Raw genomic sequence first — 144,179 nt, 5'->3', positions numbered from 1 at the left:
GAGAATTTAATACCCCACTATCACCATTGGACAAATCCTCTAAACAAAAAATCAGCAAAGAAACATCAATCCTAAATGACTCACTAGACCAGATGGAATTAATTGACATCTTCAGAACATTTCACCCCAAAGCCACAGAATATACATTTTTCTCAAGTGCACATGGGTCATTTTCAAAGATAGACCATATGTTGGGACATAGGCAAAGTCTCTTCAAATTCAAGAAGATAGAAATCATATCAAGCATCTTCTCAGACCACAGTAGCATAAAACTGGAAATCAACTACAATAAAAACAATCCAAAGAAATCAAACACATGGAGACTAAACAGCATGCTATTAAACCATGACTGGGTTACCAGAGAGATAAAAGAAGAAATAAAAGACATCATGGCAACAAATGACAATGAAAACACAACAATCCAAAATCTATGGGACACAACGAAAGCAATCTTGAGAGGGAAGTTCATAGCTCTACAAGCCTACTGCAAAAAACAAGAAACAATGGTAATAAATTACCTAACCCAACAACTCAAAGAGTTAGAAAAAGAGCAACAAGAAAAGCCCAGTGTAAGCAGAAGGAAGGAAATAATAAAGATCAGAACGGAGATAAACGACATAGAGACCAAAGAAACAATACAAAAGATCAACAAAACCAAGAGCTGGTTCTTTGAAAGGATAAACAAGATTGATGGACCTCTAGCTAGGCTCACCAAGAAGCAAAGAGAGAGGACCCAAATAAACAAAATCAGAAATGAAAGAGGTGAAATAACAACAGATCCTGCCGAAATACAAAGGATTGTTAAAAAATACTATGAACAACTCTATGCCAACAAACTGGACAACCTGGAGGAAATGGACATATTCCTAGAAAAATATAACCTTCCAAAACTCAATCAGGAAGAATCTAAACAGCTCAATATGCCAGTAACTATGGAAGAAATTGAAGCAGTCATCAAAAAGCTTCCAGCAAACAAATGCCCGGGACCAGATGGCTTCACAGGGGAGTTTTACCAAACATTCAAGAAGAACTACAACCTATCCTCCTCAGACTATTCCAAAAAATTCAAGAGGAAGGAATACTTCCAAGCTCCTTCTATGAAGCCAGCATCACCCTAATACCAAAACCAGATAAAGACAACACAATGAAGGAGAATTACAGGCCAATATCCCTCATGAACATAGATGCCAAAATCCTCAACAAAATTCTAGCAAATAGGATCCAGCAGTACATCAGAAAGATCATACACCATGACCAAGTAGGATTTATCCCAGGAATGCAAGGATGGTACAATATCCGCAAATCAATAAACGTGATACATCACATAAACAAATTGAGAGATAAAAATCACATAGTCATATCAATTGATGCAGAAAAAGCATTTGACAAAATCCAACACCCTTTCTTGATAAAAACTCTCAACAAGGTGGGAATAGAAGGATCATACCTCAACATAATAAAAGCTATATATGATAAACCTACCACAAACATCATACTCAATGGGCAAAAACTAAAACCATTTCCCCTAAGAACAGGAACAAGACAAGGATGCCCACTCTCACCACTCCTGTTTGACATAGTACTGGAAGTATTAGCCATTGCAATTAGACAAGAAGAAAAAATAAAAGGCATCCAAATTGGAAAAGAAGAAGTAAACTGTCCTTATTTGCAGATGACATGATTTTGTACATACAAAACCCGAAAGACTCCATCAAAAAACTAACAAACTTAATAAATGAATTCGGCAATATAGCAGGATACAAAATTAACGCCAAGAAATCTATGACATTTCTATACACCAACAGTGAACTTACAGAAAGAGAGACTAAAAAAGCAATCCCATTTACCATTGCACCAAAAAATTAAGATACTTAGGAATAAACCTAACCAAGGAGGTAAAAGACCTATACGCGGAAAACTACAGGACACTGAAAAAAGAGATTGAGGAAGATGTAAACAGATGGAAGAACATACCATGTTCATGGATTGGTAGAATCAACATCATTAAAATGTCCATACTACCCAAAGCAATCTATAGATTCAATGCACTCCCCATTAAAATACCAACGGCATATTTCACAGACCTAGAAAGAACTCTCCAAAAATTCATCTGGAATAAAAAAAGACCCCGAATAGCCACAGCAATCCTGAGAAAGAAGAATAAAGTAGGAGGGATCTCAATACCAGATTTCAAGCTGTATTACAAAGCCACTGTCCTCAAAACAGCCTGGTACTGGCACAAGAACAGACATATAGATCAATGGAACAGAATAGAGAATCCAGATATCGACCCAAACCAATATGCGCATTTAATATTTGACAAAGGAGGCATGAGCATACAATGGAGTCAAGACAGTCTCTTTAATAAATGGTGTTGGGAAAATTGGACAGATACATGCAAAAAAATGAAACTAGATCACCAACTTACACCATACACAAAAATAAACTCAAAATGGGTACAGGACTTAAATATAAGACGGGAAACCATAAAAATACTGGAGGAATCCACAGGCAGCAAAATCTCAGACATATGCCAAAAGAACTTTTTCACTGATACTGCCCCTAGGGCAATGGAAGCCAAAGAGAAAATAAACAAATGGGACTACATCAAAATAAAAAGCTTTTGCACAGCAAAAGAAACCATCAACAAAACAACAAGAAACCCCACTGTATGGGAGAACATATTTGCAAATGTTATCACTGATAAAGGTTTAATCTCCAACATCTACAGGCAGCTTATACAACTTAATAAAAGGAAGATAAATGATCCAATAAAAAAATGGGCAACAGACCTAAATAGAATCTTTTCGAAAGAAGACAGAAGGAAGGCCAAGAGACACATGAAAACATGCTCAAAGTCACTAATTATCCGAGAGATGCAAATCAAAACGACAATGTGATACCATCTCACACCTGTCAGAATGGCTATCATCAACAAATCAACAAACGACAAGTGTTGGCGAGGATGCGGAGAAAAAGGAACCCTCGTGCACTGCTGGTGGGAATGCAGACTGGTGCAGCCACTGTGGAGAACAGTATGGAGTTTCCTCAAAAAACTGAAAATGGAACTCCCATTTGACCCAGTAATCCCACTCCTGGGTATATATCCTAAGAAACTAGAAACACCAATCAGAAAGGATATATGCACCCCTATGTTCATAGCAGCACAATTTACCATAGCTAAGATTTGGAAACAGCCTAAGTGCCCGTCAGCAGATGACTGGATCAGAAAACTATGGCACATCTACACAATGGAATACTATGCTGCCATAAAAAAGAAGGAATTACTACCATTTGTAGGCACCTGGATGGAATTAGAGAACATTATGCTAAGTGAAATAAGCCAGTCAATGAAAGAAAAATACCACATGATCTCACTCATTTGGGGATAATGAAAAACATTATAAACTGATGAACAAAAAGATAGATACAGAGGCAGTAAAGCATCAAACAGACTGTCAAATTACAGCAGTAAGGTTAGGGAGAGGTGGGGGAAATAAGAGATCAACTGAAGGACTTATATGCATGTATATAAGAGTAACCAACGGATGCAAAACATTGGGGGGTGAGGCATGTATGGGAGTGGGGTGGGGGGTGGCAATGGTAAGATATGTACACATATAATACCTTAATAAAAAAAAAAAAAAGACCCCGAATAGCCACAGCAATCCTGAGAAAGAAGAATAAAGTAGGAGGGATCTCAATACCAGATTTCAAGCTGTATTACAAAGCCACTGTCCTCAAAACAGCCTGGTACTGGCACAAGAACAGACATATAGATCAATGGAATAGAATAGAGAATCCAGATATCGACCCAAACCAATATGCGCAATTAATATTTGACAAAGGAAGCATGAGCATACAATGAAGTCAAGACAGTCTCTTCAATAAATGGTGTTGGAAAAATTGGACAGATACATGCAAAAAAATGAAACTAGATCACCAACTTACACCATACACAAAAATAAACTCAATATGGATACAGGACTTAAATATAAGACGGGAAACCATAAAAATACTAGAGGAATCCACAGGCAGCAAAATCTCAGACATATGCCAAAAGAACTTTTTCACTGATACTGCCCCTAGGGCAATGGAAGCCAAAGAGAAAATAAACAAATGGGACTACATCAAAATAAAAAGCTTTTGCACAGCAAAAGAAACCATCAACAAAACAAGAAACCCCACTGTATGGGAGAACATATTTGCAAATGTTATCACTGATAAAGGTTTAATCTCCAACATCTACAGGCAGCTTATACAACTTAATAAAAGGAAGATAAATGATCCAATAAAAAAATGGACAACGGACCTAAATAGAATCTTTTCGAAAGAAGACAGAAGGAAGGCCTAAAGACACATGAAAACATGCTCAAAGTCACTAATTATCCGAGAGATGCAAATCAAAACGACAATGTGATACCATCTCACACCTGTCAGAATGGCTATCATCAACAAATCAACAAACGACAAGTGTTGGCGAGGATGCGGAGAAAAAGGAACCCTCGTGCACTGCTGGTGGGAATGCAGACTGGTGCAGCCACTGTGGAGAACAGTATGGAGTTTCCTCAAAAAACTGAAAATGGAACTCCCATTTGACCCAGTAATCCCACTCCTAGGAATATGTCCTAAGAAACTAGAAACACCAATCAGAAAGGATATATGCACCCCTATGTTCATAGCTGCACAATTTACAATAGCTAAGATTTGGAAACAGCCTAGGTGCCCGTCAGCAGATGACTGGATCAGAAAACTATGATACATCTACACAATGGAATACTATGCTGCCATAAAAAGAAGGAATTACTACCATTTGTAGGCACCTGGATGGAATTAGAGAACATTATGCTAAGTGAAATAAGCCAGTCAATGAAAGAAAAATACCACATGATCTCACTCATTTGAGGATAATGAAAAACATTATAAACTGATGAACAAAAAGATAGATACAGAGGTAGTAAAGCATCAAATAGACTGTCAAATTACAGCAGTAAGGTTAGGGAGAGGTGGGGGAAATAAGAGATCAACTGAAGGACTTATATGCATGCATATAAGAGTAACCAACGGATGCAAAACATTGGGGGGTGAGGCATGTATGGGAGTGGGGTGGGGGGGGTGGCAATGGTAAGATATGTACACATATAATACCTTAATAAAAAAAATAAAAATTAAAAAAAAAATAAAAAGAAAAAAATAAAAAGAAAAATAAATCTTCCTGCCCTCGCTTGTTTGGCTCAGTGGAGAGAGCATAGGCCCATGGACTGAAGGGTCCCAGGTTCGATTTCGGTCAGGGGCACGTACCTCAGTTGCAGGCTCGATCCCTGGCCCTGGTCAAGACTCGTGTGGGAGGCAACCAATTAATGTGCCTCTTTCACATTGATGTTTCTCTCTCTCTCTGTCTCTCCCCCTCCCTTCCACTCTCTCTAAAAATCAATGGAAAGTTATCTCCGGGTAAGGATTAACAAATAAATAAATAAATAAATTTTTAAAAAAACCTTCTTAATTATCCTATTGAAATAGTGATTGATTCAGAGAGATAAAACAAGAATGGTAGAATGTTGATAACTGTGAAAACGAGGTGATGAATAAGTAGGTTTATTATTCTTTAACCTCTGTTTTTCTGTATACTTATAAATGTACCTAAGTCTTCTAAAAAATAAGTAACAAATATAAGGACATAATGCTTTCTGGATGAATTAATTACTAATAAAGTTTAGTATTCTGTATGTCTTGGTTATTCAAACATACCACAATCCAGGTTAATTCATACATATTTCATACTTTTTAGTATATAAGAGCAATGCAATAAAGTTATTTACAAAGAGAGTTTATGAGGTCAGAAGGAAGCTAAATTTCAAGGCTAGCTTTTTAAGATGAAAGAAAAATATTGGTTAATTTAAATCTAACCTCTCATTTAGCAGGTCTTTTTAATAATTTATCCACATCTCTTATTCATATGAATGTTCATCTCAAATCTAGGTGCTGAAAGAATGAATTTTTTTATGTTGTCTTTTTCTTTGTGGGATGTGGGGGTGTGGGCATAGAGAATGGGGAAGAGGAGAAGAGAGAGCAGAGGGTTGTGGGATCACTGACTCAGCATACACTTTTCTATCCCTATGGAAACCTGTTCCTCTTTGATCCAGATCTCTCCAACAAATCAAAGCCATGCTATATGTCCCCCGGACACTATACTTTTTTTTTTGGTAAATGGTTACCCATCAATGTTTGCTTTAGGGTTACAGAGTGTAGGTATCCTTTGAAAATGCAGATCAGGATCTGCAGAAGTCGGTGAAAAAGGAAAATGTGAGGTGGGTCCCCTGCAAAAAATATGAAGAATTTCATGATGGTGGCAGCGGAGCAGTAAGCCAAGCATGGGCCCCTCCGAGCCCAGCGTGTGGGGCAGGTACACAGGTCCCACACACAAGCTGGCCTCGCTGGATGTTCACTTTTCTGCTATGTTCTCTCCGAGTACTAGGAGATCAGTTCCCATGCATTTCTATTCCCATTCATTTTCAACCCCTGGATCCTGATTATAACAAATTGTAAAATACATACCTCTTTCTCGACCCCAGCCAGAAATGATGCACTTATCATTAGGTGTGAATAAATACGGAGACCAGGGAACGCAGGCAGGGATAGTAGTAGGCAGCACACAATCAGTTTGTGTTCGGCGTTTTTTCATTTCAATCAAAGCGATGTCATTTTGGTAGGTGGCTCCGTTGTAGTTTTCATGGATAATAATTTTATTGGCCATCTGAACAGTTATCTCAGGGTTAGGGTTTATCCAGTCTACTAATGATACCCATATTTGGTAACGGTGAATTTTACTGACTCTATAATAGAAAAAGGAAAAGGGAAATAAAATACGTTAATAAAAAAGAAAGCTATAAGCAAGGACTTCTGATGCTTCATCTTTATATTCTCCCTTCTAAAGAACATTTATCACTTTCCCAGATTTCTTTTTTTATCTTTGCTCTCATGAAGCAGTGTGATTAAGTTTAAGAACAGTGTTAAAATAAAGTCAGTGGGCAAATGAAGAGAGGAATAATCTATCTAATTGCTCAGTATCAGGGACACAAAGAATTCGCGAACATCCAGAGATGCCCATGAGGAGAATGAGTTGGCTGTCTCTGGAGTGAGAGCACTGTCACTGAAGGTGTTTGCAGAGACCAGACAGTATCTAGCCCAGAACTGGGGAGTCAGAGTACACACTCTCATTACTCTGCTAACCCAGAGGTTCTCAGAGCAAAGAACACAGCAATTGTTATCCTGACCTTTAAGACTACATCCTAACATTACATTATATTAATTTGCTCACAGCCTTGAAGTAAAAAACGGTGTCTTATTAACCTATGGGTTGATGTCCATGCCTAGTATTATACATAGAACATAGCAGCTGTTTTAAAATCTGGTTGGAATGGTGAATGAGCTAAATATTGCCTATTCTTATGCCTCCATTTCATACCAATTTTCACCTCTTGGTTTCCAGCAAATTGGGCACCTACCATCATTTTTCTCAGGTAATCACCTTAAACGATGTCCTAGGACAGTGGTCGGCAAACTCATTAGTCAACAGAGCAAAATATCAACAGTACAACGATTGATATTTCTTTTGAGAGCCAAATTTTTTTTTAATATATTTTATTGATTTTTACAGAGAGGAAGGGAGAGGGAGAGAGAGTTAGAAACATCGATGAGAGAGAAACATCGATCAGCTGCCTCCTGCACACCTCCTACTGGGGATGTGCCCGCAACCAAGGTACATGCCCTTGACCGGAATCGAACCTGGGACCCTTTAGTCCGCAGGCCGACGCTCTATCCACTGAGCCACACCGGTCAGGGCAAGAGAGCCAAATTTTTTAAACTTAAACTTCTAACACCACTCCTTCAAAATAGACTCGCCCAGGCCATGGTATTTTGTGGAAGAGCCACACTCAAGGGGCCAAAGAGCCGCATGTGGCTCGCAAGCCGCAGTTTGCCGACCACGGTCCTAGGAGATAATGAGGTATTCAGGAAGCTTTTATTTAATACTTAGTGTTCAAAAAATGCTATTCTTCATATTAATTTTGGTTGTTTTTCAGGATCAGAGGTCCTGAATATTGTTGAGAGGTTAACCCTGTTTATGCATTCAATTTACTAAACAAATACTTAGTGTGCACCTACTCTATACCAGGTACCATTGTAGCCATTGGGATACAGAAATGAGCAAAGTCAGAAATAGTTCCTGACTTCATGGAGCTTAGGGTTTATTGGAAGATTTAGCATTAAATAATCACATTAATAAAGATATGTATTCTACTGTGGAAAGTGAAAGGAATGAATGCACATGGATTCTAAGAACTTATCAAGAGGGCCTCTTTGACTTAAGGGTGTCAAGGAAGGTTCTGTGAGGAAGTGAAAATTAAGCTGAGATCTGAATAACGAGTCTCACAAACTAAAGAAACAGGGTAGGAAGGATCATTCAGGCAGGAGAAAACAACATATGATGGTCTCTTTGCAGCAGGGACAGAGTTGCACTTGAGTAGCTGAAAGAAGTCCAGAGTGGGTGGAGCAGAAAGCAGGAGGTGTAGCTGTGGAGCAAGATGTGTTTGACCAAGGTAAGTAGGGCTTAGGTCATATGGGACCTAATGGGCCATGTTATTTTTTGTTTAGCTTTTTTTTTTTTTTTTTTTTTTATCCTAAGAGGAATGCAAAGCTATTGAATTTTAAGCAATAACTGATCAAAACCAGGTATGGAAATAATTGCTCTTGACACACAGTAGAGAATGGATAGATGGGGGAGGAGGTGGGTAAAGTGAATGTAAATAAGCCAATTGGGAGGCAGTTGGTATAATCCAGATGAGAGGAGAAAGCAGAGTAACTATGGAGATGGAAAGTTTTGAGAATGAAATAGAAATTTAAAATGCCACCTAGAGTTGGTGATATATTGGCTGGGCTATGGTAGGGTTGAGGGAGTGAAATGTGATGATGCTTAGATTTCTGCCTTGTGAACTGAGATAGGAAGCACTGGGACAGAACCATATTTGGGGCAAGGGGCATATCATGAGCTCAGTGTTAGATATTCTGAATTCAATGTACTTTAGATATAGACAAGAAGTATTGACAGGCAGTTGACTGTAGATAGTCAGTGGTTGCAGCAGAGGTCCAGGCTGGAGATATCATTGTGTCAGCATATAGCAATGTTTTAGCATAAAGCACAGTGAACTTTAAGGAGAGAAGAAGAGAGGGGAAACCAGGCTCAATATTAGAGAACTCCAGAATTTCACTTGAGCAATAATGCTCAGTCACAGGAGGGGGAAACTGCAAAAAAGTCAGGGAAGGTGTGGCCTCTACAGAGGATGAGAGAAAACCAGGAGAGTGTGTATCACAGAAGCCAAGAGAAAAGGGTCATTCTGGAAGAAATTACATTTTGGCTCATTGCTCCAACCCACGAGGATCTTCATGGGTATCACCCAACATATTTAATTATTCAACATGTTTCTCATCCCTCTCAACTTTGAGTCATCTGCAGATTTGTTAAGTAGGCCTTCATCTAAGCTACTGTCAGATATGTTGACCTTGATTTTACCCTGGCTCTGCTATTGGCTAGTAGTGTAGCTTCAGTCAAGTCATGTAACTTCTCAGTCTAAGGCTGCTTATCCATATAATGGAAGAGTAATGTTTACCTCTTAGAACTGTGAGAACGTTAAAAAGAATGACACTTGTGAAAGTGCCAGGCACAGTATTTGGTCTGTAAGAGGTGCTCAATAAATAATATTTCATTCATTCTAACGATCAGAACAGAGGCCAGAATTCCAAACTCTGTTCTCCTCAAAGATGACCTTTATTCATTATCAACACTTTTAGGTATTTTCCTGCAGTCACTGTTGTGGACTGAATTGTGTCCCCTAAAATTCACACATTGAAGCCTAATCCCCAATATAATTGGATGTGTTTGGAGATCGGGCCTTTATTTTTATTTTTATTTTTTAAATATATTTTATTGATTTTTTACAGAGAGGAAGGAAGAGGGATAGATAGTCAGAAACATCGATGAGAGAGAAACATCGATCAGCTGCCTCTTGCACACCTCCTACTGGGGATGTGCCCGCAACCAAGTTACATGCCCTTGACCGGAATCGAACCTGGGACCTTTCAGTCCGCAGGCTGATGCTCTATCCACTGAGCCAAACCGGTTTTGGCGGAGATCGGGCCTTTAAAGAGCTTTAAATGAGGTTATAGGAGTGAAGCCTTAATCCAGTATGAATGGTCTCCTTATAAAAACAAAAAAAGCCCTAACCAGTTTGGCTCAGTGGATAGAGCATCGGCCTGTGGACCAAAGAGTTCCGGGTTCGATTCTGGTCAAGGGCATGTACCTTGGTTGCAGGCTCCTCCCTTTCCCCTGGGCCCTGGTCAGGGCTCATGCAGGAGGCAACCAATCAATGTGTTTCTCTCACATCGATGTTTCTCTCTGTCTTTCCCTCTCTCTTCTACTCTCCCTAAAAATCAATGGAAAAATATCCTCGGGTGAGGATTAACAAAATACCTACATACAGACATACATACATAGACATCAGGAATTCAGGCTCATGGAGAAAAGGCCATGTGAGGACAGAGTAAGAAGATCGTGATACTGGTAGGGATGGTTTCTCCACAGCAAGCCAAGGAGAAACCATCCCTACCGATATCTTGATCTTGAACTTCCAGCCTCCAGACTGAGAAAATTAATTTCTGTTGTTTAAGACCCCCACTCTGTGGTATTTAGTTATGACATCCCTTTCAAATGAATTCAGACACTTATTAACTTGCCTTATTGGTCCCGCATAAAAATTATATTTCTGATCTGTAGGTAATTATGAGACATCTTTTGTCACATGCTAATGTTAAATACAGGAACACTATGCCTACCCTACTTCTCTGACCCAAGAATCTCAAAACCTTTTCAATGGAGGAGATAAATGTATGGAGTACCAACCTACTTTCCACCATGCAAGTGAGCCAAGTGAAGTAACGTGGTACCTACAGGCTTGATCTGCCCTTGCCAGCTGGGATCAACAATTTGTTTGTGGGGAGCACAGTAGGCTTTGGGGGTTTGGCCTCTGAGGTCTCTGATGTGAATATCAGAGGGTATGTAGGAGTCAGTAGGGTGGAACTTGTCAATGACTTTTCTCAGATATGTTTTGTTTATCATCTGTCACAGTCTCTATTACTCATTTTCATGTTTCAGGAAATTCAAAATCGAGTGGAGACGTATTTTACCTGACACAATGTGCAGCAGTCAGGACCCAACAGCCACCAATATAAATTCCTCCACAGGTGAATCTCTCATCTTCCCTAATTGCCACCTGCCATGGGAAGTCTCCCTGTAAAGACAAGTGTATGGTCACTGCCATTCAACAAGCAGGTGGCTCTAAGATATTTCCATCGCAAGACTCCCAGTCTCTTATAATTACACTAGAGGCTCAGTGCATGAATTTCATGCTTGTAGGGTCCCTGGCGGCTGGCGGAGGCTGGCCGGGTACTCCCTCCCTTCCCCACCCCCTGGTCGAACTCCTAGAAGAACTCCCTGTCGAGGGGACAATTTGCAAACTACTCTTTTATTATATAGGCTGTCCAACCCCTATTTTCCCCCCAAACTCAGGCTGTTCCTGGGAAGGAAGGAACATTAGGACTTTCATGCAGGTTTACCACTTGTGCTGGTATTCCTCCTACGACTCGTTTCCTTCGAGTGGGTACTTTGTTTTTGACTCCACAGGATAATTTAGGGAGCAATGACTTTATCCGTTTTCTTTCTTCAAGAAAAGAAGAGATTGTATCATGATTTTGAACCCATTACCTTGTGGGCAGACATTTCTGGATTATTTATGCCACAAAAAAAGCAGAGTCACAGCTAATATGAAAGAGGCCAGATTCATTAGAAAATTATTTGGGATGCTAAACTGTACTATTTATCTTGTGTAAAAATTCTGGCTTAATATTAAAATTGGCTCAATTATCTCAAAAATCTTCTTAAAGGTGGACTAGTGGCAGAGAGAGGCTGGCTAAAGGGCTAAATATTTACCAACCTCTGGCCAATGAGAGATGCCATATACCCAGGCATTACTCCTGGATCAGCTCAGGGTAGTCTCAGAGAAAACACTTTTCTTCTCACTTTCATAGTTTTTACTTAAAAAATAATATATATATATATATATATATATATATATATATATATTTTTTTTTTTTTTTTTTTTAACAGAGAGGAAGGGAGAGGGATAGAGAGTTAGAAACATCGATGAGAGAGAAACATTTATCAGCTGCCTCCCGCACTTCCCCCACTGGGAATATGTCCGCAACAAAGGTACATGCCCTTGACCGGAATTGAACCTGGGACCCTTCAGTCTGCAGGCACACGCTCTATCCACTGAGCCAAACCGGTTAGGGCTACTTTTTTTTTTTTTAAATACATTTTTATTGATTTGAGAGAGAGAAAAAAGGATAGGGAGAGAGAGAAACGCCAATGTGCCCTAACTGGGAATCGAATTGGTGACCTTTTGGTGCATGGGACAACGCTCAACCCACTGAGCCACACTAGCCAGGGCATTGTTTTTACTTTTTAGAGGCTGTTTATATGGGGATATTTTTAAGACTTTCTGTGTGTCAGACACCATGCTAAGTACTTTGTATGTGATTAACTCATTTAATCATTATATTAACCCTGAGAAATAATGTGCTGAGAACCCTAGACAACTCCTGGTCAGCTGGCCAGGAGAGGGGGTATGTGTATAGCCACTTGACCAGCTGTGACGTTTCCTTCCTCTGTGAGCATTCAGATGTGGCACCTTTGTTACTGGGAAGAAAACACAGTAGAGCAGGCTTAAGATGTGAATTTGCGAGAGAATTCACGACAAAGGAAGAAAGTAACAGTATAAGTTGCTCTCCTTATTCTCTTTCTATATTTCACCATGGCATGAACATTTTTGCAGATGTGCTTCTTAGCTCCAAATGAGAAAGGAAAATTAATATCACTGTCAATTGCTTTGAGCATGTAAGGAGGTAGGTCCTCAAGGGAGAGAGATCGTGAACAACTTCCCACCCCTCCAAAGGTTGGGGGAAGAGTGTGATAGCAAGTTTTAAATGTCAGCTTGGGCTTTGGGAAAAAGAGAGACCTCATTCATTGTCTGTGAACCCAGCTTGGGTAGTATCAGAAAATTAATGTTATCTTGAGTAGAAAATAAAGGGCCTTTGTTGAAAATCCCTTCTGAGTAGCTGTAGCTTTGCGATCTAAATTTTTTATTTATTGCCTGATTTGTTTCAATGTTAATTAATTCTGGAGCATGGCAAGTAGAAGGGAGTCTTGTGTGAACTTCAGCTTAATATAGCCCTAAAATAGGGAGCTATTTTATATTTGAGGTTAAGTGACCCATCTAAGGTTATATAACTAATAAATAACCGAGTCAGGATTTAATACAAGTCACCCTGACCTGAAAGCTCTTGTGAATTTGCCAGGAACTTAATACTTAGATTTAATTTGGCTTTTAGTGCACAATGGCCAGAACACAGATCTTCACAGACCTTCTAGTATCATGGTTTAAAACATTGAAGAAGAATAGCTTAGTTCAATTAAATCCATTATTTTTCTATTTCAAAATGTATGTCCTGGGTCAAACTTGAAATTTTGTTGTTTTTTCTCTCTCTATTTCACCAAGCCGGCTAGGGCTTCTATTTGTTTTGAAACCGGCTTGGCTCAGTGGATAGAGCGTCGGCCTGTGGACTGAAGGGTCCCAGGTTCAATTCCAGCCAAGGGCACATGCCTGGGTTGTGGGCTTGATCCCCAGTAGGGGGCGTGCAGGAGGCAACTAATCAATGATTCTCTCTCATCATTGATGTTTCTCTCTCTCTCTCCTTCTCCCTTCCTCTCTGAAATCAATAAAGAAATATATTTAAAAAAAAAAAACAAATAGAAAAACTTTATGTAGGACCAGAGTATTGTTTCACTTCAAAATTAGTCAGATGCATTAATCAATTTTTAAAGCAGTTCTCAAGAAGTATTTATTAAAGAAAGGAGAGAAGTAATGTTATTTTTTTCTACTTAAATTTATACCACAAGTAATTGTTGCTTGAATTAGTTATAGTATACACACACATATACTTATATATACACTTGACATTAAAATTAAACTTAAACCAATGCACCAGTAGTAAAAAACAGTGATGTTAACTTACCTGCATCCATATTACCAGTCAAAATTTCTGTTTCTTCTAGAATAAAACAAATTTCCAATGTTTAAAATTATGTTAACCATAAAACTAAAATCATTACAATCATTAAGCTTGGATAATAATTTTCTGTCTTAAAACTTGTCCTCCCTTTAAAAAGGACAGTACAAAATCCCCAAGGCACATCATCTGATTTCCTTTTTTTGGGTACGTAATTGTGAAGGCTCAAGATGAACGGTGTAGAATTTGGCAGGCAGAAACTTGAGGTGTCTGTCGATATAAGTGAATGGTGAAGCTCATGGTGCTGCAGTTTCCTGCATTTAGAGCAAGCAAAATGCTTGGATCAGAGAAGGAAAGCTTCTCATTCAATGCTGCACTTGCAAGGTCCTTACCTAGGTAGGGAGCAGTCACTGCCACTGACCCAAAGAGTCATTAAAAAGGCTCCTCTCCTTTTGTACATAACAAGGCACTTCTTTCAGTGGTCATGCAAACAATGGTATTTCATTGGTTTCAGTGTCAGGCATGGTTAGTATCAGACATTGGGATGCAGAAGTCAAAAGAAAAAATAAAACAAACAAAAAACATTCTTCTTTCTTCCTTAGATTTTGCTTGAAGTTCTGGGGAATGATTTCATCTTACTCTGCTGCCCTGGAACATTTCGGTCACTCACAGGATCCTGATGTCTTGGACACGGGATCCGAAGGTGGATTCCCACCAACACGTGGCTCTGTCGTGGATGAGGTTACTGCCCAGAGGGCAATGTTACTCTGCTGCAGCAATCCTGTGTCTTAGCCCTGGATTCCCCGAGTTCTTTTTAGACGATACATACACGTATCTGTTATGTCACACACGTAGGTTATTTTCTGGGCAGAGAGAGTTCTCTGCTTGGAGCTTTCACAAAAGCACCCTCATGAATCACAGAGAAGTCTCAGCATTCATACTAAACTCTCAACAAAGGAAGATGGGGGAAGTCCAGTGTAGCTGACGTGTACTTAGATGTCAGAAGAGCAGCACAGAGCCTGACAGCACTAACCATAAGAAAAACAGTCAATGACTTCGATTATACAAAATTAAAGATTTCTATTCAGCAAAGCTCACCACGAATAAACTTAACAGTTGGGTGGCAGAATGGAAGAAGACATATGCAATGTCTTCAACTGAAAAATGGATTAATATCTGGAATACAAACCAACAAGATAGAAGATTGCAATCTCAACATGAAATGAGGCAAAATATGTTAACTGGTGAAAGCAAAGATGAAAAAAAGAGAAGAAAAAACTCAAACAACTAGCATGCCTATAAAAAGAGATTTAAAAGTATTGGTTATTACACACGTTCAAATTAATAAACAGTGCCATGTCATTTGACAGTATGAGGCCAGCAAAATCAGAGAGCTGGGTAATACTAAATGTTGGCATGATTGAGGAGAATCCTTAAGCATGGCTGGTAAAGGTGAGGACTGGACGCAGATGTGTACCCCAAGACCCAACAGTTTCTTGCCAGATAGATGTCTCAAAGAAGTCCTCCTACACATCCCTAAGGAGAGGCTGTTCATTGCAGATTGGGGGCTGAGAGTCCATTACTGAGAAGGCAGAGAGTAAATTATGAAAGATGAACACCACCGAGTATTTTATGCAGCAGTTCGAAGCAACAGATTCAATAGCCACATAACAACATGGACAATTCTTGAAAATGGAATGCTTTGTGAAAAGAAGGAAAGGAAATACGAGATCTACAACAAAATGCTATAGGAATTAAAAATGAATGCTCACAAAATAACAATACACATTGGGTGAGAATGCATATAAACAAAAAGACATTCATGTTAAATCACAAGTGGTTGCTGTGGCAAATGGGAGTAAGCAATGGGGGCAAAAGAGAATAAGTAAAACAAGAATAGGGTCTTGCCTGGACCAGGGACAATCATGTGCAATGAGCTGGGGAGTATCATGAACTCGTCTCTCTGCCCTGTGGTCTGAAACTAGGCAGGAAGGAAGGGAAAGAGGGAGGGAAGAAGAAAGGGAATAATGAAGGCTGCTGGTGGTGGGAACAACAGCGGCCTTGGAAGCAAGATAACAAGAGAGGGGGAACACAAACAACTGAGTTTAGGCACGCAGGGGTGATCGTGAGCATATAAAAGTCCCCCAGGAATCCTAACAAGTTCTGGGGGTGGTGGGAGGGGGGACGGTGAGCTTCTGGTAGTCATTCTATATGAATAAGAAAGAAAAGGGTGATCCTAAAGAACTAGATTTGGGAACTTCTGGATTATAAAATAATTGAGAAAATACTACTTATCATGCAAAGAGATCTCTTTCCTCTGGTGGCAGTTTGGTCAGGAGCTGCTGGGTTTTGAGAGAAAGGTGAAGGGGAGAAGGGTATCCCTCCTTGGTTTTGAGGCAAAGATGGAATGTGCAGGAGATGCCCTCTGTGGGTGGTTTGGTCAGTAGGCTGTGGAGCGGTGTGAGAGTGAGACTGAAAATCTATCACACTATGAAAAAAAGCCTCTGTGCCTAAACTAATATGAAAGCTGGGTTAGTGGTAACATGGTCATATCCTCCTCAGTTAAAATATAAGAGAGCAGTAGCTTTGTTTTGTCTCAATTCTGTACTATCCCAAACCTATCTAATAAAAGAGTAATATGCAAATTAACCATCACTCTGCTACACCCACAAGCCACGCCCACAAGCCAATCAGGAGCAAATATGCAAATAAACCCAACCAAGATGGCTACGGCCACAGAGAGCAGGAGGGAGGCTTGGGTTTCCCCGGCAATGGAGGAAGCCAAGCTTTCCGCCTGCCCTTGCCGGCCTAGGCCTCCACTCAAGGCTACAAAGTTTCAATGATAGAAGATACATAAATCCAAACAGAAATGGCAGCAGCCACGGAGCTGGAAAGAGCAGGAGGCTAGGGTTGCCCCCGGTGATGGAGGAAGCCAAGCTTTCCACACACCCTGGCTGGCCCAGGCCTCAGCTTAAGGCTACAAAGTTACAATTATAGAAGATACATAAATCCAAAAAAAAATGGCTGCCGCCTCAGAGCAAGCAGAAGGCTTGGCTCTGCTCAAGGCTACAAAGTTTCAATTGTAGAAGATAAATAAGTCCCAGATACCAGGGCCTCCGCTTGGGTCGCCAGGGGGTGTGGCTGGCCTGCAAACCACCACAGGGCCCTCGCCCAGGCCACCTCACGCCCCAAGGGAACCCCCATCCTGATCTGGGACACCCTTCAGGGCAAACCAGCTGGCCTCCACCCATGCACCAGGCCTCTATCCTACCTAATAAAAGAGTAATATGCAAACTGACCATCACTCCAACACGCAAGGTGGCTGCCCCAATGTGGTCAAAGATCCTGCCCCCATGTGGACACAAGATGGCCACCACAAGATGGCCAGCAGGGGAGGGCAGTTGGGAGGGACCAGGCCTGCAAGGGAGGGCAGTTGGGGGCGATCAAGCCTGCAGGGGAGGGCAATTAGGGGTGACCAAGCCAGAAGAGGAGGGAATTTGGGGTGACCAGGCCTGCAAGGAAAGGCAGTTGGGAGGGACCCAGGCCTGCAGGGGAGGGCAGTTAGGAAGGACCCAGGCCTGCAGGGGAGGGCAGTTAGGGGTGACCAGGCCTGCAGGGGATGGTAGTTAGGGGTGACCAGGCCTGCAGGGGAGGGCAGTTAGGAGCAAACAGGCTGGCAGGGGAGCAGTTAGGCATCAATCAGGCTGGCAGGGGAGTGGTTAGGGGGTGATCAGGCTGGCAGGCAGAAGTGGATAGGGGCAATCAGGAAGGCAGGCAGGTGAGCAGTTGGGAGCCAGCAGTCCTGGTTTGTGAGAGGGATGTCCGGTGGGATCATGCCTAAACGGGCAGTCGGACATCCCTTGAGGGGTCCCAGATTGGAGAGGGTGCAGGCTGGGCTGAGGGACACACCCCCTAAGAAAGGACAAGGAAATCATTTTAATTTGAGACTTAAAAAGAGATTTATACTTGTCCTTTCTTAATTTCGTGCACCGGGCCTCTAGTGCATTAATAAAGGGCCTGAAAAAATTAAAAAAAAAAAAAAATTTACCACAGCAAAAGATACTTTTTTATTTGAGAAAAATGCACACTGTATCAATATACTATACGTATATCATAAAAGTTATAATTCTTTATTCTTACCTTCAATTCTGTAATGTAAATTTTCTATTATAAAAATACATTTACCTTTTTTTTTAGGATGTCCAGCTCCTGAAAACAAACAAAAAAATCACTGTAGCAAAAAGATAATTTTCACTTGAATAAAATAGACGCAAATCATTATTATTTTAGACATAGTTTAACAATTTAAATTTACAAAAACATAAAAGTGGATCACAGTATGCCATCTTCCTTTGATTTTTAATACTGCATAATAAATGTTTCATCTTCTATTTAACACACCAATTTCACCACAGCAAGGAAATCATTTTAATTTGAGACTTAGAAAGAGATTTATACTTGTCCTTTCTTAAAAGGGAAAAAATTAGACCCGTTACAGAAACAGAAGGGTAAGCAGAAGTAACAATGACAGTTGACTAAATATATTTTTTATACAGAGTCAAGAAATTAATAAGAAAAGTAAGCATTATGTTGTAATTATTCCCTTGCAGTGGATTTTTAAAAATTGATTATATCCTGTTCTTTGACCTTAAACTTTAGAGTTTTGAATCAGGAGGAGAAGGAGGAAAGAGAGGGAGTAGGGAAGACGGAGGAAGAGGAAGAGAAGAAACAAAAAATATTATTATATGGATGAAGTGAACTCAAATAGCTTCAGAGAAAGATGGATACTGTATGATCTCATACTGCAAATCTCAAAAAACCAAACTCATTGCACAGAGATTCGATTTGTGGTTACCAGAGAAGGGGTAGGGAAAGGGGAACTGGGTGAAGGTGGTCAAAAGGTACAATTTAGTTGTTTCTATTCATAATTGGTTAAAAGATAATTAAATACTGGGGATGTGATGTACAGTATGGTGACTACAGTTAGCACTGCTATATGGCATATTTGAAAGTTGCTAAGAGAATAAATCCTGAAAGTTCTCATCACAAGGAAAAATACTTTTTAAAAAACTATGTGAGGTGATAGATGTCCATGGAATTTATAATACTTTCACAATATACATGTGTGTGTCAAGTCATTACAATGCTGTCTGTCAAGATGCTTATACTGTGCTGTGTATCAATCATATCTCAATAAAACTGGGAGGAAAACTGCCAGTCTTCACTGACAAAAGCCCTGGTTTACTGTCTTCCTCCCTGAAAAATTTTTTTGAAACTTCTTTCTCCCTTCTCTTTACAAAGGATTTTAACTACATTTAGTGAACATAAAAGTATTTTGCTCAATTGCTTATATACCCTTCAAAAGAAATGATAAGATTTGAAATCCTAAAAGTGTTTTTTAATCTAATTTTTTAACTTAAGAAGTGATATCAATGGAAAATTAAACAAAATTTCAGTGAAGTCAAATATTTGACATACCAAGTAATGACAAAATAGAATTAGCATTGATTCATTTATCCATACATATCTTCAACATTTATTTAATGTTTATGTGTAAGGTAAATGCTTATTTGTATTTAATGCTTATGTGTAAGGTAAATGCTTCCCCACTGGTCTCCCTGCATCTCCCCTTACCCTGTACAGGCTATTTTCCACCCAGCCAGCAGGGTAATCTTGATTTAAAATGTGAGTCAGCCCGGCTGGTGTGGCTTAGTGGTTGAGCGTCAACTTATGAACCAGGAGGTTATGGTTCGATTCCCAGTCAGGGCACATGCCTGGGTTGTAGGCTCCATCCCCAGGGTGGGGTGTGCAGGAGGCAGCCAATAAATGATTCTCTCTCATCACTGATATTTCTATCTCTCTCTCCCTCTCCCTTCCTCTCTGAAATAAATAAAAATATATTTTTAAAATACTCATAAAATTCTGAACAAGACTGGCAAAATATTAATAATTGTTGAAGCTGGGAGATATATAAGAGTTCATTCTAATAGACTCTTTTTGTTATGTAGGAAAAATTTCTAACAGAAGTTCTGAAATAACAAATAAATATTTAATAAATAAAAAGAATATTCCATAGTTCTTCAAATGCTCACTCAATAGTACTCTTACTGCTATATCCTCTTATGATCACTTAAGATTACAATTTTCCTTTTAAAAAAAGTTTTAGAATCCCTGGATTGAATAATGAGCAAAAGTAACCACAAAACCTTATATTACCTTTACAACCAATTTCATCATCTCCTGTAATGCAATCCATCTCACCATTGCACTTATACTGGTTTGGAATACAAACACCCGATTTACAAAGGAAACTTCCATCTTGGCACCCTATGCAAACATGAATAGAAGAGTTTTGGTTTTCTTTTTTTATTCTTAAAATTGAATGAGATGGAATCTTGATTCAAACACATTAATTCTACAAAGACATTTTTAAACAGTTGGGAAAATGTATACTTTTCTTACTCAGTAAAAAGTTCTTTTTTAGTCAGAAGGATGCATTTGGGGGATTTAAAGGCTAGGTTGATCTCTACCTTTACAGCACAGCTCATCACTTTGGTCTCCACAGTCATTGACACCATCACAGGCCTTACTCTGAGGAATGAGTTTCCCATTCACACACTGAAAGGAGTCATTTGTTGAAGAAACTGTAAAGTAAGAATTGTCTTTGTGAAATTTTTTTGTGGAGTTGTGGGTGACATGCTACTCACATCTATGGAATAGTTAAGATAAAGTCAGGCATCAAATAAAAACTAATATAAAATGTATCAGTAGCATCAATATAGTATATGTTGTTAATAAGGAAAATAAATACCAAAACTGGCTTATGAAGGCCCTGCCATTGTCTCTGAAAACCAGTACTTCCTGTGTAGGTCTGTACTTGCTGAGACTGGGACAGGGGTTCAGGAATCAGGAGCACTTGCTGATACTGGCTAACACTAGTCCTCACCCTTTCTTTTCATGCTGCTACATTCATCCCCACCCTCACTGCAAGACTTACTTGGGTAGTGCCATTTACATTTTGATGGTACATTTTTTTAGCACCATTAAAGGGTTTGGCCTTTAACACCATATATATGGCTAAAATATTCCAATGTCAGGATGGAGGAGAAAGAGTGGCCTGGAAATGGAAACACGGATGTGGTCACCAATATTTTAAAGGAATGTGTATTGGCTGACCGTCTCAAAGGAGATCCCGAGGTTTCTTCTGATGTTTGATTGACTTGTGCTTGCTGTGTTAACTTTAATCCAGATGTTCAAGGAAGCAAAGGGGAGTCAAGCAACTTTGCTTCCCATATAGAAACGTGGACAGAATTAATATTTGAGTGGCAAAAAGGTACAACAGGGGAAGAACACCAATTTAGGCTCATTCCAAAACATGATTTTGCCTCTGTGACTGGCAACTGGGTATCCATCATTTGTTTGTTTGTTACAGGCTTGGTTTGAAATAAACAACCTTGAAGAAAGGAAAAATATCAGGCAAAAACACTCTACCAACCTGCATTCAGTGTGTAACACACCACACCAGCTAAACCCTGGTTACTTTTAGTTTTTCTCTTAGTAAAAGTACATTCAGTCAAGCTGGACTCGAATCCTTGACAATGCACCTGCAGACATTCAGTGGGACTAGTATGGAGATCTTCAGGAAAATGAAAGCTTTCTTGAATATCATGAGCTCCTCTGCAAATAGAATAAATGAAACATTAGGGTAAAGTAATGAATGCTTTGCATATAACCTTATTGTAGAGGAAAGGGAATAGAGTTTTTTCTACATATGAGAAGTAGCTTGAACAAGATGCTTAAAAGCATCAGTATCTTCACCTGTAAAAGGGAATATAGCTATCTCACCAAGTTTTGTAAAGGTTAACTATAAAAGTTCATTTAAACTGACTAGCCAGATTTCTAAACATGGCAAGCACTCAGCAAAAACTGGTTTCCTCTCCTGTTTCTTGTTAAGGAGGATTGCTTCTTCTTCCTCACCCTTGATGTTCCTTCCAACTTGAATTGTGCCATTCTTGACCTCTCTCCATCTTTTAATTCCTCTTCACTCCAGGAAAGGGAATGGATTAATTTGATCAGGGAATTTTGGAAATACAAATCAGGCAAGGTGAGCCCAGCTTTTTCATTTTCGGGGGCAGGAGGGTTGGGCCTTTGTACCTGCACCATGCTGGAAGGCTTACCATGTTGGCCCCATTTTTGCCTATGATTTGGGAGGTTAAGTTGGTTTAATTTTAGTAGGTCCATTTTGCCTTTACACTAAGCTACATCCACAATTAATCTTTAACAGTATTAAGGTGATATTTTGGCATCTATATGCCATTTCCTGGACTTCTCAATTTGTTCAAAATTTGTGTGGGCAGGAGGCTATATATTCTAGAGGTGATGAGTTACAGTAAACTATTCTTGGACAGTCAACTGCTCTCTACTTCTCTTTAGAAGCAAATGAGAAAAAAGGATATAAAAAAAAGTTGAGCAGCCCGGCTAGTGTGGTTCAGTGGTTGAGCATTGACCTATGAACCAGGAGGTCATAGTTCAATTGCTGCTCAGGGCACATGCCGGGGTTGTCGCCCAGGTTGTGGGCTCCATCCCCAGTGTGGGGTGTGCAGGAGGCAGCCAATCAATGATCCCCTCTCATCATTGATATTTCTATCTCCCTCTCCCTCTCCTTTCCTCTCTGAAATCAACAAAAATATATTTTAAAAAAGATACTTCAAGCAAATATAAATAAAACTAAAGCATTAATAGCAATATAAATATAAGATAAATTAGCATGAAAGGCAAAACAAAGAGGGTATTGTTAATTATTTCAGATCCATAATGAGGTAACAGTAGTCATGAAACTGTGCCAAACAGCATAGAAATATGAGAACAAATGGGAGCTCTTTGGGGTAACCTGACGGGTGAATAATTTGAAAAAGCTTTCAACCTAAAACTATCTGAAAATATTAGATAAGGTATAATAAACGCCTGTAGTGAGCTCTTAAGGAAGTGAGGGAAATACCCAATGGCTCAAATCAGAGAAGTCTGGCCATGAGCTTATGCAAAATATGATAAGAACAAAATACTGAGAGATCAAAGACTAGGTTTATGATTAGGTTGAATCACAGGTTGTGGGTCACAAACTGTTGAAAATCATAAATACCCTGTGACTCAATTTAATGATAAGAGAATCTCATTGAGGAACAACTAGCAGATACAGTTGAGGAGGAAGAAAACAGAATCCAGATTTATGGAGTGAGATGCAAGAGGTAACAAAAACCAAGAAGTTGGTTAAATCAAGTAAATATGAGTAAGCACTAACTGAACAACAACAATAATAATTGCTTATTATATGATGATAGCAATTAACTTCAAGGACATATTAAAATAAGGTGGAACTAAATACTGGAAACTTGATAAGGTAATGCCATTCTTTGTTTTATTCCTGAAGAGGGTGAGAACTTGCTAAGTCAAGGATTCACGGTGTTAATGTAAAGATAGGCACTAAAGGAATAGAAATAGAATGTATAACTTCCAAACCACATAGAGGAAAAAAGGGGGAAAATTAAAAAAGCAACAGCACCTTTATTAACCTAATAGATGTTAGTAAAGTAAGAAACAAGAGCACAGAAAAGGCAGGTTAAATAATAAGCCCAAAATAAGATAGGAAAAAAAAACTAACAATGTAAATAATCACAACAGTGTAAATGGACTACACTGTGCAGATAGTGATTGTCATGTTCCATTAAAAAAAAACTAGATATATGCTGTTTGTAAGGGACATACTTAAAATATAAAGACACAGAAAACTTGTAAGTGGGAAATAATTTGAAGAAGGCAGTTAATAAGCCTGCTTATTCTAATGAATAACATATCTATTATATAGAACCCTGCACATGAAGTATTTAAAATATATTTGGCACAAAGCAAGACTCAACAAATATTTAAACAGTTGTCACCAGATAGAGACATTCTCTGAATACAATATAATTAAATAGAAAATCAATAACAAAAAGCTAACTAAAAGCAAACTATTTATTAGGAAAGGAAAATAACTGCTAAATTATGTATGGGACAGAGATTAATTCATATTGAAAATTAGAAAATATTTTGAGGAGAAAAAAAAGGGCAGCGGAATAGACAGATGTGTCCCGAGCCTTGTCCCGGAACAGATAGAACAGCTGAGGGTCACACGGGGAGTGTCTGTTGGTGAGTTAAGGGACAGCTATACTCCAGGAGAAGGTGGGGGACTGCTGGATGGGGCTGCCCTGACCGGGCAGCCCCCACTGCTGCTGGGTTCCCTCCCAGAGCCACTGGCTCGGATGCGGAGACTGCGCCATCTTGAAGGGGAAAGTGGATATTATCGGAAGCCTGAAAATCTACAACTGTGGCACCCACCGAACAGCTGCGAAGCCCAGAGCACCGGTCCCCAATTGGCGCAAACACGCGGATTCAGAGGAGCTCTACACTCCACCACAGAAAGGTCAGATTTCGCCTGGGATAAGGAGAGAGAGAACTACATAACCAGACACCCGGAGAAGAGAGACCATGGGGAGACAAAGAAACAGCCCGCATATGAAAGAAAAGCAGGCATCACCAGAAAAGGAAGTAAACGAAATGAAGGCAAGTGACCTGTCAGAGAAAGAATTCAGAGAAATGGTCATAAGGTGGCTGAAAAGAATGGAAGACAAATTTGACAATATGTGTAAGAACCAAGAGGAAATGAAGAAGAACCAAGGAGAAATGAAAAATGACATTGCTGCTGTAAAGAACTAAATAGAAAGCATCAAGAGTAGATTAGAAGAAGAAGAAGACTGCATCAGTGAGCTAGAAGGCAAGGTAGGAAAAAATACACAGGTAGAGCAGCTTCTAGAAAAAAAAAACTTAAAAAGCAAAAGGAGAGCCTAAGAGAACTTTGGGACAACACAAAACAAAACAACATCCGCATAATTGGGGTTCCAGAAGGAGAGGAAACTGAGCAAGAATAGAAAACCTGTTTGAAGAAATAATGACAGAAAACTACCCTGATATAGGGAAGAAAAAACCCACACAAATCCAAGAAGCTCACAGAGTCCCAAGCAAAATGAACCCCAAAAGACCGACGCCAACACACATTATAATTAAATTGGCAAGCACCAACGACAAAGTAAGAATCTTAAAAGCGGCCAGAGAGAGACAGAAAGTTACCTACAAAGGAACCCCCATCAGACTAGCAACTGATTTCTCAACAGAAACTCATTAGGCCAGAAGGGAATGGAATGAAATATACAAAGTCATGCAAAGGAAGGGTCTGAATCCAAGAATACTGTACCCAGAAAGGCTATCAATCAAAATTGAAGGTGAAATCAGGAGAGTCACAGACAAAAAAGGACTAAGGGAATTTATTACCACCAAACCAGCAATGCAAGAAATGCTAAAGGGTCTGCTGTAAAAAAAGAAATAGGAAGCGAAGAAGGAACACAGGGGTAAAGAATAAAAATGGCAACAAATAAGTACCTATCAATAATAACTTTAAATGTAAATGGATTAAATGCCCCAATCAAAAGACAAAGGGTAACGGATTGGATAAGAAAACACGACCCATATATCTGCTGTCTAGAAGAAACAAACCTCAGAAAAAAGACGCACACAGACTGAGGTTGAAGGAATGGAAAAGGTTTTTCAGGTGAATGGAAATGAAAAAAAAGCTGGGGTAGCAATACTTATATCTGACAAATTAGATCTCAAAGTGAAGGACATAACAAGAGATAAGGAAGGCCACTTCATAATACTAAAGGGAGCAATCCAACAAGAAGTAATACTCTGGTAAACATATACGCACCCAATACAGGAGAACCCAAATACATAAAAAAACACTCCTGGAGGATATCAAGGGAGAGATTGACAGCAATACAATCATAGTAGGAGACTTTAATACCCCACTATCACCATTGGACAAAAACTCAGCAAAGAAACATCAATTCTAAATGACTCACTAGACCAGATGGAATTAATTGACATCTTCAGAACATTTCACCCCAAAGCCACAGAATATACATTCTTCTCAAGTGCACATGGGTCATTTTCAAAGATAGACCATATGTTGGGTCATAGGCAAAGTCTCTTCAAATTCAAGAAGATAGAAATTATATGGAGCATCTTCTCAGATCACAGTGGCATAAAACTGGAAATCAACTACAATAAAAACAATCCAAAGAAATCAAACACATGGAGACTAAACAGCATGCTATTAAACAATGACTGGGTTACCAGAGAGATCAAGGAAGGAATAAAAAACATCATGGCAACAAATGACAATGAAAACACAACAATCCAAAATCTATGGGACACAGCTAAAGCAGTCTTGAGAGAGAAGTTCATAGCTCTACAAGCCTACTGCAAAAAACAAGAAACAATGGTAATAAATTACCTAACCCTACAACTCAAAGAGTTAGAAAGAGAGCAATAAGAAAAGCCCAGTGTAAGCAGAAAGAAGGAAATAATAAAGATCAGAGCGGAGATAAACAACATAGAGACCAAAGAAACAATACAAAAGATCAACAAAACCAAGAGCTGGTTCTTTGAAAGGATAAACAAGATTGATGAACCTCTAGCCAGGCTCACCAAGAAGCAAAGAGAGAGGACCCAAATAAACAAAATCAGAAATGAAAGAGGTGAAATAACAACAGACCCCACTGAAATACAAAGGATTGTTAAAAAATACTATGAACAACTCTATTCCAACAAATTGGACAACCTGGAGGAAATGGACATATTCCTAGAAAAATATAACCCTCCAAAACTCAATCAGGAAGAATCTAAACAGCTCAATAGGCCAATAACTATGGGAGAAATTGAAGCAGTCATCAAAAAGCTTCCAGCAAACAAATGCCCGGGACCAGATGGCTTCACAGGGGAGTTTTACCAAACATTCAAGAAGAACTACAACCTATCCTCCTCAGACTATTCCAAAAAATTCAAGAGGAAGGAACACTTCCAAACTCATTCTATGAAGGCAGCATCACCCTAATACCAAAACCAGATAAAGACAACACAATGAAAGAGAATTACAGGCCAATATCCCTCATGAACATAGATGCCAAAATCCTCAACAAAATTCTAGCAAATCGGATCCAGCACTACATCAGAAAGATCATACACCATGACCAAGTAGGATTTATCTCAGGAATGCAAGGATGGTACAATATCCGCAAATCAATAAACGTGATACATCACATAAACAAATTGAGAGATAAAAATCACATAGTCATATCAATTGATGCAGAAAAGGCATTTGACAAAATCCAACACCCTTTCTTTTTTTTAAAAAAATATATTTTATTGATTTTTTATAGAGAGGAAGGGAGAGGGATAGAGAGTTAGGAACATCGATGAGAGAGAAACATCAATCAGCTGCCTCCTGCACACTCCCCACTGGGGATGTGCCCGCAACCAAGGTACATGCCCTTGACTGGAATCGAACCTGGGACTCTTCAGTCCGCAGGCTGACGCTCTATCCACTGAGCCAAACCGGTCAGGGCTCCAACACCCTTTCTTGATAAAAACTCTCAACAAGGTGGGAATAGAAGGATCATACCTCAACATAATAAAAGCTATATATGATAAACCCACAGCTAACATCATACTCAATGGGCAAAAACTAAAACCATTTCCCCCAATAACAGGAACGACAGGGATGCCCACTCTCACCACTCCTGTTTGACATAGTACTGGAAGTATTAGCCATTGCAATTAGACAAGAAGAAAAAATAAAAGGCATCCAAATTGGAAAAGAAGAAGTAAAGCTGTCCTTATTTGCAGATGACATGATGTTATACATAAAAAACCCTAAAGACTCCATCAAAAAACTAATAGACTTAATAAATGAATTCAGCAATGTAGCAGGATACAAAATTAACGCCAAGTAATCTATGGCATTTCTATACACCAATAGTGAACTTACAGAAAGAGAGACTAAAAAAGCAATCCCATTTACCATCGCACCAAAAAATTAAGATACCTAGGAATAAACTTAACTAAGGAGGTCAAAGATCTATACGTGGAAAACTACATGACACTGAAAAACGAGATAGAGGAAGACATAAACAAATGGAAGAACATACCATGTTCATGGATTGGGAGAATCAACATCATTAAAATGTCCATACTATCCAATGCACTTCCCATTAAAATACCAACGGCATATTTCGCAGACCTAGAACAAACCTTCAAAAAATTCATCTGTAATAAAAAAAGACCTCGAATAGCTACAGCAATACTGAGAAAGAAGAACAAAGTAGGGGGGAATCTCAATACCAGATTTCAAGCTGTATTACAAAGCCACTGTTCTCAAAACTGCCTGGTACTGGCACAAGAACAGACATATAGATCAATGGAATAGATTAGAGAACCCAGAAATCGACCCAAATCACTATGCTCAATTAATATTTGACAAAGGAGGCATGAACATACAATGGAGTCAAGACAGTCTATTCAACAAATGGTGTTGGGAAAATTGGACAGATACATGCAAAAAAATTAAACTAGACCACCAACTTACACCATACACAAAAATAAACTCAAAATGGATCAAGGACTTAAACATAAGACAGGAAAACATAAAAATACTAGAGGAATCCACAAGCAGGGAAATCTCAGACATATGCCGAAGCAATATCTTCACTGATACTGCTCCTAGGGCAATGGAAACTAAAGAGAAAATAAACAAATGGGACTACATAAAAATAAAAAGCTTTTGCACAGCAAAGGAAACCATCAATAAAACAAGAAAGCCCACTGCATGGGAGAACATATTTGCCAATGATATCAACGATAAGGGTTTAATCTCCAACATTTACAGGGAACTCATGCAGCTTAACAAAAAGAAGATAAACAACCCAATCAAAAAATGGGCAACTGATCTAAATAGATACTTTTCAAAAGAAGACAGAAGGAAGGTCAAGAGACATATGAAAACCTGCTCAAAGTCACTAATCATCAGAGAGATGCAAATCAAACGACAATGCGGTACCATCTCACACCTGTCAGAATGACTATCATCAACAAATCAACGAACAACAAGTGTTGGCGAGGATGCGGAGAAAAAGGAACTCTTTTGCACTGCTGGTGGGAATGCAGACTGGTGCAGCCACTGTGGAGAACAGTATGGAGTTTCCTCAAAAAACTGAAAATGGGCCCTAACTGGTTTGGCTCGAGCGTCTGCCTGTGGACTGAAGGGTCCCAGGTTCGATTCTGGTCAAGGGCATGTACCTTGGTTGCGGGCACATCCCCAGTGGGGGGTGTGCAGGAGGCAGCTGATCGATGTTTCTCTCTCATTGATGTTTCTAACTCTGTATCCCTTTCCCTTCCTCTCTGTAAAAAATCATAAAATATTTAAAAACAAAACAAAACAAAACAAAAAAAAAACTAAAAATGGAACTCCCATTTGACCCAGTAATCCCACTTCTAGGAATATATCCCAAGAAACTAGAAACACAAATCAGAAAGGATATATGCACCTCTATGTTCATAGCAGCACTATTCACCATAGCTAAGATTTGGAAACAGCCTAAGTGCCCATCAGCAGATGAGTGGATTAGAAAACTGTGGTACATCTACACAATGGAATACTATGCTGCACTAAAAAAGGAGTTCTTACCATTTGCAACAACATGGATGGAGTTGGAGAGCATTATGCTAAGTGAAATAAGCCAGGCAGAGAAAGATAAATATCACATGATCTCACTCATTTGTGGAATATAATGAACAACATAAACTGATGAACAAAAATAGATCCAGAGACCAAGAAACATCAATCAGAACATCAAACCTCAGGGAAGGTAGGGGAGGGTGGGGGTATCGGGAGAGATCAACCAAAGGACTTGTATGCATGCATATAAGCCTAATCAATGGACACAGACAACAGGTGCGTGAGGGCATGAATGGGAGGTGGGGGGTAATGGGGGAATAAGGACACATATGTAATACCTTAATCAATAAAGAAATTTTTAAAAAAGAAAATATTTTGAACTCAACAATAAGTGAAATACAACTTATGGAGGCCAATGGAATGCAGATGAAACATTAGGGCAAAATATATACCTTAAATGCCTATCTTAGAAAAAAGAAACATTGAAAATTGATGAGTTAAATATTTAACTCAAGGAATTAGAAAAATTACATACAGAAAAGAAGAGAGAGCCAAACATAATAGCAGCAAAAGTTAATGAAGTTGAAAATAAACAAGGGACAATTTTCAAATATAAAAATAAAAAACGATTAATCAAATAGACAAATCTATGCAAGGTTGATCAAGAAAAAAAGGAAGAATGCCTAAATAAATAATATTAAGTATGAAAAGTAGACACAATTTTAGATGAGGTGAGACAGACAGGAATGAATGTTTGTAACTGTCCAAATCAGCAAAGAATTTGTATCCAGATACTTTAACAAACTTCCAGTTGCTCTGTGCCCAGCAGTGTTCTAAGAGCTCGTCAATTATGAGCACACTTAATCTGTCTAACAATGCTGGATTGAGGCAGGCAGTTCATATTCTCAGGTTGCATATGAGGAAGTTGTGTCCGGTAATCAAAGAACAAATAGTTGGAACAAGAAAATCAACTCTGAGAAAACCCCCTGACACAGGCACTCACTGTTGGAATCCAAGGTCGAGGCAGGCCACATTGGCCTGCGTTATGCTCCAGCTGTCATTGCATATGAACATTTTCTTATCTTGGTCTACAAGTTTTACTTCAACAATTCCCTCTGAATCTCTATTGCCATACTTCAAGGAAATGTTAAATTGTCCTAAAATAAAACCAAAAGAACGTGAAACGTTTAGACATTCACTTATCTCCTCTTGATTAAAAGACTTTAAAACAACAAAATACATAATTTCAAATTAACTTTAAACACCATGAAGATTTAACAAGGAAATGGTAAGCAATTATTTTATGAGGGCTTATTATGTGTCACTGGCTGTGCTACCCAGTTCTATAGAATATTACAAAATCCTCACATCAATCCTATGAAGATTAGGCTGATTTATCCCCATTTTTACACACGAGGAACCTAAGTTCCTCCATTTTTATACATGCAGTTAAGTGACCAGGTATTTACTCAAGTAGTGAAGCCAGGAATCTGAACCTGCTATGTCAGTGATTTTCAACCGGTGTGCTGCAAGAATTTGTAAAACGTGCAATACCTGCCTATTGAGTCAGGGGTACTGACCTCTTTTCCCTCAGTCAAATAAGAAGAGTGACAACAGCCAACACAACAAAAGCTGTCTGGTGTGAACGAGTCAAAATTATACTTTTTTTATTTTTGTCAGATGGGCAAAAATTTTATTTTTCTGTGTGCCGCAGAATTTTATAATTAGTTTATGTGCGCCGTGAGATGGAAAAGGTTGAAAATCACTGTACTATACTGAGCTCACTCCAAAGTCCATGCTCTTAAAAGTACACCAAACAAATAATGAAAATGTAAACAAGGTTTGTGTACTCTCATATATTTAAGGCATTTAATGGTTCAAGAGAACAAAAGTCTGACACTGACAAAATAATCTGCACTATTGCTTTCCTCATTTCCAACAGTTAGTAGAGATGGGCTCAAATAATGAGCTTTCTTTCTTCTTTTCCACAGCACTTCAGCATCTTAACTCAGCACCACAAAAATATCTAGGCGACTGCAAACTGGTGTGTATCATGCCTTTAAAAAGAATGTTTTCTTGTGTGTGGTGTAAGAAGGTGGTCTAGTTATATATATATTTTTGCATGTAGCTGTTCAATTTTCCAAACACCATTTATTGAGTAGACTATATTTAGTCCAGTGTATGTTTTTGCCTCCTTTGTCAAATATTAATTGACTATAAAGATGTGGATTTATTTCTGGGCTCTCTATTCTATTCCATTGATCTATATGTCTGTTTTTATACCAGTACCATGCTTTTTTGATTACTATGGCCTTATATCCAGGGGTCCTCAAACTACGGCCCGTGGGCCACATGCAGCCCGCCGAGGACATTTATCCGGCCCGCCGGGTGCCGCTGCCTGTCCTGCTTAGCAGCCGACTCTTCCGGGCCTGCAGTGCGCATAGGAACTTGTTCATAGTTTTTTTTTTTAAACTATAGTCTGGCCCTCCAATGGTCTGAGGGACAGTGAACTGGCCCCCTGTTTAAAAAGTTTGAGGACCCCTGCATAGTATAGTTTGATATCAGGTAGCATGATTCTTACAACTTATTCTTCTTTATCAAGATTGGCGTTGCTATTTAGGGTCTTTTATGGGTCCATATAAATTTTTGAAATATTTGTTATAGTTCTGTGAAATACACCAGTTCTATCTTGATAGGAATTGTGCTGAATTTGTAGATGGCTTTGTGTAGAATGGACATTTTAATGATGCTAATTCTTCCTATCCATGAACACATTTTGCAACAGCGTGGGTGGACCTAGAGAACATTATGCTAAGCGAAATAAGCCAGTCAGAAAAAGATAAGTACCATATGACTTCACGCATATGTGGAATTTAATGAACAAACTGAACTACCAAGCAAAATAGAGACAGACTCACAGAGAGCAGGCAGACAGGAATTACTATTATTCACATCTTGCAGATGTGGACACTGGGGCCCAGAGAGGTCACATAGCTTGTCAATAACCAAGTTGGGGCTTGGTGGGGCTTGTAATTAAATCTGACTGACAGTGAGATTTCTAATCTTAATCACTCCACTAATCTACATATTAGCATCCTAGCCTTCTTACCACATTAGGCACCTGGATGTAGACAAGCTCTCTGATCTGAGGTGTCAAGTGTGCCAGGTTGGTGTATGTCCTAGGTCAGCAGTGACCTGAGCTCCCCTTGGATCAGAGCTGGTGGGGTTGGGGCCAGGGGCTGGTGGGATGAATGCTGGAAGAAATTATTGGGGCTGGAGGTCCAGAGGGGGGCTCCATATCAGTACCAATCTTATGTAAAGACTTTTTCACTGGGTTCTGAACCAAGTCAATGACCTTTTAGGTGGGGACAATTCTGAAGGGCTGGGCAACAAAGCATTGCAGGAGCACTAGGGGAAGACTGGCCTCAAGTCCTCGTGCTCTGGACCCAAGGGCTGGCTCCATTCTTATTTCGTTAGTTATCACACCAATTATTATTGAGACTAGAGAGAATTTTGAATTTTCATCATAACATTTTGTAGGAAAAGTATTTTCTGATAGAAAGTATGGTAGACAATTTCCTTCTTATATCATAGAATAAACTAGGCTTTTCTTGCTCAGGCTGGTGTTGCTCAGTGATTAGAGTGTCGGCCCGTGCACCAAAGGGTCTCAGGTTCGATTCAGGGTCAAGGGCATATAGCCTGGGTTGCAGGGATCCCCAACCCCCCTGGGGCGGAGTGCAGGAGGCAACCAGTCGATGTGTTTCTCTCACATCCGATGTTTCTCGCTCTGCCTCTCCCTTTCACTCTCTAAAAATCAATGGGAAAAAAAATCCTTGGGTGAGAATTAACAACAACAAAACTAGGCTTTTCTTACCTGTAGCTGTACATGCTCCACTGTTTAAAAATTTTGCCTCAGGATAAAGACATTCGTAACTCTTTTGCTGGCAGTAAGTCTGGAAGCTTCTCTTGTTGGTTGAACACACTGTGGTGCCATTCTTTGGGCACTGGTAAGGGAGTTTACAGATGCAGTTCCCATTGATGCACCTCTGCCATGGATGGCAGAAGACTTTATGGCAGAAGAGATTTGTGTATTTTTCAGTTAAGCACTTTCTGTCCACCAGGTCCTCCTGAGATATGCTGGATGTCAAACTTACCTATAAAACACAAATTAAACATTAACATAGCAACAAACCAAAATCTTCTTTTTTGAAGATGAGTAAGTGAAGAAAAAAAACAAAACAGACTCACTTACCCCATAACAAGGGGGATGTGGTCTGGCTGTTTTTAGAATTAGATAAGCCCAGCTTCTAGTGCAGCTTGGGCACTTACATGAAGGTGAGTTTCCTCATCTATAAAATGGGGGTGAGCTCTTCTATTTTGCAAGGTTATTACAAAGATTAGAAATATGCTTATAATGCTTGACAGGTAGTAGGCATGAAATCAATGGGAGCTATTATTATCCTACAACCAGCATAAAATTCTGCCTTTCAAGAAATCAACAAATCTCATCAGTCACATTAAAGAGGAACAAATTTGATGCTAAATATAGTCTTACTAGTGGCCCAGTGCACGGATTCATGCACATTGAAAGGAAATTAATTAGAAGAAATATTTTAATATTGCTATTCGTCCTTTCTCTATAATAGAAGTATCAACCAAATTAATGATTAACAATGACAGATCAAAACACACACATGCAATTGGCGCCAGCAAGAGCTTTATATGTATCATGCATGCATGAGTCAACTTAGCCTTTTCTATATATAGAATAAACTTGCTTAATTAGACCTGCTTTCTGGTTTAGCTAAACTTTTTTCCAGCCCAGTGAAGCACCCCAACTTCTCTTTCAGGTAATTGTCAGCAACACAGTAGTAAATATCAACACGAAGCAGATTGTTATTGTAGATCACACAGGGAGAACAAAAGGTGAAATGTTTAACTGCAGCAGTGTTTGACTATATTATGTGCAGTGAGAAAACCTGAAGTCATTTTCAAGGTCCACCATTTCTTTCTTCTTTTCAGTCGAGTCAAGTTTCTAAACTTTCTAAATCTCCATTTTCCGGCTAATGAAAAGAAAATAGGATTCTACTGAGTCTCCTATATACCTACTCCAGGACTTCTGTGAGGATCAAATGAGATGAGGTACAGGAAAATGCTTCACTGACATTTGGTTAAAGTATAAAATGTTTGCAACTGGCTATAAAGCAAGTTATGTTCCTGGGCTGAAGAAACTGCAAGGAGGCTAGTTGCTAGGGAGAGGAAGCTGGGCGTTGCTATGTGATGTCATTGCCAGGCGCCCACAGCCACCGTTTCTGGGCTTGGCTGGGCTGTGGGTCGCATTTTGTGCCATGGGGTCTCGGCAGTGTTGGCTGCGATTTGGTGAGGTGTCACTCCGGGATGGTGGTGGGGCCTGTGTCCCACGTGGGGAAAGCCAAGTGTTGCTTTGCAGGCACCAGGTCTGCAGTGCTGTTTCTTTGTAAATGTTCATTGCATGTCACAGCAGCAGCTGCATTGAGCGTCTGCCCTCGGTGGTCCGTGCACATCATAGTGACCGATTGGACGTCGGAGGGACACTTAGCATATTAGTCTTTTATATATATAGATGGGAATGAACTGATGAGTGAAATTGATTGTTTCTATTAATAAATGCAAAACTACCTGTTAAACTCCTACTGTGTGCAAATTTTTTCTCAGATGAACATGGCATGGATTCTGTCTTCTAAGTGGAAGAGAGTCTTTCAAGTGGGATTTTAAAAGGCCTCATGGAGGTGGTAGCAGGTGAGCAAGGGGAGGAAGGACAGGTGCTAGCAGAGGGCTGGTGCCAGCAAAGCCCAGGAGGTATGGTGTAGACTGTATTTAGGGAATTGTGAGCAGTCCCAACTGATGGGCATGCAGTGGTGTGTGTGTGTGTGTGTGTGTGTGTGTGTGTGTGTGCGCACTTCAAATGGGGTGGTCATTAGGAAAATGGGGAGGAAGAGGCAGCAGGAGTGAGAGTGAGAAAAGTTTGGAAAGACACTTGAGTAAGCAAAAGCAATGGGATTGGACAATTTATTGCGTGTAGGGGTGGAGGATGATCCTAGGTTTTGAGGTTGAGTGATAGTAAGGATCTATAATGACATTAGTCAAAATAGATATTAAGTTAAATTAAAGCACTATGAATTTTTTTAAAAATAAAGGTTTATTTTATTCTTTAAAAAACATGTTCTTACTGCTTTTTTTTTTGAGAGAGAGGAAAGTAGAGGGAGAGAGAGAAATATTGATCAAGTGCCTTCTGCACACCCTCTACTGATGAGCAACCCAGGCATGTGCTCTGACCAAGAATTGAATCAATTGAGCAGCACCAGTTGGGCAGTACTATGAATTTGGTTTGAGACCTGCTGAGTCTGAGATGCCTGAAGGACATGTATCTGGAGATATTATGTAGGAAGAGGAAATGTGTGACTGAAGCTTAGAAGACAGATTATTAGCTCATTTATCAATTAATTCAATAAATGAGTTAGGAGAATAAATGTCCTGTTCTTACCAGCACACTAACCTGGCTGAGGAATCTCTGATCCATGTGGGCTATGTGCCTTTAGGACAGTGTTCCAGGCCCCTGGCTGACCAGGAGACTTGGGAACATTTCCTGGAAGAGCTGATGTCTGGGCTGAGTTCTGAGGGTGCTGAGGAGGAGGCTGCTGGCAGAGGGGTGGTGGGTAGGCACTCCAGGCAGGACTGGGAGAAAGAACAGTGCTCTTGAGGCTGGAGAATAGAGTGAGAGGTGGTGGGGAGATAAGAGCAGGTCCTGAAGCAGCCACCGAGGGACTTTAAGCTGGGAAGCAAATTTGCATTTGAGGAAAATCTTTCTGGAGATGGATCAGGGAGGGAAAAAGCCAATTAGACCTGCAGGAATCCAGAGAAATATGATGAGGGCTGGGAACGGGCCAATTGGGCCAAAAGTCAGTTGTGGAAAGTCAGTGTTCTTTCTATGCCCTAGTCACCCCCTCTAGAGATGGGTGTTCTGTCCTCTAGTCTCCCCAGCCCCCAGCAACTCGAGCCTCCTCTCCTCTCAGTGCCCTCCAGCTGTGGTCACAGCAAGCTGGTGCAGAAACAAAGCAAACCATCTCTAAGTGTTATTATGAAGACCAATAAAAACCAGTCGATTAAAGTCATGCAAAATTTTGTCATCTTATCCAACGTGCTTTTCAATAAACTTTATTAAATAGCCATAGAAACAAGAAAATTGGACAAATAGGTCATTCAATACACTGCCTTTTGAAACACTAACCTCAAATGAAATCTACCTGTTACACACTTTTCATGGTTCCATGTACCACTTAGTAGAGTTGAAATTTTATGGTTACTTATCTCCTACAGCAGAGACTGTCACTCTTTTATGTATCACCCTTATATTGAAACAGTGGTATTTTAATTGGGTGCAAGAAGAAATCAACTTGATTCTCCTTTATCCCTTTAGATCTTTCTGAAGTCTCATTTTTCCTTGATGTTTGGATAGAAACTTGGACAAGTGCCATGACTTTTCAGTCATCCTTAGATTAGAGCCAAGACAAAAAGTTAAAAGACTCTTAGTCCCAGGAACAATAATATAACAACAATTACAATGCCCAGCTCCGTGTAACCATTGAAACTCTAACCTTCATTTTAGTTGAAAGCTTCTCCTTTTTCCTCGCTGAGATTCATGTTAGGGGCTGGTGGGCCTGATGTTCATGGAGGAAATGGTGAAAAAACACACAAAGACAGAACATGGAGGAAAATTTACGTTTAAGGAGCTGAAGTTATGGGGAAAGCCAAAGAGGCTTTGCTTCCCTTGCTCAGTGTCTCTACTGTTGCAGAGAGCTTCAGAGGATAAAGACTGAAAAAAGGCCATTGAATTTGATGAGCAAAGGCCATCGGGATCCATCAAGGAAATAGTTTTAGTTGAGTGGTAGAGGCAGAAACCAAACCTCGGTGAGTTGAGGCCAGAATGGGAAGTGAAGAAATGGAAGCAGAGTATAGGCTAACCCTTTTCATTGGTCCTGTGCTTTGACATGGGAGACTGAACACAGGCTTTAAAAAACAAATCTCTGCATGTTCCAATAAAATGAGAATAAAAGATTTTTTTAAAAAAAGACATAACCAATAAAGCTAAAGAAAATGAGGAGAGTACTGCAGATTTCATATGTTATCAAAATGTTGGAAGCTAGAAAGCACATGGGCTGGTTGTAAGGGATTTAGCAGACCAGAGAATCTGAAACCCAAGAATAATAAAGGAAGGCCAAAAAAATAAAGCAAATTTATCCCAGAAAAGCTTAGATATTAGGGCAGCTAATACCTCTGAAGAAGATGAAGCAGCTAAAAAAACCAGGGACTTGGTGAAAAGAAATGGTTGTATGAACATGTTATTAAGGAATAATTTGAAAGTGGTTGTCACTGGACAGGGAGAACCAGGAGCGAGCAGCGGTATGATAGAGGGGTCCTTTATGTAACAAGCAAAGACAATAGGTTGGTGATCTTATCTGACTGATCAGTATCTGTTCCCAACCAATTGTTAAACATTTTCAATAGCATCATGGTTTTAAGCTTTGTGGCATTATTTGCCTTTGTAAATTATACATATAAATATATTTGATAAAAATAATTAAATGAAAAATAATGTTATACTTGCAGTAGAGAAAAGATTAGGCTTTGAAGGAGGGAAAATGCATGGGATAGCATAAAAGGACACAAAGTAAAGAGAGATTTTTGTGTCAAGATAGAAGAGATTTCATAATGAATATAGGCTAATGTTGGGAATCTAACAGAATGGGAAAAATTGAAAGTTTAAGAAGAGGGTGCAAAATTGTTGAAATAAGGTTGAGAAGGGGGATATGAAAATATGTAATCAGAGCACTGTGGAGAAGATTGCCTTAGAAATTTATTTCCTTTTTCTACAATTTCTTATTGTAGGTTGGAATCAATTTTATACTAATATCATTTTAAGCTTCAGTTTGATGGAAATGACTAACACTAACACAGTGACTGTTGACAATTACAATACTCAAAAGAGAAATAGAAATTATTGTGGGGCAATTGCTGGGTTCAGTAAGAGTAATGGTTGTTCACACACAGTGTAAAACATGTTGAAAATAGGCTTTAACTCTAAAGAGACTGGGTCAGTCACACGTGTCTATGGGCCCTCTTTGTCCAGAGCAATAGGCTGATGATATTTGAAGAAGTTATTAAAGGGATTTGTAAATGCATTTGTACACTTTGCCTGAAGACAGAAATAAATGATGCCCCATGCATTTATGTATAACCTATCTTTCCAAAGTATGTGGATCAAGCATGTCAAACTCGCGGCCTGAGGGCCGCATGTGGCCCACAATGAATATTTTTGTGGCCCAGCCAACGTAACGGTATGCAAGAAACGTTTTAATAAAAATTTCGTAACTTAATTTTTACAATATCCTTTTATACATAATGATTAATAATGAACTACAACATTCGCTAATGACTGATCACTATAATCGTGTTGCATTCATTTCCCTTATGCGCCTTATGCTCAGGAGCACCATTTCTCTCCACTAATACTAGCAGCAAATATTTCAGCAGCCAATTGCACGTCATTAGTCTTGTACTAATTTGCTTGGTGTGCGCAACAGGAAATATTTTGCTTTCAGAGAACATGAAAAATAGGTTTATTTGCATTACGCTTATTAATTTGTGCAGTTATTGAGTGTCTGGTAAGTTACTGTTCAAGAAAAAGTATTAATTTTTATGAAAATGTTCTATTATTTTATGTTAACTATTACTCATTTATTTCAGCCCTTTGTATTCAGCATGTCACTATCGAAATAAACCTACGTTTCTATGAAAATTGAAGCTTTCATTTTTTTGCGGCCACATAAACTTAAATCTTGTTTATTTGGCCCGTGTTAGCCTTTGAGTTTGACATACTTGATGAAGATGCTATTAAGATTAGTAAGAAGCATCAGTGACTTAACTGTGTCACTTCCTTCCCACAATAACAGATACTAAAATAACAATTACTATTATGTGTGTGGTTGATGATATAAGATGGGGTGGTAGATCTAAGTGTTTTTTAATGTTTATATTTGTTGTAAACATTAGTATTGTTTACAAAATCTTATTTTACTCCACTTCCAGGCAAATGAGAAGATTGCATTTTCTTCTTGAGGTTGGATATGGTGGTGACTTGCTTTGGCTAATAAGATATAAGCTGAAGTAACATGTATTGGTTTCAGGTTGAGTCATATAATTGCCAGTGCTCAATGACCCAGCTTTCTCTTGCCCGGCTGAGAATAGAGTACTATGTGTTGCAGATATACCATAGACTCAAAGCAGCCTAGAATGCTGGGCCAACACAGGGAAGATACTTTCCTTGGAGAGTCACCCAGACTCAGAGTAGACTCTGCCTGAGCAAAATTAACTTTTGTTGTTGTTAAGCCACTGAGATTTGGGGATTGGTTTTACTGCTGCATACCCTAGTTAATACTGACTGATAGAGACTAGATATCTAGATACAGTCTCCATAATGCAAAACCTTGAGAACCACTTGTCTAGGAAGCATGGAACCTAAACCATTCTGTGCGTGAGCTGATTGAGGCATGCCATAGAAGTTTTTCCCCCCATTTTTCTTCAGTCTGGAGTTACAGACCGAAAAAGACTACCAAATACATGGAACAGGTATTCCCAATTGTGTCCCTAGACCATATCTGTGATAATGTGGTGTATTATCTTACAAATGCAGTTTCTTGGGCCCAAACATTAGATCCCTGAATCAGAATCTCTGGGAGAAGGTGTTGGAATCTGTACTTTAAAACAAACTCTAAAGGCTGAAAACCATTCCTGTCGACCAATAATTGTCAAAGTGGCTTATATATACCCTGAGAGTGTAAAGATAATCCAGTGGTTAAAATAACAGAAATTATATTAATTTATATATTTTATTGAAAAAGTAGCAAGAAAATAATCTTTACAAATATTTAAATATGGACTGGGACTTGTTCCTGCGTTCTTAACATATTCACTCAATATTTATAGAGAGCCTACTATGTGCAAGGCACTGTCCTGTATTCTGAGGCTACACATATGAACAGCACCAAGTGAAAGAGCTTACATTTCTAGTAGGAAAGCAGATAAAAATGAATAAGGAATAAATACATAGTATGACATATGGTGACAAATGCTATGTAGGGTGAGAAAGATAGAGATGGTGGAGAGAGAGAGGGGAGGATTGCTATTTTGTAAGGGTTGTCAGGGAAGACTTTGGGGAGAAGTTTACCTTAGAGCAGAAACATGAAGGTGAGTGAGCAAGCCATGCAGATATCTAGAGATGAAGAGTCATGGTCAGAGGAAACAGCTAGGGGAAAGCTGTGTGGTAGAAGCGTATGTGCAGTGTGTGCCCTCTTGGTCTGGAGGACCAGTGTGGCTGGAGGAGAGTAAGTGGCTGGAGGGAGAGCGGGAGGATAGGAGGTCAGAGTAGGAAGGGGCAGGCAATTGACCATGTGGAACTTTGTGGGCTACTGTAAAGACTTTGGCATATTCTGTGAATGAAATGTAAAGCCATTGGAGGGTGTGAGCCCTCCCACATTTAGAGGTTGGGCAGATGTTGAAGAGTTAGTAGAGGAGATGAGAAGATGTGGCCAGTGCAGTAACAGACCAATAAACAGAGAATGGTGGCACAGAGGCAAAGAGAAGGAAGGAGCGATCAGCAGCTATGTCTAACGAATCTCTAGTAAGATGGTGACCTTGAGGAATGTAATTCTGGTGCAATGGTGGGAACTCAAGCCTGACTGGGTTCAAGAAAGAATGGAGGAAGAGAAATTGAGCACAGGATATTTTTGAGTGTTGCATAAAATGGGGTGATAATTGGAGGGGGCTATTAGGTTAAGAGAGGGTTTTTTAAAAAACTCCTCACCTGATATGTTTATTAATATTTAGAGAGAGAAGGGGGAGAGAGAGGGAGAAAAGAGAGAGAGAGAGAGAAACATTGATGTGAAAGAGAAACATTGATCCGTTGCCTCCTGTACACCCCTGACTGGGGATTGAACCCGCAACCTTTTGGTGAACTGGACGATGCTCCAACCAACTGAGCCATCCAGCCAAGGCAAGGGGGTTTTTGTTTTAAGACAGAGGTTCACATACATGTGCTTGATAAAGGAACATTATGGACTATATGGTCTAGTTTTAGTTAACATGATCTTTAATGTGATCTTCACAAATAAACAGTGGCTTAGACATTCTTATAGAGAAATGAGTGCTGGATTGAAAATAATGCCAAAATGCAGCACCAGTGAATAAGAAAACAACAGTTTATACTTCTAACCACAGTAGAAGCTGCTCATCAACCACATTATGGGGTTAAAAAGAAATGAAAAACTGTTCAGATATAACAGAAAGCCAGCCTGCCCCCTAATCAGACTATTTGAAATATAGATTTACATCTACTATCATTAATGTTATGATCAATCTCTCCCTATGTGCTTAATTGTGTAGGTTGCTCTTTGTGAGGTATCTTTTCCAGCTAATATGCAATATGCCATTAAAATCAAATGAAAAATTTCAAACTAATGAAGTGTATTTAGTGACATTATCCCATTAAAGATTAATGGTAAAAATTATTAAAATATTATTTATGTGTTCAAAATTTGGTTTGTCTTTAAGGTGCATTTATTTGTACAGAAGTGTCTTATTATTTAAAAGTAAATATATTCACACTAGAGGCCCGGTGCATGAAATTCGTGCATGGGGGTGTGTGTCCCTCAGCCCAGCCTGCACCCTCTCCAATTGGACATCCCTCTCACAATCCAGGACTGCTGGCTCCCAACTGCTCGCCTGCCTGCCTTCTTGATTGCCCCTAACCGCTTCTGCCTGCCAGCCTGGTTGATGCCTAACTGCTCCCCTGCAGGCCTGGTCACCCCTAACTGCCCTCCCCTGCAGGCCTGGGTCCCCCCCAACTGCCCTTCCCTGCAGGCCCGGTCGCCCCCAACTTCCCTTCTCTGCCGGCCTGGTCACCCCTAACTGCCTTCCCCTGCAGGCTTGATCGCCCCCAACTGCCCTCCCCTGCTGGCCATCTTGTGGCAGCCATCTTGTGTCCACATGGGGGCAGGATCTTTTACCACATGGGGCAGCCATCTTGTGTGTTGGCCAGGCTACCAAAGAAGAACCCCATATCTGTAGATTCACTTCATACAGTTACAGTTATCTGTGTTCAACTGAAATTCCAAAATATTAAATAGAAAATTCCAGAATTATGTAATTTATAAGTTTTATAAATTGTGCTATCTCACTCTGTCCCACCAGGGATATGGATTACCCTTTGTCCAGCATATATACACTATAGTATACGCTACCCACTCATTAGTCATTGGGTTATCAGATCGACTGTCAGTGGTACTGCAGTGTTTAAGTAACTTAATAATGTTAATATTGCTCAAGTCACTTAACAATGGCCAAAGCCATTCACATGACTTTGATTACAATATATTCTTAAAACTGTTCTATTTTATTAGTTATTGTTGGTAATCTCTTACTATGCCTAATTTATAAATTAAACTAAACTCTATCATAGGTATGTATACATAGGAAAAATATAGTATATATAGGGTTTAGAAGTATATGCAGATTCAGACATTCATTGGGGTTCTTAGAACATATTCCCCATGAACAAGGTGGAGACTATTGAATATATAGATATATATGAAATCATGCCTGTAAAAATCAAAATACTTAGTACAGTACAATACAAATAAGGATAAAAGTAATAGATAAATATTTTTAACTATATTAATGTACTTAGTGAAAAAGGAAAAAAAATTATACCTGTATATAGGTCTGTTGTAAAAATGAATAATAATATTATAGTTTAACAATGATTAAATACATGAATAAAAAAGAATAATACACTTTATTTTAAAGATATTTATTTTATTTTTATTTTTTTATTTTTATTATTTTTATTTTTTTTGGGGGGGGGGGCTAAGTGGCTTTATTAGAGAAAACCAGATTACAAAGGACTTTAGGAGTTGGCATTGGGGCCCTTCTTCTTGCCAAAGGTGGGCACAGCATTGACAAAACGCCGGTAGTACTGCATCTGTCGCTTGGCCGACCAGTCTTCTTTTTCTCTTGTTTGGCCACCTTGGAGGTCTGACCTCTTACTTTCCCAGCACGGGCCAGAGAACCATGGACTTTACCTCCAAGCCTGCGGGCGGCTACTTCCAGAGTGGTCAGAGCCTCCACCCCGCAATGGCCCAGGGTAGCCTCATCCTCTAGGGGGGTGCCTGCCAGGAGCACGACTTGATCTTCTGGGGCGATGCCCTCCAGAGAGGCTACATGCGCCTTGATCTGGGAGACAGTGTCCGGGCGTCACCTCGAGGGTGTGTAGCTCCTGGGCGCGGACAAAAATGCAATGTTGGCGACTGAACTGCGGCCTGTGCCGCTACCGCGAAGATGAAGTCGAGAAAGAGGCAAGATATTATTTATTTTAAAGATATTATTCTCCCAGCTTTGGATTTAGTTTGCTCTTCTTTTTCTAGTTCTTTAAGGTGTAAAGATAGGTTGTTTTGAGGTTTCTGTTTTGTTTTTATTATAGCCATTTACTGCCATGAATTTCTCTCTGAGCACATGCGCTTTTGCCACATCCCATATGTATTGGTATGGTGTATTTTTGTTTTCATTCATCTCTAAGGTTTTCTATTTTCCCTTGTGATTTCTTTGGCCATTGGTTGTTTAAGAGTATGTTGTTTAATTTCCACACATCTGTGAACTTTCCAGTTTTCCTGTTACTGATTTATAGCTTTATTCCATCGTCTTTAGAGAAACTACTTCATATCATTTCAACATTTTAAAATTTATTGAGATATGTTTTGTGGCCTAACATATAGTGCATCCTGGGGAATATTTCATGTGAACTTGAGAAAAGTGTGTATTCTGCTCTTGTTGGATGGAGTGCTCTATACATATTCAGTTAGATCAGTTTGGCTTTAGTACTCTTAAAGTCCTTTATTTTCTTTTTGATCTTGTGTCTAGGTTTTCTATCTGTTATGGAAAGTGAGGTATTGAAGTCTTCAACTATTATTATAGAGTTGTCTCTGCTTCCCTTCAGTTGTGTCAGTTGAATCATACTAGTATATTTGGGGCTCTAATGTTTTGTGTGTATATTTTTGTAATTATTATATATTTTAATAAACTGATTCTTTTTTTAAAAAATATATTTTATTGATATTTCACAGAGAGGAAGGGAGAGGGATAGAGAGCTAGAAACATCGATGAGAGAGAAACATCGATCAGCTGCCTCCTGCACACCTCCCACTGGGGATGTGCTCGCAACCAAGGTACATGCCCTTGACCGGAATCGAACCCGGGACCCCTCAGTCCGCAGGCCGACGCTCTATCCACTGAGCCAAACCAGTTTCGGCTAAACTGATTCTTTTATCATGTCTAATGTCCTTTTTTTGTCTCTTGGAGCAAGAGACAATTAAAGTCAAGTTTGTCTTGCATTAGTGTGGATTCTGCACCTCTTTGTTGGTTGCTATTTGCATGGAATCTAAAGTGGTTCTTTTGTAGACAGCATATGGTTTGATCATAGTTTAAAAAAATAAATTCTGCCAATCTCTGCCTATTTATTGGAGAATTTAATGTATTTACATTTAAATTAATTGCTAAGGAAGGTCTTAATTCTGCCTTTTGCTATTTTTTTTCTCTATGCCCTGTACCTTTTTGTTTTTTATTTCCTCCATTATTGCCTTTTTTGTGTGTTTAGTTGATTTTTTATAGTGCTGTTTTGATTCTTTTCTCATTTCCTTTTTTTGGGGGGGGGAATATATTTAAAGATATTTTCTTTGTCGTTACCTTGGGGATTATACTTAAAAATCTTAATTTATAGCAATTTTGTTTGCATTAATACCAATCTAGCTTCAAGAGTATATAAAAACTCTGCTCCTGTATAGTTCATACCCTCTGTATAGTTCCATAGTATAATAATAATACTCTGTTATTATTGTCACACATTGCATCTTTATACATTGTGTCATTGTTAACATAGATTTATGATTATGTTTATACCTTTGCCTTTTAAATCATTTAGGAAATAAAAAGAGCAGATATGAACTAAAAGTAAAATAACATTGGCATTTGTATTTACCTACATAAATACAAAAGTATTTACCTTTACAGGGGCTCTTTGTTTCTTCACGTGACTTCAAGTTACTGTACTGTGTCCTTTTGTTCAGCCTGAAGAACTCCCTTTCTTGTGGTGCATTTCTTGTAGAACAGGTCTACCAGCAACTAACTCCATCAGCTTTTGTTCATCTGAGAATGTCTTCATTTCTCCACTTTTTGTTTTTTAAATATTTTATATGATAAAAATATAGCAAAAACATTTTTTGTTCAAAGAGGAAAAAATATATTGCTGTGATTACATTTCTAAGGATGATTTAAGTAGTGTCTGCCTCCTCATCTGTGCACTGTAATGTAGGTTGACTTCAACTATGACTTCTCAGCTTTAGCCATTTATCAAAGCTAAAATCATGCTTTAAAGACACATGAAGAAACAGAGCAAGTGGAAACCAGCCTTGATCATGGCTTATTTTATGTGTGACTTCAGCTGTCCTCAATTCTTTATTCCTGTTGGATCAAACACTCCCATGTTACGACTTGGAACCATAATGAACTGATAGATATTCCAAGTAGCAACAGGCAAGTTGAGAAGGAAGCTGAACCAGTGCAATGAAATGAGCATTAATTCAGTGACAGTGGTATGGCCAATCTGGTAATTCTGTAATTACCTACTTGCTTAATGTCAAACAACATGACCTAGCATTAATGTAATCATATTCTAAATCAGACAATGTAATTATGAAGTATACTGAGAGGAAGATGAATGAGCAACAGTCGAGGACAGAGAAGACAAACACCACTGCCTCCATCCTCATCCTCCTCTACCGCTGATCCTTCCATCAAACCAGCTCTGGTGCTCCTTAATTTCTCCATTTTTGAAAGAAAGCTTTGTTGAATATAGAATTCTTGGTTGACAGTTCTTTTCTTTCAGGACATTAAAAATGTTATCCCACTATCTTCTGTCCTTCGTGGTTTCTGATGAGAGAGATGCTAATCTTATTGAGGATTCATTGTCCAAGATGAGTTGCTTTCTTCTTGCTGCTTTCAAAATTTTCTGTTTTGTTCCTTAATAGTATCATTATAATGTGTGTTGGTGTGGATTTCTTTGTGCTATCTTCTGTGGGGTAAGTAAGCTCCCTGAAACTGTAGATTCCTATCTTTCTCAAATTTGGAAAGTTTTGGCTATTATTTCTTCTGTTATTCTCTGTAAATGTTTTTCTCTTCTCCCTCTGAGATTCTCATTATGGATATATTGGTATGCTTGATGGTGTCCTATAGTTCTCTTAGGCCCTTGTAATTTTTTTTCTTTTTACTCCTGAGACTGGATAATTTAATTGCCTGGTCCTAAAGTTCACTTACTCTTCTGCCTGATTATCTATTGTTAAAATCTTCTAGTAAGTTTTTTCATTTCCATTATTATACTTTTCAGCTTCAGAATTTGTCTGAATATTTTTTATAATTTTTATCTCTATTGAAATGCTCTATTTGTTCACATATCCTCCTCCCAGTTTTATTTAGCCCTTTGAATGTATTAGAGACAGTTGATGTAAAGTCTTTGCCTGGTAAGTCCAAAGTCTGTTCTTCCTCATGGACCATATCTGTTAATTTCTTCTGTGAATAGGCCATATTTTCTTGTTTCATTGCATGCTTCATAATATTTTGTTGAAGACTGGACATTTTTAATATTATACTGTAGTTACTCTAGAAATCAGATTCTTTCTTCTCAGGGTTTGCTTTTCTTGATTGCTGCAGACTATAGCTGTTTGTTTAGTGACTTTTCTTAACAGTTTTTGTGAACTTTGTTTTTTGTGTGTTGTCTTTGAAGTCTCTGTTCCTTTACCTTGTATTCAGCTAGTGTTTAGACAAAGATTTCCTTGAACATAAGGAGCCAGAGAGAAAGAGAGTGAGATTGAGAGAAAGAGAAAGAGAAAGAGAAAGAGAAAGAGAAAGAGAAAGAGAAAGAGAAAGAGAAAGAGAAAGAGAAAGAGAAAGAGAAAGAGAAAGAGAAAGGGAGAGAGAAGAGAATAAAAGAAGAAGGAAGGAAGGAAGGAAGGAAGGAAGGAAGGAAGGAAGGAAGGAAGGAAGGAAGAAAGGGAGGGGAGAGGGGAGAGGGGAGAGGGGAGAGGGGAGAGGGGAGAGGGGAGAGGGGGGGGAGAGAGAGAGAGAGAGAGAGAGAGGAGAGAGAGAGAGAGAGAGAGAGAGAACTAAAGAAACTGTTCAAATCAACAACAAAAAACCTTTCCTGGACTTTGCAAATTGGCTCTGTCCTGGAATACTTCCTCAAGCTTAGCCAGGCCATTTACAATTCTGTTGTAACCTTCACTTCATGCTTGCACTGAGCCTAGATATTTCCTAGAGGTGTAAACTTAGGGTCTTATTAGGTCTTTTCTGAGTCTGCATCCTGCCCTGGGCATGTGTGTTGCTTTCTAATTTCCTGAATATATACAGGTGCTGTTGAATGTCCTAATTTCCTATGGATACTCTTCCCCTAACTTTTCCTCCCAAGCTTTAGCATCCTATTGTATGTCTCAACTGTGATATTTTGTCCCAGATGGCTGTGGGCTGTTTGCTTGCCATACAATGCTTTTGAGGAATGCCTGCTGCCTTTCCTACTCTGAATGAGTTCTGAGTTAGGTAAAATAAAGACAAGTACATTGAGTTAGGCTTTCAAACAATTATTTTAAAATAAAGTCTGCTCTGCTCCTTCTAGAGCTGGGGACTAGAGTTCCACACTGGGAATGTGGATTGCTATCTTCAAGACAGCCACTGAGCTGGGGACATGGTGGGGCAAGGGCAAGTAGAAATGCCACCAAGCTCTCCTACCATTTTAAAGTTGCCTTTTCTTTCATTCAGAGCTCACTTAGGTGCTATTGACCTTTACTGATAACCAGAGTTCTGACTAAGTTAGTTCTGACAGTCGGCTTGATTTTTCCGTCTTTTTATGGAAGGACAGGTGTTTGCGTTTGCCTACCCTGCCATTTTGGTTGACCTCCCTCTGTGCACTGAGTGTTGCCTCCTGGGCATATTCTCTTTCCAGCATCTTGTTACTCTGCTGAACATCACTCTAGTCCATTTCTGAAATGCTACCCATTTAAACCTAGATTTATCATCAACTTTTAGAGTAAAAGAGACATTTAAGATTTCAGGGAGGGATTATACCACAGTACAGTGCCATCCCAGTGGACAACCATGTTGACCGGAGCACTTGGCTTCCCTGTTCTTTAAGATCCCTTGGTTATTCCTACAGCAGTCCCTCCCTCTGTGCTCTGGAGTTTGTTGCCATTCTCTCCTGAGTCTCTTTACCTCTTTGCCTGGCTAGGTTCAGTAACTTCTTATTTCACTATTCAGGACAATGCAAGTCTATCCCACTCCCAGCACCTCTGTCATTAACACAATCCATGGCCAAATCAGTCCATCAGAATGTTTTGATATAAAAAGGGAGAGGGGCTCTTTATTACCTAGAAGGAAATATGCTCCCAGCTTTCAAAATAACAAAGATTTCTTCCAGCTGTATATATTTTATTTTATTTGAAAATGTAGATACATTTTAAAACTTCTTTGAACACATTTATATTGCCCCTATGGTAACCTCCATTTAAAAGTAGTTACTTCCCAGATTCCATTTTCTTTTATAAATTAATATTTTAAGAAGTTCTGAAAATTTCACAAATATGATAGTAACTCCTTTCAAAATGCTGTTTGTTAAATGAATAAAGACAACTTTATTGTTGGATTATTGGTTAGTGGGGAAAAAAAAGAGGCTTTTTTTCTTTTTGTAAGTGAAAACTACTACTTTCAGTTTTTGTTTTTGTTTTTTAAATAAAATTCTGTTTTTGTTGCAGGAACTAAAAATGTAGCTGAAATGTCTTTTTTTTTTTTTCCCCAAAGACAATTTTTTTTCTCATTATAAATCAACACACTTTTTGGTATTCAAAAAAGAAAAGTGAAGGATGAGTAAGACAGAATTTCTGAATGTATAAAACAGAAAATAAAAGTCACCAGTAATCCCATCACTCATAGATACCAACTGTTAACTGTTTGCTATATACTCTCCAAGAACTTTTAAGTTGACATTTATTTAAACAGCTACATTTGTGTGTGAGTGTGTATACACACAGATACATATGTACATACGTGTGTGTATATTTTTTATTTAACAAACAGACTTTATTTATTTATTTTTATTATTTTATTGATTTTTTACAGAGTGGAAAAGAGAGGGATAGAGACCGGAATCGAACCTGGGACCCTTCAGTCCGCAGGCCAACCCTCTATCCACTGAGCCAAACCAGTTAGGGCAACAAACAGACTTTAATAAGGTCTTTTTTTTTTTTTTTGTAAATATAGAATGCATCATTTTAATGGGTACATGGTAGTTCATTTATGGATGTGCAATCATTTAATCAGTTTCTTATAAATGAGCATTTAGTTTATTTTCATTTGTTTTCTGCTATAAACATTGCATATATATTTTATTTTTTTGCATATATATTTTAGAAGTTATAGGAAACTTAAAGTATGTAATTCTGATTCCTTAGGTAGTTTTCTTTAAATATTTGCTTCTATAAACTGTCCCAAGACAAAGACAGTTTTTGGAATCATATTTTAAAATGCTATGATCACAAAAGTAGGCAATCTTCAATAAATATCTAAAATGTCTTAAACATTTCTAAGCTTGATAGATGACCTTCCAACCTGACTACAATCTGTCATTTCAGTTTTAACTCCCTGAATTGCCCACAAAGTCTCCACTCTGGTCAAATGGGTTTATTCATCTGGTGATAGAAAGGAGCCTTGTACTTTGCTATCTTTCTGCCATAGCACTTGCTGCTTCCCCAGGCTGGGAAGGCTGGAAATCACTTTCTCTTTCACCCCACGAATCAAATCTAATTCAGAAATAAGTCTAGCTCAAATCCCACTTGGTCCATAAACTCTTCCTGACCTCCCAGCAGGAAGGAATTTTTCCTTCCATTAAAGTTTCTTGGCACATGATATTTGCACAATTTGGGGGGGCAATAAATACATACTGTCTTGTAACAGTTCCTTGTCTTTTTTTTTTTTCAAATGTTATTTAAATCTTGTTTCTTACTCTCTCACTGGCATATTTCTATCATCTTGCTGCAACTGTACCAAAAGAAGACTGAAGGAAGAGGTCAGCCTTGCCATTTGCTCAGCACTATACTTTGCACATAGAAGGAGCTTGGTAAATATTTATTTATTTAAATATGTTTCTATTGATTTTATTTTTTTAGAGAGAGAGAAAAAGGGAGCGGGAGAGAGAGAGAGAAACATCAATCTGTTGCCTCCCACAGAAGCCAGACCAGGAATGGAATCCGAAACCTGGGTATATGCCCCGACTGGGAATCGAACCTGTGACCTTTCCGTGCACGGGACGACACTCAACCACACCAGCCAGGAAAATATTTATTTATTTAATACGATTACTATAAATTACGGATCTATATTGCTAAAATTCTCATTCAGTTTAATTTCTATGCACAGATAAAAACATACAAAAAAGCAATTTCTTAAAGCTCTTTCATCAAGATAGTAACAAAAATCTGTTACTGACTATATCCTGCCATTGTTGGTAACTGAACGGTGTAATCTTTAAATCAAAATAATGTCTCAAGATTTTTATACATTTTTACAATATTTAAAATATTTTGCATAAACATTGAATTACTTACCTTACAAAAACTTAAGTAGAGGCACAAAAGTAACAGGATAGCATGAGCAAGCTTCATGGTGGAGACATTCAGGGTCTGTGTCTCTACTGTGGATGCTTCTCCGCCCCAGATAGTTTTTTCAAATTTAATGTTTAACCTCTGAAAAAACATTTAAAAAGATCAAGCCTTCTAAAGAGCTTTGCACTTTTGAACTCAAAGAGAATTTGGCCACAGTCCAAAGAGTTTACCGTAACTGAAACAAAAAAAGGTCTTTCAGCAAACAGCAGAGGGAGGCGACCAATAGGGACTGTATTTCCTCCAGAGGAAACTGATTTCCCACCTCATTACTGAATAATACTTCTTTCTGTTTCCTAGGGAGACAGACACTGCAAGACAACTTTTTGAGCTTGTGGAAAATAAAGTTATAACATTTCCCCCCAAGGCTGAAGACCAGGCGATGGCAAGAAGTAAAAGTGCATCAGATTAAAGGCTATGCTGAATACCTTAAAATCCTCAACCAAACAGTTCCTTTACCATGCACTGGCTGTGCTGTGATCAAGTTGTATTCTCTGAGCACAGAAATAAATACTTTAAAAAATAAGTATTCTGCCCTGGCACCAATGATAGTGCAGGATTCATGTATGTTTGTAAAATAAATTTGGGACCGCATTTCTGCTGTCACCATTTGGCTTCTCCTGAAGCAGACATGAGACAGATATTGTGGTGGAGGGTGGGGAGAAGAGAGGGAGGGGGGAGGCGTGTGGGTGCAAGATGCGTGTTAGGAATGCTCCAGTGAGAGTAAGGGAGAAGGAGCAGGAATGAGCAGAGAGAGAGGTCGGACTACAAGGCAGGCTTGTCATAGCCTCGGCCAGCTATGGGAGCTCCGGAGTGAGTGTGCCTGTCACAGTGCCCCTGGGTCAGGCAGAAATGCCTGGACCATTGAACCCTGCCCTGCTCAGGCAGCTGGTGTAGGTTGTCCAGGAAAGACATGCCTTCAGGTGAGGCAGTTTTCTGTAGCTGAGGCAGACCCTGAAGGAACTGACAGATGCTGTCAGAAGAAAGTGTCAGCAAAACCTTCCTTGAAGAAGGAATCTGGGAAGATCATTTCCTTGTCTCTCAGATCCCACCATTTACACCTTTTAGATCTACTTGCCATATATGCTCCCAAGTGGCTCCTTCAAAATTTCAGTGGGTCTCTCGTCTGGAAGGAAATGTTAGAAGAGGGAGGTGTCCTTGTTGTTGATATTGGGGCTGCAGCTGCTACTCATCTGGTCCATTCTAGACTTCCTTCACCCTGACCTCCTACCTCTCAGCCTCAGTAGCTTACCTGACGGAATAACCTCTCCCAGTAGTGGTCAGTGGTCTGAGCCCCTGTTATCAGGCCTTTCTAGTTGCCCTTGCCTGTCACAAGAGGCACCCAAGTCGTTCATACGGTCCCATCCATTTTATATAACAGCTGTCTTCCTTCCTCCGAGTGATCGGGGCCAGTAAACCCTGTCAGGATGATGAGTCCTCTTCATTCCTGCTGGTCTCGAGTCATCAGGAGCCCAATGTGCTAAAGGGCAGAAGGCTTAGCTTATAATTCAGTGTAATTCTTGCTGTGCCCTTTGGAGAACAAGACCTCTAATCCTGCAGAGTCCATGGTTGTGGGGACAGGAAGCAAAAAGTCCCCAACTGGTCATTGGTAAGAGAGAATCGGGAAGTTATCATGGTACAGACAATATGTGATATAGTTTAGGAAGAAAGAATGACAGGGAAAGAGCTTTGGGCACCTCCTAAATTTATATATCTATTAGTGAAGACTGAGAAGTAATTGGCAATAAAGGAGAAGGCAAACCAGGAGAGTTTCATAAAAGTGATGGTGAGTGTGGCTATTCCTGATTCTATTTCCTGGTTCCCCAACCTGGGTCTTCCCTCTCTTGGGGATGCAATGCTACATGAAGGTCTTTGATTCAGTGCGTGTACTGTTTCCTGGAGGATAGCTCCTGGTCTTCAGAGTAGTGCCTTTACGTAGCAGCTCAGCTCTGCATCCAGCAAGCTGCCCCAATGCTCCATGAGGCTTCCAGAGTCTGGGTGGTGTTGTATGTGATGACCAGTGAAGCATGGTCACAGGCCAACTCTCACATCTTTGCTGTGAAGTGGGTCCCCTGCTCTGATGTTATATGGGATCATATGGAATCCCCTGTTAAAAGATTACTTTGCAATCCTTTGAATCATGACCCTAGCTGTGGCCCAGCTAGGGTCATGATCCAAGGGGACATTTTAACCTGGGACATAGGTCTATTCCTGTAAGAATGTACCACTGGCTCTTTTAAGATCAAAAGGACAAACTGTGTGAATTTACCACCAAGTGCCTAGTTGGTATCCTTGATGAATTGTGCTATCTTGGGGGCTCCACATTGGTCTCTGTAACTGTCAGATTGAACATTTGTTGATGGTAGTAGCTAATAAACCTTGTGGTGGGGGGGGGTCATGCTAATGGCCTCGTGGGAAGCCGCCATCTCTGCTGCCATGGCCACTTTATTCTTGCACCCCTTGTGCTAGCATTGGGGTGGCTGATATTAATCGGCTGAGTCAGTTTGTTGGTAATTTAATGACTTTTTCTCTGGTGGGTGTTAACATGTGATATTAAGATTTTTATACTTCATCCCCACTCCTATATGTACATCCACATGTTTCTACTGCAGACCTTCTTATTCTTTTTTTAAAAAAATATATTTTATTGATATTTTACAGAGAGGAAGGGAGAGGGATAGAGAGCTAGAAACATCGATGAGAGAGAAACATCGATCAGCTGCCTCCTGCACACCTCCCACTGGGGATGTGCCCGCAACCAAGGTACATGCCCTTGACCGGAATCGAACCCGGGACCTTCAGTCGCAGGCCGACGCTCTATCCACTGAGCCAAACCGGTTTCGGCACCTTCTTATTCTTAATTTCAAAATATGTTTTATTCTAGGAAGAAAAGATGGTCAATCACTATTGCCTGTGCTTTCATGTATCAAACCATGGCGAGAAAAGTGGATGATCTGGTGTACTACTGAAGCTCTGCCATTGGCAGAAATTTCCATCACCACTCTGTTTTTCTAAGAATTGAGTTTTTAGAAAGAGAGGAAGGGAGGGAAGGAGCGAGGGAGGAGGGAGAGAGAGAGAGAGAGAGAGAGAGAGAGAGAGAGAGAGAGAGAGAGGAGAGAGAGAGAGACCTATGTGGAAAACATCAACATGAGAGAGAAACATTGATCAGTTGCCTCCTGTCTCTGGTGGACTGGGGGGATCAAACCTGCAACCTGGGAATGTGCTCTGACCAGGAACCAAACCTGCAACCTTTTGGTGTATAGGGCGATACTCCAACCAACTGAGCCACCCAGCCAGGGCCCTCATCACGGTCTTTTAAAACTGTTCCTAAGTGTGGCTGTAATGAGCGGCTATTTTTGGCTTGCACCTACATACTGAGCCATAGGCGTGAGCTGAGAGAAGAGCACGATGCAGCAATTTGGATTTGGGTGGGAAGTGGGGAATCTGGGCTACCTGCTCACGCACTTTGTTCATGCCATTTGGTCCTTTTTTTGTGTTTGTTTCTGGATGTAACCAGTTCCGTCTTGCATTTTTACTAGGCCTGCTCAACCTTATGTTTTGTGGGTCTGTTAGGACCCAGCTCATACTGGGCATTTCTGGCCACATGGTAACACAGTGTCCCACATCCAGTTATTCCACCACATTTACCAGGATCCAGTAGTGCACAAATTGTTTCTCAAAAAGAGTACAATCCTCAGCTGCAGATGGCATGGCCTTGCTCCTGAACCCTGGGGTCCTGTATTGTAATTCTCCCACTGGATCTTCCTTAAACATTATGCAATGTTTTTCCCACCACTGACACCTCCAACACTTTAGGGTCTGCTGGATCAACTCAGAACCCTTTTCTGTCTGGCTGCCAGAGCAGTATTCCTCAGTGTGAAATAGGCCCTGAGAAAGCAAATATTCCCCAAAACCTCACTGGGTTTTGTGCTTCCTTCTTTATGAATGGAAGTGCAAGATGAAATAATTTGTCTTTTATTTTAGAGAAGATGTCCTGGCAGGTTCCTAAACACTGGTTTCCTAAAGTTTTTACTTATGTCTTGCCCTCTGGATCATACGTGTCTTTTAAAAATATATATATATTTTATTGATTTTTTTACAGAGAGGAAGGAAGAGAGAAACATTGATCAGCTGCCTCCTGCACACTCCCTACTGGGTATGTGCCCCCAACCAACGTACATGCCCTTAACCGAATCGAACCTGGGACCCTTGAGTCCACAGGCTGATGCTTATCCACTGAACCAAACCAGTTAGGGCTCATACGTGTCTTATGATGGCATTCAGCATGCTAAGCCTTGGAGAAAGGGCTGGGGAGGAAACGTATAAATCAAACAGAGAGACACCTGGTGTCAGAAAGCAAGAAAGCTATCAGAGGCCCATGAGTGGTGTTAAAAGACATAGGACACAACTTGAAGGAGCTTTCACCAACCAAAGATGAAACAATTTAAGCATTAATAAAAACAATAATAATAAAGGATTGAAATAAAAACTTAAAATAATGATGGAAATTTCTTTATTTCAGCTAATAATTACTGAAGAACTGATAAAATTAGCATATTACTATCATGCAGGCCCTTATGAACCAATTAATCTAGGTGATGATCATCAATAGCTGCTACAACCATCAAGTAAAAAGCTGACAGGAAGGAAACTTTACATATTTTTTTACAGTGAAAAAATTTTCATATTTAGAATTAGCCAGCTAAACTCAGTTTAGATGATTCCATTTTGTTGACACCATCCAGAGCACGTTAATGTCATATAGAGCTTCTTCACAGCCTGCTTGATCTGGTGCTTGTTGGCCTTGACATCTGCAATGAACACAAGTGCATTGTTGTCTTCTGTCTTCATGGCTGACTCAGTAGTCAGGGGTAACTTGATGATGACATAGTGGTCAAGCTTGTTTCTCTTGGGGGGCGCTCTTCCCAGGATATTTGGGCTGCTTTGGAAGCTGCAGTCTCTTGGGCAGTAGGAAGGTGGGCGACGTATAGATCTTCTTCCTTTTTGGTTTTTTGTTGTTGTTGTTGGCTGTGGACATATTTCATCACTGCTTTCTTTGCCTTCAAGGCCTTTGCTTTGACTTTGGCTTTGGGAGGGACAGGAGCTTCCTATTTCACTTTCAGGACCATCTTTGTGAAAAGAAAAAAAAAAGGTGGGAACTGAATCAGGATGATACTGATCCCACTGACCAATCTTTTTTTTTTTTTTTAATTTTTTTTTCCAAATTTTTATTAAGGTATTATATGTGTACATATCTTACCATTGCCCCCCCCCACCCCACTCCCATACCTGCCCTCACCCCCCAATGTTTTGCATCCGCTGGTTACTCTTATATGCATGCATACAAGTCCTTCAGTTGATCTCTTATTTCCCCCACCTCTCCCTAACCTTACTGCTGTAATTAGACACTCTGTTTGATGCTTTACTGCCTCTGTAACTATCTTTTGGTTCATCAGTTTATAATGTTTTTCATTATCCCTAAATGAGTGAGATCATGTGGTATTTTTCTTTCATTGACTGGCTTATTTCACTTAGCATAATGTTCTCTAATTCCATCCAGGTGTCTACAAATGGTAGTAATTCCTTCTTTTTTATGGCAGCATAGTATTCCATTGTGTAGATGTACCACAGTTTTCTGATCCAGTCATCTGCTGACGGGCACCTAGGCTGTTTCCAAATCTTAGCTATTGTAAATTGTGCTGCTATGAACATAGGGGTGCATATATCCTTTCTGATTGGTGTTTCTGGTTTCTTAGGATATATTCCTAGGAGTGGGATTACTGGGTCAAATGGGAGTTCCATTTTCAGTTTTTTGAGGAAACTCCATACTGTTCTCCACAGTGGTTGCACCAGTCTGCATTCCCACCAGCAGTGCACGAGGGTTCCTTTTTCTCCGCATCCTCGCCAACGCTTGTCGTTTGTTGATTTGTTGATGATAGCCATTCTGACAGGTGTGAGATGGTATCGCATTGTCGTTTTGATTTGCATCTCTCGGATAATAAGTGACTTTGAGCATGTTTTCATGTGTCTCTTGGCCTTCCTTCTGTCTTCTTTCGAAAAGATTCTATTTAGGTCCGTTGCCCATTTTTTTATTGGATCATTTATCTTCCTTTTATTAAGTTGTATAAGCTGCCTGTAGATGTTGGAAATTAAACCTTTATCAGTGATACCATTTGCAAATATGTTCTCCCATACAGTGGGGTTTCTTGTTGTTTTGTTGATGGTTTCTTTTGCTGTGCAAAAGCTTTTTATTTTGATGTAGTCCCATTTGTTTATTTTCTCTTTGGCTTCCATTGCCCTAGGGGCAGTATCAGTGAAAAAGTTCTTTTGGCATATGTCTGAGATTTTGCTGCCTGTGGATTCCTCTAGTATTTTTATGGTTTCCCGTCTTATATTTAAGTCCTGTATCCATTTTGAGTTTATTTTTGTGTATGGTGTAAGTTGGTGATCTAGTTTCATTTTTTTGCATGTATCTGACCAATTTTCCCAACACCATTTATTGAAGAGACTGTCTTGACTCCATTGTATGCTCATGCCTCCTTTGTCAAATATTAATTGCGCATATTGGTTTGGGTCGATATCTGGATTCTCTATTCTATTCCATTGATCTATATGTCTGTTCTTGTGCCAGTACCAGGCTGTTTTGAGAACAGTGGCTTTGTAATACAGCTTGAAATCTGGTATTGAGATCCCTCCTACTTTATTCTTCTTTCTCAGGATTGCTGTGGCTATTCGGGGTCTTTTTTTATTCCAGATGAATTTTTGGAGAGTTCTTTCTAGGTCTGTGAAATATGCTGTTGGTATTTTAATGGGGAGTGCATTGAATCTATAGATTGCTTTGGGTAGTATGGACATTTTGATGATGTTGATTCTACCAATCCATGAACATGGTATGTTCTTCCATCTGTTTACATCTTCCTCTATCTCTTTTTTCAGTGTCCTGTAGTTTTCCGCATATAGGTCTTTTACCTCCTTGGTTAGGTTTATTCCTAAGTATCTTAATTTTTTTGGTGCGATGGAAAATGGGATTGCTTTTTTAGTCTCTCTTTCTGTAAGTTCACTGTTGGTGTATAGAAATGCCATAGATTTCTTGGCGTTAATTTTGTATCCTGCTACCTTGCCGAATTCATTTATTAAGTCTGTTAGTTTTTTGATAGAGTCTTTCGGGTTTTTTATGTACAATATCATGTCATCTGCAAATAGGGACAGCTTTACTTCTTCTTTTCCAATTTGGATGCCTTTTATTTCTTCTTCTTGTCTAATTGCAATGGCTAATACTTCCAGTACTATGTCAAACAGGAGTGGTGAGAGTGGGCATCCCTGTCTTGTTCCTGTTCTTAGGGGAAATGGTTTTAGTTTTTGCCCATTGAGTATGATGTTAGCTGTGGGTTTATCATATATAGCTTTTATTATGTTGAGGTATGATCCTTCTATTCCCACCTTGTTGAGAGTTTTTATCAAGAAAGGGTGTTGGATTTTGTCAAATGCTTTTTCTGCATCAATTGATATGACTATGTGATTTTTATCTTTCAATTTGTTTATGTGATGTATCACATTTATTGATTTTCGGATATTGAACCATCCTTGCATTCCTGGGATAAACCCTACTTGGTCATGGTGTATGATCTTTCTGATGTACTGCTGGATCCGATTTGCTAGAATTTTGTTGAGGATTTTGGCATCTACATTCATGAGGGATATTGGCCTGTAATTCTCTTTCATTGTGTTATCTTTATCTGGTTTTGGTATTAGGGTGATGCTGGCTTCATAGAAGGAGCTTGGAAGTGTTCCTTCCTCTTGAATTTTTTGGAATAGTCTGAGGAGGATAGGTTTTAGTTCTTCCTTGAATGTTTGGTAAAACTCTCCTGTGAAGCCGTCTGGCCCCGGGCTTTTGTTTGCCGGAAGCTCTTTGATGACTGCTTCAATTTCTTCCATAGTTACTGGCATATTGAGCTGTTTAGATTCTTCCTGATTGAGTTTTGGAAGATTATATTTTTCTAGGAATATGTCCATTTCCTCCAGGTTGTCCAGTTTGTTGGAATAGAGTTGTTCGTAGTATTTTTTAACAATCCTTTGTATTTCAGCGGGATCTGTTGTTATTTCACCTCTTTCATTTCTGATTTTGTTTATTTGGGTCCTCTCTCTTTGCTTCTTGGTGAGCCTGGCTAGAGGTTCATCAATCTTGTTTATCCTTTCAAAGAACCAGCTCTTGGTTTTGTTGATCTTTTGTATTGTTTCTTTGGTCTCTATGTCGTTTATCTGTGCTCTGATCTTTATTATTTCCTTCCTTCTGCTTACACTGGGCTTTTCTTGTTGCTCTTTTTCTAACTCTTTGAGTTGTTGGGTTAGGTAATTTATTACCCCTGTTTCTTGTTTTTTGCAGTAGGCTTGTAGAGCTATGAACTTCCCTCTCAAGACTGCTTTCGCTGTGTCCCATAGATTTTGGATTGTAGTGTTTTCATTGTCATTTGTTGTCATGATGTTTTTTATTTCTTCTTTGATTTCTCTGGTAACCCAGTCATGGTTTAATAGCATGCTGTTTAGTCTCCATGTGTTTGATTTCTTTGGGTTGTTTTTATTGTAGTTGATTTCCAGTTTTATGCCACTGTGGTCTGAGAAGATGCTTGATATGATTTCTATCTTCTTGAATTTGAAGAGACTTTGCCTATGTCCCAACATATGGTCTATCTTTGAAAATGACCCATGTGCACTTGAGAAGAATGTATATTCTGTGGCTTTGGGGTGAAATGTTCTGAAGATGTCAATTAATTCCATCTGGTCTAGTGAGTCATTTAGGATTGATGTTTCTTTGCTGATTTTTTGTTTAGAGGATTTGTCCAATGGTGATAGTGGGGTATTGAAGTCTCCTACTATGATTGTATTGCTGTCAATCTCTCCCTTGATATCCTCCAGGAGTTTTTTTATGTATTTGGGTGCTCCTGTATTGGGTGCATATATGTTTACCAGAGTTATTTCTTCTTGTTGGATTGCTCCCTTTAGTATTATGAAGTGGCCTTCCTTATCTCTTGTTATGTCGTTCAGTTTGAGATCTAATTTGTCAGATATAAGTATTGCTACCCCAGCTTTTTTTTCAGTTCCATTTGCCTGGAAAACCTTTTTCCATCCCTTCACCCTCAGTCTGTGTGCGTCTTTTTTTCTGAGGTGGGTTTCTTGTAGACAGCAGATATATGGGTCATGTTTTCTTATCCAATCCATTACCCTATGTCTTTTGATTGGGGCATTTAATCCGTTTACATTTAAAGTTATTATTGATAGGTACTTATTTGTCGCCATTCCTATTCTTTACACCTGTGTTCCTTCTTCGCTTCCTATTTCTTTTTTTTTTTTTTTTTATACCAGACCCTTTAGCATTTCTTGCATTGCTGGTTTGGTGGTAATAAATTCCCTTAGTCCTTTTTTGTCTGTGAAGCTCCTGATTTCACCTTCAATTTTGATTGACAGCCTTGCTGGGTACAGTATTCTTGGATTCAGACCCTTCCTTTGCATGACTTTGTATATTTCATTCCATTCCCTTCTGGCCTGATGAGTTTCTGTTGAGAAATCAGTTGCTAGTCTGATGGGGGTTCCTTTGTATGTAACTTTCTGTCTTTCTCTGGCCGCTTTTAAGATTCTTACTTTGTCGTTGGTGTTTGCCAATTTAATTATAATGTGCCTTGGCGTCGGTCTTTTGGGGTTCATTTTGCTTGGGACTCTGTGAGCTTCTTGGATTTGTGTGGGTTTTTTCTTCTCTATATCAGGGAAATTTTCTGTCATTATTTCTTCAAATAGGTTTTCTATTCCTTGCTCAGCTTCCTTTCCTTCTGGAACCCCTATTATGCGGATGTTGTTTTGTTTCGTGTTGTCCCAAAGTTCCCTTAGGCTCTCCTCCTGCCTTTTAATTTTTTTTTCTAGAAGTTGCTCTACTTGGGTATTTTTTCCCATCTTGTCTTCTAGCTCACTGATGCGGTCCTCTGCTTCTTCTAGTCTACTCTTGATGCTTTCTATTGAGTTCTTTACAGCAGCGATGTCATTTTTCATTTCTTCTTGGTTCTTCTTCATTTCCTCTTGGTTCTTGCTCATATTGTCAAATTTGTCTTCCATTCTTTTCAGCCACCTTATGACCATTTCTCTGAATTCTTTTTCTGGAAGGTTGCTTGCTTCCATTTCGTTTACTTCCTTTTCTGGTGATGCCTGCTTTTCTTTCATATGCGGGCTGTGTCTTTGTCTCCCCATGGTCTCTCTTCTCTGGGTGTCTGGTTATGTAGTTCTCTCTCTCCTGCGTCGATTTAAAGGCACAAAATACAGCACTACCAGGTACAACACACAAGGCACTGAACAGAAATGTATTCACGATATTAATAACCTCCAATAAAAGTGACCACCAGAGAAAGGCAAATTAGGGGATAGTAGAGAAAGAAGAAGAGGAAAAAGAAAGAAAGAAGAAAAAAAAAGGGGTGTCAAAATGAAATTGGGAAAAGGGAAAAAAAGAAGAAAAAAAAGTAAGAGAGACAAGAAAGAGACTAAGAGAGAAAGGGAAAAAGACTATATATATTGGGGATAAAACTCCAATAGAACAATCACTTATCCCAGCAAATGCCAGCAACAAGTACCTGGGGATTAATACAAACTACAACACCAACTAATATTGAGTGAGGCAAGGGAAAACAGAAGCACTAAACAAACAAAAAAATAAACAAAAGAAGAATAAGCAAAACAATCTCACAAAAAAGCATAAAAATTCGATATAATCTACATTCAAACGAACAACAACAAAAGGACAGAGAGAAAAACAATTTTTTGGATAGTTAAGACAGCGAAGAGAGAGGTGTGTATGGACTTGGAGCAGGGGATTGGAGATTAGATATATAAGTAGGGTGAAATTTTAAAAGGGGGTAAACAGAAAGTATAGGGAAAATCTAAAGCAGGAAAGGGGTAAGATAAACAGGACACTGAAAAGGGAAAAGTGAGGAAGAGAGTGATGGCATAAAGGTAGATTTGAGATAGAGTAAAATGATGCTAAAGGAAAGATAAAAATAGAATGTAGAACATTAATCCCAAAACAAAATGAAGAGAAAATAAAATGACACTTAAAAAAAAAAAAAAAGATAAAATAGCAGTAGTAATAATACGGATTGAAAATAAAAATGTAATAATTAAAAAGGTAAAATCAAGTGAGAAAAAAATTAGTTTCTTGAGTAAAAGATGCAAAAAATGAAAATAAAAAAATAAAAAATAAAAATAAAATGTGGAGTAGTGAAGGTCATTCACTTCCTCTGTTGTTCTGTTTGGCACGCCTGTTTCTCAGTCCGGACAGTATTGCAGTTCCCTGCGTTCCACTGCTCTTCAGTGATGTAAGCCAGTCCTGATTTTAAGCAGGCGGTGTGTCTTAATTCGTATTCCTTTATTTTTTATTACACAAGAGTCAATTTGTGATTCAGCCCCTGGGTGGCAGTGTTTCTGGATTGACTTCCGGGTTTATCTATGGCCTCTCTAGGGAGTGTTAGAGCCTTCTTTCCCCGGTTTGTGGGAGTGGGCTGCCTCAGAGCTGGCTCTCCGATGGTCACTCCCCGCTCCGATCCCCAGGTTCCAGAAAAACAACTTTCCCCTGCAGTCTCCCAGGGTGTCCCCAACTGGGTGAACCTATGAATTGGGCTTAGTAATCAGAAGCAAGAATTTCAAGAGGAAAAAGCCCAAGTGTGCGCACTCCGTGGCTGCGCGTAAGTCTAGCACACCCCTGAAATTCTTAGGGTGTCCCTGCACTTCAGATCAAAATGGGTTGCTTTTTAGAGAGCCCTTCTGTTAGCAGCTCTGAGGACCCCCTTCCACATTCACAGATCACACCAGCCCCAGCAGCCACAGATTTTTCTAGGCACAGACTTCCCTGGTCCTCCAGCTCCCGCAAAACGCGCGTTCCTCTCTCGCGCTGGGACCAGAGACCTCACCTTATCCTAGGCGAAATCTGACCTTTCCGTGGTGGAGTGTAGAGCTCCTCTGAACCCGTGTGTTTGCGCCAATTGGGGAGCGTTGTTCTGGGGCTCGCAGCTGTTCCGTGGGTGCCGCAGTTGTGGATTCTCAGGCTTCCGATAAGCTCCACTTTCCGGTTCCAGATGGCGGCGACTCCGCATCCAAGCCCGCAGCTCCGGGAGGGGACCCAGCCGCAGTGGGAGCTGCCAGGTCAGGGGAACCCCGTCTAGCAGTCTCCCTCCTTCTTCTGGAGTTCAGCTGTCCCCCAACTTGCCAACAAACACTCCTAGTGCGACCCTCAGCTGTTCTTTCTTTCTGCTCCGGGACAAGGCTCGGAACACGTCTGTCTATTCCGCCGCCATTTTTCTCCCTCTCCACTGACCAATCTTAACATTGCCAAAAGAGAGACAACCAGACATCATGATTCCTCATGTGATGCTATAGTAGGTATTTTTGGGGGGCAAAATTGAACCTAAACATAATTAATTCTCCATATCTCACTACCAGTTTATAGGAAATACAGAAGATAGAGACACATGGTTTATACCACCAAGAGGATGGGAAATTCTATAAGATAAAAGACAGTTTCTTCAACAAGTAAATGCCATGGGGGCGGAGGAAACTGATAAATAAAAGACACACAAGAGACATATCAATCAAATTTAATGCATGGACATAGTTTGGATCTCCACTTGATCAAACCATCTATTAAGACATTTTGAAATAATTTGGAAACTTTTATGGACTGTTGTTAGCTGATACTAAGGAATTATTACTTTTGTTTGGTGTGGTAATAATATGATGCTTATGCTTAAAAAGTCCTCTTTTGGAGGTTTATGGATTAAACGCTATCTAGAGCTTACTACAAAATACTCCAGCAAAAATATACTCTAAAAAATATAGGGGGTAGAAAAAAACAAGATCTGCAAAAAGCTGGTAACTATTGAAGTTGGATTATAGGTACACATAGGTTCTTCTACTGCTCCCTCAACTTTTGGTTATGCTTGAAATTTTAATTAAAAAATTTAAAAAGAAATTAATGAGTTCATATTAATGTTTCCAATTTAATGGCAACTTGGCTAAGGCCTTTTAAAATTTTGTTCTAGCCCTCGCCGGTTTGGCTCAGTGGATAGAGCATCAGCCTGAGTACCTCAGGATCCTGGGTTCAATTCTGGTAAAGGGCACCTACCTTGGTTGCAGGCTCGCCCTCTGCCCAGGCTCTGGTTGGGGCGCGTGCAGGAGGCAACCAATCAATGTGTTTCTCTCACATCAATATTCCTCTCTGTCTTTCCCTCTCTCTTCCATTCTCTCTAAAAATCAATGGAAAAATATCCTTGAGTGAGGATTAAAAAATAAATTTTTGTTTCAATATAAAGTTTTAAGCTCTTTCTCTTCTCTATCATTTACACTATCTCCTTACCAAGTGTTTTAATTAGATTTCCTAACCTTTCAGTAACACATTTGGATGTATGCTTTCTTAGATCTTGTATCCCATAATTAGAATGTGCGTATATTCTTTCACTCCCCTCCGTCTCTTTTATAATCCCTTTGTTGATCATTCTACACTGAATGGCCAGATTATTATGATCTCTAAAAGCATAATAATCTGTGTGTGTGTGTTGCATGTGTGTGTGTGTGTGTGTGTGTGTGTATGTATATTATATATATATAATTAGAGGCCTGGTGCATGAATTCATGCATGGGTGGGGTCTGGCCAGCCTGGCCAGGGGGAGGGGACATGAGCGGTTGGCCGGCGTGCCTGCTGGTCGAACTCCTGTCGAGGGGACAATTTGCATATTAGCCTTTTATTACATAGGAGGATATACACTGAGTGGCCAGATTATTATGCATTCAGAGATCATACTAATCTGGCCACTCAGTGTATAGTCATGTGTTGACAAGCAGAATTTTAATGGGTGGGCCGAAATTCAAAGTATAGAGAAGAGTTCAGTTAAGTTCAATGAATACCTACTACTGCATTTCCCCGAAAATAAAACATCCTCCGAAAATAAGACCTACTTACAGGTTTCCTTCTGAGTGAAATATAAGGCATCCCCCGAAAATAAGGCCCCCAGGCTCTGTCTCAGAATGAAAATTAATTTACCATAAACTGGTCGCTAGGGCCGCCCTGACTGGCGTCTAGCAACCAGTGACGTTACGCGGAGTCCTGACGTCACTGCTATATGGAGGCGGAGCGGAGGTCGGCTCTGAGTGAGCAGTGAGCAGTGAGCGCGGGGCGGGAGAGAGGAGGAGACTTTCGCAGATGTGTGTAGAAGAACAGGAGGATTAGAGCGGACGGGATGCGGCGAAGGTGATGAGTGCTGGTCTGTCTCTGGTGACACTACCTGATGCTCACAGCCGCCTTCATGATGACTGAAGGTTCTCAGTCAGTGGCAGACCCTGCTCCAGCCCAGATCCAGGCCCCAGCAAGCCCAGTGACAGTCCCCAGGCAGGCCCCAGGGGGTAAATGTCTGATAAAGGGGTAGGGGGGATGTCTGGTGAAGGTGTTCACTGGCACAGAGGTGGGGGGAGGGGGATCACTTAAAATGACACAAGAGGATCAGAGGGGGCAATCAAAATGACACAGGAGGATCAGAGGGGACAATCAAAATGACACAGGAGGATCAGAGAGGACAATCAAAATGACACAGGAGGATCAAAAGGGGTTACTAAAATGGTAATCCCCCCTCTGATTCTCCTGTGCCATTTTGATACCCCCCTCTGATCCCCCCTGTGTCATTTTGAGTGATCCCCCTCCCCCCACCTTGATACCCCAATTCCTTTTTTTGTACCCCTAGAAATGAGCGCAAAAAGAAAAAGCTACTTCGTGGAGTACAATAAAGGAATCGTGGAAGACTCTTGGGGCCAAAATCTTACTGCTTTCTGCAAAGAGAAGATGTTGAGTATCCGATTGGTCCAAAAACGGCGAGCAGAGTATGGTAACCTCATTGAACAAGTGGACAAGGGAAATGCTAAAAAGCGCAAGTGTGGATCAGGTCGGCAACCATTATTTTCCGAGCTGGAAGACCTGATCTGTGAATGGGTTGTTGACAGGAGAGCAAAGGCTTTGGTTGTGAATAGGGCTCAGATTCAAGAATTTGCCCTTGCAATGGCACCACAGTTTGACATAGCCCCCGAAGACTTCAAAGCATCACAATACTGGCTGGATAATTTCCTTCAGCGAAGTGAACTGTCTTTAAGAAGATCTACAACATGGTTTAGGTTGGAAGATACTCAAGTTATTAAGCGAGCACTTGCATTCAAGTCCTTTATTGATGATGCTGACTTCTCTAAATACAATCTTTCCAACATGATTGCTATGGATGAAACTGCAGTGTTTATGGGCCAATCATCTCAAACAACAATTGAACAGTGGGGTGCCTCCTTAGCGTACATTCCCTCCACTGCTTACGAAAGTGCACGTGTTTCCTGTATTTTGGCAATTCATCTGGATGGCACTAAAATCCCACCTTTAATCATTTCTAAGGGCAAGAAGGAAAAGATTGAATGTGTTTTGGGCGTTTTTATTCTTGAAACTGAAAAAGCCTGGGCCACACAAGCAGTTATAAGGAAGTGGGTCGATTTAATGCTGCCGCTTGTTATGCGAGGGAGCCAAAGAGGTCTGCTAGTCTGGGATGCAGCCAGCACTCACCGCGCTAAAGACATGAAGACATTTCTTCACGAAAGAAAAATAGATCAGATAATGATTCCCGCAGGAATGATGGCCTATCTCCAGACTCTTGATATTGCAATAAACAAGCCATTCAAAGACAATTTGCGCATGGAAATTAATGACTACATTGAAAATAGAATGGAGAGAAATCAGCGTGGAAACTTTGTGAAACCTAAACTGAAAGAAGTTGTGACTTGGGTGAAGAATTCATGGGAGAAAATCACTGACAGTTGCATTGCAAATGCACTGCGAGCAGGCTACCTTGACAAGAAGTACTCATTTAAAGACAGTGCTATTGCTAAACATGAGAGATTTGGTCCACTGATTCTGAAAGAAATGGAGTCACAAGGAATTCACCAGGAAATTCAGGAATTGGATTGTTATGATGATGTTCCAGAAGATGATGACATGATTGTCATTGAATAAATGAGTAAATTCTTGATACTGTAGGATTCACGTTTGTCTGGTTTGTGTTGATAACTACCGTACTACCGTACCGTATACAGGTAACAAATTTCCTTTATTTTCATTTAACAATAAATGTGTACCGTATTCTTCTTCATGGAAAAATAAGACATCCCCTGAAAATAAGACCTAGCGTGTCTTTGGGGGCAAAAATTAATATAAGACACTGTCTTATTTTCGGGGAAACACAGTAGGTATCTGTGTGTGTGTGTGTGTGTGTGTGTGTGTGGGCACTGTGCTATGTGCTTAGGATACCAAAACAAGTAAGAAGTACTTTCCACTCTTCAGGAGCTTAAATAGTCTAGTGGAGATTTCTCAATTGGGGCTCACAGATATCATTAGGGGTTCTGTGAAAGCTTATTAGGGGTTCCAGAAGGAAATTTAAAAAAAATTTCTTTCTCCGTACAATGCCAGCACTTACGGTGATGAATAGTTCAAGAAGCCCTGTTAGCAATTTTGCTAGAGATGGTTCACCTATGTAGCAGAGCTTCACATGACTATGTGCATTTGGTTGAGTCAGTTCTGTTTTGGATGTGAGATAGGGAAGAAAGGCTGTTGATAAATTGATGAGTGCTGAATTGTACCAAGGGAGGGATGATAGGTTGATGGCATCAGCCTCTTCCCTTGAATTCTATCTCCTAGCCTCCCCCAGCCTCCCCTTATCCCAGCCAACTGAGAGCAAACAAGCTTTCCTGATATGATATCAAATCAAGGGGTAAATTTTAATTCTAAGGAAAGACTTGTACACACTACGACTCAGAAGCCTTTCTATTGCTTTATCATGTTGTAAACATTGCAAAACAGAGGTTGTAGGTTAAAAGTGAATTGTATTTCTAAAGATTTCATTTTTCTTTTGTGATTTCCTTGTTTTGTTTGCTTGTTTTACACTTTATTAGCACCAGTTTTACAAACATGACTTAAGAGTCCAATGTGGTGATTTTTGAAGATGAAGTGAAAGATGGAAGAGAATTCTAGGCCTAGGTAAGTAATTTGATAAATAATGAAGAATCACAACTTATAAATGCAGCAATGGCTCCAGCAAAATTGAAAAGACACAACTACAAATCACATTAAAGGAGAAAATAATTTTAAATGGCCTTTGAAATCCCAGAGTAAAAATTTGTTTAAAAAAAGTCAATCACCTTCAGTAAAAATGTCTAAAAAACAAGTTAAGTAGCAGAACTTTTTGACTAAAAAAAGAAAGAGCCCCAAAGTTGGTAAGAACTTCAGAATTCTAGTATATAAATTTATAGACAGTAAAATGCTAGAATAATACATAATGTAAGAAACTAAAAAGGTTTCCCTCTGGAAGTTTAATAAATTGATGTGATTGATGACATGCTACAAGATGCTGAAGAGATTTTGTGTAATAAACCAAAAAACAACTTTTTATCTTCCCTGATGGATTGATTTCAATAACAGATGTCATATGGTAGCATTTTCAAGATATGTAAATTGTGGTGAAATTAAATTTTTTCCATGATAGTAAAATGTTGCCCAAAACAAAGGCCAAGATACATGCACTGTTTTGTCTTCATATTGGAAACAAAAGGTACGTTTTGGAGAAAGTGTGTTGGCATCTGCACTGATGGTACCCTATCAGTGATTTCAGCATTGTTCCCCGAGGAAAAAAAAAATCCTGATGTATTCACAACATACTTTTTTCCCTCCCAGAGAAATGCTGGTGTCAGACATTTTTGAAATTGAAATGAAAAAAATTCTGGCTGGTACTACAAAAATGGCTAGACTTACTCAAGAACGGCTAGTTCACTCAAGAATGTTAAAAACAACAACAACAACTATGTAGAAACCTGGACAAAGACCACATGAATCTGCCATGTGCATAAAATCTTATGGCTTAGGAGATCATTTGTTCTTGGGAAAGCCAGCTGCCAGGTCATGAGTATGCTTAAGCATTCTGTAAACGGGCCCATGTGGCGAGAAACTGAGTCCTTTTGGCAAGAGACAGTATTAGCTTGCTAGGCACGAGTGAGCAACCTCAGAAATTGATCCTCCATCTCCAGTTGTGCCTTCAGATTACTGCACTCCCAGTCAACATTTTGATTGCAACCACTAGAGACCCTAAACCAGAACCATTAAGCCAAGCTGCTCCTCAATATCTGACCTACAGAGATTATGCAAAATAAAGCTTATTGTTTTAAGACACTAGGTGTTGGGGTAACAGAAACTAATACAGATTTTGGTTTTTAATAGGATGTTTGAGCTAAAAAAGTGAACGGTGGGAATACTTTAAAGAAAATAGTAGGTTAGATTCTGCCAAATGCACTGAAGATCAAGAATGGCTGCAGAAACGTAGCCTATTTAGTAGATATTTTTTATCACATGAAGTAGTTGAACAAGCATCTTCAAGGACATGGAGAAGATATTTTGATTTCAAGTGACAAGATTCTTGGTTTTAAATAGAAATTCAATCTTTGGAAAAATCATACAGCAAAAAGAAATCCTCAAATAGTTCCACTGCTGCTTGCTCTTGAGAGTGAGGAAGTCTCAAGTGTCAAGTTGACCAAATCACTGGGGGAAATTGCAGAACAAAACTGAAGAGTATTTTCCCTCCATTTCAACACAAGTGTATGGATGAATGAGGGCTCCTTTCTCTGAATCTTCTTTTCAGCCTGAGCACCTGACTGTGAAAGAAGAGGAAGAACTTCGTAAGTTGATTATTATAAACATAAGATGAAATTTACTGATTTGCAATATTACAAGTTCTAGACTTCTGCGAAAGAAAGGCATTCTGCCATTCATAGGAAAGTAATAAACATTTTACTATAATTTTCTTCTTGTGTAAGCTTTTTGTCTAATAAGCATTAAAACAACGACAGAAATCATCTCATTTTGGTTGCAAATGAAATCTATGCATGCCAGTCTTTTTTAAAAAAATATTTTTAAAAATATGTTTTTATTTCTTTTTAGAAAGAAAGGAAGGGAGAAGGATAGAGAGATAGAAACTTTGATGAGAGGGAAACATCATCAATTGGCTGGCTCCTGCATCTCCCCCCCACCCCCGCCCCATTGGGGATTGAGCCCCAAACCCAGGCATGTGTCCTGATCCAGAATCAAACCAGTGACCTCTTTCATGGGTCCACCCTCAAACACTGAGCCACACTGGTGGGCTGTGTATGCCAGTCTTAAGACTGACTCAGAACTGAGAATATACAGAGCAAAAGCAAAAATTTCATACTAAATTAGTAAATTTCATTATTTTTAGTTTCAAAAATAACACACACACACACACACACACACACACACACACACACACACACACATACTAGAGGCCTGGTGCATGAAATTCATGCACTCATGTGTCCCTTACCCTGGCCTGTACCCTCTCGCAGTCCGGGAGCCCTCGGGGGATTTCTGACTGCCTAAACTGTCAGTCGGACATCCTTACCACTGCCGGGGAACTGGGGAGGCTCCTGCCACCTCTGCTGGGCTCACCAGCCGTGAGCCTGGCTTCTGGCTGAAGCGGAGCTCCCCCTGTGGGAGCACAGTGACCACCCAGGGGCAGCTCCTGCATTGAGCTTCTGCCCCCTGGTGGTCAGTGTGCGTTATAGAGACCAGTAGTTCTGCAATTGGACTGAAACCTGCTCTCTGACATCCCCCGAGGGGTCCCAGATTGTAAGAGGGTACAGGCCAGGCCGAGGGACCCCACCTACCGGTCATAGCATCTGTCCCCTGGTGATCAGTGCACATCATAGTGAGCTGTTGAGAGGCCTTAGCATATCATTAGCATATTACGCTTTGATTGGTTGAGCAGCTGACCAGCCAACTGGACACTTAGCATATTAGGCTTTTATTATATAGGAGATATATATATATATATATATATATACACATATATATATATATATATATATATATATATATATATGCCTGTCGACGTAAGAAACATTCAAACTTGTGAAGAATTTTTGTGAGTTTATTTGAGCCAAAACTATTGATAATTGCTGGGAAACAAAATCTCAATGGATTGAGATAGTGCTCCAGAGAATGGCAGTTTTGCACCTTATTTTATACATTGCAATAAAAAAAGGAGAGGTAAGTGGGTTACATGAAATCCACTGGTGATAGATTAGGGAGGTGGGAGAAAGCAAAGCAGGGAAACATTTGGGATTGGATAAAAAGTAAAATGATAGACAACACACTTCTTTTACTTAGGTGGGTGCAGGATAGTTAACAGCAACAATTAACTCAGTAACCATGAGGGGATTTGTGGTCTCCGTAGATCGGTGCCTATGCTTTGAGGGATCCGGAAAAAAGAAAATCACTTTGACATTCCAAAGATATTTTATTGTAGATGCAAAAAGACAAGAAACAGGTTCAGTTAAGGTAAAGATTGACCTTTGTCAGGGAATATACTGGCCTACCCACCATAAACTGCTTTTAGTTTTAAAAAAAGTTTTAATTTCAGACCATCCTTTGTGGTTACTTTAGGTCTCTGAGTTTGAAAGGCTGCCTTGTAGGCCTTTCCTCAGCTAGTCAGGTTAGCATGTGGCCGACTCCTTTTTGTCCACAGGCCTATAAAAAGATACTAACATTTAATACATCAATTTTCAACCTTTACTAAATTAAAGAAAAAAACTAGTTTCCTCTTCCATTTAATTTGCGGGAGACTTGATATCCTTTGTGAGGATAAATCTATAGAGTATGGTAATAAGTAGGGCAAAAATAGATTCACAGAGAAACATTCTCTACTCAAAAGAGCACTGAGTTGCACAACGTGAACCACTGAACTATATACTTTAAAATGATTAATATAGTAAAGTTTATGTTACCTGTATTTTATCAATTAGAAAAAAAGCATGTTAGAAAAAAGTATTGACAATTATTATTGGGTCATTATGTCTACAACTTGCTACTATACACACACACACACACACACACACACACACACACACACACACACACACATATATATGGTTTTGAGGCCTGAAGATTATTTCAAGAGCTCCTCCAGGGTAAAATGATAGAAAAAGCTAGTCTAGGGAGTGGGAAATGGAGCTTTTCCAAGCAGGAAGTGTTCAACAATGGCAGAGAAAGAGAAGGCAATAATGTTGGCCTAATGGGGCAGAGGGAAGGTGTGTAGTAATTATATAGAAGGCCTCATCCATAGATTTTACTTTAGAGATGTTGCTAAAGGAAATGGGGAGCTTTCGGGGTCCTGAGGATGGCTATGGGATAAGGAAACTGTTTAGTAAGGTCAGTATGTCATCATATGAAGTACAGATGGGAGGAAGTAAAGCCTGGATGTATTTATTTTGAGGCAACAAAAATGCTCAGAATGTGAGAGGTTGTTGTAGTTCACTCCTATTATTTCAGTACTTTTGAATTCTTGTAGATTATATTGGGTGATTTAGGATAGGAATAACACAAGAAAGTGTGGTAGTGAAACAGGAATTTTTAGGGGTGAAAAAGACAGGTTTAGGAAATTTTAGAAATTAAGGGGACTATGGAAGAAGCACAGAGCTGCAGAGCAGCAGAAGGTATATCTCTATAGACTAGGGAAGCTGAAAAGCTGCAACAGGTACATTTCCATAGAATGAGGGAGCTGGGAACAGAAGGTCTGTATTTACAAAATAAGGGAAGGAAGCCCCTCATTCAAAAGGAGAAAGGCCAAATGGAAAATAATAAGGAAGGAGGGAGGAAAACCTCACACGTCCCATGTGAGGTTGACCTTTGAGCTCAGGAGTTACCATAGTCCAAGGGAATAGTGACCAATCAGAGGGGATATCAAGGCACAAAGATCTGCAGCCTTCATAAACCATAGAGAAAAGGAACTCAGTGGGACTCTTCCTCCTCCCCATGTGGGAGTCTGTGCTGAGATTCTTTCTCCTTCCTCCCGTGGGAGTCTGTACTTGTTCTTCAATAAATTTCCACCTTTGCTATACCACCTTCCATCCGTGGATTCATTCTTCGATTCCCAAAGAACCTGGGGACCAGTCTGCCCGGGGGAACACCACGTGTTCCAATCCAAAAATCCCACTTCAGTAGTGACAACAGGAGGCCTATGATAACAATGCAAAAATCTACCTTAGAAGGAATAGAAATGGATAGCTTTGGTAAAAGAGATGGCAACCAAGGCTGGAGTAGGGATGTTGATAATGATAGAGGAGAGTGCTCAAAGGTCTGAGTAAAAAAGATTCAGAAACCAGGAGAATGATGCTACCATGAGGACGGAGAACTGGAACGATGAACAATTTGGGAAGTGTAAGAGGCGGGGGCCAGAAAGGGACAGGACGGTGAGAATCCAAAGTTCTAGGCTGCCTCTCTAATGAGCTGGGGAAGTTAGCTCACTTCTCTGAATGTCAGTTCCTTACATGTAAAATAAAAGGGAGCCCGGTAATCTGGAAGGTACCATAAAAGTTCAGTGGCTTCATCACAGAGTTGGAGATAAGTGCAACACCAAATGGAGAAACACAATGTAAATAAATATTAAATGACACAAAGCAAAATAGAGGTGAGTTGTGAATAATTCTACCTCTGAATGAGGTATGGAATTTAAAGTAAATTTATCAAATTCCTTTTATCTGTAGGACTGTTAAGTGCTTTCTCAAGCAGCTTACACTTTTAGTGTAGAAGGCACATTGTGATTCCTGATATTTCCATAGTGAAGTTTACAACGTTCTTTCAAAATAAAAAAAAAGCAACCCTATGTTATCTGTACCAACCCCAACCCTCTTTCAGAGGAGGCTGACTGTGTCAAATTTATTTCTTTAAAAAACATTTTATTTACTTATTTTAGGGAGAGAGGAAGGGAGAGGGAGAGAGAGAAACAGCGCTGAGGAACATCCATTGGCTGCCTCCTGCACGCCCCCACCAGGGATCAGCCCACAACCTGGGCTTGTGCCCCCATGGGGAATGGAACCAGCAACCTTTTGGTTACCAGGCGACGCCCAGTCAGGGTTCAACTGTCAAAGTAAGGTCTCAGAAAATTCAGGTGCAAAAGAGACAAATCAAATTTAATAAATAGGAAGTCACTAGCTTTCTTTGGGGGAGAAATTTTAGCGGAAGCTGAAGTCAGATATCAAGAAGGGGAGAGAAGAATGTAGGATAGCCGGTGCCCAGCCTGGCGGTGCTCAAACGTACTTGACACATGAATAAACTACCTGATACAAAAGATAAAAATATGGCTTGGTTCCTATCAGGTAACAGTTCTTTACTAGTAAAAGTACACCGGGCATCTTTTTCTTCTAGTGAAACCGGAGAACAAAAGTATAGACAAGGACAACAGTGTGGTGACTGTGGAGGTAGAAGAGGGTACAGGGTGGATAAACAGTGATGGGGGAAAAATAAAAGATACGGAAGGAAAAAACAACTCGAAAGAACGCAGACAAGCCCTCCTCCCGGGTTCCGACGCGAGCAGATCCCCGCCTGGGCAGAGCGCGGATCGGAGCTGCGGTTGAAGCCGGCACCGACCACCGCGCAGCGTGTAAAGCAGGACCACGCGAGGCCAGCCGGCATCCCCGAAGACCCACGGGCGGCTGGAAGAGGGCCGGTCTCCAACTCCTCCCTCCCGGGATATCCCGGGGCAACACCGCGGTGACACTTCCTGGAACGTCAGGATGCCACGGACGCGGCTATTTTACGCCACTTCCTTGTCTTGTCGGAAGGCACGTTGGCCTGACTGTCGTAAATTGTCGTAAACAAGTGGTTGAAGTTGGGTATTACTGTTGCTCTTCCCGCGCTGAAGGCTGTTTTGGAAAGTTGACAGCTTCCTTGGTTCTGCCGGTGAGTATTTTTTTTTTTAAATAAACTAGTTATTTGAGCTTCTGGTCGTTTTCCCCCTTCACTTGGTGCCGGGACGGTGGCCTGGGAGGCCCAACGTGCGTCGGAAGTACCGGGCGGGTGGGTGTGCGCGCGCAGCCGGGCTAGCGGTGCACGTGGAGCCGGTGAGAGGCGCGGGGAACCGGAGCAGTGGTGAAGGCTGGGCGCGGAACCCCGATGGGGAGGGCGGGAGGCGGGCAGGCAGGGACGGCGGCATGAGGACCATGCTGCCCGCAGGGGGAGGAGGTGCTCATCGAGGCGACATGGCTGCAGAGGGTCGGTCGGCGCTCACAGGACTGTGGGGAAGCCACACTGCTCACCTTTCGGGTTCGTCACTGGCGGCTTGGCAGTGGGTTGGGTGGCGGAGTTGCTGTCGTTAATACTGTCCCCTTTATGGTGTTCTGACCGAGGTTCGGAAAGGTTAGGTGCTGTACCCAGAGGCCACAGTGACCAAAGGGCGGCACGCATTGTTTTTCTCACCAGGTGGGAACGAGCATGTCTTTTCGAGGCGGAGGTCGTGGAGGCTTTAACCGAGGTGGTGGAGGTGGCGGCTTCAATCGTGGCGGCGGCAGCAACAACCACTTCCGAGGTGGAGGTGGCGGCAATTTCCGAGGCGGCGGCGGCAATTTCCGAGGCGGCGGCGGCAGAGGAGGATTTGGACGAGGGGGTGGCCGCGGCGGCTTTAGCAAAGGCCAGGACCAAGGACCTCCGGAACAAGTAGTTTGTATGTCGGTTTCAAAGCTTAGCCTACCTGTGGGTGGGGGTAGAGTAGGGGTGAGGTTGAGGTTGTGTTTTTAGGAAGTTTGGGAGTCAGGTGCTGTAAAATAGATCCAGCAACTCACATACAGAGGTTACTGCTTGGTTGGTGAGGCACATCTCTGGATATGCTGTAAACTGACTTAAAGTCATGCTCTGGCTTGTAAGGGGGAGATTAAGAAAGCTGAAGGACACTTAGAATGCACCAGGGAGGTGGAACTTGAGCTTGGGCTGAAAGGAAGATATTAAATAGGTAATATTTTATGCTTACCCCCATTGTCTCCGTTTTACAGATAAGGAGACTGATTCAGTTAAGTTTCTTTGCTAGGGTCATAGTTAGGAATAAGTGATAATCAGTAAATGAAATATTTGAGGTACAAGGCAAGTTTTCTGACTCCAAAGCCCAGAATGTATCTTACTCTTCAGTAAGAGAAGTCAGAATTTTGCTTGGAAGGGAAACAACAGGAAGTCAAGGAAAAGACCTAATTAGAGCAGTTTTGGAGTAATTATCAATGAGGTAGGATGGAAGTCATAGAAAGTGAGAGATTTGACGGTAGAGTCCTGTCAAAGAGGAGGAAGGATGCATACAGTCTAATATAAAGAATAGAGGCTGGATCAGTATGCAAGATGGTTTGAAGAAGGTAATAGATAAGAGTCCAAGGTCCCAGCCCAGTAGCCATTTCAACAGTTCATGCACGCAGGAAGCATTGAGAGCATGGTGGGAGTGAGAAGAAAAGGAAGGGTTAGATGGGAGAGAGATTCTAATGGAAACAAACTCAGTAGAACTTGGCTAATACTGACGATTGTTAAAAGCTTCCAGATTTTGAGCCTGGGTGATAGGGATGGAGAGTTGGTTTTGCAGCGGTGCGATGAGTATTTTAGTTTGGGGTGACAATAGTCAATTAGAAATAAAGGTCGTTATTTTGAGGTTCCACACTTTTCTGGAAAAGATTGAAGTAATTGGTGAAGAGGTGGTAGTTGGAAGGTATAAAAGTGGAGGAAGAAAAGACAAGAGCAAACAAGACTTGTTTTGCAGTTAAGGGTTGAGGAGAAGGAAGAATCGACAGTAAAATGTCACACAGTGTTTAATCAAATAATAATCGTTATTATTGTAATAAAATCACTGTTCTAGGTTGAGGAGTCTCAATGTGCCAGGCACTTTTCTAAGCAGTTGACATTTAATATTGCATTTACTACTCACAATGCTGTATGTTAGGTGTTGGAACTGTTATTAGCCATATGTTGAAGATGAGGACACTGAGGCAGAGAGAAGGTGAGACCCTTACCCGAGGTCACATAGGTAGTATGTGGTGGATTGATATACCAACTCAGGGAGGCTTTTGTATCCCAGAAAAACAGTAATGGTGAAATCCCAGGTAAACAAGAGGAAGCTTCCAGAAGAGGTTGGTCAGTATAATTTGAAATTGTTTTATATTTTAATGTTTTCTTGTCCTATTTCAGTATTAGGAGAATTCCTGCATCCCTGTGAAGATGACATAGTTTGTAAATGTACCACAGATGAAAATAAGGTGCCTTATTTTAATGCTCCAGTTTATTTAGAAAACAAAGAACAGATTGGAAAAGTGGATGAAATATTTGGACAACTTAGAGATTTTGTATCCTTTTTAATTGGAAGATGTAGTGATCTCATTGAAAGGTTATTTGCTTTTTATGGAGCTAAGTATTAATTAAACCTATTGCTTCAGACCATAACGGAGAATCAAGAGAGGGAGAATGTATTTCCATGTATACAGGAATGGACAAAAGTACAGTTTACAGCTCGTATGGAAAATACAATAATTAATAAATAATAATACAAGGATAAACTCTGTGGTTTGCATACTCACAACTGTAAATCTACTTTGCCCACCCCTGTATTGTAAAGACAGGTCCTTTTGGGAAGGTTTTAGAAATGATTGCCATTTGGATAAGTGCTGCAGGATCGAGGTACTTTGCTTTGGCTATGATCGTGCCACTGGAGTGGGATGGTGGAATTGAAAGTTTTAAAGGTAAATATTAATTTCCTTCTGGAAACACCTATCTTACCTTTCCTAAACATTTCCATGTATTCTAACCCTTGTTTTTAAAATTACACTTGAAATCAGAAGGTTATCTTTTTTAATCTTAATTGCTTATTCCTTAATAAAATTAATAGTATTTTTCAGTTAAATTGTCAGAAAACATGAAGGCATCTTCCTTTAAAAAGCTACAGAAGGTGAGTCAAGCTTATGATACCTAGGGTCCTTGGTTTTATAAGTGAATGACCTACCTCAGGGTAGTCCTGCTTAGGGCACTTGAGACTCCCTCAATATATCACCAGTGAAGCTCTTAAATTGAAATGTTCTGTACCTCAAACATTGAACTTACTTATCTTTAAGACTAATTCATTAAATACAGGCTTTCAGAAAGTATTCCTTGCTTATATGAGCAAATTCTGTAACTGCTAGAGTAAGTTTTTTAGTTTATGCAAAACTGTCTTATTGAAAAGCCTTGCATGACCAAACATTCTAAACAAATCATTAAAGTATAAAATTTGAATTATTTGGAAAAAGTCAGATATTAAATATGTGCAAGAGGTAGCTATGCAAATGTTAATAGTGGGACCAAATTTAGTGTATTGGCTTTCTGAGGAAGTGAGCTTGAAGCTGATATTTGAAAGTTGACTAGCAGTTATTCCCAAACCTTGCTTCACATCAGAATTATCTGGGGGTGCTTTTAAGAAGATGTATGTCTGGGTTGCACTCCCAAGAAATTTGACCCAGTATGTCTTAGGTGGGGACTAGGACTTGGTGCAAAAAGGAAGGCTCCTGGATGATTTTGATGTAGTTAGGCTAGCGCTTGGGAACCAGTGCACTAGTCAGAGAGGAGGAGGATGTGCTTTATAAGGAGAGAAAACTGTGTGCAAGTCTGAGAAAGTAAGCCACTTGAAGGATCCAGAAAAGGCAGAGGTGTAGCTTGGACAGAGAACATTTAAGAATGAGAAAGTTATGAATTATGACTAGAGGTAGGCAGGAGCTAGATTACTTAAGGCCGTCAGGTCACAAGAAAGAGTTCAGACTTTAGTTTTAGTTTTGTTTTTAAATATTAGGGAAAATGTGGTTAAATTTATACCTAAAAGTACTGGAAAAATAAACTCCCTGGGAAGGGTTCAGTACTCTATGTGAAGGGGCCAGGTTGGAAGAGATATTTTGGACTGGGGCAGTGGAAATGGAGAAAAATAGATGAATTTATGAGAGGTAAAGGAAGTAGAATCGACAGGTCTTGATAATTGATGAGCTGTTGAAATTAAAGTAAAAAATGCCACCGTCTTTCAGATGTCTTGATTTCAGCATCTTTGTGGATAGTGTCACCATTCACTGAAATGGGCAACACTGGAGAAGAAGGGAATTGGGGGAGGAGGAAGGACAGTTTTGGACATACTAGGTGTACAGGTTAATTATGCAGATTTTGTTCAATAGATGGAGTTACATGTATGTTGATACATACGTGATTTGATATGTATGCTGTTCTGTTTTATTGACAACAAGCTTCAAAACTTCCTATGTCAAATTTTCTGAAGATGTTAACATCATCTTAAAAATGTCAAATTTCGTGCCAAAAAAAGAACATTTGCAGGAAGTTTTAATTCATTACTTTATTTTGAAGAAAAGTGCTGCTGAAAGTTATCGTATATTTGGGAAACTTACGGTGAACATGCTCCATCTCAAGATATTTGTGAACGCTGGTTTAAACGCTTTGAAAGTGATGATTTCGATGTGAAAGACAAAGAACGCCCAGGTCAACCAAAAAAGTTTGAAGACCAACAATTACAAGCATTATTGGATGAAGATGCGTGTCAAACTCAAAAACAACTTGCAGAAAGATTAAACGTTACTCAGCAAACAATTTCCGATTGTTTACAAGCAATGGGAAGGACTTTAAAGGAAGGAAAATGGGTGCCACATCAATTGAATGAAAGACAAATGGAAAACCAAAAAGTCATCTGTAAAATGTTGCTTCAATGGCACGAAGAAAATCGTTTTTGCATCGAATTGTGACTGGTGATGAAAAGTGGATTTATTTTGAGAATCCCAAACCCACAAAATCATGGGTTGACTAGGTCAACCATCAACATTGACTGCAAGGTCAAATCGCTTCGGAAAGAAGACAATGCTCTGCGTTTGGTGGGATCAGGAAGGTGTGGTGTATTATGAGCTTCTAAAACCAGGTGAAACCATTAATACTGATCGCTACCAACAACAAATAATCAATTTGAACCACGCTTTGATCATAAAATGACCAGAATGTTCAAGAAGACACAGCAAAGTAATTTTGCTTCATGATGACGCACCATCACACACTTCAAAACCAGTTAAAGACATGTTAAAAGATCTTGCCTGGGAAGTATTAACCCACCCACTGTATTCACCAGACCTTGCTCCTTCAGATTACCACTTGTTCTGATCGATGGTACATGCACTTTCTGAGCAGCACTTTGAAACGTATGAAGAAGTGGAAAATTGGGTCTCTGAATGGTTTGCTTCAAAACAAGAAAAGTTCTATTGGGACGGTATCCACAAATTACTTGAAAGATGGGGGAAATGTGTAGCTAGTGATGGACATTACTTTGAATAAAGCACTTTTGATGTTTCTCTTGAAATTATTGTGTTTGATTACAAAATCCGCCATTATTAACCAGTACACCTAGTATATAGATTATAGTTTTGAAGCCCTCGTGTGTGTTTTGGGTAAAATTGTTTCATTATTGTGAAGAAAAATATTCTTAGTCCTAAATATAGGGTGGGTTTAGTTTCTACAAATTGTCCATTACTTTATTTATTTATTTATTTATTTTAAAATATATTTTATTGATTTTTTTACAGAGAGGAAGGGAGAGGGATAGAGAGTTAGAAACATCGATGGGAGAGAAACATCGATCAGCTGCCTCCTGCACACCTCCCACTGGGGATGTGCCCGCAACCAAGGTACATGCCCTTGACCGGAATCGAACCTGGGACCTTTCAGTCTGCAGGCCGACGCTCTATCCACTGAGCCAAACCGGTTTCGGCTCCATTACTTTATATGTTCAATAAAAAGTTATTGATCATTTATTAAAATATTGAAATAGCTATATGTCAATGTTTTATTTTTTATTTTAATGCTAAGTATTTAATAGTTTAATTATGGCAGGCAATTCTGTTAAGTTAAAATGTAGTTAATTTTTGGAAGGCATTTCCTGTTTCTAAGGAGATTGAATTGGTCTTATTAGGTGCCAAAGTCTACGTGCTTTATGTACATTACTTTTTTGATCTGCACAAGGACTGTGTGAGGTAGGTACTTTATTATCATGATTTTACAGATCAGAAAACTAAGGCACAAAAAAACTAACTTTTTGCCCAGGGCTACACAGTAGTATGTAGTAGAGTTGGGATTTGAACCCAGGCAGTCTTTAAGTCTAGGTATAGTTATAATTATATAATCTTAGTGACTATACTATATTACCCAAGTCATCACACTAATTGTTTCTATTTTACTTCCAGTTTTACATAGACCCATATAAGCTGCTGCCACTGCAGAGGTTTTTACCTAGACCTCCAGGTGAAAAGGGACCTCCAAGAGGTGGTGGCAGGGGTGGTCGAGGAGGAGGAAGAGGCGGAGGTGGAGGTGGCAGAGGTGGTAGAGGCGGTAAGTTACTTGTAGGAGAAAATTTCTAATGAGATTTCAAAGTTTCAGCCAATTCATATAGTACAATTAAATTTTATACATAGGCAAACCTCCCAAATGTTTATTTACTAGAAGCCCAGTGCACGAAAATTCGTGCACTCAGGGGGGTCCCTCAGCCTGGCTTATGCCCTTTCACAATCTGGGATCCCTCAGGGGATGTCCGACTGATGGCTTAGGCCTGCTCCCCGGGGGATCTGTCCTAAACTGGCAATCACACATCCCAATTGGCAGCCCAGAAATAAAATCTATATGTTCCAATGTCATGTCAAAGACCATCTATACCAGCCGTGCGGCCCGCAGGCTGGATCTGGCCCGTTCGGCTGTTCTATCCGGCCCGCGGAGCCGAAAGAGTGGAGGGTTCTCTTGCTCTCCTTTACTTTGAATTTATATTAGTTCACACAAACACTCCATCCATGCTTTTGTTCCGGCCCTCCAGTCCAGTTTAAGAACCCATTGTGGCCCTCGAGTCAAAAAGTTTGCCCACCCCTGATCTATACTAATCTATACTAATAAAAGAGTAATATACTAATTAGACTGGGAGACCTTCCAGATGTCCTTCTGGACAAAGCCGGGGGCTTGGCAGGCCTGCAAACTGCCCCCAAACGGCCCTCAGCCCCTTGCCCAGGCCCACCCCACCCCCAGCAGGGAACCTTACCCTGATGGGGGCATGCCCAGCCTGCAAACGGCCATCAGCTCCTCACCCAGGCTGGCCATGCCCCCCAGCAGAGACCCCCACCCCGATGGGGTTGTGGCCAGCCTGCAAATGGCCATCAGCTCCTCACCCAGGCCGGCCATGCCCCCCAGCAGGGACCCCCACCCCAAAGGGTGTGTGACCAGCCTGAAAATGGCCCTCAGTCCCTCACCCAGGCTGGCCACAACCCCCAGTGGGAACCCCCTCCCTGATGGGGGCGTGGCCTGCCTGCAAACCACCCTAGGCCCCTCGCCCAGGCTGGCCCTGCCCCCGAAGGGGACCCCCACCCTGATCCAGGAACCCCTTCAGGGCAGACCAGCCAGCCCCCACCCATGCACCAGGCCTCTATCTATACTAATAAAAGGGTATTATGTTAATTAGACCGGGAGACATTCCGGAAGACTTGCCGGACATCCTTCCAGACAAAGCCATGCTGGCAGGCCCAAAGCAGAGACGGTTAGGGGTAATCAGGCCAGGAGGGGAGGGCAGTTGGGGGTAATCAGGCCAGGAGGGGAGGGCAGTTGGGGGTGATCAGGCTGGTGGGGGGGCAGTTGGGGGCGAGTAGGCTGGCGGGGGGGCCAGTTGTGGGCGAGCAGGCTGGCAGGGGGGGCAGTTGGGGGTAATCAGGCCAGGAGGGGAGGGCAGTTGGGGGTGATCAGGCAGGCAGGCAGAGTGTTAGGAGCAATCAGGCAGGCGGGCAGGTGAACAGTTAGGAGCCAGCAGTCCTGGATTGCGAGAGGGATCAGGCCTAAATCGGCAGTCAGACATCCCCTGAGGGGTCCCAGATTGGAGAGGGTGCAGGCCGGGCTGAGGGATAACTGCCCACATTGCACGAATTTGGTGCACCGGGCCACTAGTCTATCTATAATAATAAAAGCATAATATACAAATCGACTGAACAGTGGAACGACCGTCTGGACCACCTTTCGGACGACCATGCTATGACATGCACTTGCGCCAGGCCAGCCAAGTTGGGTGTGATGCAGTTGACTGGGCAACCCTGCTATCGCTCCACAGAGGGAGGCCCAGGCCACCTACTGGTGGGGTGATCGATTGGGGATGGGGAGGGCTCCATGATCACCCCAAAGAGGAAAGCCCAGGCCACCCTCTGCATGGCGATCGATCGTGGAGCCCCTGCTGGGTGGGCGGGGCACCCCTCTGCTGGGTGATTGATCACAGAGCCCCACGATCGATCACCCCAAAGAGGGAAGCACCGGCTGATGGCGCTGTGGCGGGTGTGTGGGACCGGCCAGTGATCACCCTGCAGAGGTAGGCCCAGGGCAGCCAAGTGATCGCACCCCATGCCTGTCGCCCACAGAGAGAGGTGACCGGTGGGGGGGAGGGGCAGCGCCACATAGATGGCAAGCAGTGGTAGTGGCGGGGTGGGGACAGCTGGCGGCTGCTGGGAGAAGGAAAGCCTCAATAGGCTCTGATTGCCGTCCAGGCCTAGGGATCCTACCCGAGGGGTCCCGGATTGCGAGAGGGCACAGGTTGGGCTGAGGGACCAACCCGCCACCCTTGTGCATGAATTTCGTGCACCAGGCCTCTAGTATATAATAAAAGGGTAATATGCAAATTGACTCTAATGGCAGAACAACCGGTCGCTGTGACGTACAATGACCACCAGGGGGCAGACACTCAATGCAGGAGCTGCCCCCTAGTGGTCAGTGCGCTTCCACAGGGGGAGCACCACTCAGTCAGAAGCCAGCTCATGGCTGGTCAGTGCAGTGATGGTGGCGCGAGTCTCCCCGCTCCGCGGCAGTGCTAAGCAGGCCTAAGCCGTTAGTCGGACATCCTCTGAGGGCTCCTGGGCTGCCAGAGGGATGTCTGACTGCCAGCTTAGGCCCGATCCTTCAGTGAGTGGGCCTAAGCTGTCAGTTGGACATCCCCTGAGGGGTCCCTGACTGCGAGAGGGCGCAGGCTGGGCTGAGGGACCCCTGCCCCCCGAGTGCACAAATTTTCATGCACTGGACCTCTCTGTATATAAAAGCCCAGTGACTGGAACGACCAAAATGAACAGTGGCTATGACGCACACTATGGCAGCCAACCAGCCTGATCTGGGCCCTGAGTGCCCCGCACCCTGGCTAGCCTGGCCCCCATTCGGCAACCAACACCCTGATCAGGGTGGGGCAGGCTGCCAACCGCCCGCGGCCCCTCCCCTCGGCCGGCCTGGCCCCTGATTGAAGGCAGGACCTGCTGGCCTATCGCCCATGGCGCCTCCCTCCACCGGCCCAGCTTGATGGGCCCCCATTGGGGTGGGCCAGCTGGACCCCACAGTGCACGAATTTGTGCACTGGGCCTCTAATCAATAAACTAGAGGCCTGGTGCACAAAATTGGTGCACTCGGAGGGGTGGGTCCCTCAGGCCAGCCTGTGCCCTCTCGCAGTATGGGAGCCCTCAGGGGTTGTCTGACTGGCGGTTTAGGCCCTCTCCCTCTAGGGAACGGGCCTAAGCCGTTAGTCGGACATTCTTAGTGCTGCCACAGAGGTGGGAGAGGCTTCCGCCACCGCTGCTGTGCTCACCAGCTGTGAGCCTGGCTTCTGGCTGAGCGGCGCTCCCCCTGTGGGAGTGCACTGACCACCAGGGGCAGCTCCTGCGTTGAGCTTCTTCCCCGTGGTGGTCAGTGCGTGTCATAGCTACTGGTCGACCGGTCGTTCGATCATAATGGTTGCTTAGGCTTTTATACATACAGATTAACTCTTTAGTTCAGTATTTTGACATGTATTTCCTCAAAGTTTTGGTACATTAATTGTTATAGACATCTAGACGATGAACAGGGTTGGGAATGAGATGGGGTGTAGCCTTGGGTGAGGTTAGACCTGTGAATGGTGTGGCGATGATGATGGGAGGATGGGCAGAGCCAAAGTGGTGAGGAAGAGATGCTGAAAATGGGGCTGGAAAGCTTCTTTTACTGGATCAGAAAAGAGACAGAACTCTTCATATTTGCCTCTCTCAACTTAATTATCATTTCACTCTGCAAATGTACTTTTTGGGTCTAGATAGCTCGGAGATAATTTGAGTTCAAACATATTTCTTAAATAGTTTGGGAGTACCCCTTTGGGTATTTGATGAAGGGAGATCCTCTCATTCCTATTCTATGTTGAGTCTCATATAATATTTTAAAAATTCACAATGCCAGTCTATTTTTTTAAAACCTTTCTACATATATATAGTTTTTTTTAGATTTAATAAATCTTTATTGTTCAGGTTATTAAAATTGTTCCTCTTTTTTCTCCCATAGCTCCCCTCCACCCGGTTCCCACCCCACCCTCTGCCCTTACCCCCAACCCCCGCACTGTCCTCATCCATAGGTGTACGATTTTTGTCCAGTCTCTTCCTGCATCCCCCACACCCCTTTCCCCCGAGAATTGTCAGTCCACTCCCTTTCTATGCCCCTGATTCTGTTATATTCACCAGATTATTCTGTTCATCAAATTTTTTATTCACTTGATTTTTAGATTTACTTGATAGATATGTATTTATTGTTCATAATTTTTATCTTTACCTTTTTCTTTTTCTTTCCCTTCTTAAAGAATACCTTTCAGCATTTCATATAATACTGGTTTGGTGGTGATGAACTCCTTTAGCTTTTTCTTATCTGTGAAACTCTTTATCTGCCCTTCAATTCTGAATGATAGCTTTGCTGGGTAGAGTAATCTTGGTTGTAGGTTCTGGCTATTCATCACTTTGAATATTTCTTGCACTCCTGTCTGGCCTGCATAGTTTCTATTGAGAAATCCGCTGACAGTCATATGGGTGCTCCCTTGTAGGTAACTAACTTTTTCTCTTGCTGCTTTTAATATTCTCTTTGTCTTTTGCTCTTGGCATTTTAATTATGATGTGTCTTGGTGTGGTCCTCTTTGGATTCCTTTTGTTTGGGGTTCTCTGTGCTTCCTGGACTTGTAAGTCTATTTCTTTCACCAGGTGGGGGAAGTTTTCTGTCATTATTTCTTCAAATAGGTTTTCAGTATCTTGCTCTCTCTCTTCTTCTGCCACCCCAATAATTCGGATGTTGGTACACTTGAAGTTGTCCCAGAGGCTCCTTACCCTATCTTCATACTTTTGGATTCTTTTTTCTTTTTGCTTCTCCAGTTGGGTGTTTTTTGCTTCTTTGTATTTCATATCTTTTACTTGATTCTTGCGATCCTCTAGTCTGCTGTTAGATCTCTGTATAATATTTTTTCTTTCAGTCAGTGTATATGCTTAATTTCTAGTTGGTCCTTTTTCATATCCTCGAGGGTCTCGCTAAATTTATCGGCCTTTTCTAGAAAATTCTTGAAAAACCTTATAACCGTGGTTTTGAACTCTATATCCAGTAGTTTGCTTTCCTCCATTTCTTTCATTTGTGATCTTTTTCTTTGTCTCCGCATTTTGGCTGCTTCCCTGAGTAGATAGAGTGGCTTTGCGTGGTAGGTTTCCTCTAGGGCCCAGTGGCTCAGCCTCCCCAGTTACCTGAAGTGGACACTCTTGGTGCACCCCTTTGTGGGTTGTGTGCACAGTCTTGTTGTAGTTAAGTCTTGATTGCTGTTGGTATCACTGGGAGGAATTGACCTCCAGGCCAATTGGCTGTGAGGATCAGCTGTGTCTACGCTGGGAGAACTTTTGTGCTGGAGACACCCTTATGAGACAAGACTTGCAAAAGCCTCTGTGCTCTGCTTGGATGGGGTGGAATCTCAGGGCGGAGCAGACAGAATTGGTTTCCCGTCAGCCCTGCCCTAATAGGCCCCTGTGTCTCAGTGTTCCATGGTAATCGCTGTAAGCACCTCTGAGAGAAAGCTGCCCTCGAGTTCCGCATGCTGCCAGACAGTCCAATTTCTCCCCGAATAAGCCTGGGTCCCAGAGTCTCACCCGGAATTGGAGTTCAGTGTAGTTGGGAGCTTTTGTCTCCCTCCCACTTGAGAAAGCCAGCCTCGTACTCAGTTGCCTGCCCTCTCCATGCGCGCGCCTCAGTACCTCTGTCTTCCGCAGTTCCTCTGAGTCTCAGTGTGCTTTTCTCTTTCCTGACAGTCCAGTTTCACCCCATATGAGTCTGGGTCCCCAGAGTCTCTCCCGGAACTGGAGTTCAGCACAGTCGGGAGCTTTTGTCTCCCTCCCGCTTGCGAAAGCCAGCCGTGCACTCAGTTGCCAGTCCTCTCCACGCGTGTGTCTCAGTACCTCTGCCTCCTGCAGCTCCTCTGAGTCTCAGTGTGCTTTTCTCTTTCCTTCTAGTTGTAGAATTTCCACTCAGCCAGCCTTCCTGTGGTTCTGGATGATGTCCGTTTTGTCTTTTAGTTGTAGTTTTGAAATTGTTGTGTGAGGCAGCAGTTTAGGTGTTTACCTATGCCGTGATCTTGGTTTCTCTCTTTATATATAGTTTTTAATCCTCATCTGAGGATATGCTTATTGATTTGAGAGAGAGACAGAGAGAGAGAGAGAGATGAGGAGAGAACATCAATTGGCTGCCTTCTGTATGTGTCCCCAATGGAGATACAGCCTGCAACCTGGGTATATGCCCTGACTGGGAATAGAACCAGCAACCTCTTGGTATATGGGACAACTCTCCAACGAACTGAGCCACACTGCCCAGGGCAAAACCTTTATATTTTTACTAGAAACGCGGTGCACGAAATTCGTGCACAGGTGGAGTCCTTCGGGGTGGCCTGCGGAGTTTGGGCCCTAGCTCGCACCCCCAGCCTTGCAGCCCCACAGCCCTGCTTGGCACCCTGCCTTAGCCTGGCGCCGCCCGCTAACCCCACACCCCGCCGCTGCCACTGGTTGCTGTCTGCGGGGCGATCGGGTCCCCGCTTGCACCTGCCTTGGCCTGGCACCACCAGCTTACCTGCTTCACCATCCTGCCGCAGTCACGCTTTCGTCGGGGCCCATCGAGGCTGGCAGCGCCTCCACTGCTGCCAGCGCCGTGTTGCTGACACCCTCCATGTTCCCTGCCACCACTGGCCAGGGCCTCCCTCCCTTCCCCCTGCCGACCCCACCCCCTGGTCATACTCACTGAAGAACTCCCGGTTGAGGGGACAATTTGCATACTATGCTTTTATTATATAGGGTACCAGTATTTGGAAGTATGTATTTGTTTTTTTCTTATAACTTTTTTTGTCAATTACGATTGACATTCAGTATTATTATATCCTAGTTTCAGGTCTAAGGCATAGTTGTTAGACATTTATATAGTTTCTAAATGACCCTCCGATAAGTCTAGTACATAGTTATCGCAATATTGACTATATTCCCTATGCTGTACTTTACATCCCTGTGACTGTTTTGTAACTACCTATTTGTACTTAATCTCTTCAACTTTTTCCTGCAGCCCCCCAACCCCTTCCCATCTGGCAACCATCAAAATGTTCTCTGTATCCGAGTCTGTTTCTATTGTTTATTCTTTTATTTTGTTCTTTAGGTTCCACATATAAATGAAATCCTGTAGTATTTGTCTTTCTGTCTGACTCATGTCACTTATACCCTCAGTCCAACCATGTTGTCACAAAGGCTAAGATTTCATTTTTTGGCCAAGTCATATTCCATTGTATATATGTACCACATTTTATTTATTCAGTTGTCCATCAAGTGACACTTAGATTGCTTTCATATCTTGGCTATTGTAAATAATGCTGCAGTGAACATAGGGGTGCATATATCTTTTCTATTTAGTGTTTTGGATTTCTCCAATTTAATACCCAGAAGTGGAATTGCTGGGTCCTAAGGTAGTTCTTTTAGTTTTTTGAGGAACCTTCATATTGGCTGATTTTCCGTAGTGGCTGCACCAATTCACAATCCCACCAACAATGCACAAGTGTGCCCTTTTCTCCACATCCTCACTAACACATGTTGTTTGTTGGTTTATTTATGATAGCCATTCTGACAAGTGTGAGGTGATACCTCATTGTGGTTTTAATTTGCATTTCTCTAATGATTAGAGACATTGGCATTTTTTTATATGTCAATCAGCCATATGTATGTCCTTTTTGGAGAAATGTCTGTTCCGGTCCTCTGCCTATTTTTTAGAATTTTTTTTTTTTTTTTTGGTGTTGAGTTATATAAGCTCTTTATAAATTTTGGATATTAACCTCTTATCAGGTGTATCATTGGCAAATATAGTCTCCCATTCTCTAGATTGTCTTTCATTTTATTGATGGTTTCATTTGCTGTGCAAAAACTTTTTATTTTAATGTAGTTCCATTTGCTTATTTCTTCTATTGTTTATCTTGCCCGAGGAAATATATCAGAAAAAATATTAGTAAGAGCAGTGTCTGAGAGCTTACTACCTATGTTTTCTAGGAGTTTTATGGTTTCAGGTTGTACATTTAAGTCCTTAACCCATTTTGAGTTTATTCTTGTATACAGTGTAAGACGATGGTCTAGTTTCATTTTTTGCCATGTATCTGTCCAGTTTTCCCAATGCCATTTATTGAATAGACTATTTTTACTGCATTGTGTACTTTTGCCTCCTTTGTCATAGATTAATTGACCACATAGGTTTGGATTTATTTTTGGACTCTATTCTGTATCCTCCATTGTTCTATGTGTGTGTTTTTATGCCGGTACCATGCTCTTTTTGACTACTGTAGCCTTGTAGTATAGTTTGATATCATGTGTGTGATACCTCCAACTTTGTTCTTTCCCAAGATTGCTGTGGCTCTTCAGGGTCTTCTGTGGTTCCATATAAATTTTAGGATTGCCCGGCTGGTAGGGTTCAGTGGTTGAGCGTCCACCCATGAACCAAGAGATCTCACTGGTTCAATTCCCGGGATGTGGACTCTATCCCCTCTAAGCAACACTTAGTGTTGCTTATAGGGCGTGCAGGGGCAGCTGATCAGTGATTCTTTCTCTTCATTGATGTTTCTATCCTTCTCTCCCTTTCCCTTCCTCTCTTTCTAAAAATCAATAAAGATATATTGTAGAAAAATTTTAGGATTATTTGTTCTAGTTCTGTGAAAAATGCTATTGGCATTTTGACAGGGATTGCATTAAATCTGTGGATTGCTTTGGGTAGTGTGGACATTTTAACAATGTTAATTCTTCCTATCCATGAGCACAGTTACATGCTTCCATTTATTTGCATCTTCTTCAATTTCTTCAATGTCTTATAATTTTCCAAGTACAAGTCTTTTACCTCCGTGGTTAAATTTATTCCTAGGTATTTTTTTTAATGCAATTATAAATGGGATTGTTCTCTTAATTTCTTTTTTTATAGTTCATTATTGGTGCATAAAAATGCAACTGATTTCTGAGTTTTAATTTTAGATACTACCACGTTACTGAATTAATTCATTTATCAGTACTAATGGGTTTTTGAGTGAATTCTTTAGGGTTCTCTCTAATAATGTCATCTGCAAACAGTGACAGTTTTACTTCTTCCTTTACAATGTGAATGCCTTTCATTTATTTTTCTTGGCTAGGACTTCCTGTAATTTCTCTTTTTATAATTCATTATTTCTTACAAAGTAAGCCCCCCAAAATAAATAAGAAAAGGAGAGACTGAAATAGGAAGCCATTATGAGTTGGATAATAGAAAAATGCTTAAAAAATTTAAAATTTCAAGCTAATCAGCATGTATCAGTGATGGTTCATAGGCATCTTAGTTAATCTTAAAGGATGTGTTTATGGTAGATGAAAGCCACCCATATCTTTGTCCCTTTGTTCTTAGGGTAAAAAGCCTTTGTTCAATCAAAAAATTATTTAGTGGGGAAAATAAAGTATTTTGTGTTATCAAAAGTTAAGATGCTCATACATTTAACAAGAGGGCAAAATCAAACATTAAAGTAATGAGCTTTTCTAATTCATTAAAACAGAATACTTGTTTAAAAAATTGTAGTCTAGGGTTTTAGCTTTCTACTCAACTGGGAAACTTCTGCAGTTTTTCCATTATTATCTTTTAAAAAATTGTGCAAGATAATTTGTGAAATTTTTTTTATAACTGTAGGAATTGTATTGATATTTGTAGGCCTACCAGAATAGGGTAGGCTACAGTTATTTAATAAATGTTTCCTTTATTTTTAGGTGGATTTAGAGGTGGAAGAGGAGGAGGTAGAGGTGGAGGCTTCAGAGGAGGAAGAGGAGGGGGTGGTGGTTTCAGAGGTAAGTATGAAAAAAACCCTTGAAATGACTGAAATTCTAGAATTGGTATTATCTGCCATTTTAAAATTGTTATTTAGTTTTATTTTTGTTTGCCAGCAAGTCTCTAGAACATGGTGTTCTTCATTTTAGCCTAATTTATAGCTTCATTTTATATCACTCTTCCTTGCTTTTCCCTTTGAGTTTTATCACCTACTTCCAGTTTATTTTGCTGTATTTTTAATTAGAAAAATAAAAAGGTGTAATATGAACAACAGTTAAATTTAGTAAAGTAGGTTTGCTAAACATTACAAGAACTAATGCTGATTTTAAACTTGAGATTTGGGTAATAGTATTATTAATTTCCATACCTTTAATACTTTCATTTTCTCTTAATCAGGGAGAGGACATTAAGTGTAACAGTTGACAGAGGAACTTCACCAATTGATTTCTGCGTTAACCTGCATGGTCTACTTCTGTGGATCAGAAATTTGTTTCTTGAGCAAGTCTTGAAGAACCGGTTACTACATGACAGTGGCACTCAGATGTCAGTGTCACACAAACAGAGTGCAACAGAATAGGCACTTACGGAGCTTGGACAAGTGTTTTATGTTTTATATAATGCTCGGAACTGTGATCGCTTAATAAATGAACAGTTTTCACATGAAACATATTTGAATTTTTACAATAAAATGTTTTATTTCTTTAAGTTACTTAGAGCTGTGTTTATTAAACCAGACTATTTTTGAGGTTAAAATGAACAACTAAAGCTTAAGCCCAGTGGTTTTCATGTAGAAAAAAAATGATCTGTTTACATATATAACTGATCTTTAAAAACATAATGCTAGTGAAGGAATACTTTAACATTATTTGTAAACCAACACCCCTTTCTAAATATTTCCCTTTTATATACTAGGACAGTGGTCGGCAAACTGCGGCTCGTGAGCCACATGCGGCTCTTTGGCCCCTTGAGTGTGGCTCTTCCACAAAATACCACGGCCTGGGCAAGTCTATTTTGAGGAAATGGCATTAGAAGTTTAAGTTTAAAAAATTTGGTTCTCAAAAGAAATTTCAATCGTTGTACTGTTGATATTTGGCTCTGTTGACGAATGAGTTTGCCGACCACTGTACTAGGACATTATCACCCTTTATTGTATTTTCATTTTGTGTGTTAGTAAAGCAGTTTCTCTAATTGTAATGATTAATTGATTACAAAATTTTAGTATTGATTATAACTCTATTAAAGTTGGGACAGCTTTGTTCAAAGAGAACTAAAGTTCAAGAAATTTCTGAAGAAATGTTTAATTTTTCAACATTTAATATAGATTGAATGTTGAAAATTTTACTGATTGTTCTTATTTTACATTTTTAAAGGGGATCTAAAGGTTTAAGATGTTATTCACCATAAGCAAATATTTGATTTCCTGCTACATGTTCAGATTCCTAGGTAGAGATAGTACAAATGAAATTGGTGTTGATCCTTATTGCTGTTGTAGTATCATGCAGTAGCCATGATAGCAAGTACTGTGATATGGGACCATTTCCCCTGCATTGATTTTTTTCCCCTTGTGTTTTTTCTCAGGAATGATATTACCATATCTTTTCCTAAATTTTTCCAACCTAATGCTATTTGAGTAGCATAGAGTATTGCCTGTGTCAGTATTGTGGGTTTTACTACTCTTTTGATGGAATTGTAGCAGGATTAGTAAATATGTAGGCCATAAATATATATGATGAACAAATACGTTGAAAATTACTGTTTCCCAGTAAGCAGTGTGCTTTTACAACATGGAGATTTCTTTCACCTTTTACTTGGATAAATCTTTGGTCATTGGCCGTCTTTAATCTTTTATTTTCATATTTTATTTTTCCTGTTTTTTCCTTAATGTAGCTCATTCCGGGTTTCCTTTGGGGCATTTAGTTTTGAATCAATTTCACATATTTAGGGAGCCTAACACTAATGAATATGGTACTGAGGAGTCACTGAGTTCCATTGTGAAAGATATTTTCATGCTTATTCAAACATGTTAAATCTTTTGAGTTCACTGAATAACATTCTGATTGCATCATATTAAAATGCATTGTTACCATAGCAGTTAAGCAGTTTAATGGAATATAAGCAATATTTGTCCATTTTCCTGAAAATTTGGGAAGAGTTAGGAAAAGCAGGTTGATTTTAGGCAACTGAAGTTTATGAAATTAAAATTGTGAGCTATGTGAACATTTTGATAAGAAATAGTTATATTTCTTAGTATTTTAAGCCTCATCCCAATATAGGTTTTCTGTATCACTCGTGAAGGAAGCATAAAAAAGTACTTTGAATACATTTATCTATAGCAGATAGCTGGCCATCTTTAGAATTATTTAGTTTTTATAAAAAAATTGTTTCTGGGGAATTTAAGTGGATGCTAGAGCTAGATATAATCAATCACAGAAAGGGAAGGGACTATGAACTAAAACATACTCAACTTTTTTAAAATTCTGCATACTGAATGAAAAAAAATTAACCCAAGAAGGGTTTTAAAAGAGAATTTCACTTAGGTATTCTGTTCATTGCCTTGGGATTTTTAAAAGTATTTTATTACTGAAATACTATTGAAATTCACTTCATTGGCATTGATAACTCTGCAGTATTTACATTTATTAAAAATTTGAGTTCTGATAGCTATAAGATCTGGGACAGGTCACCTAGCCTCGTTCAATTTCTTCAGTTTTTATACAGCTGAGAGAATTGGGGCAAAACAATTATCTTTGGTCCCTTGCTGTGCCATTCTAAGATTATGTAATTAATTAAATGGGGAAATAAAGCCCTCTAGTGGTTCTGTCATGCTTACACTATTTGGTGCATGTAGCATTTCTCTAGAGTTTGATTTTGAGAAATTCATTGTTGAGAAGAATCCAATAATACTACATGACATTAAAAGTATGGGGGAAAAGGTGTTGGGGTTATCTTAGTCTAACAATAAATGTATGTTAGATTGTAATTCACTTATGTAACCTATTTTTTGAGTTATGACAAGGTGGTTCAGAATATTATAATTGCCCTGTACTTTACAAGATGAATGAATTCAGGTACTTGGCTGATATGTGCTGTGGTTATGATCAGATAATTACTTGTACATGTTAAAGTATAGGGTAAATTAACTGAGCTGGAGTGTGAAGTAGATCCATGCTGTGAAATACATAGCTATTAATAAGTTACATTTCCAGACCTGGAATTTATGATGTGGCTTTAGGGGAAAACAAGTTACAAAATGATTTTATATAAATATAGCTCCCTATTTTTGCTTTTAAGAAAGTGGGAGACACCTCAAACCCTTTTATAAATATGTTTGTGTAAGCAAAGAAAGCAGAAAGGGTATAAACCAAACAATATTACCTTTAGGGGTGTGACATTTGGAAGGATGTGGAAGATTACTTCTTTGTCTCTATGAAATGGTAATGGAAAAAAAAGTATCTGAAATGGAAAAACTTTAAAGGATCAACTGAAAACAGGGACTTTAATCTCAATGGTTTTAGGGCTAAGCCTGGCTCTTAATTTCAGAACTGATTTCCAGCAGAGAACAGTTAAGTCAGCTTTTTTTTTTTTTAAACTGACAAGAGAATATTAATTTGTGATGAGATAGTAGGCAAATAAGACTTTGCCTGATTTTTTAAGTTTACCATTTTCTGAGTTTGTTTATTGTTTAAATGGGATGTTTGCACTTGATAATCTCCTTAGATATAAGACTGATGCCCAAATTGGTTAAAATGTTTGGCCTGGTATTTCTCTTTATTTTGTTAATACGGTTTTCCCTTGCTCTGGGGATTAAAATCCTTTTCTCTTTAGCCCAATCACATTTGTCAAGGGAGGGCCTTTATGAAAAGGCTATTGTTTGAGGTCTTGAAGTGGAAATGATTAGTTCTGAAAATTCTTCCCTTAGTGGCATTTATAGCATTTTATAATTATTGAAGGCTGACTCAATATCTTCCCTCCAGAATGCTAAAGAATAATTTAAGCAACAGTTCAGACTTTAAAAATGAAGATGGCTCGGTCTTTTCACAGACTGAACACAATATTGTTGCAACTTACTTGATTATGGCAGGTATGGATGTTTAATTACTCCCTTAATAGTACTTTTACTTTCAAGTGGGTGAAGAAAAGCAGAGGATTTCAGCATAAGGCAGTAGAAAAAGCAAAGGTTTAGAGATAATGGTTCAAGTTTCATATGGTTAGCCAACCTCCTGAAATCACTTTTGCTTTCTGAGTTGGGATGCTCAAGTAAATGAGGGTGATGATAGTTGCACTGTTTCCTGGCTGTAAAGATCAAATAACAGAATGTCAGTGAGAGGATAAGTGAAAGCATTACTAATGGTTAATATTGTAAGTTACTTTGAATATTTATTTATTGGTTGATTTTAGAGAGAGGAAAAAAAAGGGAGAGAGAGAAACATGGAGTTGTTGTTCTACTTATTTATGCATTCATTGGTTGATTCTGTGTGCCCTGACGAGGGATCAAACCCACAACCTTGACATATTGGGACGACAATCTAACCATCTGAGCTGCCTGGCCAGGGCAACTTTGAATCTTGAAACACCATGTGAGAGCAGTGACATGGGGCTGAGAAAAGTTTTCTATAAAATTAATAATTCCTTTATAATCCATACATTTGGTTATTATGTTCTCAGGTATGATAAGTATTCTCAGCAACATAATAGTTCTGGGCATCTTCATTACGTACAAGGAACTCCGGACACCCACAAATGCAATTATCATTAACCTGGCTGTTACTGACATAGGGGTCAGTAGCATTGGCTATCCCATGTCTGCTGCTTCAGATCTGCATGGAAGTTGGAAATTTGGATATGCGGGATGCCAGGTATTGTAAATCTTTAAAATTAAAGTTAAATAAAGTAGATTAAAGTAATATAAGTTTAAATGTCTAAAAAAACCCCATGGGTTTTAATCAAATAAGATCATATAGATAATAGGTATAGTGCTCTTTTTGAGAACAGTTTCACGAGTACTGGAAAATGTATTCTTTAACCAGAGAAATGAAATCGCTAGCCATAATTATATTAAAATTTTTTTTGCAACCAAAAAGAAAAAACCAAACTAACAAAAAATTAACATTCAACTAGACAAGAATAGTGAAAACGTGCGTATTCAAATGAAAACTTGCATATTGCAAGTTCAAAAAGGAATACCCTGCTTTCATTTGAAATAACAAATATTAATGATATAATATCTAAGTAATGTAGTTAAGCTACCTATCACATTATTGATTTTCTTTTACTGACAAGAAAATAAATTAATTTGTGTTAAGATAGTAGGCAAATAAGACTTTGCCTGATTTTTTAAGTTTGCCATTTTAAGCTATAAAATCATAAAGAGCAAAATAAGACTAATAGAGGATAATATCCATTTATGCATGAACCAGTTTTGTCAAATCTTAATGTTTTTCTTTTTTAAAAAAATCTGTATTGTTGACGGTATTACATTTGTCATCTTCCCTCCCCCCCACCAATGTTTTTCAATATGTACTTCAGGTTGTTTTTCTTTTTAAAGATAAACTTTATAGATATAGTTGGAGGTCATTGCATACCATCCCAATCTTATTCCATTCTCTCCCATGACTCCCATGAGTGTTTTAATCTTACGACATATTTATGTGTACATAAACTAAATACTATCTTAATGTTTTAAATTTTGTATTAATATATTGTTTGCATTATGCAACTTTCATTATTCAATATTTTTTAGTTTTAGCCATTTTATGAATACATGCCAACATATTTATTTCTCTATTATTGAACATTTATTCCCAATGCTTTTCTGTCATGAATGTTCTTACCCATGTCTCGACCTACAATACATGAGAGTCTCTTTAGATACATTGCTTAGGAGAGGTTGGTTGGGTTGTAGAGAATGATCATCTTCAACTTTATCAGATGCGGCCAAATTGCTCTCCAAAATGGTTGTGCCACTTACAAACTCCTGTTAGTCCACATTTTCCCCAACACTTGGGATTGTCAGACTTAAATTTTTACCATTTTGATGGGTGAAAATGGTGTCCATAGTTTTCACTTCTTTGAATACATAATGTGCTATACATTTTTTTATGTCACAAACATTCAGTTTCCTCTTTCATGAATAGCCTATTTTTCTGTTTTTAGTGTCTTTCCCCCTGTTTATACAGTATGCTGGTTAGAAGTTTTACTTTAAGTCTTAAAATTTTATTTTAATTAATGAAGTCTCAAAACACTTTCCATTGAACCAGTTACACTTTGACAATGGAAGATGTATTTTAAAATCAGTACAATACTAGAACATTTAATGTATTTATATTCTAGCATTGGGGTAAAAATGTAACTGTCTCTTGGGAGGTATAGAACAGTGGGTTCTTTACAATTTTGATTTTCAGATTTATGCTGGATTGAATATCTTTTTTGGAATGGCAAGTATTGGATTACTCACAGTTGTGGCCATGGATCGATACCTGACCATTTGCCATCCTGATGCGGGTACAGCACTTTTCTCAATGAATTCCTATCTTGCCTAAATACCACTTGACACACATTCACTTTAGAATGTAAATGGGTTGCAGTCATGATCAGCTTTGTTTCTCTAACATTGTTCAAAAGTTTAAATGGTGTCTTATTATACTTAGAATAACATCCAAATATCACAACCGCCTCCAAGGCCCTGCTACCCTTCTAGCTTTTGCTCGAGCCCTCTCATTTTGGGGTCCTGACCACTCCCTTTCCCACTCTGGGGTCTTTGCAGATGCTGCTTCCTCAGGTCTGGAAAACGCTTTTCTCTGCTTATCCTCCCAATGATCCTTTTATCCATTGGATAGGCTTTGAGTGAGCTGAAGTGTTCTATAAACAATCTACTTGAGAACAACTTTGAATAATCAGTTAAAACAAAGTGGAGCTATGAATTTCATTATGGGCAAATGAGGCTAATATTTCATATGTTTGTTCATAGGAAGAAGAATGACCACCCACACTTACATCAGCATGATTCTGGGAGCCTGGATCAATGGCCTCTTTTGGGCTTTGATGCCTGTCATAGGGTGGGCTAGTTATGCCCCAGACCCTACTGGGGCCACCTGTACCATAAACTGGCGTAAAAATGATGTGTAAGAGACACTTTCACACTTTATAATGAAGTGCTTCTAATGTAGACATTTTCTCACCCTTTTAAGTTTAAGCTCAGATCAAACGTTTTCCGTTCAGAGTGGCGAGGGCTTCCTTGGTGGTGGTGATGTGATTCCAAGCTTTGAATTATGCTTGTTTGCAAGTAAATGCCATTCAGCTCCCCCTGTCCCTTCCTCTCCCCGACGCCTACCCTGTCCCTTCTTCTCTCTTCTCTGGCGGAAAAGGGGATACAGAACACCCTTTTGATATTTGCACATTGGAAGGAGAATCTGGGAGGGATAATGGAGTGTCAGTATCACTAGGCCGCATGTAGCTCCGGCTTTCACCGAGGCTGGCCCCTTCCTATCTTTTCAAACTGACTTGGTGATAAAGTATCTTCAGAGAGTCATGCAGCAAAAGCACCATCACTGCAAGAATTTGCTTGCTAGTTGTTGATGTTTTTCTCTACTTACCAGGGAAAAGATGATGATTTAGCTTGTTAAAGAAGGTGACATATCACTCAGAAAAACAAATAGAAAATTTCTAACTCTCAAACTACATCTAATTCAAAATCTCTGTACAGAGTTGACAAGTGAATATTTTGAGTCTTTAGGGTGATACTTTCTCTGTTACAACCATTCCACTCTGCCTGTGAAGCAGTCATAGACAGTATCTAAATGCATGTGGTCCCAACCCCTAGTCTAAATGGGCTAAAAGTCAAGTATACATTCTAAGCCATATAATGATATAGTGGCTGCTGGATGGTACCAGTATTATCTATCTTACCTAACAATAGACAAACATGTAAATTGACCGTACCTTTGCTATGCCCATAGCCAATCAGAGTGAGTATGTAAATTAACCCAACAAAGATGGCGGTTAATTCGCATACATAGGCGCCCAGTGCCTGGGTCCTGGGAACATCCTGGCACCCAGGTCACTCTGAGGTAGGCCCCGCATGGGCCCTGAGCAGCCTGGGAAGGGCCTGAGCCAGGGGGCTCCTGGGCAGGGCCAAGCCTGCGGTCAGAGCCGAGGGGGCGGGGGTGGAGCCAGCGGTTGGAGGGATCTGGGGGGCCCCTGCCAGGCCTAAAGCTTCGGCCAGAGGCTGCAGGCCTGGGCAGGCCTGGGCAGGGGCGGAGCCGGCTATCGGAGGGAGCTGGGGGTCCCCTGCCCAGGCCAAAAGCCTCTGCCAGAGGCTTTAGGCCTGGGCAGAGCCAGCGATTAGAGGGAGCTGGGGGTCCCCTGCCAAGGCCTAAAGCTTCGGCCAGAGGCTTTAGGCCTGGGCAGGGTTGGAGCCGGCAATCGGAGGGAGCTGGGGGCCCCCTGAGGCTTTCGGCCTGGGCAGGGGTGGAGCTGGCAATCAGAGGGAGCTGGGGGTCCCCTGCCCAGGCCTAAAGCTTCGGCCAGAGGCTTTAGGCCTGGGCAGGGCCCATCCGGTGATTGGTGTGAACTACAGAGGAAACACCTTTTCTGACTGCTCATTGGCTAAGCTTCCTGTATGCCACTGGTAATATTCTTAGTAACTTGGGTAATAAGAATCCAAAAAAGTGATCTAGGGTTTTTCCATCACACTTCTGGAGAAAAAAACGAAGGTCTACTGCTGGAGGGCTAAGAAATGTCATATCCTGCCCTAGCCGGTTTGGCTCAGTGGATAATGCCTCAGCCTGCCGACCGCAGGGTCCGGTTCGATTCTGATCAAGGGCATGTACCTAGGTTGCAGGCTCCTCCCTGGCCAAGGCCCAGGTCAGGGCTCATGCAGGAGGCAACCAATCAAAGTGTTCCTCTCACTTTGATGTTTTTCTCTGTCTTTCCCTTTCTCTTCCAGATTCTCTAAAAGTTAATGGAAACATATCCTTAGGTGAGGATTAAAAAAAAAAAAAAAAAAGAAAGAAATGTCATATCCTATGAAAGAGACATCTTGAAAATGCCTAAAGAAAGTTGTCATTTTTTTCATGGTGAAGGGACTGGAGTCCGTGTTGATGAAAACACCTTGGTGGCTGTGGTGGCTGGCAGTGGCTGCAGCAGCGGGGTGATGGGGCTGGTGCTTTCCCCTGATCAGCCTGGTTGCCTCCCTCTGGGGAGCGGGCCTAAGCTGTCAGTAAGACATCCCCTGAGGGTTCTCAGTATGTGAGAGGGGGCAAGTTGGGCTGAGGGATCCCTCACCCCCAGTGCACGAATTTCGTGCACCAGGTCCCTAGTCCTAATAATAAAAGCTCAGGGTTGTAATGACTGATCATGACCGAAGGCTGACCAACCGGAAGTCAGTCCTGCAGTCAGCGCTGGGTTGTCCTGGCGTCCTTCACAGCTGCTGCCACATGCTGTGGTATAAAACAGTGTGCAAGTGATCAGAAGGCAGGTGAGTGGTTAGGAGCCAGCGGTCCCAGATTGTGAGAGGGGTGTCCGACCGCCCTCTCACAATTTCTGGGGAGGCATGAGGGAAGAAACCGCCCTCAGAGCACAGAGGCACTGAGTCCTGGGTCGTCGCGGCAACGGCTGCACGAATTGCTTCAGCTCTGCCTGCAGGCTCCAATTGGTGCCCTTCACAGCCACTGCCACATGCTGTGGTATAAAACACAGTGTGCAAGTGATCAGAAGTGCAGGCACCACCTCCATGCCACCCCCCCACTTCCATCAGTCTCATCGGGCCTGAGGCACCCTCCCATTTCTCTCCAGGTCTTCACCAGGGCTGCTGATCAGCCCTGCCTTTCTGATCAGGCCCTGTTGATAGGCCCAGATTCACTGACTGGCATAGAAACTGACCAATCAGAACCAAATTGGCTGGCAGAGGAGGGCAGTTGGGGGCAACCAGGCTGGCAGGGGAGGGAAGTTGGGGGCAAGATCAGGCCAGCAAGGGAGGGCAGTTAGGGTTGATCAGGTAGGCAGAGGCAGTTAGGGGCAGTCAGGCAGTCAGGCAGAGAGGTTAGGGGCAATCAGGCAGGCAGACAGAGGGGTTAGGGGCAATCAGGCAGGCAGGTATGTGAGTGGATAGGAGCCAGCAGTCCCAGATTGTGAGAGGAGTGTCTGACTGCCGGTTTAGGCACGATCCCACAGGGCGGTCAGACATCCCGTATGGGGTCCCCAATTGGAGTGGGTGCAGGCTGGGCTGAGGGAACCCCGCCTCCATGCACGAATTTCATGCACTGGGCCTCTGGTATATATATAAAAGCCTAAGCGACTTTATGACTTGTCGACAGAACGATTGGTCTATTGGTCACTATGATGTGCACTGACCACTAGGGGGCAGATGATCAATGCAGGAGCTGCCCCCCTGGTGGTCAGTGTGCTCCCATAGCCAACCTCCCACGGTCCCTCCCCCCAGCCAGCCAGCCCCAATTGGGATTGGCTGAGACAGCCCCAATTGGCCCTGATCGCCGGCCAGGCCGAGGGACCACACTCATGCACAAATTCGTGCACTAGGCCTCTAGTTTCAAATAATTATCCTGTTTCCCTTCCCCAATTAAATAAGTAGTGATTTAGATTCCCTTTTCTTATTTTCAGATCTTTTGTTTCTTTCACAATGACAGTTATTGCGATAAATTTTATTGTGCCCTTGACTGTGATGTTTTACTGCTATTACCACGTCACCCGATCCATTAAATGTCATGCTACCAGTAACTGCACTGAGTACCTCAACAGAGATTGGGCAGATCAGGTAGATGTAACAAAGGTAAGACATTAAAATACTAAAATATTTTTGCAATCAAGCTTTTATACACATGTGGTCCCCTGGCCCCTGCAGTCACCTCTCCCACCCCCTTGATTCTTACTCTTTGGCTCTTTTGTCTGGTGTTTGCCTCCACATTGTTGAACAATGAGCTTATCTGTTGTTTTGGATATTTTTGTTTACCATTACCTCTTGGTTTCCTACTATGGACAATGAGAATTTATTTCTCTTACACCACCAATCTTTTCTATTCCCCCTCCCCCCCCCCCCACACCAACCTTTCTCTCTCCTCATCTTGTTTGGTTAGATGAAGACTCAATTTTACATTATTGTGATTCTCTACATTTTATTTATTGACTCTGTAGGAATCAATGATTTCTATTTTATTTGAAAAAATTTTTTATTTTTCAATTATAGTTGATGTACAACATTGTATTAGTTTCAGGTGCCCAATCCAGAGATTAGACATTTATATAACTTATGATTCATTTTTTTATAAAACATTTTTCTTGCCCTGGCCAGTGTTGCTCAGTTGGTTGGGCATTGTCCTGTCCACTGGAAAGGTTGCTGGTTTGATTCTCGGTTAGGTCACAGGTTTTGGGCTTGATCCCCAGTAGGGGGCAAACAGGAGGCAGCCAATTAATATTTCCCTCTCACAAAGATGCTTCTCTCTCTCTCTCTCTCTCTCTCTCTCTCTCTCTCTTTCCTTTGCTCTCTCTAAAAATCAATAAAAAAATCTTAAACACATACACACACACACAAACTTTTTTTCCCATGGAGTTAATAATTTATTTTTTCTTTCTCTTTCTCCCTCCTTTTCTCTCTTCCTTTCTTGTCCTTTTCCTACCTCCCCTGCTCTTTGCAGTTTTGTTTGCTTCCTGTTCTGTGTACCTGTCACTAATTCATCTCTAATGTCTCCACCAGCAGAGTCAATTTACTCAGTATATTTAAGTGCATCAGGGACTTTCTCCTTTTCTTGGAATTTTGCTTCTTGGCACTTCTGGGCCTCTTGCTCTGCTCTACATGGGCAGTTCTCTAAAACCATAGTCCCGAAAGCTGGCATCCTCGGGTCTCCTTCACCACCAGCTGGGAGTGCCGTTGGCCTCTCTCTTGGTTGGATCGCCTGTGTCTGGGTTGCCTGTCTTCCTTTTCCTTGGTTACTCCCCCTCATTTGGTGGAGCACATTCTCAAGAAGATTCCTGAGAAGGTTATCAGGAGGTAAATTTCAAAAGATTTTGCATGCCTGAAAATGTCTTAAAATCCTACTTCATATTGGATTGATTGTTTGATGGTATAAAAGTTTAAGTCGAAAAATGATTTTCAAAGAATTTTGAAGGCATGCTGTGTAGCCTCCTAACATCTGTGTTGCTATTGAGAAGGCTGACAGCATTCTGCTGACCCGGCCTTTGTAGCAATCTGTGTGTTATCTCTGGAAGCTGTAGGAGCATCTCTGTGTCTCCGGTTTTCTGGAAATTCATACTGATGTGCTTGGAGTGGCTCTTTATTCAGCCATGTGCTGGTGCTTGGTAAGTGCTTGGCAAGTGAAGATCCAGGTCCTGCCTTTAGGGAGTTCTTGTGTCATTTCTCTGGTGATCTCCCACCCTGCTTTGCATTCTCTGTTCTCTTTTCCTGAAACTTCTTTTATTTGAAAATTTAGTCTCCTGGGTTTATCTTCTAATTACTAAAACTTTTCTCTCCTACGTTATCCCTGTTTTGGGTTTATTTGCTTGCTTGTTTTGTTTGTTTTTGTTTCTATTTTTTTTAATATATTTTATTGATTTTTTACAGAGAGGAAGGGAGAGGGATAGAGAGCTAGAAACATCGATGAGAGAGTAACATCGATCAGCTGCCTCCTGCACACCCCCTACTGGGGATGTGCCCGCAACCAAGGTACATGCCCTTGACCGGAATCGAACCTGGGACCCTTGAGTCCTCAAGCCAACGCTCTATCAACTGAGCCAAACCGGTTAGGGCTTTGTTTCTATTTTTTGAGAGGTTTCCTCAACCTTGTCCAGGTCTGGGATTTGGTGAGGAGAGTGAGGCTCAAGCCTTGGGTGTAAAATTTAAGTAGGCCCCAAAAACTCAATAATAAGAAAAGTAGTTCATGCAGTACTAAAAAAATCAAAGTTAATGAAAAACTTAACTTTGCATTGAACATAATATCAAATTTTAAATAAAGATAGGATCTGACCCTGCATTTGCACGACTCACCTCATTGATCTTAACCTTTCTATTGCATTTAAAAATTTCTGCTCTTTTTTATATACAGCATAAAAACCATTGTTATAGATAAAGGAATTATTTTATACTTTACACTCTTTTAATAGCCTCTTCTTGTTTTATATCTTCTCTCACTTCTGTGATGTTATTATGCATATATTTCCGTTTTCCTTCTGTTCACATGTTTTTTGTTTCTCCTGATTTTCTGAACCATTTTGGACTCTGCCTGTGAGTTTGCGTGTTTCCTCAGTGTGTGGTGGTCAGTGATTGTCCTTGCGTGTTGAAAACGATTTACTAGAAAGCTGACTGTAGGCTCTGCATGGGCTCTTTTGTTGAAATGCTTCTTTGGGGGCTTTCTGGCAATCTGATTCTCTAGGCATTTTCTTCTGGGCTGGTCAGTTTCCAAGGAGAAGATTCTTTTATGTTCCTAGGTGGAACATACAAGTCTGTCAAGCTGTATGCTATGGCTCAGAGCATGAAGGGGACAGCATGCAGCACCCTTCTTTTCAATATAGCACTCCGACTCTCAGCTGAGCCCAGTGTCCCCAGTCCTGAGTTTCCCTGTTTGCCCCCTCCTATACTTCTGGGTGCTTCTGGGAGAGGACAGGCCTGAGTGCAGAGGGAATTCGAAAGTCTAGGTGCTTCTTTTTGCAGATTTCAGTGAGTTGTTTTAAATTCCATGGGCAGTCCCACCTTCATAGCTAGCTGTCACCACCAGTTCCTGAGACTTTCTGAGTTCCGGGCTATGTATTGATCTATATATGCCAGGAGTCCATAGCACAGCTCCTAGAAATGGGTTAGGAGGGGGTATAGATCTGCTTTTCATCAAAGCCAGCTTTTGTGTTCTCCCCTAGCACACCAAAAGAAAGGAGGCCTTCTTTACATTTGTGTCACCTTGTATCCTCACAAGCTCTTGCTATCATAGATGACTTCTTTATTTGCACATGAGCAAAGAGCAGCGCGCAGAGGGGTTCAGTTTTTCCTTTATGTCATCAACAATATAAACTTATTCAAATTCTAATCTAGATAATTTTATGCTATTTTAGATATATTAGCTAATTACATATTGTGTTTGGCAAATGCTGATTTCTTTTACAGATGTCTATGATAATGATATTCATGTTCCTGGTGGCGTGGTCCCCTTATTCGATTGTGTGCTTATGGGCTTCTTTTGGGGACCCAAAGAAGATTCCCCCGTCCATGGCCATCATTGCTCCACTGTTTGCAAAATCTTCTACATTCTACAACCCCTGTATTTATGTGGTTGCTAACAAAAAGTAAGTAATGCCTAAAATGCTTCTGAACAAAATAACAGATACAGAAAGAATGTTAAAAAGGCAATAGATAATATTGTAAGACTTCTGGGGAGGTGAGTGACAGAAACTCACTTTGAACTAGTGTAAAAGTTATTTGACTCATGCAACTGGAAACCTCAAATGCCTAGAGCTCCAGTTCTGTGACAGGTTCTTCCCACATGGAGGCAAGAAGGTCACAAGCAACCCAAAACCCAAGTTCTACCAGCTAAGCAGCTCCAAATTCGAGATTCATCTCACATGCTCCTTGGCAGAAAAACTTCTGGGAGGTAGGCTCAGCAAGTTCTTGTGGTTATCCCTCTCAAAATCCATGCAATTGGTATTTCAAAGAAAAGAGTGATTCTGTTACTAGAACATGGACAAGGTAAAGCAATGTTGGACTCCCTAAGTGGGGAGCATATATTTACTAGAAAGAAGACATACCATCAAATGCAAGATGAAAATCCAATGCTAACATGAAGGGCTTCTGGAGAGTATAGTCATTCAGGATAAGAAAGAAAGAACCCTACTCCCTTTGTCAGGGTTCTCAGTAAGGATTTCTTTCCTGTGTCCTCCCTGAGGTTATTTCGTTTTCTGTTGCTGCTGAAAGATGGAATGAACCAATCTACTGTGCTTAATATGTGACCAGAAAAATCTTAGTAGAGTTCAAGTAATTTGATGCTGGAATGCCAATGCTGCTTCTATTAAACCTATGTATTTATGCTCATGTTTGGGAGAGCAGCTTTAGTTACAGGTATGTGAAGAAACAGAAAAACTTTTAAGACCACATAAGAAGAATAAAGAACACTTTTAAAATTCAGAGCCTATTGGTAGTTCTTTTGAAAAGATCAGTCATTATCAAACTCCCTTTAATTTCAACTGACCTTGCTCAGAACAGATGCATGAAATGCATATCCTTAGTTCAAATAAATAAATTATTGCACTTGATATTAGAAACATCATTTAAACACATAATTATTGATTTTTACTAAATGTCTTCAATATTTATAATCAATGTCACAAAATTTGTCTTTAACTGTCCATATACTTTCTACATTTATAATGGTTCACAGCAGGAGATGTTAAAAAGTTGGAGATGTCAATTGGCAGTAGTGGCATCTTAGCCATATTTGAAAGTATTTTAAAACTAGAGGCCTGGTGCACGAAATCCGTGCACTTAGGGGAGTGGTCCCTCAGTCCAGCCTGCACCCTCTCACAGTCCAGGAGTCCTTGGGGGATGCCACTGCACTTGCCAGCCGTGAGCCTGGCTTCTGGCTGAGTGGCGCTCCCCCTGTGGGAGCACACTGACCACCAGGGGGCAGCTCCTGCATTGAGCATCTGCCTTCTGGAGGTCAGAGTGCATCATAGTAACTAGTCATTTCGCCATTTGGTTGATTTGCATATTAGCCTTTTATTATATAGGATTCCAAGCCATTATAGGATAATGCCAGCTTTCCCCCTTTTTATTGTAGGTTTCGGAGGGCGATGTTTGCCATGTTCAAATGTCAAACTCATCAAACTATGATCATGAGTTTTTTACCAATGGATGTACCTCAAACCCATTGACTTCTGGAAGAATCTGAAATAAGAGGAAAGCACACGTTATCAATATACTTCGTTTACTTTTTTTTTTTTTGCAATGTTTTAATTTTACCTAAAATATGATCATTTAGATCAAATGCAGACATACATTATTATCCTAATAGATTGAATTTCTTAAATGTAGTTTATATTTCTGTTTGTGCATTGGCTACTGTAGAGAATGCTTCTTTATTTTTTTATATAAAAACTTACTGCTCATCTCCTTTGATGAATCCAGGCACATGATTCTCTTTTTCCCTATCATGGCATGCAATACTCTGTACCGATGACCTGGTATCTTGCTTGGACCCTCCATTAGACCAGAAGTAGCTGCTATGTTAATGTGAAAAAATAATAATAATAGTTAATAAATAAATAATAATTAATTAGCTAATAATTACTGAAATGAGTTGTTAGCATTTCACAATTTTAAAATCTAAATGCAATTATTAACATACTACTTAACAAAAATGATCAGAGGACTATTAAATCCTACTGTTTCTAAATTACATACCAGTTATTGAATATATATTTTATACAGCAATATAATCTCTGTGCATGTTATTGTATAATCTGCTTTTTAATTATCATTTTTTTATATGTGCATTTCTATATATTTGCCACTAGAATTAAGTTTATTCAGAGTGGGGGTTTTTGTATGTTGTTTTATTTCCCTATCTTTTTTGTTTGTTTGAAATTTATTGTGGTAAGAACGTAACATGAGATCTACCCCCTCAACAAATGTTTAAGTGTATAATACAGTATAAGTACAACAGTGCACAATAGATCTCTAGAACTTATTCATCTTGCTTAACTGAAACTTTATGCCTGTTGATTAGCCGTATGTTTGTTCTTTGATGTGTCCTGAGCATGCACACCCGTTTTGCCTGGCACATAGTAGGCACTCAATAAATATTTGTTGAATGTTGAATAAATTTGTAGTCACATAATTGTCACTTTAAATAACTATTAAGCATAGCAGGATAATACACGATTGTTTAAATAGTGAACATTTAAAATCTGTAATATTTTAATTGAGCAAATTCTTCTGACTCTATTGTTTCTATATGCATCCTACTAGTTTTAAATAATATTTCCCATAGTATTCTTACTTTTATAAAATTGATTCTTTTAAAAGAGTTTTGGGTTTAAAAATGATGGATAGAACCACCTAATAGGAAGATTAAATGCTATATATATTTGTGATATATGTTACCTAAACCTTTGATTGTGCTTGTGGATTCTCCCCACCTTATGGGTGTTCAGGTAATTTTTTTAACTATTTGATTTACCTTTCTATTTTTTTGATAGAGCCTAACTTTGCTGAAAGACATACCAGTTCATCTTTAGCTATAGTTTGATGCCCATAATTTGGGAAACGAGCTTAGAATAAAACATATTCTTAAAGACAGATAGTAGCTTTTGGTAGAAATAAGAGCTGGGAGGAGCCTTACACTGTGCTGAGATGACCTGCAAGAGCCACAGGACACATTCACTGGAGCCCTAGGTCCACCCTTCAGCGGTGGATTGAAGCATTTAGTCTAAAGAAAAAAAAACACATCTAGGTACCAGACTTTGTCTACTTTGTTTTTGGAGATAGCCAATACTTGGCAAGACTGATAACTCTATTCTAAATCAATTTTATATCATGTGCTTCTATCTTTAAAGCTAAATTTTGTAAAACTGATTGTTATGCATGCTGATAAAAAGCAAATGCACAAAATAAAATTTATAATGTTATAATGTAAATCATCTGCTATATGTTCTAGTATCTGCTAAGACATCGAGTTGTTTTTAACGTTACGTGTAGCTGCAAGATGTATTAGCAATTACATCCATAGGAAAGGAATTTAATAGGCATTTCCTTGCAAATCTAGATACGAGCAACTATTGAAATTTTCTTGACATGTGTTTGATTTTCACTTTCTTTATAATGTGTTACTTTGCTGAAACCACATTCAAAGGCTAGGAAGATTGAACCCCTGCAAAATACACTTGAAGGTTAAGTAACTAGAGATCTCAGCTAATCCTGTGTAATCTGCTCTTACTAAATGGCTGTTTGTGTTCCAGGCACACCAGCCTCTGAATGCTTAGGATTTGGTTTTTACCTTTTGTTCCAATAACCCCTAAAAGGGCAATGCGTCTGTTAGCATGTCTGGGCGTTGTGCTTAGCTTTTTGGAAAGAGTGAGTTGTTTATGTCCTTCACAGTGCACCTGCGATTATCACGGCAGAAATGATGGCACGGGATCAAGGTATGCTACTAAGTGTTCTAATGATTCTGAGGAAAGGGACTCCACCATCAGCCTTATTTGAAAGCAAACTGTTGATCAGAAATCAGAGGAGAGAAGGTTTAATTTACATAAGCTTTAACTTAGTTGTGTTAATACTATTTGCTAACTCTATGCTTTTATCTTCAGAAGTTTAGCTCTTAAAAGCCCCTCATTTTTATTGGAGACCTTCAAACACATACAAAAATGTTCATTGCGCTTGTGTTCAGAAAATGTTCATTTCAGGAGGTCAAGCTGAAATGTGTGGCCCGCTCAGCCTGATTACAGAAAGCAGGGCCGATCAGGAGGTGCCCAGATCATTTGCTTCCCAAGTTTTCCATTTCATTTTGAGGGTTATTCATGCCAACTGGATAGACCTTAGAAAGCAGGAAGGACTCTCATAAGAGTGAAATTACAGACGTTCATAATTAGAATTTTTCATTTTAAGATATTGGAATTTACAAAGAAAAGAGGTTTGAAAGATACGGATCAGCTCTATCAGCTGCCGACTCTGTAGGGCCTCACAGAAGTTATTTAATCTCTGGGTTGCTTTAACATCTACCTGTGAAGTGAAAATAATTACATACTCATAATATACATGAGTCCTTTGAGATAGAAGTTAAATGCAAAAAGGAACGTTTGTTAGCTAACCATGGTAGACCATGATTTTTTTAAGGATATTAAATGACAAAATCAGATTTTTTGTGTGACTTGGTTGATGGTTTTGTGACTTTTGAGGTTATTTGAACAGTGAGCCTCTTAAAGTAATTTATTGAGCCACTCAAGTTATGTTCTATACATTTAAACAAATTAATAAAAATTAGAACATATTATTGGGTAGTTTGTCTTGTTATTCTATAAACTTTAAGTAACTCTTGGTATCTTTTTGAGAGATTTACTAGGTGGTTTAAGACAGTGAGAAGAATTAACAAATTAAAAAGCCCTACTTGGCAAAAGCTAGGTAGCAGCTAATGACTCATGCCAGGGTACTTGAGAACACAGAAATGTTTCCTTCCCCCGGTGGCCCCATTATTGATGGATTTTATGAAAACCATAGTGTATTATTCTTGGCAAGAGCTCTAGAAATAATATATTTCTACTGCTGTTATTTTGTAAATGAAGAAACGAAGCCATACGGAGGCTAAAGGACTTGTGCAAGGTCACAGCACAGAGCTGATACAGTGACTGATTGATAAAGACACTGGGTCTTTCAACTTCCAATCCAGGCTTTTCTCCATTTCACTGGAATGCTAACTTAATGAGTAGAAATTGGATCATTCTGGTCTAAAGTAGCACTGAAATTTGTGATAGAGAGTAGAGATGAAGAATAGGAAGTGTCCTCATAGAATTCTGATGGTTCCGTATGGTCTTCCCATGAAGTTACAGACAGGAGATGCTAGCTAGCAGGACATCGCAGCTTTATGCTGCGTTTACCCCTCTTTACCTTGTAGGCTGCTTTTAAAGTTCACCCATTTAATGTGATATATTTCACTGAATGGCTGATTTGTTTACTACATTATAATGCATTATAATTTATGTTTCATTGTTCATTTTCAGCAATCCAGTGGAAATGAGTATACAATGGGAGATAAATAGATCTTTTTTAAAGTTAATCTAAATTATCTGATTCTTCATACTTTACACCTACACATGGGACATACTTGTTTTTCTATGCCTATTTTACATGTACCACTAAGCAAGGTCACAATGTGACCTGCTCAAGGTCACTTAAGTTAGTGAGTGGTGAATGGAATAAACTTGCAGTTTCTGGTTTATTCCTTGGGCTGGAAGCAATGCACAAGTCACATTGTTAAAATAGAGCTTAGCTTTAAGCATCTAGTGTGAACACTTGCTCCTTCCTTCCTTAAAAGAGATCAATTTATAACTTCAAAAGGGGATTCTTTAAAAATGGGCCATTTCGTAAAGAGGTTAAGTGTGCACTTTGGAGTTGGACCAATGTGGGTTGGAAGGTGGCTGTGTGACCCCCTAGCTATGTAACCTTGGCAAGTTACCTAATGTTGATAGGCCTCAGTTATTTTAGCTGTAAAAAGAAAATTGGAGATAAAAATAGCAGGCACCCACTGAATGCCTATTACGTGTCAGGAAGGTATAAAACTTTACATGCGTTTCAATGAACCATCCTAACAAAGCTATATGGGGCAATTGGTGAGGATGGGCTTTGCCACAAAAGAGATGGCATGAGCTTAGATCTGAGCCAAGATTAGACCAACTCCAGAGCTGGTGCCTTTACCTCTTACCTAGCATCTACCTCACAGGGCTGTCCGACAATTAAATAAGATAATGAATATGGTGTGTGTTGGACAGGCCTGACTTATAAAGAACTTCATCAATATTAGGTGAACCATATTAAATTTCTTATATTTGATCATTTTTACCTACAGAAATGGCTATTCATATGGTTTAAATAAAAGCAGATAATGATGACAAATTATTAATGAACAGGTCAGCCAGGCTCCACAAATATTTTGTGAAAACCAGTAAGGAATTTTCATTTGATGCATGTTTCAAATGAGCATTGTTTTTTTCAAATGGGTCTTGGAAAGCAGGTTTCTCCCACTGCTCTTGTTGTGACACTAGGACGGTGCTGTGTAATGACCAAGATATGAATGAGCTCCCCCTGAACTTCCCCGTGGACACTGTGAAGCTTCGCATAGAGAAGACTGTCATCCGCACGATCCCCGCCGAGGCCTTCTACTACCTGGTGGAGCTTCAGTACCTCTGGGTGACTTACAATTCTGTCTCCAGCCTTGAGGCCAGCAGCTTTTACAACCTGGGGCAGCTGCATGAGTTGCGCTTGGATGGGAATTCTCTAGCTGCCTTCCCTTGGGCATCTCTGCTGTACATGCCCCATCTAAGGATCCTGGATTTGCACAACAACCAAATAACCAGTGTGCCAAATGGGGCAGCCAGGTACCTGAAGAACCTCACCTACTTGGATTTATCAAGCAACAGACTAACCACACTGCCACCAGAATTCCTGGAGAGCTGGTCCCATGTACTTACAACATTGTCCAGAAGCTGGAAGCTTTCACCAAGAAGAATTATTCTTGGTAAGTTCACAAGCCTCTCTGCTCCTCTCAGGTCCAGATAATTAGCTCAGCATATTGCTCAGTTGTGCAATCTTTTCATGTTTATTGAATTTGGTTTCTTACTCTGTACTTGCACTTTGCATGGAATAGCACTTTATCAGTTGACCTAAGTCAATTTGCCCATCTATCCTGTGTAGGTATAATGTTTTTTTTTTGTTTGTTTTGTGTGTGTGTGTGTGTGTGTGTGTGTGTGTGTGTTGAAGTTAGGAAGAGAGTTGGCTTCATAAACTCAGAGACTAATGCTGCTGTTAGAGAGCCTGGAGCTGAGTGACAAAATACACCAACCTACCCTGGTTCTTCTGAGCACACTGATGCTCCATCCTGCCACGGTCAACCTTCTGCTCTGGTTTCTTTTCAACCCTTCATCAGCTTCTTCAGGAGGGGAGAGGGGCATCGCCATCTGTATGAGGTGGCAGCAGTTTAGTTAGTTAGGGAGGATAGCAGCCAAATTTTTGTAACCTAAAAAGAAATGATGAAGACTGCAGTTATTTTATTGGCCCCCAATAGCTCTCCTAATGCACATAGTCTCTTAGTTTATTTATTTTTATTTTTTAAAAATTAACTTATTTTTTTAAATTGTTTGAAGTATTACAAATAGTAGTACATATGTCTCTTTTTTTCCCAATTGACCTCCCCCCAGCCTCCCCTTCCCCCCAGTACATGCCTTTACCTGCCCCCCGCCCCAGTGTCTTTTATCCATTGGTTATGCTTATATGCATGCGTACAAGTCCTTCAGTTGATCTCTTACAGCCCACCCCCCCAAAACCTTCTCTGCCTTCCCGCTGTAGTTTGACAGTCTGTTCAATGCTTCTTTGCCTCTGTATCTATTTTTTCCCCCTTTTCTTTCCTTTAAAAAATCTTGCCTCTGCAGACTAGAAATAAACGTATAATAACAAAAAATGTTTGAGTCCCAATTTCAATGTCCAACAGTTCTGAGTCCCCGTTTCAATGTCAAACAGTTCCTTAAGTGTACATGTCAGCAATGATATCTGGATGGTGGGCACATGGTGGCAATGCAGGTCCGACCCTCCCTGGTTTGGTCCTTGGCAACCTGCTGCAATGCACAGCTGCTGACTGCTAGCTTGGCAAGGCGTCGTCAGCGTCTTCCATCTCTGGACTATTTCTCCTCTTGTCTTGGTGGTTGGAGCAGACCTGTCAATTCCTCTCTGTTGCAGGAATCCACATGGTCTTTGAGTTGTTTTCTGAAAATATACAAACATATTCTCGACCAAAAGTTAATAAAGGAATCTTTTCTTTATAATTGATTTGGGATCCTTTTTATTTTTGCCCAAATGATTTTCCTTTGTCTTATTTAGACACCATGTGTGTTTTTCATGGGTGTCTTGCTGTTAGCATTACAAATGAAAATTAATTTTGTAAAGTAAAAATTTTCTAGATGTAATTTACTTATAGGATATTTTTTCTTACATGATATTACCCTACTATCCCCCCTTTTTTTGATTAATGGAGGCTTTTGTAAATTTTATAATGCAGTCTTGATAACTTTAAATTTTAATTTTTTGCACAAAAATGTGACTGCTTTAGTTTCATTGCATGTTCAGGAATTTTACCATGAGATGAACTACCAATAGGAATTTTAGTTAACACTTTAGGAACAGCTTTTTGTCCAGTACAATTACATTTTCTTGAATATTCACTTATTTGAACTAGCCTATTTAATTTAATCTGAAAACTTGATTATTATTACTGTCAAATTTAATACTCTACCAACAATCTTAGTTTACCCTGTAATTATTAGTGGAAAGGATTATTTGCATTCTTGAGTAGGCCCTGAGCATTCCTGGTGCTAGGCTGGATTTCGATACAGGGCAGCTGCTGTCAGCCAAGTCTCTTTCTGTTACCTGGGTCCCAATCTGAGCTGGGCCAAGTCACACTGTCTGTCACCTGTGTCCCGATCTGAGCTGGGCGTGGGAAGCAAAGCAGCCATGGGAGCAGGAGACCTCCCTCAGACGGGGTGAGGTAGTCTCTTAGTTTAGTTGTGATTAGTTTTATATATTTTGATCTTGACTTTGTTTAGGTTCTAGGGATATTTGCCTTGCGTGTTTTTTAAAATTTTTATTAAAAAAAAATCTTTATTGTTGAGATTATCACCCTGTTTCCTCCCCCCCACCTCCCCCCCATTATCTTCCTCCACTTGGATCCTGCCACATCTCAGGCCTTCACCACCCTATTTTCTGTGTCCATGAGTAATGCATGTATGTATATAAGTTCTTTGGTTAATCTCTTCCTGCTCCCCCTCCCCCTTTCCTCTGAGATTCATCAGTCTGTTCCATGTTTCCATGCCTCTGGTTCTATTTTATATATCAGGTTTTTTTGTTTATTAGATTCCTTGTTCATTTATTTTTATTTTCAGATTCAATTGTTGATAGATATGTATTTATTGCCATTTTATTGTCCATTTTTAAAATATTTTTTCTTCTTCTTAAAGAAGACCCTTTAACATTTCATGTAATACTGGTTTGGTGGTGAAGAACTCCTTTAGCTTTTTCTTGTCTGTAAAGTTCTTTACCAGACCTTCAATTCTAAATGATAACTTTGCTGGGTAGAGTAATCTTGGTTGTAGGTTCTTGCTATTCATCACTTTGAATATTTCTTGCCACTCCCTTATGGCCTGCAAAGTTTCTGTTGAGAAATCAGCTGACAGTTGTATGGGTGCTCCCTTAGGTAACTAACTGCTTTTCTCTTGCTTCTTTTAAGATTCTCTCTTTGTCTTTAACCTTTGGCATTTTAATTATTATGTGTCTTGGTATGGGCCTCTTTGGGTTTCTCTTGTTTGGAACTCTCTGTGCTTCCTGGACTTGTATGTCTATTTCGTTTATCAAGTAAAGGAAGTTTCCTCTTATTATTTTTTCAAGTATATTTTCAATTTCTTGCTCCCTCTCTACTCCTTCTGGTACCCTCATGATGCAGATGTTGATACACTTGAAGTTGCCCCAGACGCTCCTTACACTATCTTCGTATTTTTGGATTCTTCTTTCTTTTTGCTCTTCTTGTGGATTTTTTTTTTTTTTTGATTCCTCATATTTCCAAATCATTGATTTGGTTCTCAGAATCCTCTATTGAATCCCTGTAAATTATTCTTTATTTCAGTTAGTGTATACTTAATTTCTGACTGGTCCTTTCTTGTCTTTGAAATTCTCACCAAGATCCTTGAAAGTCTAACTAAGTCCTTTGAAGCTCTCATTAAGATCCGTGAGTAACCTTATAACCATTGTTTTGAACTCTGTATCCAGTATTTTGCTTGCTTCCATTTTTTTTTCATTTGTGACATGTTTCTTTGTCTCTGCATTCTGGTTACTTCCATGTTTGTTTCTATATATTAAGTAGAGCTGTATGTCTCCTGGAATTGGTAGATTGGCCTTATGTAGTAGGCGTCCTATAGTGGCCAGTGGCTCAGCCTTCCCAGTCACCTGAACTGGGCCCTCTAGGTGCACCCATTTGTGGCTGTGTGCACTGTTGTGTTTTAGTTGAGCCTTGATTGCTATTTGGTCACTGGGAGGGATTGACCCCCATGCCAATTAGCTGTGAGGACCAGCTATGATTATAGTGGAAGAGCTGCTGTGCAGGAGACACCCCTATGGAGCAGGACTTGCTTCAGTGGGGCTTTGGTGCTCTCCAAGTCTGTCCCTTGAGTGTGTCATACATGGATGTGGTAGGATTGTAATCGGGCATGGTCTGAAGCTGACCACTGGGTGTACTGGCTCTGGGGCCTTTTGGGAGATACAAAATCAGCTACTGCTTATGCCCTGCATGGGGCCACCTGGCACAAGCTACAGAGCGATCTGCAGATAGTTGCTACTTGTGTTGGGTTTGGAGGTGCCTCAGAGAGGCCAAGCTATGAACCAAGGCAGGCTGCTGCTAGTGCTGGGCCTGGGGCCACTTATCAAGAGGTATGGGTCATGCTGAGGGCAGCTGCTGCTTGTTTGAGAGATTTTAGGAAAGTCTGAAGCCTGAGCAAGGACAGGCCATTCAAATGGAAAAGCCATTGCAAACAGCTTGGGTGGAGTTACAAATTGGGTGGGGTGGGGTCTCAGGGAATCACCAGATCTGGGCGAACATAATGGGCCAGAGACTCAGATATGGTGACAGCCTGTCAGCACTGTGGTGGGGAAGTCTCAGCAAAGGAACAGTGACTTCTTCTAGCACCTTTGTCTGGGAGAAAGCTGCCCCCTAGTTTTTGCCCTGATGCCAGACAAATTAGTTCCTCCCTATATATCCCTGGATCCTTTCAAGCTGCTGCCCCAAAGCTGCTGGGGCTCAGAGGGAGTGAGTCCAAGTAAATCTATGCTCTGGCCCTTTAAAAGGAATGCCTGCTTCTCCAGCAGCCTCTGTCACTCAGCCACAATTCCCGCTGGGTTTTACAGCCCAAAGTTATGGGGACTTCTCTTCCCAGCACTGGAGGGTCTGATGTGAGGCTGGGACCCCTTGCTCCTCATGGGACATCTCCACAGCCAAGATAGCCCTCCCGATTAAAAAAAAAAAAAGCCATACTTGGGTGTAGGACCAGCCTGTTACATGCCTCTGCTCCTCTTACCAGACTCAATGTGCTTTATTCTTTAACTAGAGGCCTGGTGCACGAAATTTGTGCACGGGGGTGTGTGTCCCTCAGCCCAGCCTGCATCCTCTCCAATCTGGGACATCCCTCTCACAATCCAGGACTGCTGGCTCCCAATTGCTCGCCTGCCTGCCTTCCTGACTGCCCCTAACCACTTCTGCCTGCCAGCCTGATCACCCCCTACACCACTCCCCTGCCAGCCTGATTGATGCCTAACTGCTCCCCTGCCAGCCTGTTTGTCCCTAACTGCCCTCCCCTGCAGGCCTGGTCACCCTTAACTGCCCTATCCTGCAGGCCTGGTCCCCCCCCAACTGCTCTCCCCTGCAGGCCTGGGTCCCCCCCAACTGCCCTGCCCTGCTGGCCTGATCGCCCACAACTGCTCTCCCTTGAAGGCCTGGTCCCTTTCAACTGCCCTCCCCTGCTGGCCATCTTGTGGTGGCCATCTTGTGTCCACATGTGGGCAGCCATCTTTGACCACATGGAGGCAGCCATCTTGTGTGTTGTAGTGACGGTCAATTTGCATATTACTTTTTTATTAGATAGGATAGAGGCCTGGTGCATGGGTGGGGGCCAGCTGGTTTGCCCTGAAGGGTGTCCAGGATCAGGGTGGGCGTTCCCTTGGGGCATGGGGCAGCCTGGGCGAGGGGCCTGTGGTGGTGTGCAGGCTTGCCACGCCCCCTGGCGACCCAAGCAGTGGCCCTTGTATCTGGGATTTATTTATCTTCTATAATTGAAACTTTGTAGCCTTGAGTGCAGGCCAAGGCAGGCCAGGGATGCGGAAGCTTGGCTTCCTTCATCGCCAAAGGCAACTCAAACCTCCTGCTCTCTCCAGCTCCGTAGCTGCTGCCATTTTTGTTGGGATTTATTTATCTTCTATGATTGAAACTTTGTAGCCTTGAGTGGAGGGCTGGGCCGTCCAGGGTGTGCGTAAAGCTTGGCTTCCTCCATTGCCAGGGAAACACAAGCCTCCTGCTCACTCCGTGGCCACTGCCATCTTGGTTGGGGTAATTTGCATACTTGCTCCTGATTGGCTGGTGGGTGTGGCTTGTGGGTGTAGTGGAGCAATGGTTAATTTGCATATTGCTATTTTATTAGATAGGATTCTCTAGTATCATTCATCCAGATTTAAGGCAGTTCTGAATGATGGTTGTTCTGTGGTTTAGTTGTAATTTTGATGTGGTTGTGGGAGGATGTGAGTACTGTATTTACCTACACGGCTATCTTGACCCGGTCTTTCTGTCTTGGATTCGTAAAATGTAAATTCCCTCACAACAGTAAGGTTGTGTTGTCACTTCACAAAGTGTGTCCATCAGGGCTGAAGATGTGGCTGTACTTCTAAATAACTAGTGAGCCTTTGGCTAGTGAGGTGACTTATAACCCTTTTGGAGTGAGAAGCAACTAGATCAGCCGTGGGCAAACTATGGCCCGCGGGCCAGATCCGGCTCGTTCGGCTGTTCTATCTGGCCCGTGGAGCCGAAAGAGTGGAGGGTTCTCTTGCTCTCCCCTCCGCTCCTTTACTTTGAATTTATATTAGTTCACACAAACACTCCATCCATGCTTTTGTTCCGGCCCTCCGGTCCAGTTTAAGAACCCATTGTGGCCCTCGAGTCAAAAAGTTTGCCCACCCCTGAACTAGATGCTAAATTTGTGCCAGGAATCCCTATTGACCGTATCAAATATTAGCTGAAGTCAAGTATGAAGAAAAGATAATTTGAGATTTATTTTATTTTATTTTAATAAATCTTTATTCAGATTATTACAATTGTTTCTCCTTTTTCCCCCCATAGCTCCCCTCCACCCAGTTCCCACCCCACCTTCTGCACTTACCTCCCCCGCACTGTCCTCATCCATAGGTGTATGATTTTTGTCCAGTCTCTTCATGAACCCCCCATACCCCTTTCCCCCTGAGAATTATCAGTCCACTCCCTTTCTATGCCCCTGATTCTGTTATATTCACCAGATTATTCTATTCCTCAGGTTTTTAATTCACTTGATTTTTAGGTTCACTTGTTGATAGATATGTATTTGTTGTTCATAATTTTTATCTTTACTTTTTTCTTCTTCCTCTTCTTTAAGAATACCTTTCAGCATTTCATATAATACTGGTTTGGTGGTGATGAACTCCTTCAGCTTTTTCTTATCTGTGAAGCTCTTTATCTGCCCTTCAATTCTGAATGATAGCTTTGCTGGGTAGAGTAATCTTGGTTGTAGGTTCTTGCTATTCATCACATTGAAGATTTCTTGCCACTCCCATCTGGTCTGCATAGTTTCTGTTGAGAAATCAGCTGACAGTCGTATGGGTGCTCCCTTGTAGGTAACTAACTGTTTTTCTCTTGCTGCTTTTAATATTCTCTCTTTGTCTTTTGCTCTTGGCATTTTAATTATGATGTGTCTTGGTGTGGTCCTCTTTGGATTCCTTTTGTTTGGGGTTCTGTGCGCTTCCTGGACTTGTAAGTCTATTTCTTTCACCAGGTGGGGGAAGTTTTCAGTCATTATTTCTTCAAATAGGTTTTCAGTATCTTGCTCTCTCTCTTCTTCTGGCACCCCCATAATTCTGATGTTGGTACGCTTGAAGTTGTCCCAGAGTCTTCTTACACTATCTTCAACTTTTTGGATTTTTTTTTTTTTGCTTTTTGCTTTTTCGGTTGAGTGTTTTTTGCTTCTTTGTATTTCAATTCTTTGACTTGATTCTTGTGTTCCTCTAGTCTGTTTTTGGGTCTCTGTATAATATTTTTTATTTCAGTCAGTGTATGTTTAATTTCTAGTTGGTCCTTTTTCATATCTTCGAGGGTCTCGTTATATTTATCGGCCTTTTCTAGGATATTCTTGAAAAGCCTTATAACTGTGGTTTTGAATTCTATATCCAGTCGTTTGTTTTCCTCCATTTCTTTCATTTGTGATCTGATTCTTTGACGCCGCATTTTCACTGCTTCCCTGAGTTGGTAAGGTAGATTTGTGTGCTAGGTTTCCAATATGGCCCAGTGGGTCTGCCTCCCCAGTTAACCTTAGGTGGACACTCTTGGTGCACCCCTTTGTGGACTGTGTGTACAGCCTTGTTGTAATTAAGTCTTGATTGTTGTTGGTATCACTGGGAAGAATTGACCTCCAGGCCAGTTGGCTGTAAGGATCAGCTGTGTCTATGCTGGGAGAAGTTCGGTGCTGGAGACAGCCTTATAGGATTAGACTTGCCAAATTGCAATAGCCTCTGTGCTCAGCTTGGATGGGGTGGAGTCTCAGTCTTGGCTTCCAGTCAGCCTTGCCCTTGCGCACACATGCGCGCCCTCAGACCTCTGCCTTCCCCGGCTCCCGAGTCTCCGCCCGAGAGTCCAGACTCCCCCCACAAGAGCGTGGGTCCCCAGGGGCTCGCCTGGAACTGGGGTTCAGTGCAGTCAGAACTGGGGCCCAGTGCCGTCAGGAGCCTCCGACTCCCTTCCACCAGGGAAAGCCTGTGGCAACCTCCACAGCCTTTGTGCACACTGGCACGCGCGCGCCTTCAGACTTCTGCCTTCCCCAGCTCCCAAGTCTCCGCCCGAGAGTCCAGACTCCCCCCGTCAGAGCGTGGGTCCCCAGGGGCTCGCCCGGAACTGGGGTTCAGTGCAGTCAGAACTGGGGTTCAGTGCGGTCGGGGGCTTCCTTCCCCCTTCCGCCAGAGAAAGTCAGCCAGGCTCTCAGCCGCTCTTCCTCTCTGCGTGCACAAAGACCCTTTGCTGTACCTCCAATTCTCTGTGAGCTTTTCTCTTTCCTTCTAGTTGTAGAATTTTCACTCAGCCAGCTTTTCTGTGATTCTGGATGGTGTCCGTTCTGTCTTTTAGTTGTAGTTTTGAAATTGTTGTGCGAGGCAGCAGTTTAGGTGCTTACCTATGCCGCCATCTTGGTTTCTCTTGAGATTTTTTTTAATAAAAAAAAAATGTTGTGACAGCATTTAAATGGATTTAGCATTGCTTTTGTTAAAATGTATTTGAGTCTTCAAATTTCATCTTTAAGCTAAGGTGATGAGAACCGATCCTAGATTTTCTAGAACTCATTGTTTCCCTGTAGCAATTATATCTTTCCAGGCGCCCTGGAGAATTTACTTGTGTCCTATTAGAGTGGGACGTAGTCTGCTTCTATTTCATTTTTATTGTCCGGTGTTTATGATTGTCAGTAGATGGAGGTTCTAATTATAATAGTAATAGAAATGGCTAATATTGATGGAGTGCTTATTCAGGGCCAAGCCTAGTTCTTATACTTTACAGGTATATCTTCTTCTAGTCTCATATTTACCCTGTTGTAAATACCATTTCATCCCTATTTTATAGATGAGGAAATGAAGCACAAGGTAAGCCACTTGACCAAATTCACTCACCACGTAGTGATGGAGCTGGGATATGAGTGCAAGCTGTTTGTAACCGGAATCCATGCTCTTCCTCACTCCTTTGTAATTCAGGGTATGATATGCAAGAATACCAGACTCAATTTCTTCCCAAATGCATTACTTTACTGAGCTCTTTATATCTTTTATTTATTTAATGAAAATTTAGGCAGAGGCTTTTCCATTACTCCCTCTCTCTTCCACATGAATAAAAATACCAACTTAATAAAATTGTCCTTTAATGTATCCATAAAACATAAACTAGTGTCCTGCAAGTAAGCATTTAAATGAACTATGAAACTAGATTAGATTTTTGATTTGCAATACAGGTAAATTTCCATGGCTTCTTTCTCAAGAATAAGCAAATATTTATGTAGGCAGGCTCCATAGGTCTTACACCGTTTATCTTGGAGGAAGAAGCCTGCAGTAGGAGAAGTATACAATGTCTTTTTGGGTGTTTTTCCCTGGTACCCAAATTGCTACACTGTAAACATGGGCTTTTCCGTAATCAGAATGGAGTTCACCTGAAGGGCTGTGGCAGTTCCAGTACTTTCACAGAATTTTCGAAATGGTATTCATTTAATTCAGCAAACACTCCTCAATCCCTGTGGGTGTGCCTCTCTTCTGCTAGCAAGTCCCACATAGCTAAGGCTTACCCCTTGCCAGGTGCCCTTCTGAGGACTCCTGGGGTATCTCAGCTTTCTGAAAAACCACGTGAGGTGGGTCTGTAATCAACACCATCCTCTTTACCAGCTGATAAAGAGGCGGAGTCAAGCTTCTAATCACAGTCCCTGTCCTGAGATATCCTCTTTTATTCTTTAAACTTTTATTATTTATTTATTATTTGTTTGTTTTTACTTTTTATTGAATTTATTGGAGTGATATTTGTTAATAAAATTATATAGGTTTCAGGTGTACAATTCTATAATACATCATCTGTATATTGTATTGTGTGTTCACCACCCTAAGCCAACTCTCCTTCCATCCCATTTATCTCCTCTTTACCCTCTGCTACCTTTCCCACCCCCCCTTTTCCCCTGGTAATCACTATACTATCGTCTGTGTCGCTGAGGTGTTTTTTATTTTTTCTTTGCTTAATGCTTTTACCTTTTTCACCCAGCTCTCCAACTCCTCTCCACTCTGACAGCTGTCAGTCTGTTCTCTGTATCTATCCGTCTGTTTTTATTTATTTTTTGTTAGCCCATTTAATCCAATTACTGTGATGCATGGAAAGTGTTACTTACCCCTTTAGAAAAAAGATAAGGTAAAGTCCATCTGGCCCTGGCCAAGAATAGCAATCTAAAATAAATTAATTAATGCAAATTACTGTGACTGTGGTTGGCACATTGCTTTGAAGGAATGCAGTACAAGTAACACTTTAACTTCAGAGGGCTCTTGTACCTTTGTCCTCAGAAGAAAAAACACTTGATGAATGTGTTCAGCACTTAGATGGCTGTTATTCAGGTTTTTAAAGTTGTACTTTTGACCTTAGATATTCCAAAGCTGGAATAAATGCACGTTTTGTTCTTGAGGGATTTGAAACTATTTCCCTGGTTTACATAACTTTTAGATATAGCAAGTTGGATTAATTTTTAAAAGAATTTTACCTCATTGTTAACACATTTTTATAACAGTTTCAAAGCTCGAATGACACTGCTAACGTTACAGCTCTTTGATCTTTCCCTATGTAGACATTTGTACTCCAGATATCACTGCTTTGACATTGGTTATTTGTAGATAACAGCACTTCTCACGGCCACCTGTGGCTCTAGCTGTTTTTAGGTGATGAAGAAACGAGTTATGGTAGAAGGAGTATTAGATTAGGAGGCTACAGCATGTGGGATTAGGACTACTTACAAAGCCACGAAAGTGATCTCTGTGCTTTAATGTTCTTTGGTGTGAAATTGGAAAAATCATACTAGCTTCCTGAGGTCTGTGTAAGACATATACACGGTGGTGGAGAATGAGAGCTTTAAGATCAGGATAGTGAGGTTCAAATCCTGACTGCATTCCAGTTGGGCAGACGCCTTAATCTCCCGGAGCATTGGTTTTCTCCTCCTTAAAGTGAGGATGATACTAATATCATCCACCTCATGCTGTTGTCAGACAGATCCTTTGGCATGCTGAGCACTGTTGGGAGACAATGTCTCATTGTCCCTCACATCTCTGCATGTCTTCTGAGCAGAGGCAGGCACTGACTTCCTTTTGTTCTGAACAGTCTTTTCAAGAATATTTGTGTAGAGAGCGGCTTTGAAAGGTAGAGGTATGTCCCCCTCCAGAGAAAAGGGTAAGCATGCTTATTGCCCAGTGCAATAAGGATAATCTCTCCCTTCAGAGCTATGAGTAATAAACTGTTCTTCATCTCTGAACAGGAGTCTTGCGTCTTCTGCCAACTTCTAAGAAATTGGCGAACTGGGATGAGTTGGTCACTCTAGAGTAGGGTAAAACTCAGACCTTTTACAATTCTTGGCAAATACAGTCTTTGCAACATAGGAGGCAATCAATAACTGTCAACTTGTATTGTTATCTTATAAAGAAAAAATCTTGGATAGCAGGTGCTTTGAAAGTATAAAGTATTCTACACATATTAATTATTACATGACAGGATGAACTTGATGTTTGTTGAGAGGTTGAATAGAATTCAAATCAATATTAGGGAACTGGTCATAGATTCACAGGACTAATTGTAAGAGAAAGAAGTCTAAGGTAATTGACCATGAAAGAAAAGGAATTGCTAAGATAGTTGAAAACACACACACAGTAAATGCTTACCAATACTGGCAGAAAATAACGAGCAGTCATGAAGTGCTATTATAATAAAAACTAGAAATTCATGCAAGAGTAGGCCTTCCTTCCCTCGGCTGCCGGCACTGGCTTCCCTCGCAGCTCCGGCTTCGTCCGGAAGGTCGTCTAGAAGGATGTCCAGTCTAATTAGCATATTATGCTTTTATTATTATAGATAGGCATAAATAGAAATCTAGAATTTATAGTGAACAGTTAAATCTTCCACCATGGTTAGAATTTTTAAAAATTGCAATTCTGTCGTTTCTCCGTAGGAATCATTGTATAATCCACTCCATTAGTAAAAAGTCACAACCACAAATCTTCCAGAGGTAAATCCTTTCAACTTTGGGCTTTGTGGGAGGCTGCTATGGGACATCACCCTTAAGATCCTTAAAGAGACTTTGTCTGACTGCAGGCTCTGAAGCACCATCTTATATCCCTCTGAGATCTTAGCAAATGCTCTTATAGTCCCACCCACACTGGATTAATTTTCACTCTGAAGCTCTTTCTTAATTTGAAAATTTTGGAGAGACTCAGCATAAAAAAACAGTTTTATTATTTTTTTATTTTTCAATTATAGTTTGCATTCAATATTATTTTGTATTAGTTTAAGGTGTACAGCATAAGGCTTAGACAATTCTATACTTTACAAAGTAATTCCCCCAATATTTCAAGTACCCACCTGGCACCATATTTAGTTATTATAATATTATTGACTATATTCCCTATGCTGTACTTTACATCCCCATAACTATTCTGTAACTACTAATTTGTACTTCTTAATGCCTTCACAGTCTTCACCCACCCTCTAATTCTCCTCCAATCTGGCAACTATCAGTCTGATCTCTGTATCTATGAGTCTGCTTTTATTTTGTTTATTTTGCTCTTTAGATTCCACATATAAGTGAAATCATATGGTATTTGTTTTTCTCTGTCTGACTTATGTCACTTAGCGTTACCCTCTAGGTCCATCCATGCTGCCACATATATTGGATTTCATTCTTTTTATTGTTGGTTAATATTCCAATGTATAAAGATACCACAGCCTTTTTATCCAATGGTCTATTGATGGACACTTGGGTTGCTTCCTTACCTTGGCTATTATAAATAATGGGGTGCACATATTCTTTTCAATTAGTATTTTAGGTTTCTTCAGATACCCAGAAGTGGAATCCCTGGGTCATAAGGCAGTTCTATTTTTAATTTTTTGAGTAACCTCCATACTGAAGCAGTTTTATTATGGACCCAACAGGTTTTGGTTCTTTTATATCTATATTAGCTTTTATATATAAAAATATTTCATATTTACACTTCATATCTTCTTTTAGCTGATGTCTCTTTACAGTTTATTATGAGCAGCAAGAAGATACCAGGCAGCATTCTGTGTGGAAATATCCTTAGCTAGAACATTTATTTATTGAGTATGTTTCCTACTTTTCCTGTTAAACACAGGTGACAGTGTTGCTAAACTTTTTGCCACTCCATAACAAGGGTCTCCTTCCCTCTAGTTTCCAGTAGCATTTTCCTCACTTTTGTTTAAGCTTGCACTGACAGCCTTTTGGAAGGCCAACACATCTCGGCTAATAACTCTGATAGCTGAGGCAGATCCTGAAGGCACTTGCAACAGGAGGTTATCAACCAACTGTGTTCCTGGCTGCTGATTCTCTCCTGAAGGGGAATTTGGGCAATATATCTTCATGGCTACAACATATGAAATTCATGCCAAGCCACGTTCTAACCTCTACCAATCTTTCCAGTCTTATCTCCTGACATTGTCCGCATCTCACTCAATGCTTTTGCTGTACAGAAGTTGTACTACCTCAATATGTCTTCAGATCACACACAATCATGACGTAGTGCAGGCTGAATTAGGTGCCTCTCAGCATCCTATAATACTTATCCTATATAATAAAAGGGTAATATGCAAATTGACCCTAATGGCAGAACTACTGGAAATGACCGGTCGCTGTGACATGCACTGACCACCAGGGGCAGATGCTCAACGCAGGAGCTGCCCCTTGGTGGTCAGTGCGCTCCCACAGCGGGAGCTCCATTCAGCCACAAGCCGGGCTGACAGCTACGAGTGCAGCTGTGGTGGTGGGAGCCTCTTCTGCCTCCTCTGCAGTGCTAAGGATGTCCGGCTGCTGGCAGGTGGACATCCCCTGAGGGGTCCCAGACTGTGAGAGGGCGTAGGCCGGGCTGAGGGTCCCCCTGCCTGAGTACATGAATTTTCGTGCATTGGGCCTCTAGTAATAATATAAGTACTTTCATAGCACCCTAGAAATATCTCTATCACTTTGTTTATAACATTCTGTGTTACTAGGATTCAAATCTTGGCTCTGACACTAATTAGCTATGTGACCTTGGTCAAATTATTTGGTTTCTCTGTGTCTTAGCTTCTTCATCTTTACAGGGGGAATAACAATACTCTCCTCTATATAGGGTTGTTGGGATTAAATGAGAAAATACTAGTAAGTGCTTAGAACGAAGTACAGAGTAAGTGCTCAATGACTGTTAGCTGTAACCCTTAATGATCTGAACTGAGAGGATTTGTTCATTCATGTGACTTGGATCCAGGGCAAAAGTGATAGAAAGATGATTCCATTTCATCACTGAGTGTACTTCTGTTTTTAGGGAGACCGTGCAGACACCTGCTTCTCCAAGAGGCTCTGATGTAAACTAAAGCCATCAGAATAACCTTTATCAGCCTTTTCCTCCTTCTGGTTTAGGTCTGCAGGACAACCCGTGGTTCTGTGACTGTCACATTTCCAAAATGATCGAGATATCCAAAGTTGCTGATCCTGCCATAGTACTTCTTGACCCACTGATGGTCTGCAGTGAGCCTGAGCACCTGACAGGGATTTTATTTCAGCGGGCTGAGCTGGATCAGTGTATGAAGCCATCGGTGATGACCTCGGCCACCCGAATCACATCTGCTCTGGGCAGTAATGTCCTCCTACGGTGTGATGGCACTGGCTACCCCACCCCGCAACTCACATGGACTAAATCTGACCACTCACCTGTTAATTACACAGGTATTTTTTTTTTTAAATCTGGGTGCTATGTTGAAACACCGTTTTCAAAGATCTGTATTTAATCTCAGTTTGGGGAATATTTGCAATTTGCTTGTTAATTCTGATAAAATATGCCAAGAGTGTTAGGTAAAAGGGATTTGAAAGTTCATTTTCTTAGTTAATATTTTCCTCAGTTGGTATCTGACTAACTACATAGATGAAATTAGAGAATCTGATTCTTTTCTTAGAAAACATGATCCAGTGCATGAATGACTGCAGGGAAGGCCTTTGTCTTGCTGTGTCATCTTGGATATGGCTCACTTTAAAACGTATAATGATTACAATTTCCTCAGAAGGGATTTTCATATCAGTTTCTCATTTTAAATGATTATGTAAATAATTACATGAAAACATTATTGTTAATCAAAAAGTATAATTTTTAGAAATATTGTTTTCATAGACTTTCAGATCCTACTATGTCCAAGCCAATGCTTTGGCCTTAGTTTCTATAGTGATATTCTGATGACTAAAGCAATCTATTCTTAAAACTCCTGAAAGTTAAATTAAATCAAGGTTCAAATAATGAAACCTGATAAAAAAAAAAGTCAAGGCTTACTATCCTTACAAATTGATAGTAAATGGTCCATACCTTGAGGTGTGAGTTAAATTTGGGGCTCTTGGGATACTGCTTAGTGTATTAGTTTTCAGAAAGCTTCAGAAATCAAGACAGAATGGAAATATGTCAGATTTAAAATATATATGTCAGGAAAGTAAAATTCCAATTTTTCAAAAACTATATATTATTCTACAAATAAAGGAACCCATGGTTTACTAGTTTATATAAACTAAATATAAAATAAAAGATTGAGAATACAAATTATGACTCCTCCATGCCAGAAAATGATCTGCTGTGCCATCTGTAGATAGATAGCATTTTATTACAATGAAGAAATATTTGTGAAAATATTAAATTAAGGCCTTGTGATAAACATTTTATAGGACAATAGTGAATTAAAATTAGAAGGGATCTTTGAGATCACTTTGTCTTATCTCCTTATTTTAAAAATATAGAAACAGAGGCCTAAAGACACTAATTGAAAAGTCTAAAATTACATACTACTTAGTGGACACAAGTTTACTAAAATCAAGTCTCCCAATTCACAGTCCCATGTCTCTTAAAAATACTACATTTTGTATAGTCTCATGGCACCTGGCCTGACCTAGACCTTCATGTAGGCATTTTATGGAACCATCAACTGCCATTAGGGACTTGCTGTATGCCATTTCCCTCTTGGCTTATGAAAAAGGGATGCATATAGATCCAAATAGTTGCTTCTTTTTCAGTTGGCATGTTACTTTTTTCCTCCTCACAGAATTATATAATAATATATATATATATATTTTATTATTTTTATTTTTTTTCTTCCAGTAATTCAGGAATCTCCAGGGGAAGGAGTCAGATGGTCGGTAATAAGCTTCACAGACATTTCTTACAAGGATGCTGGGGATTACAAGTGTAAGGCCAAAAATTTGGCTGGGATGTCAGAAGCCCTGGTTACTGTGACAGTGGTTGGTGTTGTCACGACCACCATCGCATCAGACAGTTCTGAAAAAAGAAATGGAGATCACCCTGGGCGAGAAGGCCAACCAGGATCTAGAATATCTATATCCATACCTGGTTCATTGCCATCTCCCTGGCCTTCTTCCTCCTCTTCTTTCTCTCCCTCTTCTTCCACTTTTCTTTCTACTTCTACTTCATTTCCTCCTTCTGCTACTTCCTTCTCCTTATATCCTTTCTTCTCCTCCATTATTTCTCCAACCACAACTCTAAGCACTAAAATTTCAACAAGCACCACCATGGCCAGCCGCCAGTCATTCCAGCTCCATCCAGATGGGGAAAGAAATTTAAAGGTGGAGATGGGTGGAAGTAAGCGAACCCCAGCTAGTGCAAGTAGAAAAGAAGAGCTGGCATTATTGGATCGAACAAGGCCTATGGAGACAAATACCACAATAGAAAATCTCAGGGCAGTCAGTGAGACCAAAGAGAGTGTGACCTTGATGTGGAACACCATCAACACCATGCATAACTCTGAGGTGACCGTGTTGTATTCCAAGCATGGGGAAAAGGACCTGCTGCTGCTGAATGCAGACTTCAGCAAGAACCAAGTAACCATAGATGGCCTGGAGCCTGGTAGGCAGTACATAGCATGTGTCTGTCCAAAAGGAGCGCCTCCCCAGAAAGACCAATGTATCACCTTTTCTACTGAGGGTGTTGAAGAAGGTCATTCTCAAGAGCCCTTCCTTATTGCCGTGAGCGGTGCTGCCTGCGTTGTTGTCTTGCCATTGATTTTTTTCCTGTTGTATAAAGTTTGCAAACTGCAATGTAAGTCAGACTCCTTCTGGGAAGAAGATTTGGAAAAAGAGACTTATATCCAATTTGAAACCCTGTCCCCAAGGTCTCAAAGTATAGGGGAACTTTGGACACGAAGGCACAGAGATGATCCTGAAAAACTGCTGCTTTGTTCTGGGTCAAGTGTGGAATCTCAGATGACTTTTAAAAGTGAAGAGATCTAGACCAGATTATTGTTGCTAAGATTATATAGCTCAGGCACATAAGAATGCACAAAATATCTTCCAAAAAATGAAGAATTTGAGGGTGCATTTGGCTCTTTGGATGACTTTTACATCTTCCATAATAATCACAAGTGGAGTGATTTTGTGTTTTAAAAAACCACCATCAGACCTCTGAACTGAACAATCTTTTTATTCTTTTTATTTTTAAAATCAAATCTTTATTGTTGAAAGTATTACTTATGTTCCCCTTTTTCCCCCATTGACCCCTTCTAGCCTGCACCCACCCCCCTGCTCCAGACCTTCACCACCCTTTTGTCTGTGTCCATGGGTTATGCATATATGCATACAATGAACAGACAATCTTGATTTTTTTTGTATGGAAGATGTACATAGAAATAAGCTTTAGAACAGCGCTTATTAACACATTGCAAACGGATCACGAGAATTTTCGTGTTTTCTGTTCTAAGGCTTGTAGGCAATCATATTTTAAAAAGATATTAGCTAGTAAGAACATGTAATAAATAACTTCAAAAAGCAATGGGCATTTAATTTTAAGGCGTGCCTTTAACATTTATATAAAACGCTTTTTGTACTCGTTCAATAGAAACTTATCTGGCCACTGGGTAAAGCTAGCAATAAAACTATTGGTCCACAATGTCTTAAGTTAGACATATGTTTTAGGGTAATGTTTTAGTTGATAAAAATAAATTCATGGAAAGTAGTTGTAAAAAAGTAAAGTCTGAATTTTTAAAAGATAGATTTGGGGACAGTGAGGAAAGATTAGTATAACCAGCTAGTGGCTCTTGTTGTGGACATTTGATGCCATTGCCTCGAGGGTCAGAGTGGAATAGTACAGAATTTTGCATTGACTAAGGCTAAATCCAACCCAATGGAGAGGGAGGGCTCCAGCTCTTGGTACCATGGTGCATTACTACATTGTATGGTTGTATCCATATCCCAGGTAAAACTATTTCCCTTGTCCTTAGAAATACAGGTATTAGCAAATATATGTTTAAAAAGAGGACATGATAACTAGTAAGACCATTTTAAAAATAGTTACTGTTGCATTCTAATACATTTGCTAACAGACTGTGTGGGTCTTTTTAAGAGCTCATTTTAAAACAATTTCTTTAATAATTTGATATTTACCCTTATTTTTCCCTCCCTCTCTTCTTCTCTCCCTGATCCTCCTTCTTTTTGCCCCTTCTTCTTTGTCAGAAGACATTCAGGTAGTCAAAGGACCACATCTAAGCGGTTTACATGATGCCATGTTATATTTTGGCCTCTTCGATAAAAGAAAAAACTTTGAAAGTCTTTTTTTAGATCCAGTAAAAGATGTATTAGGATTATGGAAGAGCAGCTTCAGTGGATTTATTTGGTCAAAATTTCTAGGTTAAAAACCTAAGGGAAATTGAATTGGAGTGGGTTACATGACTAGAAAGAAAAAGGGCTTTAAAAATAAAATTTAGTGTTTTTTTAAATTGTTCACCACCTTTACTAAAACTTATATTCTTTTTGCATCAAAGGTTTTGGAGTATAAATCATAAATCTAGAACAGATTTATGGAAGTGTGTCAGGAGACCTTAAATATTCCTTGAAGCAAGTTCTAAGTAAACACTATATATTATGTAAGAAACAGATTTGCTTTTTTTGTTTGTTAATCCTCACTGGAGGATATTTTTCCCACTGATTTTAGAGAGAGTGGAAGGGAAGTGGGAGGAGGAGAAGAGAGAGAGAAAAAACATGATGTGAGACAAAAACATCAATTGGTTGCCTCCTGCAAACCAGGTATGTGCCCTTGACTGGAATTGAACCCAAGACCTTTGGGTTCATGGGTCGACAGTCTAACCCAGGGCCTGATTTGCTTTAAAAAAATGTTACTTTATTGATTTTAGAGAGAGAGGAAGGGAGAGGGAGAGAGACAGAGAGAAACATCACTGTGATGTTTGGCTGCCCTGGGGATCAAATCTACAATCTAGGTATGTGCCTTAAGTGAGAATTGAACCCATGACCTTTTGGTGTACAAAAGGATGCTCCAACCAACTGAGCCACTTGGCCAGGGCAAGATTGGCTCTAATGTAACACATTGTGGAAGTTATAATACAAGTAGCTAGAGAATGAAAAGAATTGTTCATTTCAAATGGCTCTTATTAAAAAAGAATTCTAGTTTAGCCATAATTTGCATATTAAAAGAAGACCCACATGGATGGATGAAACTCCCAGATTTCCTCTTTCTCTTCCTTCCTTTTCCTCCCCTCCCCTCATTTGTCCAAGTGCTTTCATCACTGAGTGCATTGTCTAATGATTGAACAGTTTTTCATTCATATTCATTGTTAGATTTTGTTAGAAAAATACCTTTTGCAGACCACTATTTAATTTAGCTTCAAGTTATGCTCAATCCACTTTTTAAAAATTAAAGATGGCAAAAACTTGCATTTCTTTATTCTAAAGGCATCATGATATCTCACTGCTATGTTTAAAAGGCTCATATACAGAGACTGCTGAAATATTAGCACTTTAGAAATAATATATGTGACTGTGGGAGAATGTTACAGACTACTAGCCAAATGGCACCCAAATTCTACAAAGGCAGGTTGTTTATCAAGAAAGATGACTTGGACCATCCTGAGGAGTAAATCACTGACTGCCCTCATCATCAGAATCAAATAAGGCTTGGCTTAGTTTTGAACAATGAGGAAAGGCTAGTTGGTGGTATGGAGGGGAGAAAGCACCTTGGTCATCTATAACTTGGTCTTGGCACAGAGGTAAGTTGCAAGCAATTTGTTACTAATAGTGAAGGAAGTAAAACTGTAAATAGTCTACTTTCTAAAAATATATACATTTGAATGGTGTCAAGGTTATTCTGATGATAACATGGCTCTTATGTTCTAATTAGATGCCCGGTGCATGAATTCGTGCATGGGTGGGGTCCGACTGGCCCCCCTCCAAACGGGGTCGATCAGGATGGCCGGCTGTGGGGAGGGGCCATGGGCAGTTGGCCAGCTGGCCCTGCCCCCAGGTCGAACTCCTGGTCAAGGGGACAATTTGCATATTAGCATTTTATTATATAGGATAAGAGGTGGCATGGAATGCTACATAATATGCAGCTTGTTTATCAATGTTACCATGTGACTGTGGAGAGCAATCATAACTGACAGATAGCCAACATAGGTGTCAGTTAAATATGATTTTACTTTTAGGCAAAATATTCTTGAGGTTTGTAAAACTTGGGATACATGTGAGGGTGTGTCACATGGGAGGCTGTCGTCAATGAAGTGCTGCGATGTAAAACATTGTTGAGAACCCTGAGCTAATAGTTTATGATGGCCACAGGAGCACACCCTGGGCTTCAGAGTCATAGACAAGTGCCCTGGACTTCGAGAAACTTCTATAAAAAGTTCAAGGAAAACAGTTCTTGACCCATGTCTTGAGTCTCAAAAAGGGATTATGGCTAACAAAGGGAGATTAAAAGTCAACCACAACAAAACTTGTAGTTGAATAATTGAGAAATAATTCAAATAAAATGGGAGACAGCTCAGGAAAGTTGAATGGCTGCCTAGTAATCTAAAATTTCATGTGTATGTATAAAAGATACAGAGAAGGGAGAGTAACCAAGGATGGATGTAGAAATCTATTATAAAAGTGTCAAATTAAGGCTCTCAATAAATTGAGGATAAAGAAAACAATAAAGTTGACAAAGAAACTGTAAAGCATACTTTTTTTGTCAAAAAGAAGGAAATAATAAGTGTACTGCTTAGAGCTGATAACAGAAAGCATATTAGAGAAGTAGCAGAATCATTCAACTCCTTTTTTTTTCCTTCTCTTTTTTAGATATGTTTTTAAACTGAATATAGAGAAAAACTATGAAAAGTTGGAATTTTAAGACCCAAATAGATGAGAGATTAGTAAACTTATACCAAGATGTTTAAAATGAGGCCAGTTGAATTAGATACCAGGGTGGTAACAGAATTTTCATCCATAATCTTCGAGCTACTCTTTAGTAGTCTTTGAAAAGTTGTGGCAAATAGGAGTGATACCACAAGACCAGAGATGAGTAAGTTTTATCTTATTTTTGAAGAGGGTAATAGGACGGATTCCAGAAATTATAGAAAACTTGATTGAGGTTTGCAGGTTTGACAACCGATAGTTAAAAGGCTGGTTTTTGAGCATGCAGAAATGAATGTGATGGTCATTAGCAGCCAACAAATGACAACTAAGGAGAAACTTTGATAAACAATATGGTTTATTTTTTATGAGGTTACTAGGTAGATAGATTAAAGGACTGTGTGAAAAGCAAACAGCAGCTAGCAATTGTTATTTGTCCTGACTTCATGGAGTAATATGGGCTGCCTCCTCTCAATAATGTCTTGCAATGGCTTTAAATAACATGAGAACGTGTCTAGTAGGATGCCTTTACCCTATTCTATTTAGCATTTTTATAAATGACTGGATGAACATATACTTTCCAACTCTGTGGATGACATAAAAATGGTATCTTTATATCAGTGCGTCTCACGCTCTCTCCTGAACGATTCCTAATGGAAGGGAAAAGGGAAAGTGCATCTGGAGAAACCAGGACAAGTGTCCTAAGTGGCTGTCAGAAGAGAGACATTTCTCTGTATTATTTTCTCTTAATTAAAAATCATGTGAATTTTCATATTATGCCATAATTTTAAAAAATAGAAAATAAACCTCTCTCTAATCAATCTCATTTAGGTAAAATTGGCATTTCTGTACCTTTGACTATCTTGGCAAATGTTCCCCCAGAGGTATTCTGCCTATATTTACCCAAATCTATATATATAAAAGGCTAATACGCAAAGTGTCCCCTAGGGAGTTCGACCGGGAGACTGGGAGTTCAATCTCTTGCTATGACATGCATTGACCACCAGGGGGCGGCGTGGAACATGGCAGGCGACCAGTGGCAGCGGTGGGGTGCTAAGGGAGTGAGGGAAGGAGGAGGCAGGGAGGCAGGGAGGTGGGGAATCTGATCAGCCTTGATCACTGGCCAGGCCTAGGGACCCTACCCGTGCATGAATTTCATGCACTGAGCCTCTAGTCAATTATAAAAATCTCAAATGGACATATGTAATACTTTAAACAATAAAGAATTTAAATTAAAAAAAAATCTCAAATAGAATAAAAGACAGAGATCTGTGGCTCTCAGATACTATTTCATGCTATAGAAAGCTAATAATAGACACATTTATATGATAGGTGAAGAAACCAAATTTTGAAAATTAATGAGATAACATATTAACAGAATTAAATCTAATAGAGATAACTATAAATTTTGTTTGGATTAGCTCAAATATAGATGTTCAAGTGAAAAAAAAATCTGTGACTTTAGTAGGTTACAGTCACTTTATGAACTAACAGAGTTATGTAATTACTAAAAATGTCAGCATTATGTTATTTTAACATAAGTAATCATTAGATCAAGAAAGGTATGAGTCCCTCTATGCTCTGTATTAACAAACAATTTCTATAAGGGCAGGTTTAATTTTGGATGCCAAATTTAAATAGGGACCCTAATAAATTACAAAGTATCCATAGGAAGCAACTAAGATCAGCTATCATCTAGAAGAAAGGTTAAGAATCTGGAGCACAGACTAAGGGAGACCAGACTAGCTTTGTGCAGTGCGTGACACTAACTATTGCCCCCTAACACTGTGCTTAGGAGCATCTGCCTGGGTTGTTAAAATGGAGACTTCTGGGTTCCACAGGTAGAAATTCAGATGCAGTAGCCTGGGGTCTTCGAAACTGCATTTTGATACTCAACCTGGGGGAATGATGCAGGTAATGTAAAGACTTTGAGAATTACCATTCTGTGCAATGTATGTAAAAGCAATATTGGAATTAAAAATAAGCAGAATGGATCCACATTTTTAAAAATTAACAATTTGGGGGGTAACAACCAGAATTAGAAAATGGTGCAGCAAGCCATATTGTATAATATTACTCAGGACATGATAGTCTAAAAGTCCTCTGGTCAACCATTGGATTATAGCAGAAAGAAAGGAAAATTAATAAAAGTATATTCATTGGTTTCAGTGGAAAGAGGATACAAATATTTGTATTGATAAATAGCCTCTTTTTTATTTATAATAAAATTGATTTTATATACAAACATTTGACTCTTGATTTGTTTAAATAGCCAAAAAATTAGGCTATACTCTTAATACATATGTTTATATTATTCCCTAATTTAAAAAAATTATTTTTAAATTAAATTTGACATACAATATTATATTTGTTTCAGGTGTACAACATAGTGATTAGGCATATATAACTTAAGAAGTGATCACCTGATAAATCTAGTCATCTGACACTATACATAGTTATAACAATATTACTAACTATAAAATTTACACATATGAATCCCTTTCCCCTTTTAACCCATACTGCTAATGCCCCTCCCATCTGTCAAATTATCAAAATGTTCTCTGTATCTATGAATTTGTTTCTGTTTTGTGTATTTATTTTGTTTTTTAGATTCCACATATAAGTGAAATCATATGGCATTTGTCCTTCTCTGTCCAACCTATTTCACTCAACACAATACCTTCTAGGTCCAAGCATGTTGTTGCAGATGGCAAGATTTCATACTCTTTTATTATGGCAGAGTTGTATTTTATTATATACTACATGCCCGGCGCATGAAATTTGAGCATGGGGGAGGGTCCCTCAGCCCGGCCTGCACCCTCTCCAACCCGGGACCCCTTGGGGGATGTCTGACTGCCAGTTTAGGCCCAATCCCATGCAGGTTTTGGCCTAAACCAGCAGTCGGACATCCCCCTTGCAATCTGGGACCACTGGCTCCTAACCACTCACCTGCCTGCCTGCCGGATCGCCCCTAACCACTCTCCCCTGCCGGCCTGATTGCCCCTAACCGCCTCTGCCTTGGCCCCTGCCACCGTGGCTTTGTCTGGAAGGATGTCCGGAAGACATCTGGCCTATCCAGTCTAATTAGCATATTACCCTTTTATTAGTGTATATATATTCATTGTCTGGATAGGGAAACAAAAGAAAAAATAAACAAATGGGACTACATCAGGCAAAATGAAAAGACAACCCATTGGTTGGCAAAACATATTTGCCAATGATACATCTGATAAGGGGTTAGTATCCAAAATTTATAAAGAACTTAGAAAACTCAACACTAAAAACACACAAACAATCCAATTAAAAAATGGGCAAAGGGTCTGAATAGACACTTCTCCAAAGAGGACATACAGATGGCCAATAGACATATGAAAAGATGATCAACATCACTAATCATCAGAGAAATGCAAATTAAAACCACATTGTGATATCACCTCATACCTATCTGAATGGATATCATCAATAAATCAACAAGCAACAAGTGTTGGTGAGGATGTGGAGAAAAGGGAACCCTGATGCACTGTTGGTGGAAATGCAGTCTGGCGCAGCCACTGTGGAAAACATATGGAGTTTCCTCAAAAAATTAAAAATGGAACTGTTTTATGACCCATCAATTCCACTTCCAGGAATATATCTGAAAAAACCCCAAATATTTGAAAGACTATATATACCTCTATATCATTGCAGCATTATTTACAATAGCCAAGATTTGAAAGCAGCCCAAATGTCCATCAGTAGATGAGTGGATAAAAAAGCTGCGGTACTTTTCCACAATGGAATACTATTCAGCCATAAAAAAGAGAAAACCTCTTACCGTTTGTGACTGCATGATGGACCTGGAGAGTATTATGTTAGGTGAAATAACCCAATCAGAGAAAGACAAATACCATATGATTTCCCTTTATATGTGTGGAATATAATGTACAAAATAAAATAGAAACAGACTCATAAATATGGAGAACAGACTGACAGCTGTCATAGGGGAGAGGGGTTGGGGGCCTGGCTGAAAAAGGTGAAGGGATTAAGAAAAAAACCCTCACACACAGACCAGTGTGGTGATCACCAGAAGGAAAGAGGGGAGGTAGAAGAGGGTAAAGGGGGAATAAATGATGAGAAGAGTCGACTTTGGGTGGTGAATAATACAGTATGCTGATGATGTATTATAGAATTGTATACCTGAAACCTGTACAATTTTATCAACCAATGTCATTTCAACAAATTCAACAAAAATTTTTTTAAAATATGTCATTAAAGATAAAGAAAGGTTGAAAAATTATTACAGATTAAAGAAGACTAATAACTAAATAATGGCTAAATGCAATGCTATCCTTGACTAGATCCTGGAGATTGAAGAAAGAAAAAGTATAAAAGACATTATTGAGAGAATTGATAAAATTGGGATAAGGATGGGATAAGTATATCAATGTTTAATTTCTTGAATTTAATGTACTAAGTTTATGTAAGAAAATAAATTCAGCCCAGCTGGTGTGGCTCAGTGGTTGAGCGTCCACCTATGAACCAGGAGGTACATTCGATTGCCGGTCAGGGCACATGCCCGGGTTGCAGGCTCCATCCCCAGTGTGGAGCATGCAGGAGGCAGCCCATCAGTGACTCTCTCATCATCGATGTTTCTATCTCTCTCTCCCTCTCTCTTTCTCTCTGAAACAAAAAAAAAATATTTTAAAAAAAGAAATTCAACATTTGTGTTCTTAGGAGTTGCACATGTAATACTGAGGAGTGAAGGGATGTGATATGTATGACGTATTCAAACTATACTTCAATATACAGTATATTTGGAGAGAGCAAGAAACTGATAATACAAATGTGGCAAAATGTTAACAACTGGCCATCTGAATAAAGGTTATTTTGGAGTTCACTGGCCACATTATTTGTGGGTTTGATTTTGTTTCCAAGTAAAGTAAATACAGGTTAATAGATAAAAAATTAGAATGAAGGCATGAAATGGAAACCCTGCGAAAGCCCCATCTCTGAATTATAGCTGGAAATCTGTAATGAAACTCTTTTTGTTCATGTTGGAAGAGTTATGATTATAATTATTTTTCATATGTTCAACATGCAGTGGACGGAACACCAGTTGAACATAAGTGATGAGACCAGGTTCCTCAGCTTGTGAAAATTAAAAAATTGGGAAGTAGTGAAAATTGATTTTGATATTAATGTAATTAAGGTGTACCTTTAGATAAAATTCAACAGTGCATATATGTTATTAGAATATGACTGCTAATTTAGGCAGGAATTTTTGGTATTCGTTTAAACATGATCTATCCCTTATGTCTGAACACACCATATATATAGCCAATGCCCAAACACAGCAGCTGATTCTCTTCTGGACAAGTGGAGAAGTGTCCTTAGCAGAGGGAAATACTTACAAACTCAGCATTCAGTACATTCTCTTTCCTTAGGCCTCCTTCCCCACCTCCCCACCCCATCCCACCCCTGCAGCCTCCCCGCACACTCCTGCTGATCTGGATATGCTTTTACCCTTAGCAGAATCTTATGTCACTTCAGCAATTTGCACATTTATAAAATTGGACACCTAAGGTTTTAATTTTCAAAGCATTGACATTACTTACGGGGTGCGTCCTAGCTTCTTGGCTTCTTCAAATATGCATGTGCATCTGTGCGTGTGTATTTATGGGCACGCACAGCAGTCTGCTCCTTGAAAAACTGGCCCTCTCGTACTCCTTTGGAATTCCAATAGAGTTCTTGATGTATGGCTACAAGTTTATTGGCTGTGGTCATGTTTTAGGGGCCAAACTCTTAGAAGAAAGGGACCACGTGTATCAATTTTATTTGATTTAAATTTATCACAATTGAAATAATTATTTCATTCTCCAGGGGGAGCATAGTGTGTTGTGTTTTTTTTTTTTATCTTGATATTTTCTTGCAAGGAAGTCTTATGATGAGCTCTCTTGGTGTTTTTTTGTTTTTCCTTTTTATTTTTTTCCCCTCTCCCTTTCTTCTAAGGAAGAGGAGCTGCTTAGTGACTGGTGGAAGTCAGGCATTAAGTGGATCCTGGTCTCAGGCAGCGGCCTCACAAACCTGAACTGTCCCCCTACGATCCCCACCACACACTGCTGCCTCCTGGACAGATTGGGACGAGATGTCTTCTGTGGTATCTGGTCCTGTGTGCTGCACAAGTAAACCGGAATGGAGATAAGCCCACTTGTCTGCTCTGTGGGTGCCTGGGAGGCTGCCGAGGCAGCTGGTGTCCTTCATATGCTTAGTCTCTTTGTTGACCCATTTTTGTCTCAGTGGCTTCAAAGGCTTAAGCTTCATTTTGGCCTAATTTCAAACCATATTTGCTAATCCACCTTCACAGGGCATCCTTTGTGCTGAGATTCACTGCACCTCCAGTAGTGGGCTGTCCCTGTGATATCCGTGTAGGTTATCAGTGGTTTGTGTTTATGGGCTGTTGGAGCAAAATCTGGAAGGGCAATAGAACATGGAGCAGAGGAGGGGTCCTTTGTTGGTTGACCCCCACCTCATACATTCTCCTAGAAGTACTGCATGCGGTGGCGTCCGGCAAACCTCTATGGGGTGTCTACCGTGTGTAAAACACTTGGGAGAGGATGAAGTGCTCAAAGAGTTCACAATCTAAAGTGGGTATAAGTGCCTGTGGGGGTCAGCATGTGTGCGTGTCTGTGCATGTGTGTTGTTTAAATCTGCACCCAACTAATTACGATGCAGTGTGGTAAGTGCTAGAAGGGATCTTAGCAAAGAGCAAGGAGAGCAGAGAGAAGGAGCACTGGACCTCTCCACTCCTTAGCTGGGGTCAGATGGCCCCTTTCAGCAGATCTGACAACTGTGCTCAGGAGCATGTTGTTGAAGTACCTGACAACACGTCAAGAGATTCGGGTCTCAGCCTGTTCTGCCACTAACTAGCTGGGACACCATTTTTCCTATGGGACTCATCCCCCCACTTTTTTTTTTTTTGGTAACAGAGGGTGTTGGAATCAGCTCTCTGTGGTTGCACATGAAATGCTGTGATTTCTTCCCTCCAGTAGATGGACAGTGAACTGTAACTGGCAGTCCCTTGTGTTACCAATCACAGCACATACTATTGAGCCAAAAGACATCTTAGAAGTCATCTGGTACAACCCTTTTAATTTACAGAGAAGGAACCCAGCACCCAGAAGGACAAATGTCTTACCCAAGGTCAGGGCCATTATTGGTACCCAGGTTTCCACACTTTTATGCAGGTGAATTGCTTGAAGCCAGGTGTTGGACCAGGACGATAGAATTTGGCTAAGAGTTGCTGGATTAAATGCCCAATAGGATTTGACGTGACATAATCAGCATAAAACAAATGCAGGCAGTCCAAGGGGATCTCAGATGAGATACATTCCCTTGGGCAATCAACTGGACATTCTTGGCACCAAGTCGGAAATGTGATTGGGGAAATAGCTGTGAATACCATTCTTTCTGTGCCCCAGAAATGTCACCTTTCTCAGGAATGCAATTAACCAGGTGTTCAGAAACATTAAAAATGATCTGAAATAGACTGCTAGGGGCTGGAATTTTTCCTTTATTTATTTCAGAACAAATAGCATGTTATTATTATTATTTGAGCTTGGTGTTCTCTAACTCTTGTTTCTTGATTTTATCAGTAACTTGCAGGTGAAAGTTAAGCACAAGGTTAGTAAGTGTGAATTGCTCCAAGCTGTGTGGCATGCTGGAAAAAAATAGCAGTAGAGCCATCAAATGGAATTCTAGTTTAAAATGGATTAATTCTAGCAAAGAACAATCTGTTCAAAAATTAAGCGAGTCCAGACACCAAATTCATTTGTGTGCCCTCTGACTTTGTTCTTGGTTGGCCTCCTCCTCGTCCCCATCCAAGAACAGCATAGACAGCTGTGGTAGTAAACAGGGTGTGACTCTGGCTATGGGGCTCAGATGCCACGCACCAGATTCTCTCTCTCATCGTGGCATTTGAGGTTGAGATTCACACGCTGGCTTTGCTCCTGGGCAGCTGGGAGGTTGTCTGGGGTCACAGGGCTTCTCGACTGGGTGCCTTGCTTCTCCTCCCCAGTGGTCTCATTTCCTTTTAGGGTAGAAGTGATGCATCTCCCTTCCCCCTGGGGATGTCTTAGAATTTTCCAAGTGACCAGGTGGAGTTTTCCCTTGGATTGATACTGCATTTTGGGGATGACTTCTATGGGGCAAAGTCCACCATCTTTCATGGAAGATTTTTCTGATATTGAGTGTTTGGAAACTATTTGCCTGTGGGTAGATTTTTGAGTCTATATATTTGTGTATGTCTAAATACACACACACACACACACACAAACACACACACACACACACACACACACACACACTGCAAGATGTTTCCTCTGCTTCTTTTTACTTGTAGCCTGCTACCCCGTAGTCATTCATTTCTTCACTCGACAAAGATACTAAGTGCCTGCTCTGTGCCAGGCACTATCTCTATATTGACAAGATGTGAGGTTGGTCACATGACTTAGGAATCTGGTAGCAGCACTTTGGAGTAGCTCCCTCTGAGATAATTAACTTTAAACAAAAATAAGCCAGTAATCAAGCAGTCATAATTTTAGAGAGTCATGAAAGGAAATGAGAATTTTATAATATCCAGGTACTATTCCCAGCACAAGCTTTCTTAGTTATGTGGTCACGAGTTAATTAATGTAGCTGATTTTTCCTTGAGGAGAGGGATTCTTTAGCTTACGAAGAAGAACCTGATTTTTTAATGTTGCAAGAACAATCCAACTGCATCAACCCCTTCAGATAAATGCCAGCCTGTTATGAATATGTTTCAATCCAGAAGATGCTATAACTTTTATACATGAGTGATCATTGAAAAATTAAAAATAATTTGATTCTATGCTTTTGGTAGTCCTCTCAGTAAATGTAGGAGAGAAAAAAAATTACGTTTTTTCCCATAGATGCAAAAATATTCAATTTGCAGCCCCAAACCCTGCCTTTGTCTTTTAATCCCTAGGCCAATATACTCCAGATTTGATTACCCTCTGGGGGCTATATTTTCTACTCTAGGTTCTTACTTTTTCCTCAGAGAATGGTGAATCATGAGACGAACCCTTCTCCATGAGGAATAAAATGTGGATCACGATTATTATATATCTAATACTTGCTACATGTGAACATTTCACAGGAAAATTTGTTTTAAAAAGTCATAATCACATTACGTTATTACTTTAACACTTATTTGAGGAAAAGAGAAGCATTTAACACTATTAAACAGACAACCTTGATAGGAAGTACCATCTCGAAGAGACACAGTGGTGGGCCAACTCCAAACATTCTCAAAAGGAATTTTGAAGAAAATGTTTTAGTAAATCTGAACATATACATAAAAAATAGACTGAAGGAAAACCAGTTAAGTTATGTATAAAGTAGAGGCCCGGTGCATGAAAATTTGTGCACTCAGGGGAGCCCCTCAGCCTGGCCTGCGCCCTCTTGCAGTCCAGGAGCCCTCGGGGGATGTCCGACTGCCTTGGAGGCGGGAGAGGCTCCCTCCACCACCGCTGTGCTTGCCAGCCCTGAGCCTGGCTTCTGGCTGAGCAACGCTCCCCTGCGTTGAGCGTCTGTCCCCTGGTGGTCACGTGCATCATAGCTCTGGTTGTTCTGCAGTTCGGTCGATTTGCATAGTAGCCTTTTATTATATAGGATATAAAATTATCATATAAAACAGTATTGACTAAGCACATGTTTTTACCCACACATGCCTATTTTTAATAATTATTTCAAGTAAACATCCACTTTCTTAGCAATTGTCAGAAAAACACACACCTGTTGAGACTTTGTGCTTCTCTTTCTGTGCTGGATATATGTAATATGTTGGATGGAAATTAATTTTCTAACTGTAAGATAGCGATTTGAAATTCTAAACCAGTAGCCTTTGGAGAATCATTTTGTCTCTATTTCTTTATTTATTCATTTATTTATTGTTAATCCTCACCAGAGGATTTTTTCCCCATTGATTTTTAAAGAGAATGGAAGTGAGAGAGAGAGAGAAAGAAGCATCAACTAG

At 40.3% G+C, this 144,179-nt stretch overlaps 5 protein-coding genes, 1 long non-coding RNA gene and 1 pseudogene across 11 annotated transcripts in view; 4 read left to right on the top strand and 3 right to left on the bottom strand.

The window, feature by feature from the left end:
* LOC308256038 overlaps positions 1-15,950 on the top strand; it is a 40,664-nt gene extending 24,714 nt beyond the window's left edge. Inside the window, exons 3-4 of one of the 2 annotated variants that reach the window (XR_013961398.1) lie at positions 8,501-8,597; positions 14,781-15,950. This is a non-coding gene — a long non-coding RNA (uncharacterized lncRNA). The remainder of the gene's footprint in view (positions 1-8,500; positions 8,598-14,780) is intronic. The other variant, XR_013961399.1, reaches the window with a different exon arrangement.
* Positions 1-51,775, bottom strand: part of CFI (complement factor I) — a 60,742-nt gene extending 8,967 nt beyond the window's left edge. The window contains exons 1-11 of one of the 2 annotated variants that reach the window (XM_080683862.1): positions 51,571-51,775; positions 33,657-33,936; positions 30,786-30,939; positions 21,674-21,855; positions 20,709-20,822; positions 20,395-20,505; positions 18,364-18,387; positions 14,185-14,220; positions 11,668-11,771; positions 11,239-11,342; positions 6,556-6,833 (exon numbers count right to left, since the gene is read on the bottom strand). In XM_080683862.1, coding sequence (XP_080539988.1) covers positions 6,556-6,833; positions 11,239-11,342; positions 11,668-11,771; positions 14,185-14,220; positions 18,364-18,387; positions 20,395-20,505; positions 20,709-20,822; positions 21,674-21,855; positions 30,786-30,939; positions 33,657-33,936; positions 51,571-51,720 — 1,537 coding nt within the window. In that variant the 5' untranslated portion in view covers positions 51,721-51,775. The remainder of the gene's footprint in view (positions 1-6,555; positions 6,834-11,238; positions 11,343-11,667; positions 11,772-14,184; positions 14,221-18,363; positions 18,388-20,394; positions 20,506-20,708; positions 20,823-21,673; positions 21,856-30,785; positions 30,940-33,656; positions 33,937-51,570) is intronic. The other variant, XM_080683863.1, reaches the window with a different exon arrangement.
* LOC308255663 (ubiquitin-like FUBI-ribosomal protein eS30 fusion protein) lies at positions 43,782-45,787 on the bottom strand (annotated as a pseudogene). The gene is made up of 2 exons: positions 45,719-45,787; positions 43,782-44,201 (listed from the first exon to the last, which is right to left on the bottom strand). The product of its transcript is annotated as a ubiquitin-like FUBI-ribosomal protein eS30 fusion protein (transcript).
* Positions 46,246-46,689, bottom strand: LOC308255656 (protein cornichon homolog 4-like; the record flags this gene model as incomplete). The annotated part of the gene is given in 4 exon segments (XM_080683429.1): positions 46,246-46,387; positions 46,435-46,532; positions 46,534-46,548; positions 46,552-46,689. Coding segments are annotated over 4 exon segments (393 nt in total).
* A 23,597-nt stretch (positions 51,776-75,372) lies between the features above and the next one.
* On the top strand, positions 75,373-94,686 carry GAR1 (GAR1 ribonucleoprotein). Of its 3 annotated transcripts, XR_013960806.1 has the most exons (8): positions 75,587-75,633; positions 75,992-76,232; positions 77,726-77,880; positions 78,420-78,479; positions 81,784-81,928; positions 91,651-91,728; positions 92,105-92,624; positions 92,839-92,996. XR_013960806.1 is itself a non-coding variant. In XM_080672152.1 (7 exons), exons 2-7 carry the CDS (start codon positions 76,004-76,006, stop codon positions 92,116-92,118), a joined length of 681 nt encoding a protein of 226 aa, XP_080528278.1. In that variant the 5' UTR covers positions 75,373-75,472; positions 75,992-76,003; the 3' UTR covers positions 92,119-94,686. The 3 variants fall into 3 exon arrangements, 2 of the variants coding, with proteins under 2 accessions (XP_080528278.1, XP_080528279.1); XM_080672152.1 differs by lacking the exon at positions 75,587-75,633 and adding an exon at positions 75,373-75,472 and having other exon boundaries at positions 92,105-94,686; XM_080672153.1 differs by having other exon boundaries at positions 75,630-75,835; positions 92,105-94,686.
* A 983-nt stretch (positions 94,687-95,669) lies between these two features.
* Positions 95,670-107,569, top strand: RRH (retinal pigment epithelium-derived rhodopsin homolog; the record flags this gene model as incomplete). Its single annotated transcript, XM_080677736.1, has 7 exons — positions 95,670-95,789; positions 96,374-96,564; positions 98,110-98,209; positions 98,676-98,829; positions 102,326-102,494; positions 105,810-105,988; positions 107,476-107,569. Exons 1-7 carry the CDS (start codon positions 95,684-95,686, stop codon positions 107,567-107,569), a joined length of 993 nt encoding a protein of 330 aa, XP_080533862.1. The 5' UTR covers positions 95,670-95,683.
* Positions 107,570-109,721: 2,152 nt separating this feature from the next.
* LRIT3 (leucine rich repeat, Ig-like and transmembrane domains 3) lies at positions 109,722-130,261 on the top strand (the record flags this gene model as incomplete). The annotated part of the gene is made up of 4 exons (XM_080668824.1): positions 109,722-109,837; positions 112,451-112,923; positions 127,403-127,708; positions 129,117-130,261. The coding sequence occupies 4 exons, from the start codon at positions 109,722-109,724 to the stop codon at positions 130,259-130,261; spliced, it is 2,040 nt and encodes a 679-aa protein (XP_080524950.1).
* Between the last annotated feature and the right edge of the window lie 13,918 nt (positions 130,262-144,179).

The sequence above is a fragment of the Plecotus auritus genome, assembly GCF_963455305.1.
Source record: "Plecotus auritus genome assembly, chromosome: 1".
In the NCBI taxonomy this organism is placed as follows: Eukaryota; Metazoa; Chordata; class Mammalia; order Chiroptera; family Vespertilionidae; genus Plecotus; species Plecotus auritus.
Note: the sequence above shows the minus strand (reverse complement) of the source record. Positions and strands in the feature narration are given on the sequence as shown.

Excerpts from the sequence above, each read along its gene's own strand:
- GAR1 (XM_080672152.1), top strand. The coding sequence starts at position 76,004 with ATGTCTTTTCGAGGCGGAGGTCGTGGAGGCTTTAACCGAGGTGGTGGA. Across the intron at positions 77,881-78,419 it reads TTGGACAACTTAGAGATTTT|TATTTTTCAGTTAAATTGTC; the intron begins GTATCCTTTTTA and ends TAAAATTAATAG. Across the intron at positions 78,480-81,783 it reads CCTTTAAAAAGCTACAGAAG|TTTTACATAGACCCATATAA; the intron begins GTGAGTCAAGCT and ends TTTTACTTCCAG.